Consider the following 142315-nt stretch of genomic DNA (forward strand, 5'->3'; position numbering starts at 1 on the left):
AGCGCTGTGCTGGGGCTGGGCTTGCGCTAGAAAGGACGGGTCCGTGTGCTCCGGAGAGCAGGGGGGAGCGGCACGTGCTGGGGGTCTGGACCCTCTTGGGTCTTCGGTTTCCCCTCTGTTTAAAGGTCTTTCTTGGCCTATAACACTGTGATTTCCAAGGCCTCAGGCATCCCCTCTTGGTCTCCTATGCGTAGCTGAACGGACAAAATCAATTTGTAGAGAGTGGGAACTAAGCATTTTTTAAAAAAGGAAAATTTAGTGTTGATTTAGGGAAAATATGATCCAGTGATGAAGCACTTAGGAACCATTCCAGAATTCCTTGGGGAGGAAGGGATGTATTTCCAGCCTCAGGGCCCAGGTGGTTCATGGGCCCCACTGCCAAGCCCCTGCGGAGGGGGCCTGGTGGGGCGCCTGGCCCCTGGGTCCCTTGTGGGCACATGTGTGGGGCACAGGACCCACCTCTCTCCAAAGTCCCTTCTGGGAGGAGGAGGGAGAGCCCTTCAGACAGGCTGAGCTCCACGGCGGACCTCCACTCTCTACCTTGGACCCTCGATCTCTGGTCCCTGGCATGGCAGATGCTCCCCTCTGTCGCTTCAGCCTGAGTCGTAGATGATGAAAAACTCAGCTTAAGAGCAACGGAGGTAACGCATCTTCCCCAGCACTGTCAGGTGGGGGCTACACACAGAATGTGCTCATCATCCTCTGCGTGGAAAGCTTAACGATAAGCTTCCTCTCCTTCATTTTCTCCCTGAACAGAGCGGAGAACACGTGGCATGATCTATCCATTCCCTGAAGACGCACTGTCCCGACCATGGCCCTTCATCACTGGTCTGGGCTATTCGGGCTCCTTGAGGTCCCCATTCTGCTGTGCTTTCTTAATTCTGGGTCTGCTTGTTGGAGTTCTTCTTTTCCTCTCTTAATTTCACTCCATCACTTGTCACTTGTCATTGCTGCCATTGAGCCTGCCTGGGGTCAGCACCCTTCCTGCTTCTAATCCACGGCATCTAATCTGCTGTCATTCTAAAAACCAGACAAGCGTGGTTGTCCTCATTGTACCTAAAGCAAGAGTCACTGGGCTCTGAGTGAGGGCCTGTGTTGTTCTTCTATGCTGACATCTCAGAGTCCTCTTCATGAACATCTGGGTGTAGGGCTTGGCTTCTGGATAGGAGGTGGCCGTGAAAGCGACCTGTTATTGTTCCTGCTTTCCAGGGCTGACTGCAGACCAAGGCCAAAATGCCACAAGATCCCACTGGAAAAAAACACTGCTGGGAATTTTCCCAAAGATAAATAGAGGTCATATATGAAATCATACATACTGAGCATTTACATAGACAGCATATAAAAGTGCTATGCATTATTCCCTAGTCCCACATAGTACATGTTTAGTATAAATAGACTAAGACAACACTGTAGAAAAAGTAATTTTGTTCTGGGAACATCAATACAGTATTTACATGGATGCAGCCCGGCAGGCTCTGGCCTGCCCCTGTTTCCAGTTTCCCCAGCATCCTCCGGAGGAGCCTGGGGCACATGGAAGTTTGGAGAAGAAAGTCCCCCGAGTGCCGCCGGGGGGGCTAGGTGGGCGGGGGTCCGTCGTAGCGGAGCACGAGCGTGAAGGAGCGGGCAAAGTTGTTGGCCAGCGTGCAGCTGCGGTCCTCTTCCCTGACGGGAAGCAGGAAGAGCAGCAGCAGGAAGAGCAGCAGCAGCAGCTGCAAGGGGAGCGCCACGCAGCACACCTTCCGGCAGAGGGGGCCGAGCCCTCGCCACCGCTGGGTCTGCAGAACCAAAGCAGGAGATGTGAGTGGGCTCCGGATGAGAGTGGGCTCGGGAGGAGAGGGCTGGGATGACGCAGGAGCGGCAGTGGCTCCGGGTGGACTCTCCAACCGCATCGGCCTCAGTTTTCCCATCTGTGAAGTGGGACTAATGTCAGTTCTGCCGGCAACAAAGATCTCTAGTTTTCTCAAACCACTCAGAAAGGAAGAGGATAAGAATGTTACAGGCTTTGTCCATGATTACATAAATCTTTGCCAGGTTATAAGGGTCCCGGGTGTGAATCTTAAGAAGGTCACTCAATCTCGCTAAACTTCAGATTTCCATCTAGAAATAGGGGGAATAATGGCACCTACCTGATAAGAGTTGTTGTGAGGATTCAACGAGGCAGAGCCTGGCACACAGTAGGTACTCAAAGCTGCCGCCGTTATTATCATGCATCATTACTATGATCACCATCTTTGGTGCATGTGTTTGGCCAATGGGGTGAAGCTACCATCTGTGGGATTATGACTAAAGACCTCTAAGTCAGAATCCCGCACAGGCAGAACCATACAGCGGCACTGCAGGGCCCCAGTTGGCCTCGGAGAGCCAGTTCCCCTCTGGCCCCGCCACGTGCCCCAGTGTGGAGCCCCCCTCTTCCCAGGAAACAGGGGTGCTGGTGGAAAGGGGGCTGCCCCCTCACCCATTACAAGACACGTTACAAGACACATTCATGGGGAATGTAAACCATTTGAAGATGACCTACTTCTGGGTCAGGGTTTCCTAAGTAGCAGAGCAGCTCCCTTGCTGCAATCTACTGAACATCAGCCCTTGACACAGGGTTTGAAAAAATAACAATAAAAGAAAACAAAAATTATCACCTTCTAAATCATGGTCACCACCATAATCACCATTATCATCATCATCACCACCATGTTCATCACTGTGTTCTTCATCATCACTTTCTTCACCTCCTCCTCCTCTTCCTCTTTCTTCTTCTTTTCCTCCCTCTCCTTGTTCCTCATCAACATCTTCATCATCAACACCCTCAGTATCACCTGAAGGCCAATCTCACAAGTCCAAACGTCTAATGGGTTTCTTTGCTGCGATGTCCATGAAAGCAGCCAAAGGACATTTCCTAAATTCTAGAGGGACTGGCTGAGTTGCAACTTCATGGAAGTGCAGAGCCAAGAACCGGCCACCCAGTAAAGTGGAGGCCCCACAGTCAAGGTACAGCATGGTGCAGGGCAGGGGCCCAGTTCTCAGGAGCTCGGCCGACTGGGCTCCAGTGAAGACTCTGTCGCACACTAGCTACGTCAATAACTTCTCTAAGCCTCAGTTTCCTTCTCTGCAAAATGGGGATAAAACACCTACCCCCATTTTCCAGGTTGTGGTGAGGACTCAAAGCAAAGTACATTTATACACCAGTTAAAAAGTATATATGCTCTTGGGACTTCCCTGGTGGTCCAGTGGGTAAGACTCCACACTCCCAATGCAGGGGGCCTGGGTTTGATCCCTGGTCGGGGAACTAGATCCCGCATGCTGCAACTAAGATCCCGTGTGCTGCAACTAAGAGTCCACATGCCACATCTAAGAGTCCACATGCCACAACTAAGAAGCCTGCATGCCGCGACGAAGATCCTGCGTGCCACAACTAAGACCTGGTGCAGCCAAAGTTAATAAATAAATACATAAATAAATTTTTTAAAAAAGTATATATGCTCTTATTACTAGTACTATTATTATAGAATATACCTACTGGCTCCCTGAAGAACCAAAGGTTCACTTTCCAGGGTACCAAGTCAAGTGATGATAATGATAGTGATAGTGATGATGATGAGGATGGTGAGGACAGTAATAATGATGATGATAATGATACTGATGATGATGGTGAGGATGAGGATGAGGATGATAGTGATGATGATGCTGGTAAGGATGATAATAATAATGATGATGATGATGATAGTGATGATGATGGTGGTGATGAGGATGATGATAGTGATGATGATGGTGGTAAGGATGATAATAATGATGATGATGATAGTGATGATGATGATGATGGTGAGGATGAGGATGATAGTGATGATGATGATGGTGAGGATGATGATGATGACAGTGGTGATGATGGTGAGGATGAAGATGAGGATGATAGTGATGATGATGCTGGTAAGGATGATTATAATGATAGTGGTGATAATAGTGATGATGATGATGGTGAGGATGAGGATGATAGTGATGATGATGGTGGTGAGGATGAGGATGATGATAGTGATGATGACGGCGGTGGGGCTGATGCTGAGAGGAACTATGCAGGTGTCTCTGCGAGGTTCTGACCTGAGCACTTCTCTCTCTCTACCTCTCATACCTGAGTCATCTCACCCACTCTCCTGCCCCAACTATCTCCTCCAGGTTGATAACACTTGACCCTATGCCTCCAACTTCAGGTGTTCTCACTCACCAAAGGCCCTAGACACTGATTTTGTAAAAACAGACTTCTTATAACCCACACAATGGAGAAGCACTGCTGGCTGCATTTATCTCAGCAGTGACTTCAGGAGTGTGTGTGTGTGTGGGGGGCGTGTGTGTGTGTGTGTGTGTGTGTGTGATAAGTCATTTAAATAGCTGAACGATGTCCACAGAGGAGACAGGATCTTCCCACAGTTGCCAGGCTGGGTCAGACCTGGCTGCCACGTGCTCTTACCCACCTACTCGACTCATGTAGCAATGCCTCAGTCTCTGGGGGCTCTAAGTTGACCCTTTGACACTTCATGTTGACTTTGCCCGATTCCAAATCTCTGACCCACCCAGGAGAGGGAAAGAGGGTAAGGCAACATGTAGGCCCCCCCTAGCCTGGGTTCACACCACAACTGAAAACCTGTAATTAATGGTCTCCCAAGTGGAGATCTGTGTCTAAGGGTCCTGTTTGCCTCTCCTTTCTCAGAGCTAACACTTTGCTTATTTAAGTGAGGAGTTGTGCCTTGGCCACGATCCTCTGGGGAAAACAACTCTGAAGGTCCAAAGCATGTTTGCATTTACAAGTGTTGACAAGGGGTGATCTTTTTCAAGGAGTCCTGCTGCCGGCCCCATGTCTATTCACACAGAGCTCACATCTTCATTTTGAGGGACCTGAATTCTAAAATGCCCTTTAAAATAGAAGACACACTTTAATACGATTCTCAAATGCTTAGAAAACAAACGTGCGCGCGCACACAGACACACAAATAGGCATGAACTACTGTCTAAGAAGCCAACAAAGAAATTGACAATCTCAGCTCTTCCCAGATCTGGGAGCTTCTCTGTGCCTCAGTTTCCCCATAGAAAGTACTACGTGTGTTCTGCCCTGTTAGACCTATCCAAAGAGAGAAGGGACTTCCTCGGGAAGTGATAAGCTCCCCATTCCTTAGGGTGTGGAAGCAGGGCGTTGATAGCACATGGTGGTGGGGAGGAAACAGGCGATGTTGCGGAGGGTGATTAACTGCTTGAGTCCTCCAATATCTCCCACGAACCTGAGACTCTGCAGTTTTGAGGAGTTCAGGCAAGATGAGTTTATCACAGTAAATGTGATCTAATCCTCTGCTATTGATGAAAAAGGAGGTGGGGGAAAGAAAAGGCTTGGAGTCCTGGGTTCTAACCCTGGCCCTGTCACTTCCCAGCTATGTGGCCTAGGACAGGTCACTCAGCCTCTCTGAGCCTCAGTGCCTCCATCTGTCAAGGCAAAGGGAGACTGACACCTGCCTGCCAGAGTCATAAGGATAAATAGGGCAATGCAGGTTACACTCAACATGCAAATGATGAGCCAAGATGCCAATGGTCCTCGGCAAATACTCATTCCTTTACTCCTCCAACTGCCCAGGGCAGATGGGCAGCTTCTACTAGACCCCTAAGCTTCCCCCTGCACCCGGGGTGCCAAGAATCAGACACTATCCACCTCCTCAGCCCCATCAGAAAGGAAGACACTGCTCTCCCTAAACGCCATCTCTTGGCCCCTTAAAGGCCCTCACATCCTCCTGCCACAGGGCCTTTGCACAGGTTATCCCTTCTGCCGGAAGACCCATTTCCCTCCTTTCTCCAGTGCATCTGGTTATCTCCTACTGATCATTCTATTCTCAACCTGTGAGTCGCTTCCTCGGGGGAACCTTCCCTGCCTCTAAACCAAAAAAAGGCCCATTACACATTCTCATGGTACCAATACCTTTCCTTTGGGTTACCACTTAAAGTCTGTGTTCCCCTTGGCTCCTTGGAGGCAGGGTCTACATTAGTTTGGTTCATTGCTGTATCCTCAGCAATGTGCAATAAATATCTACTGAAAGAATGAAACAGTGAATAAAAGGCTCTTTCCCTTCCTGTGCATCTGGCCACCTGCTCCTCCCTCGGTGCCTGTGGTGTGACCACGCAGACACTCACTGACCTGTCTGTGAACTGTCCACGCCGTCCTGATGGCTCCCCCAGAACATCTGGGCTCCACACATTAATGAACAACACTGAGCACGCCCCAGCCCCACGCTCAGCTCGTCTCCTCACTCACGGGCTTCCTGAGCTCCTGCCCAGCTCTGGGAGGTACCCTGTGCCCATTTCTCAGAGGGAGAAACTGAGCCCACAGGAAATAACCGGCCCAAGGTCACATGGACAGGCTCAAATTGCCAGCACAGCTCCACAGCCAGCGTCTTCCCACCATCCCATGTGGCATTTCTCATCAGAAACAGCAGCAACAATGACAAAAGTCCCCCTGGGCCTCTGTTGAAGCTGGTCCCACCCTGACCCGGGGTCCTGGGTATGGAAGTCCCACGGCAACACCACTTGGGCTTGCAGGGTCTTTCCCAGGAGCTAGTTCGGTCTCATTCTCCAGCACAAAGATGCTTCCAGGCCAGCGCCAAGAGCTCAAGGTGATGGGCAGGGGCCAGCTTTTCTCTGGCTATTCCGGATGGACCAGCACCAATGCCCCTCACTAGACTCTCACCTAATGAGTTCAGTCCCTGAAGGTCCCTCTGACAGATGCCAAGCCACATGCTGGCTGGCTTGCTCCCACTGGCTTTCCTCAAGAACCCCCAGCAGGGGGCTGCGTCTCCTTGACTGCTACAGGGAGTCTCAGGACATCACAGATCTTGGGCTGGGCCCTGCTCACAGCACCTTGAATATCTTCGTCACTAAGTTCTTGGTGCCTAAGCACTGCGTTGGAGCCCACACTCACTCCCCAGGCATACTCAGAGGTGGCGGAGAGCTCCCACCCAGGGATAGAAGGGCAGAGGCTGGGGTGGGGCGGGGTTAATGTTATCTCCTCGCTGGGCCAGCCCTGCATGAGATGGTCAGGCTACAGAACTGTGTTTTTCCAGCCCCCTGGCTTGGTTTTGGAGAGGATAAAGATGAGACGGTCTGAGCTGGCTTTTTGGAGGTGGTTTGGTGATTGATGGGAAGAACCTCTGGATGAAATGATCGGACTGAGGGGTGACCTTATTATTACTCAAGAGAGGACAGAGCCCCATTCAGCAGCAGATGTATGGACACAAGGCCCCCTTCCCTTCCCTTCCTTCCCTCATCTTTCCTCATCTGAGATCCATCCATGACCAGGCTCTTTTGAGTCTAGGACAGAACCAAGGTCAGTGAGGGTCTAGGGTGACCCAGAGGCATCCAGCTTGGAGGACTGGGTAGTGAGGATGCTTTGCTGATATAGGGACCAGGGTTTGGCTGGACACAGGGAATACAGGGAGGTCAGCTTTAGACACGCTGAGTCAAGGAGTCTCCTGGGTAAACATCCCACAGGCTTGGGCCTTGGGACTGAAGCTAGAAGGAGACCCAGACCAGAGGTGCACCAGAGAGAGAGAGAGAGGCCTAGAGTCGGGGAACAAAGGCACGGCAGGAAGGAACTGAGAGGGAAAGAGGCCCTGGAGAACCCGGTGGATGTGACTGTGTAAGAAAGAGACGCTGTATTTCCAGGGTCTCTGAGCAGTTGGTTCTTATTAATTATAAAAGAAATGAGAGCAGTTTCACAGGCGAGAAATTTGGCAGTCACCACCTTCATCACGTGATCAGAATCAGCATCACCAATATGGGGGTGTATCAATATCACATGTCTCCCAATAAGATGCACTAAGAACACAGCATCACTTGTGGGATATGCTTTCCAGAAATGCAGAGCAAGGAAACACTGGGGAAACCCAAAGTGAGGGACATTCTACAGAATATGTGGCCTGTACTCAAGAAGGTCAAGGTCAAGAAAAACTGAGGACTGGTCCCAGCTTAGAAGAAACTAAAGAGGTGTGATGACTGAATGTAATATGCGACCCTAGGTTGGATCCTGGACTGTGGAAAAAGGCTATAAAAGACTGTAAACGGTACATCCCTACAATGGAATGTTATTCCGTGTAAAAGGAAATGAAATATCAGCCACAAAAAGGCATGGAGTAAACTCAAGTGCCTGTTGCTAAGTGAAAGATGTAACAAGATCAGTGGTTGCTGGGGCTCTGGGGGAGGGGAGGGGGATAAAGAGGAAGAGCTGGGAGAAGGTTAAGGCAGTGACACCATTCTGTATGACACTGCAATGTCATCACACATTTGTCAAAACCCATAGAATGTGCAACACAAAAAGTGAGCCCTAATGTTAACTATGAACTCTGGTTAATAGTGATGATTTTTTAAAAGCATAGCTATTGAATGAATAATAAAGTGAACTAACAAATGAAAAGAAAAAAAAAGCATAGCTATTGTGAGAGAAAGTTATTGCCCAACGTGGAAAACTCACTAAGAGATTTAGTGAGTTCTGAGATTTGGTCTTACAATATTTCTTCTGCCCTACCATGCTGAACGTAAGGTGCAGCACTATCTTACGTACCGCTAAAAAAGAAAAAGACCCTACAACCAAGACGGAGCGTCTGATTGGAGATCCCACGTAATGCCAGGGCCACACGGGGCTATGCCTTCAGGGTCAAGGGAACCGAGGGTTAATCCCGTCCCACCGAAAGGGGAAGCAAGGAAATCCCAGGTCTTATCTTGGCACTGGGTGCAGGCAGGAAATAAAGTCTACCCTGAGAATTTGAACCTCAGTCCAGAGCTCCCAGAGGTGGGTCATCTAAATTGACACAATCAGTGTGGTCCAATGGAATACAAAACTCAACCTCCAAGGAGAGATTTTAATTTAAAGAAATCTCAGGTGGAAAGTGTCCCGGGTGGCGGAAAAAAGGAAGTCTCAGTCTTCGCTGGAAAAACTAGATTGTAATAGGTCACCCCCATTCCAGAGAGGTGAAAATGTGAATAATTACGAGTCTAAAACCTGTGAAATATGGGCAAGTGAATAAAGTGCCACTCTCGAGTCTCTCACCATCTGGACCCATCTCACAGAGGCCACAGCATGGGAGGCCCAGGAAGAATCTGCCCTCCACGCCTGCACACGGGCGTGTGGCGCTGCCTAGTTCACGCCGGCAAAGGCAAGCATTGGCAAATCTGCTCCTCAGCTAACAGGCTGTCTCAGGTAGGACCACTTCCCTGCACCGATGCAGGAATTTAGTCGACTCACAGCCCAACAGCAGCTCGAAAAGCAATGACATTTCATGTGTTTGATTGCTTCAAGCAGACATATCCGGTGGCACTGAGCTGGCAAGTGTGTAGGCAGCTGCAAATTTAATAAATCTAAATTATTCTGTTTATATAAACAAGCAGGCTGAAGCCACTGACGTAGTTGGAGCTTTCAGTGGCTTGGTGCGCGGAGAGAAAAAAAGTGTGGAGAGCCAACCGTTCATAAATAATTAGCTTTGGGGCAGGGTTTTGTTGTTTTTTTCCCCCTTCCCTTTGGACTAAAAATAGTATATGGAATGTTTTTAAGTTGGCAAGATTACAACCTCGGAAAACAGCACCTATTTTCTACCTGTCAGACCTGCGTGTGTATGTGCAGACCTGCGTGTGTACGTGCAGAACCCCACACACGCATGTGCGCACCCCTCCCAGCCAAACAACACCAGAGCCGCACCAGCGGGAGGAATCCCCCCTACTGCTCCCCCCAGAAGTGGCATCATCCCTCTGCCATCAGGAAGGGAAGCAGAGGCAGTGACTGCAGACCTCTCCTCGGTCCTCATTTACATGGCAATTAAGAAAAAAAAACCCAAAAAACAAAACGGTCATGAAGAACCTAGGGGCAAGACGGGAATAAAGACACAGACCTACTAGAGAATGGACTTGAGGACACGGGGAGGGGGAAGGGGAAGCTGGGACGAAGTGAGAGAGTGGCATGGACATATATACACTACCAAACGTAAAATAGATAGCTAGTGGGAAGCAGCCGCATAGCACAGGGAGATCAGCTCAGTGCTTTGTGACCACCTAGAGGAGTGGGATAGGGAGGGTGGGAGGGAGGGAGACGCAAGAGGGAGGGGATATGGGGACATATGTATATGTATAACTGATTCACTTTGTTATAAAGCAGAAACTAACACACCATTGTAAAGCAATTATACTCCAATGAAGACGTTAAAAAATAAATAAATAAATAAAAAAAAAAAAAAGAATCTGCTGGTTTATGATAAGAACGATTAGTTCAGCGGACCCGCATTTTATTCCTTGGAAAACCCTGGTTAAGTGACTCGCCAACGGTCACACACACTAATGGTGGATGCTGGACTCAGATCCAGAGCGTTCGGCAGCGGTTCTCAAAGTCTGGTCCCCAGGCCAGCAGCATCATCAGCTGGGAGCTCGATGGAAATGCAGATCCTAGGGCCCCCCCAGACCTAATGCATCAGAAACTCTGGATGTGGGACCCAGAAACCTGTGCTGAAACAAGCTCATATAAAGGAGCCCCAGACGGCCTCTGTAGATTGGCTTCTGAGCTGCTTGCTTCTTCACAGGGGGCCCATGAGCTCAAAAGCCAGCCAGAACCAAACTCAAACTTTCACACATCCATTTGTTTTTTAATGAAGCCTGAATAAGCAGATTTTTTTTAGCCATTTAGAGCCTGCCTGCTTTGCATATCCCACGAAACTGTGCCCAACGTGGGACAGTCATAGATAAGATCAACCCTGTAGCTGTAAAGACCTCAAGCCACTGCTGTCCTCCGGCGGTCCCTGGCCAGAGACTCGACATCGGGCGGGCAACACCAGCTGTGGGTGTGAGCCTCTCTCCCAAACCCCTCCACCCAGCCCTCCCAGAGCAGGCCTTTGCTCTGGTGAGCTATCCCAAGTACCTAAAACAGTGCTTGGTACAAAGCCAGTGCTCAGTACATATCTGTGAAATGAACGAATGAATGAACGAATGAGGAGCTGGCCAATGAACATAGGGTTGTGAACACTCCACATGAACCCGGTTTCAGGCTGCCAGGGACCTGAGTCTGCATTGGAGGGCCGGTGTCAGCCAGCCAGGCGTCCCCCTACTCAAAAACACCACAGGACCCAGACATGACTCCCCGGGACTCTGGCCTGGGAGCTACATAGATGGGGGCTCCCAACCAGAGTGGCTTCAGGGGCAGGAGCTGGAGACAGCCTGGACGCCGGGCCCTGGGCACCCCTGCGCCACCAGGAGTCACAGGCTGGGCTGTGTGGGCCACCCTGCCTTCCTGATCTGCTCCCCTACTTCATGAGGAGGCCCTCTGTTCTTCTAAATTAGGGGGGGGAACCAGGGCTTCCGGGTCTCCTCTAAAGAACGAACAACAGTTCACATGATCTTCAAAATTCGTTCATGAAGTAAATAAAGTCGGCACTGATGGTTCCATTTTACAGATGGGGAAAGTAAGCCCCAAGAGTCAAAGCAACTCGCCCAAGGCCGCAAAGCTGGTGGACGCCAGGCCCAGAGCACAGCAGTGGTCTTGTGACTGCCCCAGCCGGTCCCGGGGACACCTGCTGTCCCACAGATGGAGACGTGAACACCAGCTGGAGACCAAGAAGTCCAGGTGGACAGAGTCCCCGGGAACACAGACTGCAGGGCCCGAGAGATCTCGTGGCCCCGGGGCTCTTTGGAGCAGAGCATGTTGCAGGCTCACGTCATGTGCCAACGCTTGTCAGGACAACAAGCGTGCTCTCAGAAAAGGTGGCACTGGGGACATCAATTTACACTGGGCTCTTCCAGAAGTGGGGAGAGCCTCCAGCCCCCAGGGATGCTTTCTCCAAGGCACAGTGTGGATGGTTAAGTGTGGGCTTAGGAGGCAGAGGCCAGAGGCCACTCAGGAGCTGTGTGCCTTGACTGGACATGTCACTCCGATCTTGCCTTTCCTTGTTTTCCTCATGCTTAACATGGCGGTAACGATGCCTGCTGGGTGTCTAGGGGACAGTTAAGTGAAACGCCCTCACCGTGATTTGGCACAGAACCTCGCACACACTGGATGGTCAACACGTAGCATCTACAGTAATAATTCTTATTCCTCATTATTACTATGATTACTGCTGTTAACTGTCGTTGCTTTGGCCTGCAAGCCCCGCGGGAGGGGCTCTGAGAGCTTCACCCCTTCCTCTTTTGTCCCCCCCGGATGCCCGTCTACTACTCAGGTGGCCGCGAGGTCCAGTGACCAGGAATGGTCCAGGTTTCCTGGGACCGTCCCAGTTTACGACTGCTGTCACGGCAGTGTCCTTGCTCACTCCCCCCGTGTCCTGTCGCAGCTGAGAACACTCTGTGCACCTCTGAGAGCAAGGACTCCCGGGGCCCAGAACAGTGCAACCCAGAGCCGATTCCCCAGAAACGTCCCTCAGACCTCATGGAACCTTCCAGAAAGCCCAGGGGTCCTGCCCCAGCATCACAGGCCCGCCAACCCTCCAAACACCCTGCCCTCTAGCTGTGTGGAAGAGATGGCAGACACGGTACCTTTTGGAATCCAGTCGGCTCCCCCCCTGGAGAACTCTGCGTCTGTTATTTTAGGGAAGGAGAGGAAAAGGGGAGGGGGGGGGAAAGAAGTTAAGTGAGTGAAACTTAAATCCCAGCAGAGCCTGTAATGGAATATTCATTTTGTCAGGGGAGTGTTTCTTTAAAACTTCTGGTCGTCTGGACTGGCTGAAGCAGCAGGTGATTCAATTTAATGAGCTTTTTAACGCGCATGGGGCCCAGGTGGGATCCTGTCTGGGAAGGCCTGGGCCAAGGCCACGGGCATGCTGACCTGGCTGGGGCTGGGGTGACACCTAGTGGCCGACAGGGCTGTTTCAGGGCCAGAAAAGCTGCAGCCCCAAAGCTCGGAGTCTGGGGTCTGAGGGCCTAAAGGGCTCCAGGAGGCCACCCACCCTGTCCTTGGATTAACCTCCGTGCCTCAGTTTCCCTATCAGTTCTCAGGGAATAATAACGGTACCTCCATTATAAGGCCGTAATGAGGACATAGCATTTAATAAAGGTTGTTATGAGTTTAGCTATTATTACTGTTTTGTGTGAGACCTGGGGGCGCCTGGGGGGAAGGTGCTTCCTCAGTGTCACAAGGCAGGTTAGTGGAGGAGGGGGCCTAGATCGCAGCTCCCACTCTAGCGTTCCCTCTGTCATGCCTCCAACACCAGGGTGTGTTTGGTGCTGGCTTTGCCCCTTCCTAGCCATGTGAACTTGGGTGAGTTTTTTAACTCTTCAGAGTCTCAGCCCCACTCTGAAGGCTGGAGATGCAATTACACTGGCAGAGGGCTGCTGTAAGCACTGAATGGGACGATGCACGTAACGGTTTCAGGTTGGTAAGTAGCAAAGCTGTTGTTATTGGAGCTCCAGCCTCACTGGGTGGCAGGAGGGCCAAATGACAAATTGCAAGTCAAGCGCCTAGCACCCGTGAGTCTCCGTCTCCTCTCTCTGAGTGGTCCCCTCAGCCTGGTCTGTGGAGGCATGGGGCAGAGTGGATGCGGGCCCAGCTATGTCTCCCCAGGGCCTGGGACCTGTGCATCCTTAGCACCTACCAGCAGGTGGCCGGAGTCCTTTAGTTTGGACTTGTAGAGCATCCATCGGTAGCGCAGATCCTCCAGCTTTTCTGAGGACCCCCTTGCTGGCCTGAGACGAAGGACGTTTTCAAAGAGACGCTGACCTTCTGGTAACCGAGCCTCCAGCTCCTAGAGGGAGAAAGACAGGGTCATGTGTGCCTTCCAAATGGCCGAGGAGGTCCCACCTGGTTGGTAAGGAGGAGCCAATCAAATTTCACTTGAGAGGCAGCCAACAGAATAAGGCCCTGTGTGATAAACTTGGGAGGTTGAACTCTATACTGAAATGTTTTCATTGGGGGAAGACAAGGTCATATTTAGGATTCTGAACGGTCACTCTGGCTACAGAATGAGCCATTACTGAGATGAGGACCCAACAGGAAGGAGGGAGGCCAGCTTGGAGGCTATTGTCATCGTCAAGGTCAAAAATGATAAACGCCTAGATGAAGACAGTGGTAGTGAGGAAACAAACAACAAAAACCCAGGAGATGGAATCAAGAAGGGCTTGGCGACTAATTCGATGTGGGAGAAGGAGAAAGACTTGTGGTAGATGGATGATTATCCCTCCAGCCCCCTGCCATATCCACGCCTTTTGCAATATGACTTTGCAATATTTCCCATCTAGAGGTGGAGTCTATTTTCTCTGCCCTTGAACCTGAGCTGGCCTTGTGACTTTCTCTGTCCAGCAGAATGCAGGGGAAACGATGTGGTGCCAATTTCTAGCCTAGGCCTGAAAAGGCCTTGCAGGCTCCCACTCGCCCTCGCAGACCCTGCCTCTGCTCTGGGGAGCGCAGGCTGTCCTGCAGGAGGATAAGAGATGCGTGGTGCGCCTCATGCGCGTCTCGAACAGCCCACCAACCTCCAGAGCACAGCCGCCCCGCTGGGCTACAAACAAGGGCACCCAGCCAAGATCAGAAGCGCTGCCCAGCTGACCTCAGTCTGAACTGCCAAACTTCAGAATCATGAATTAAATAAACAGTTGTTCTCTTAAGCCACAAACTGTTGGAATGGCTTGCTACATAGCAAGAGTTAACTGATAAAAGAATTGTGATTCGTGGTGATATTTTCCAAGTCGGGGAATACAGCAGTAGGCTGAATGAACAGATGAATGAATGAATGGATGGTTCTTCTAAAATATTTGAAGCAAAAACGTTTTCTTCTTCTTTTTTTTTTTTACAAATTTATTTATTTATTTTTGGCTGCGTTGGGTCTTCATTGCTGCATGCGGGTTTCTCATTGCGGTGGCTTCTCTTGTTGCGGATCACAGGCTCTAGGCACGCAGGCTTCAGTAGTTGTGGCGCACGGGCTTAGTTGCTCCGCGGCATGTGGGATCTTCCCAGACCAGGGCTCGAACCCGTGTCCCCTGCATTGGCAGGCAGATTCTTAACCACTGAGCCACCAGGGAAGCCCTGAGGCAAAAAAGTTTTAAAACTATTATTTATACACAAGCCAGAACAGCTCAAGAGCTATGTATGTGCTCCTGTTTTTAGAACTCCCTGGCGACAAGCACATCTCTGGGGGCAGATCCTTCAGAAGCAGGGCCTTTCCTTGGGAACAAACCTGCAGCTTTGTTTCTCTGGTCCTCAGGTCCGTGGCGGTGGCAGTTCTCGTGGCGATGATTCTAACCAGCTTGGAATTATCCACCTGCAACCACTGCTCAAAGTTCCTCAGGAGCTGGGAGAAATCTTCACAGCTGCCTTCCTCCTCCTGACGCACAGTTGCCTGCGGGAAGGCACAGCATGACCAACGCATGAGAGCTTCTGAAAACAGTCCACTAGCCACAAGTCCTGGGGATTCCATCTGAGCAGAGGGGTGGAGCTGAGGATGCCCAAACGGTGATAAGAGACACCTAGGGGGCAGGGGCGGGGGGGGGGGGATGAGGAATGCATCTCTACTCAATGTGGCCATGTTTAGGGGCCAAGGACATTCCTCACTGTCACCTCCCTGGTCTCCTGGAGACAGCCAGCATCATCCCTTACCAGGACGTCTATAACAGTGGTCACCGTCTGCCACTTTTGTCCCCCTCCAGGCTATGCGGCCAGAGCGATCTATCTAAAATGCAAGTCCACTCAGCTGAGCCCCACTTATACACTTTAGTGGCCTCTCACACTCCTTGATGTGGCCTGAGAGCCTCAGATCCCGGCCCTGCCTGGCTCTGCAGACCGTGCCACCTGCCCCATCCTCTGAGCCAGAGCCAACAGACATCTCGGCCCCTGGCGCCGGTGCTCTCTCCCGCGGTCTTTGCACACGTGGCCTCCTCTGCGTGGGATGCACCCCCTCTACTCCTCTCCTTGACTCCCACTCCGCCGTGAGGATCCCCCGACATTTCCTTTCTCCCAGGAGGGCTTCGCTACCCCAGGTCCCATCACTCTGCAACAGGCTGCCATAGCACCTGGCCCCTCTGCCTCCGAGAAACGCATGTTCTGTAAACCCTTATTCTATGGCCTTGTGGTTCCCATTTCCTTGTTCCTCAAAATGTGCTCCGAGGCCCAGCAGCCTAAGCATTGCCTGGGAGCTTGTAGAAATGCAGAGTGACGGGCCCCAGCCCAGACCTGCTGAATCAGAATCTGCCTTTTAACACGATCCGGCGGCACATGACAATCTGAAAAGCTCTGTGCTGGATTCTACGTCCTCTGAGGGTTGGAAGTGTCTCTGTTTTATTGACAGCTGTGTCCCAGCTCCAAGCACAGTCCTCAGAGCATAGTAACAGTCAGAAGTGCCTTCTGGATGGGGAAATGAAAGAATGAATGGGAAAACAACTAAACGGATGTGTTGTCTTTGAAGAAAAAGGAATGGATTTCTTTTCAATGTGGTTTCATTTTTTAAAGCCAGTCAAGGGAAGGGATGGATGATACAATGTAGATAGGTTAGTTCTTTTTACAAAATACAGTTTAGGGCACAAAAAATACCCATCTTGTGTGCTTTCAGTTTGCATCTGGGGTCAGCAGGAAGCTTCCAACTCCGACACTCCTCCCTGCAAAGGCAGTAGCCGGGGTTTCTGAGGGTGAGGGCCTGTCTGCCCGAGGGATGCCTGGGACCTTCCCTAGTGGGGACCCCTGGGTCTGGGGTCTCAGAGTTCCTCGTCCAGTGGCACAGGGAGCTCTTGTGCCACTACCGGGCAGGCTCACCTGAGATGGGACATGGTCCAGACCTGAGCTGAGCATGTGGCCCCAGGCAGGGAAGGGACTTTTTGCTGGAGACAGCTTCCCGCCATCAATTGACTCAGGATCTGGTCCCTCCCCGGAAGCCCCACTAGACGGACTCACCTGACGGTGGTGTTGGGAAATAAGATCCGTGGGGGTGATGAGAAACCCGGTCTTGGGGATGTTGTTGGTGAAAATCATTTTCTTCCCCGAATCCACTTCCATCCTCTGCAGCTGCCGGTTTCTGATGAGGCTGAGAAGACAAATCAGCCCAGTCAACGTGGTGATGGGATGGGGACTCCCCGGGTCACGGGAGAAGGAACAGAATTAGGGCACCAGGCTGTGGGAGCCGATTTCTGGTCTTCACAAGCCCATGCCTGTCCTTCAGGTTTGTCAGAACCTCCCCAGGGCACCCGCATCTCCAGTTTCCTGCTAGAGACTCACGTTACTGTCATCAAGGTGCATATACCCATCGATGCAGGTGAGGCCCAAGCCAGAAGGGGCTGGAGGCTAATTCCCAAGCTGAGGCGTTTCCTTGCTCTTAGTGCCTCTACTTAGAATTGCCTGGAGATGCCCGGGGGCAGCTGGCGTCATGCCTGGCACACAGACCCCAGTCATCTGTTCTAGGAGCGCGGCTGAGCTCTCCCTGGCTGGGAAGGGGGCTGTCCGAGTCCAGGCGCAGAGCCGGGAGCCCTCTCACCTCAGCAGGCTTTCCCCCAGCAGCCTCAGGGCCCCCCAAGACTCCACCAGCTCCTGCAGCTCCTTCTGGACCACAGCAGCCCCCTCCGGAGAAGACTTCTCCATCACCAGCCGGCCGTGCGCTTCAATCAGGGGCAGCTGCGCCTCCTTCCCCGGGAATTCGTCCAGCAGCTTCTGAAGGACACACACACACACACACAGAGTAAGGTCCTGGGGAGAGGGGGTCTCTGCTTCCCAGTATGAGAGCACTGGCTCCCCAAACCTGCTTTTTGGGATGCAGGGGACAGAATCTCTCTGTGGGGAGAGCCCTCTTACCTCGACTTCGACCTCTCGGGACTGGGCATCCCACGGGCCCGTGTCCCCGCGGTGGGCCTCCAGCTTCTGTGTGAGCACGGAGATCCACTGTCGCAGCTCCAGAAGCTCGTGGCTGAAGGTGCAATGTTCCCGCACGCTCTGTTGGCACGTGTCCACAAGGTCCTGCAGCACAGCCCCGGGGGACCCAGGCTGAGACCCCACCCTGCAGGACCCACAGCCCTGCCCGAGCCCCAGGGGAGGATGGCCCCCAGGGCTCCCCACCCAGCCAAGAACATGAGGGGTTGGTCTTCTCTTCTTCACAGAGCAAGGAATTTACCCCAGAAAGACCAACTCTGGTTTAAAGTGCCTATAAGCCTGTCATACTTTTATGGAAAGTACCAGCTCTGGATGAGGGTGCGGGCAATGGGAGCTCTCGTCCGTCACAGGTTTGGGCGTAAACTGGTACAACCACTTGGGAAGACCGTAGGTCTGTATCTACTAAAACCCAACACTGGCATCCCTATGACCCAACCATTTCATTCCTGCATGTAACCCATCAGATGTGAACATATCTTCACCAAAAGGCACATGTGTGCTGTTACTTGTGAGAGCCCCAGAATGGAAACTACCCAAGTGCCTGTCAATGGTAGATGGATAAATGCATTGAGGTACATTCACAGGATGGAATATTTCACCTCCGCAGCAGCCAGAATGAACAATCTACACAACAATCTAGTGCAACATTATGGATGGATTTACAGCCATCATGTGGAGACCTAGAAGCCAGAAACAAAATGAAACATTCTGTCTGACTCATTTGAAGTAACTTATAAACTCAGGCAAACCCAATTGATGCCATGCCAAGTCGAAGGTCAGGGTTACTTGCAGGTGTCAGGCAGCAACTGGAGGGGGCACGAGGACAGGCATTGTTCTGTGTTGTGATCTGGGTGCTGGTAACGCAGATTTTTTGTTTTTACAAATGCTTTGAGCTGCATACTTAGATGTTCACTTTTCTGTATATGATTATACTTCGATAAAAAGTCTTTAAAGTGGTCTTGCTTTGTTTCCCCTCCCCTGAGTCAATCATGGCTCAGCTCTCTGGGACCCTGTTCATCTCTGTCTCCACAAAAGGTGGGTGCTGTATCCAGCAGAGTAACCATTCTCTGTCCTCCTGGTCACCCAGCCTGAGACCCTCGAAGCCCCTCTCTCTCAGCCCACCACAGGCCAGTCAGACCCCAGGGTCTGTGGTCCCCTCTCTTGCTGTGATTCTCAGTTTAGGTCCTTGTGATTCTTTGCTGGGCCACCGTAGGGCCTGCCTTCCTGCATTCCAGACACTGGCTGACACCACTGGCTGCCACTAGAAGCTGGGGACTTCCCTGCACTGTCGCTACCACCGTCTCCTCCTGTCCCCTGTGCACCAACATCAGACGCAATGCCTTCAATAGCCAACCCCCTTGCTCAGTGGGGTATGTGTCCCCCAGGGGGACAGGAAGATCTCCTGGGCTATGGGAGAAGGACTTATTAGAACTCACTAGACTTAAAAAGCACCGAGCACCAAAATCATAAAAGACGGGCAATACTTCTTTGAAGAAGCATTTAAACAATAAAGAAAGAAGTATGAGAGAAATGGAATATCACCATTTTGCAATCCTGGCGATGCTCAGCTAATACTTCTAATTATTATAACAATCCATTAGCTCATCATTTGGATGCAGGCATGAAAGCTGATGTCTGCTGCTTCTGTGGCCTCTGCAGGCCCCTGAAGAGCAAGGACAGTGGTTCCTACCTATTTCTCTACTTCCCCGGCCCCAACCTTGAGACCACACGCTGTTAATTTATTAAATGGAATTAAATGCATTCATCCAGACCTTATGCCTCGATTAAGACCAACAATGCAGAGCTACCCCACACCGCGCAAGGTTTTCTCATGTCCTACTGATGTCCACAGAGGCGAAAAGCCTGTTTATTGTGACCCGAGCTTAGAGTCTTACTCCAGTACTCTCATCACTAGAGGCATTTGTAGCTGTTGAGTAGAGCGAGTGCATTTTGACCACCTCCGGTGTCTTTGGTGTAGCCTTCTTGGAGCACCTACTTCATCAAAAGGCATTATTTTATTTTATTTTATTTTTCTAAAAGGTTATTTTATGACATAGGCTTTTTCTTTTCTTTTAATGTATTTATTTATTTTTGTTTGCACTGGGTCTTTGTTGCTGCGCGCGGGCTTTCTCTAGTTGCGGCGAGCGGGGACTACTCTTTGTTGCGGTGCTCGGGCTTCTCACTGCGGTGGCTTCTCTTATCGTGAAGCATGGGCTCTAGGTGTGTGGGCTTCAGTAGTTGCGGCACGCGGGCTCAGTAGTTGTGGCGCACGGGCTTAGTTGCTCCTCAGCATGTGGGATCTTCCCTGACCAGCGCTCAAACCTGTGTCCCCTGCATTGGCAGGTGGATTCTTAACCACTGCGCCACCAGTGGTTTATTTAAAAATAAATTTTATTTATTTTTTAAATTGAAGTATAGTTGATTTACAACGTTTAAGGTGTACAGCAAAGTGATTCAGTTATATGTACATATATATGTATATATATATATATTCTTTTTCAGATTCTTTTCCATTATAGGTTATTATAAGGCATTATTTTATTATAATTTCTCTCCTTTTATTTCTCTTTTTGATAATAGAAAAAGCGTTATATTAAATTTTAAAATTGTGCAGGTAACTCTATGAATTTCAGGGTTGCAAAGAAGATGTCAGGAATATTTGTTATTAACATAGGGCATGCAGGGTCCGGAAGGGTGGAGAACCCTGTCTTAGACTAGCGTTCTTGAGCTGTGGCCGCCTGACAGCTGGCTTTGCACGCCTGGGGCACTCGTTACAAATGCAGACCCAGGACTCCATTTAAATCGGTGTCAGGGTGGGGCTGGAGCCTGCATTTCAACTTGTCCTCAGGCCAGTTTTGAAGGAGCCATCCCACTACCCACACCTACTGGCCGTCCCGCCACCAAAGGGGCATCGATCCTGCGCGGACCCCAGCAAGATCCAGGTGGCCACTAGAGGGCACTGCATACGGGGCTTACGGCCACCAGGACCCACCTTTCAACCTGGCGTTACCGCAGCACACGTGCCGGGGACTGCTGCGTGTGTGCGGCCTGGTCCGTGCTTTGGCCTCCTGGCACACGTGGAATGGTGTGCTTAACTTGTTGCTGACTCCGTTGTCCATCTACCCACCAGAACTTAACCCCAGGAGAGCAGGGGCCTTGGCTGTCCTGCTCGTGCTGCCTCAATCCTTAGAGCCCAGAACACTGCCTGGCATACAGGAGGTGCTCAGTAATTGAGGTGCTCCTGAACGAATGAGGAAGGGAAGACAGGAAGGGAGAAAGAAAAAGAAGGGTTGGAAGGAACGAAGGAAGAAAAGAGGGAGAAAGTCCCCAGGAGTGTCAGATGTCTCTGTCACAGCACAGACCCTCCGCTGGCCCCTTACCTCCAGAGACCGGTGCAGGATCTGGTGGTCAGAGGAGAGCTGGTCCATTCTGTGCTGGTGGTGGGAGTTCCCCTGGACGAGAGGCCTCATGGCCTCCACCTGCACCCCCAGGTCCAGCCCCTCCTCCTGTAGCCCCTGCAGGAGAGGAAGGAAAGAGTGGAGCGTGCTTTCTGCTTCTCCTTGTGGAGGCTGATCAGGGCAGGGGCTCTGAGTGGGAGAGGCTGGGAGGGTCCCAGGACCGTGGGACTCCCCCTCTCCATCCACTGCACCATATGCTGTCTGATGGGCCCAATCTCAGGACTGGTGAGAATTTTAAAAATGAGATGAAAATATTCTGAGACACCATGAAAATAAACTGCTGAAGACCAGAAGGCGTCTCTGGGGGACAAACTCACGTCTGGACTCATACTTGATGACCACCTCTTAATAAGAAAAATCACATCTCAGCTTTAGTTTTAAAGCCCCAAATGCACCATTTTTAATACCTTCCAAAGAACACTCCCAGGTATGTATGAGCTGTTCCTGGGTTTTAAAAAGATAATTGTTGTTTCACGTGCATTTTCAAAACTGGCAAGCTCCTCATGCAGCCAACAGTTATTCATGACCGGCCTACGTACAGTCCATGTGTTTTTAAACATTTATTCCTAATCCCCAAATCATTTATTTAACTGAAGGCCTCTGGACTCATTAGGAACACTTAGTGAAGCAACTTTAAAAGTAAATATTCATGTTAGACTTTGGAGCCATGGAGCAAGCAAAAGGACAGCCTATCATTTTGTTAGGCTCAAGAATCAGCCATTTGGAGGTGCTAAAGGCCTTGCTGAGGCCAGGAACCAACAGGTATATCAGCAGAGATTCATTTGACATGAAAGGTCAGTTCTCAAGGGAGGGTCTAAATATCTGGCTCGGGCTGGCTGCTTCTAGGCACAGCTGAGCATCTGAGTAGAGGTCACTCAGGCCCGACAGACCTCTTACCTGCAACCTTGAAAGCTGGGCCTGTTTCCCAGGAAGGTCCCGCTGAAGCCCATTCTCAGCGTGGACCCTGATTTGGAGGTCTGAGAGCCTTCTCTGCAGGGGATCAAAAGCCGCTCCGAAATCTTTGTGTTGAGCGAGTGAGCTCTGCGGAGACAGAACAGGCAGCACACAAATCAGCTTTCTTCTCAGGCTCCCTGTGGTACAACCTGACACTCACAGACTAGCTGCTCCATCTCCAGCCTTCTCCTGGCTGGCTCGTACTCACTCAGGCGCCGCCCCCTCCAGGAAGCCTTCCTGGAGCCCTTGAGGGTGTTTGACTCCCCTCCTTGAGGACCGTAGTGTCCTCACCTAACAGTTGTTCTGCCTCTAGAACAGGGGCTGGCAAACTACATCCCCTACCACACACCCCAAGTCCCACCAGGGGCCTGTGTTTGTAAATAAAGTTTTATTGGAACACAGCCACACCCATTCATTTACAGCTGCTTTCATGCTACAGCGGCAGAGTTGAGAAGCTGCAACAGAGACCACTTGCCCTGCAAACCCTCAAATGTTTGCTAAATGTTTGCTCCGTGGATTAGATCAGACCAGGGATGTAATGCTCTTAGCAGGTGCCAGGCCCCTGGTCAGTGCCCCAGAGACCATCTCTTTCATCATCATCATTATTAGATGCTCAGCAAACATTTGTTACCTAAAAGAAACTGGCCACAACATCCCATGTTATGTCTTTGATTTCATGTGGCCGTTTAGAAGTATCCCTAATAATACTAGCTCCCAGCTCTCCAGGGGTTTAAAGTTTACAAGTGTTTTTCTCTGCGTCTTCTTATCTGACAGTCCCCAGCTCTCTCTGCAGAAGACAGTTCGACTTGATCAGTGAAGAAGGGAATTTGGTGGCAGAGGTGGGAGGCCAACAGGTGAGAAGGATTGCACCATAATCCTACCCAGATGATAGATGAGGGACCTGAGGTCATGGGGGACAAAGCGATATGCCCAGGGCCACGTGGTGGCCAGTGGCAGAGCTGGGGTCAGGATGCAGGGCTGCCCTTCCTGGAGGGCCGGGTCGAGGGCTGAGGGCCACCAGCGGGGCTCACCTGCAGTTTGCTCTTTCTCTGCAGAAGCCGGTTGTGCAGTAAGTCTCTGTCTCTCACGGAAGTTGCCACCTGCTCCAGCAGGGCCGTGGCTCTCTCCTGGCCAAAGATGCCGCCCAGCAGGTCTTTCTTCAGCTGCAGCATCGTCAGCTGCTCCTTTAGGCGGGAGCTTTCCGCCAGGGCCGCCTAGTGGAGACAAGACCTCCGTGAACTGCAGGGCAGGATGAAGCTGGAGATGGGGCCGGGAGCGCACCTGTTCTGGCTGCACCTGCTCAGGAGGCTGGGCCTTGGTGCTGGTTTCCAAGGAAGCAGCGAACGTAAGGAGAAACGGGCTGGCAGGAAGGCGGTAGGAGGCCCTGAATGTCAGGGTCAATCTGATTCCTCTCTCACCTCCACATCCATCTTACTACCAAAGCCTGAGCAAGAATTCTACCTCCTACGTGTCCCGGAAATCCGTCCCCTCTCCATCCCCCACCACTGACTGTGGTGCACCCTCAGCCTTGCTCACCTGAGCCCCAGAAGCTCCTGACTGCCTGCTGCCTCCCAGCCGCCCCCCGAAATTGACCGTCCACACTGCAGCCGAACCCCAAACTAACCAGTCTGATCCTCTACTCAGTGATCCTCTATCACCGACAAGCAGTGGGCCATCCCCCAGTTGGTGTATGGGACATTTCGAAGGGGCTAAGGGCCTATGGGATCATGATCACAGGAAATTCTGGAAGGCTTCCCAGAGGAGGTGGCACCTGAGTGAAGTCATGATGTGTGGGAGCTCACCGGCCAGAGAGGGGAGAAATAGGGGACTCAGAAGCCCTGTGTAATGGGCAGCTGGCTCCTAAGCAGGCAGCCTGAACTCTGCACAGTCCAGGCCCCACCTTCTCCAGGAAGCCTCCCCTGACCACATTCCCAGCCTACACGCACTCTTCCTGCCCCCAAAGCCTGTTCCCCACTTCAGGCTCCTGCTGATCAACAGGCTGTTGGGGACAAATACCTCTTGCTTCTCTCACTGAGGGCGCAGGGGCCCTGGAGGCCAGGGGTTTGGTCTTCAGCTGGCCAGAGTCCTTCCATTTGATATCTGATGATGTTACAGAGATGCTGAGCTGGGCACGGGGCTGGGAGAGGGAGAACTAGGACCCCAGCCCAGGTGTGTGGTTTGCAATTAGCTACACAGAGGTCAAGCCTCTAGCTGTAGGGAGGCACCTTCACCCCCTTTTCACCAGACTCAGGCACAATATCATGAGGGTTAAGAATTCAGGCTGGGGAGTTGCAATCATGAGTTTGGATTCCATACTAACTGGGAGAACTTGGGCAATTCCAAGCCTCGGTCTCCTCATCGGTAAATTAGGGGTAGTCACACACCCTAGTTCACGGGGCTGTCGTGAGGCTTAAACGCCTAAAAAGCATTTAACATAGTGCAGGACCCACAGTGAACACACGATAAAAGACGGATCTTCTCAGCCATTATTATTTAACCAACTGTTATGTGTTGAATTGTGTCCTTCAAAAAAGATATGGTGGAAAAAAAAAAAAAGACCCATGGGGAGAAGATGGCCACGTGATGACAGACACGGGGATCAGAGTGATGGACCTACAAGCCAGTGAACACCAGCGACTGCCAGCAAACACCAGAAACTAGAAGAGGCAAAGGAGGATTCTCCCCTAGAGCCACTGGAAAGAGCAAGGCCCTCCTGACACCTTGACTTTGGACTTCCAGCTTCCAGAACTTTGAGAGAATGAATTTCTGTTGTCTTAAGCCACCAGTTTTTGGTGCTTTGTTACAGCAGCCCCAGGGAACTAATACACCAGCCACGCCCAGCTTTTGGCTGGAGCTTTGCAGATCCACAGGCTGCTCTGAGGCTAGATGCAGGAGCTGAGTCAAGAAAAGAGAGGGCTGGTAGCTTGAGCCCTGGCCTGTGAAATCCATCCCGCCCAGGTGGGCCGGTGGGAGTGATGAAAGACATACTCCCAGCCAGCAAACAGCGTCTAAACATGAATAAACCAAAGTCTTGGCCCCAAGTGTTCCAACCCACTGCTGCGTGAAATTCCCGCACTGGGAGTCCTGGGTCACACTCTAGAAAGACAGGACCTCTCTCCTGCTTCAAGGAGGTCCCGGTTTGCTTTCTGCCTTAGTGGGAAGGACAGGATGAAATATAGTTGTGACACGGTGGGGAAAGTTAGACAGGTCTGGGTCAAAGCCAGCCCTGTCACTTAATGGCTGTGTCACATCGCGCAAGTGGCTTCCCCTCTGGGACACTTGTTTTTCTCAACAGTCAAATGATGATAAGTGTTCTGAATGCCTCGCAAACCTATTTTCAGGAGCCAGAGTGAAGACAGGGATGAGAACATTAGACAAGAGTCTAGAACCCACCATTCTGGCCCCAGCTCTGCTCTCTTGAGCAGCCTGACCTTGAACAAGCTCCCTAACTTCTCCCTGGCCCCAGTCCCTCATCAGTAAAATGAGGAGAATGGTAGAAACGGAAACAAAAATCCATGTACACAGATAATCAACATATGTTAATTATGGCAATGAAAATTGGAAAGAACCTAAACAATCTAAGTGCAGAAACTTAAAAAAAATAATGACATGCCCCCAGATGGAATATTCTGCAGCCATTTAAAGTGATGGCTTTATTGAATCATTTTAAAGGCTGCTGAGAAAAAGCTCGTATGTGTCAACTGAAAATATCTGAATATACAACTATGCAGCATGAGCTCAAATACACAGCGAGGTGCACACTTGCAATGGTAGCACCCAGCTTGGGGCCGTGAAGGCAGACGTGGTTTAGAGCTGGGAAGAGCTTGGGTCCTGGAAGATGCTGCTGAGCTATCAAGCCAGCTCTGGGACGACCTGAAAGTCTCCGTGTTTGTTTGTTTGTTTATTTATTTATTTATTTATTTTTTGCTGCATTGGGTCTTCGTTGCTGTGCATGAGCTTTCTCTAGTTGAGGTGAGCGGGGGCTACTCTTCGTTGCAGTGCGCGGGTTTCTCATTGCAGTGGCCTCTCTTGTTGCGGAGCAGGGGCTCTAGGCACGTGGGCTTCAGTAGTTGTGGCATGCGGGCTCAGTAGTTGTGGCTCGCAGGCTCTAGAGCGCAGGCTCAGTAGTTGTGGCGCACGGGCTTAGTTGCTCCGCGGCATGTGGGATCTTCCCGGACCAGGGCTCGAACCCATGTCCCCTGCGTTGGCAGGCGGATTCTTAACCACCGCGCCACCAGGGAAGTCCCGTCTCTGTGTTTGAAGCCACCACTGATCAGGTTTTCTGTCACTTGTCACATGCATCCCAATTGACACACAGTAAAGGTAATGGCCTGACATCCTGCTCTTTCTCAGCACTGCTCAGGCTTCCACCAGAGGACCGCCTGCAGCAGGGTCCTAAAGAGAAGGGCTGAGCGCAGGTCAGTGCAGAGTCCTGGAGCTACACCAGGCACCAGGCTTCACCTTCTTCCCAAGAACTGAGGGTGACTTTTGTCGCTGATAACTACAAGTGTTGACATTTCCTGTGCACTTAGAACTCACCAGACAGGGTACAGTGGGCTCCACCCAGGCATCTGGAGGACCCAGAGACACGCCTGTCCCTGCGGGGGACAGGCTGAAATGCTATGTTTGGCTGGTGGCCTCCCCCAGCTGCACCCATCAGCCCTCCCGACAGAACCATGCTTACCTCAATCTGCGGCAGGAAGGTGTGGATGGAGGGCAGGTCTGGCAGGCTGGCGGTGACATCCAGGAGCCTCTGGGCCAGAGCCCTCCACAGCTGCAGTTCCTGCAGAGGCCGCTGGAAATGCTGCCACAGGTCCGTGCCCACGGCATTGCGCAGCCTGGTGGTCTTGGCCTTTAGGCTGTGAGCACCGTGGAGGGGGAACCGAGAGAGGAGAGAGCAGGTCAGTACAGGGGCAAGGCCTCTGCCCAGACCCCAGAGTGCCCGGCTTGTGCTGCCCTCAGGGCGGGCACTCTCCTGTTCTACAGACTGCTGGGCTGTCCACGGGACCCTGAGGCCTATGCTGTCCAGATAAAAGGGCACTGGAGGTAAGCCAGTCCTCGAATAGACTTGCAGCCCCGCTTTTGGACCAGGGAAAGAGTCAAGCCTGGAAGAGGAATTATGGAACCCGCAGGCTGGTACTGCCTGCCCCCAGGCACCTCGCGGAAGCAAAACAAAATACTTTCTTGAGTAGGATGCCATTACTTTAGGCCCAAATAATTTCTACGGATAATTTTTCCAATACACTGTCCATTGTATAGCACAGGGAACTATATTCCATAACTTGTAATAACCTATAATGGAAAAGAATCTGAAAAAGAATCGATATATATATATAATTGCATCATTCTGCTATACACCTGAAACTAACAAAACATTGTAAATCAACTACATTTCCAAAAATAGACATATATATATGTATAGATATAACGTCTAGCACCCAGCCATAGATAACCAGCACCTGCCACCTCCACAAGAGCAACGAAGGAGGGGGAGACCTCGGCCACCCTGTCCCACGGCCCGCTTTATGCATGGGAGATTCAGCCTCACCGCCACCTCAGCACCTTGTGGAGGACCCAGGCCCTTGTTCTGGATGTACACACGTAGGGCCTGTGCACACTGTGGGGTGAGAGTCACCTGGCAAGGCAGGAGGTCCCTGAGTTCCTTCTCGAGGAAAACCCCTGCATCAGGCAGGAGGATGAGAAGTGCTAAGAGATGGGGACAGTCGGGCTGTATTCCAAACCCCTCTGAGCCTCATGTAGTAAAAATAGGTACCGATTCTGAATTTACACTGTGCCCAGTGGATATCTGATCTGCTGATCTTTGCTGGGCTAAGAAGCTGGAGACCTGGCCGTGCCCGAACCCATGGGCGGACAGGAAGGTAGAGGCTGGTCTGAAGTCAGGTCCAGTGCTTACATCAGCACCGCCATCAGCAAGCGGGGCACAATGCTGGCCTAGTGAAAAGCCCTCCCCTTGGACCATTACATAGGGGACCCATCCCCCGTGCGAAGCTGCATAAGGAGACTTGATGGAAATAAGTGAAGAGGCCACATAGCACGGAAAAAAGCAAAGTTCAGGCCTCTTTCTGGGAGCAGAATGTAAAATACTTCGAAAAGGGGTCAGTACCTGAGCCCAGTGAGACCCTATAATGGCCAGTCGTTGATAGGAGCAAGAACTATTTGTTATCAGGCAGCAAGAGAGTGCAAGCCCCCTCTGCAGCTGGTGTGAGACGGGCAGAGGCCCTGAGCGTGGGGTCCAGGACCTCCCCCGGCCCGCCCGGTACCTCTGGTGCTCCTGGATGGCAGCGACCACACTGTCCGCGAGGGGCTGCGGGTCCTGGGGGAACACGATGAGCTCCTGCAGCCGGGCCTGCAGCCGGTCCCCCCGAGGCTCCTCCGCGGCCAGCGCCGCCCGCGTGGCCTGCAGCAACAGACAACACCCGATGGGATGGGTGGGCTTCCGAGACGGGACGGCGGTGTGTGTGCAGCGGGGTGAGCACATCCCGCGGCAGTGGGTCAGCCTGGGAGAAAACGGTCCCCCAGGGGAGGGACGGGGGCCCCGTGAGCTCAGCCCCTGCTCTCCCTCGCTCCCGCTCCGTGACCCCAAACACGTTTGCTCTTGATGAGCTGGGTTTTCTCTTTATCATCACCTACCTCACAGCACTGCCATGTACTAGCACCTAATCATACAAATAACTGATATTTAGGGAACAGTGATGACGTGCTGAGTGCCCCGTGTTCCCATTCACTGAAGCCTGGCCGTGGTCCGAGACAGGAATTCTCCGTGTCCCCGTTTTATACACGAGGAAGCTCTGGCCGAGAGTTTTCTGACAGTTGCAGAGCTGGGAAACGGTGGACCTGACATTGGAGCCGGGCCCTCTGGCCCTTAACCTGCCCCTTCAGCACTGAAGGAAACAAGGACCTAAAGATGCTCTGTGAATCCAGTTATTGTTGTCGGCAAGAGGATATTTCCACCCAGCACGCCCGACCACTCCACTCAACCACGTTCAGGTACTTCGGATGCGGTCTTTTCCTGCTGTCCCGGGAAATGTGGAGCTCGATCTTGACCTTGACTCTGGCTGGTCCCATGCTCAGTAGGAGGCAGGGTGGGGGAGTGGAAAGCGCACAGGCTCTGGCAGGACACAGGCTGCCCTGGAAACCCACCTCCAGCCCTTCCCAGCTGCGCAGCCTTGGATCGGTCCTGGTCCCTCGGTGGTAAAACGGGGCCACCCCCGCTCGACAAGGCACCGAGTACAGAGAAGGCGCACTTCTCCCTACATAAATGCTAGTTTAAGAACAGAAACCTTCTAACAAGTTCTGAAATTCCCCTTCATTGATTTCTGGTTACTCATATGTTGGTCATAATCGACACTTGAATCGGGTGGGACAGACAGCACCTGTAGGGATGTGGTCAGCCTCCTGCCTCGGGAAAGGCTTCCTGAAGCATAGCCGGGCATGGCCAGGTGGCTGTTGGGACAGGGGGTTGTTGGCAGAGCTTTCCAGGCCTTACTCTCCCCACACTCCACCCCTGCCAGTTTGCTTGCTTTGACCTTGGCCGGCACCTAGAACTCCTGGTAAGAGCCATATGTTCCCTGAGTCCCGATGCTATTGGCAGCTGCTGTTCTAAGCACTTTTGTTTTCACGCGTTCATAAGGAATGTGGAAGGCAGGTCTTCTTATCATCACGTCCATGTCACATTTAACTGAGATTAAACTAATTCTCCCCGGGAATTCCCTGACAGTCCAGTAGTTAGGACTCCGCGCTTTCACCAACGAGGGCCGGGGTTCAATCCGTGGTTGGGGGAACTAGGATCCTGCAAGCCGAGCGGCGTAGCCAAAAAAAAAAAAAAAAAGTAATTCTCCCAAAGCCAGCCAGTCGGCAAGCAGAGAAACCAAGACTCGAACCGGGTTAGTCTGATCCGAAAGCCCCCGCCCTTCACCACTGCACCACACCACCCCTACCCTATGCCAAGGCAGACAATCCTACAAGGGAAACAACTCCCTTTGTGCAAAGTTGATCATCGCAGTGAACCTGGTCTCCTACAAGGCTGAGTGGTGCTAAGGAGCACGGATGCTTTGCTTCTACCTACACACAAGTATTTCTGCATACGAGCAAATGTTAGAAGGAAGAGGGAAAACACACAACAATGTGGAGTGGAGGTAGGACCTGGGGGCTTTCCTTTTAGATATTTCCCCTAGTGGAATTGACAAGCTAGCCCTTTGAGTTAATATAATACATAAAGGACTGGAGAAGGGTGTTAATCCTTATTTGAAAAATCTCTCAGGGCTTCCCTGGTGGCGCAGTGGTTGGGAGTCTGCCTGCCAATGCAGGGGACACGGGTTCGAGCCCTGGTCTGGGAAGATCCCACATGCCGCGGAGCAACTAAGCCCGTGAGCCACAACTACTGAGCCTGCGCGTCTGGAGCCTGTGCTCCGCAACGGGAGAGGCCGCGACAGTGAGAGGCCCGCGCACCGCGATGAAGGGTGGCCCCCACTCACCGCAACTAGAGAAAGCCCTCGCACAGAAACGAAGACCCAACACAGCCATAAATAAATAAATAAATAAATAAATAAATAAAAGAAAAATCTCTCTGTCCTCAAGTCAGACCTCTCATGAGTGTACACATGGGTGGGGAAGGGGGAGGTGCTCCGATGGGACATCGTGTCTGGGTTGGAATGCCCCCACCCTCCCCAGGATGAGCATCATCTGCTGGGCCCCCTAAGAGCCCTGGTTATGTTTGTTCCTCATCTTCTCTACACTGAGAGCCTGCTCTGTGCTCAGAAAGTACTCCCCACATCCTACCATCAGGCAAGGGAATGGCAAACTTGGAGCCGATCCACCTCTTATTTACCCACCAACTCATCATGTGATGCTGGGGATGTTGGTGGGGGGCAAAAAAAATCTCTCCAGGCCTCAGTTTCCTCATCCAGAAAATAGGTACAAACAACCAATTTGTCTACTATGCTCGGGCAACTGAGATTATCAAAAATCCAGGCAAACCAGAGCCAGTGTGCTTGAGACAGCGTGATCCTCCCACTACACAGAGGACGCCCCGAGGCACACATGGCACCTGGACTGGGCCATGGCTTTGCCAAACACTGCTTACCGAGTAGAGTCTCCAGCGGGCCACCAGCTCGTCCTCGGTCCCTGCTTTGGCCGCGGGTTCCAGGTCCTCCTCCGCCAACCTCTGAAGGCCCTTCCTGAACTCTGCCAGCTCAGCCTCCAGCTGCCTCCTCTGTTGCTCATAGGCTCCCCTGGACTTGAGCAGGCCCTGCAGCCGCCCCTCCTCCTCCTCCCAGAGTGCACGCAGCTTCTCCAGAACATTCCGCATCTCCTCCAGTTCTTTGGTGATCTTCTCTGCACCCCAAGGGGAGGTGTTCTGGATGACCCCCACGGCCTGCTCCTCCAGCCTCTTCAAAGACTCCTCACCCCTGGGAAAGTCACTGGCGATGTCCTAACGCAGGGAGGCGGTGGGAAAAAAACACGAGGGGAAAAAGAAAACATGTGCTGCATTTTCCAGGACCGCTGGCAACATCATGCCAAACGCTAATTCCTATTCCCAGGCTAGAGCCAAGGCACCTTTCCAAGAGGTGGACTGCCTGCCTTTATAACATTCAGGATGTAATTCCTTTACCATGTCATTTACAAGCCGTTTGATTAAGTGAGGGGAAAGTCTCTGTTGGGTACTTCTCTGTCTTTAACACTCTCTGACATTTGTTAATCTTGCTTTTTTAACAAAGACAGAGGCAGCCTCAGGCTTGAAGCTTTCAGCTGGCAAAAGTATGGAGCAAATAGAACCTAACGACCCCATTTGGCCTCATTACATCTATTTGTATGGTTATCTACTAATTATGAATGAGTATTGGTATTCCATTTATGACAATGATATAAAATTTCTTTTTAAATCAGTGTTCATCGGCTTCTAATATTAAAACAAATTTTTGAAAAACACTTTTGTCTTTTATTTAAAATACCTTCAAAATATTTTTTTCACTTTTTTATTGAAGTGCAACTTACATGGAGTATAATACAGACTGTCCTTGACTAAAAATGGTTCAGCTTATGATTTTTGATTTTTTTTACGATGGTATGAGAGCAATATGCATTCAGTAGAAACTGTACTTTGCATTTTGAATTTTGATCTTTTCCCAGACTAGTGATATGCAGCACGATGCTCTCTCGTGATGTTGGGCAGTGGCAGAGAGTGTAAACCAACATAGTTTTCACTTTCACTATGGTATTCAATAAATTACATGAGGTATTCAACACTTTATTATAAAACAGGTTTTGTGTTAGATGATTTTAGGCTAATGGAAGATGATTCTGAGCACGCTTAAGGCAGGCTGGGCTAAGCTATGATGTTTGGTAGGTTAGGTGTATTAAATGCATTTTCGACTTATGATATTTTCAACTTACGATGGGTTTATCGGGATGTAGCCCTACTGTAAGTTGAGAAAATCTATATATAGATCTTAAGTGTTACTGTTCAAAGAGTTTTGAGAAATATATATGCCCATGCAGTCCACACTGTTATCAAAATAGAGCATTTCTAACATCCCAGAAGATTCTAGAACTTCATCTATTTGAAATCTTAGAATATGTTATTTTTTAAAACTGGCTTTTTTCACTCAGCATAATGTTTTTTAGATTCTTCTATGCTGTCATGTATATCAGAACTTCATTCCTCTTTATTGACTAATATGCCTTTGTACATATATTCTATTCTATGATGTGTTTATCCAATACTCTGCTGATAAAAATCTGAGTTGTTTTCACTTTAGGGCTGTTATGAATAAGGTTGCTGTGAACATTCTTTTACAGATACCCACACTTTTCAAAAGTTCAATTTATATCACTTTGCTTTTACAAAAGACCTACAGTAGTACCTGTTTTCGCTACCTGAAAGAAATCCAAAGAGGATTTTAGCTTTTGCGAGAAAAGGTCATTACTTCTCTGTTTGTTCTCTGTTTGTTTGTTTGTTTTTCTTTTTAATTTTTTGGCCATGCTGTGCGGCATGTGGGATCTTAGTTCCCCGACCAGGGATCGAACCCGCACCCCCTGCAGTGGAAGCACAGAACCTTAACCACTGGACCGCCCGGGAAGTCCCACTTCTCTGCTTTACACCATTTTGGCTCATGAACGGTTTCATAGGAACACTACTTTCAGAGAGTGGGGAAACTGTACAAGTCATATAAGATATTTTGTGGTCACTGTTCATTGGTTTTTTCAAAAGAGAGTCGATTTAAATACAAATATTAAATAAATGGTACAGGTGCTGTATAGCTGTATCAAAAATTATAAAGTGGTCCTTGAATTACTGAAGATAATCTACCCACTCACTTTACAGAGGGAGTCGGAAGCTCGTTCAAGATCACAGCAAGTCAGGAAGCCCAGAGTGGACCCAGCTTCTCCCCGCTGCAGGTTTGATGCTTACACCAGGGTTCCTTACCTTCACATATTGACACGTGAGGTCAGACAGTGCTTTGTGGTCGGGGGCTGTCCTGTGCACTGCAGGATGTTTAGCAACATCTCTGGCCTCCATCCACTAGATGCCAGGAGCACCTCCGCTCCCAACTGTGACAACCAAAAATGTCTCCAGACATGGACAATGTCCCCCATTTGAGCCCAGCTGGTCTAGACCATGCTGCTGTGGCCTTGGGTTTCCAAATGCCCTACTGGCTCAGAGATTTCCATAAAGCAGCCGAGGCCCCAAGCATGGGATCTACACCACATCCCATGCTTCTCCTCTTGTGGGGTCTGTGTACAGGGATGTTTGTATCTCCTGGGACCCCCCCCCCAGCTCCATCCTATTAAATAAACTCTGAGACCCACCAGCCATGAGCGCTCCCTCCCCACTCTGGCAGAGACTTGCCGGGGGTTACCTGCAGCGCTGAGAGACGGTCCTTGGTGCTCAGCTGGCACTTGCGCCCCATGCAGCCGTGCACGCGCTCCACCACTGTCTTCAGCCACAGCTGGAACTCGTCCACGCTCACCTGGAAATGCTCGTGCTCCTGGGTCACGTGCTCCAGCAGGTCCACTCTGTTCTGTGGAAGGGGAGGAGAGTCACCGGCCATAAAGGTCCCCAGCCCAGGCTGCCCTTCCCCTGGCCTCCCAGGCCTGAATCTGTGTGTGTGTGTGTGTGTGTGTGTGTGTGTGTGTGTGTGTACATGTGTAGGGAGCGTGGGACGCAACTGACCCTCAGCCCTTTCTCTGGACACAAAGATCCCACACATTCTTCTCTACCTTATCAGCAATCAGCCAAGAAATTCTTGGCTTTGGAGACCAAAACATGTCAGCACTGGGCTTGTCAACCACACGGTGGGCTTTTTTTCCTGCCACGTCCTAGGAATGGCACTCAAGATGGGGCCGTGGTAACAGCTACATAACACTACCATTTGAGCACTTACCAAGGTGCCGTAGCACTGCCCTAAGAACTTTGTGTACAAGATCATCTCACTGAATGCTCCTGACTACCCCCATAAGGTGGTACCATTATTATCCCAGTCTGATAGATGGGGAAACCAAGGCACAGAAAGTGAAATGACTTGCCCAAGGTCACCTGGCTAGGACAGCACCAAGATTCCAACCTGGGAGGCAAGGCTGGGCCAACGCACCTCTGCTCCATTGCGACTGTGTCCACAGGGTACGAGAGTAAACAGCAGGCTGCCCCCCATTTCCCCCTGAGTGTGGTGATTTGCCCACAAGTGTTGGAATTGCCTCTATTTTCAGACAATCCCACTGAAGCTCTAACCACACAGGGGCAAGATGGTGTCCTGAGGGTGGGTGACATTTGGGGAGATAACAGTGTCCTGCTATAAGACCTACTGTGTGCCTAGAGATTCTGATTTTCAAAACACACCCTTGATTACAGCACCATCTCTTTAAACCCCTCCACGACTCCTCACTGCCCCCAGGCCCAGGTCCAAGCATTGTAGCCTGGTGGTCAAGGGCAGGACCCCACGATGCGGCTCTGCAGACCAGCGGTCAGGACCCTGGGCTTGGGAGCCCGCTGCCTGGGGCTTGACCCTGGCCCCCCTCGAGCTTGTAATTAACCCCTCCGTATGGTGTGGTTGATAACAGGAGCTGCCTCACCGGGGTGGTGGGGCATTAAGTGAGTCAGGGCTCGCACAACCCCAGAACAGCACCGGGCAGCTAGTAAGAGCTTGAGAACTCTGAGCCACTGTTTACTGTCACCTGTGTCCCTGTGCTCTTGTCACACCCAACCAAGTGAGGGGTGCCCACCTGGCAATGCTCATCTCCAGGGCCCACCTGCTCTGAAGCTTTGCCCACTGCCCCAGGCTGTGGCTCTCCCCCAGCCTTGTCTACCGAATTGTCATCTGGCGGGGACCAAGCGCTCCCTAAGGACACGGGGGTTGATTTCATCTCCCTGGTCCCGCTCAGGGCAGGCTCTGAGACTAAGTGCTTTCTGAGTGGCCAGAAGTAATTAAGCGCGAGGTGTCTGCCAGTGGAGGGATCTCTCCAAGGAGAGCCAAGAAAAAGGAACCAGGGGACCTTCATTTAGTAAGCACCTACTATGTACCTGGAAATAGACCAGCATTATCTTATTTAATATCTTCACAACGATCCCAAAACTGTCCCATTATGCAAGTATCCAAAGGGGTGTTGGGAGGTCACATAACTCTTGCAGACAAGATTTAAACGCCAAGTTCAGACTCCAAAATCACTGCTCAGGCCCAGGGGATGGCAGAATCTTTCTTTCTTGCAGACGGTAGATATTCTGGGCTTTGCCTGCCATGTGGTTTCTGCTGCAACTTCTCAACCACTTGTGTGCTACTTACATCGTAGCACACAAGTTGCAGCCACAGGCAAACACATAAAGAACGGTTGTATTCCAATCAAATGAATCATGGACACTGAAATTTGAATTTCCTATCATTTTCACACGTCATGAAATATTCTGCTTTTAATTTTCCCCCAACCATTGAAAAATATAAAAACTATTTTTGGTTTACAGGTCATAGAAAAGTCAGGAATTGGGCTGGATTGAACCTACGGGCAGTGGTTTGCTGACCTCAGCTCTCAGCCCTCAGCCATGGAGACAGGCCATGTTCAGGAGGGTCCTGACCTTCTACGAGGCTAAGCCAACAATTCTCAACTGGGAAGGGTAGACGGACACGTGGCTTTGAAAAACCTCCCTGGCTGTTTGTATGTGCCTTCCCCTCCCGTGGAGAAGCCCCTCACCAAACCTAGAAACACTAATTCATTTAAACATTTGCAACACCCATGGCAAGTAGGAGAAAATATCCCCATTTCAGAGACGGGGAAACCAAGGCACAGGATCAAGTCCTTCAGTGAAGAGATGAGAATCCTCTCACTTACGGGAGTAAGGCTCAGAGCTTCAACATCAGCGCTTGACAGATGGGAAACACGGGGCTGCTTGAATTCAGAAAGTGGACCAAGGCGCAGTGACCATCTCCCTCACGTTTCCCTTGCCGGCTCCCCCTCCCCGCAGGATTATTTGCATCCACCAGAATCCTCCCCGAGCTTCCTCACTCCACGGGAAGATTCATTTATGAAACAAAGTGGGTCAAGAATACTAAGCAGAGAATAGGGGCTGGGCCCCTGGTTGACACTGATGGTGATAAATGTTGTAGTGAGGCAAACTCTCCAATAAAAGTGCCGCCTGGCGGCTCTGTGTGTGTGAAGAATGAGGTGCTGGCACTGGGGGAAATCCAGAGTAAATAAAAGCCTCTGTGATGGTGAGCAGGCGTGCTAGGAAAGGAACGCGGCCGAGCAAGGCAGGCATCCAGCCGCGCTCTGTGCCAGGCATAACGAGATCACAGAACACAATTCAGCCACTGCCGGGCAGGGCACGTTGGAGGAATGTGGGTGACAAATGGGAGAGGGCTCCACCTCCTCTCGTTACACCAAACAATTAAACCATCTGTGTGGGCAGAGTCGTCAGGAATGTCAAAACCCAACCAATTAACAAGGGCGGGCTTGGATTTGCGCCTCTGCAAAGGGCTGCAGGACGGGCTCTGATTCCTGGCCGAGATGCCAAACAAACACAGTCACAGAGGGAAGCAGGGAGGAGGAGGATGCTACTATCTGCCTGGCCCTTCAGAAAACAGAATCATTGGATTAAAAACCATCAGGCAAAGTAAACAAGCAGGTCCCGCCTACTGGCAACCAGCCTGCTTTGTCTATTCTTGACTTTCAATTGCTTTCTGCTGGCTGTGCCATTGCTCATTCCCGGGCTTGGCCACTTTTCCTGATCAAGAATCTCCCTTCAGGGGGTGGTCACGAAGGATACGGTCCAGAGGTGACCCCCGCTGTGCTTCTGTGGTCCTGTCCCTATCAACACCAGAGGCCTTGCTAATTAACATATTGGAAGTCAAAACTGGATTTTTAGAGGCATAAGTAGTGGCTTGTTAACCAGCACGAGAAATAATGAAATGGGCTCTCCTTGGTGAAAGTTGAGATAGTAATACATACAGTATCTTCTATGGCCTGAGATGCGTCCTCCCCAAATTCACATGATGAAGCCCTAACCCTCGATGTGATGGTATTTGGAGGCGGGGCCTTTGGGAGGTGATCAGGGTTATATGAGGTCATGAGGGTGGGGCCCTCACGATGGGATAAGTGCCCCTATAAGAGCAGACACCAGAGAGCTTGCTGACCCTCCCTCTCCGCCGTGTGGACACAGCGAGAAGGCCGCCATCTTCAAGCCAAGAAGAGGCCCCTCACCAGGAACCAAATCTGCTGACACCTAGAGTTCGAACTTCCCAGCCTCCAGAACTGTGAGAAAAATTCCTGTTTTTTAAGCCACCCAGTCTATGGTATTCTGTTCTGTCCACCCGAGCAGACTAAGACAATATCCCAGGGACCCTTCCCACCCTGAGAATAGGCCTGGACCTCTAGGGGTCCCTGCATGGCTCTCCTACTCTCACTGGGGTGGGAGGATTTCAGTTGCCTGCCTCAGGGTGGCTTTCTCGTCTGACTTTAGTGCAAGGTGAGACCTTCATCAAATGTACAGAGCAGGTGACCAGGAGGCATCCGGGCCACCAAGAATCTCTGAGGGCTACTGGACACGCAGTGTCCATCACCCTGCTTAGGGTGGAGCCAGAGTGTCTTCCTTTCGTCTGGGGCTGGAAGGCCCAGTATGGGGTATGCCCCGGGAGGCTGATGTTGGGGAAGCTATATCCTATTTTACTAATGAGGACCCTTGCTAAGGGTGATGTAGAAGTTTGCCCCTCTCAGTAGCTTCTGTCTTCTGAAGGTCATGGCATCATCTGGAAGCTATGACTGTTCTCTCCAGCAAAATGCACATTCACGTGACAGTTTGAGTACAACTTCAGAGGCTCTGTAGGGGCCTGCCCTGGCCTCTCCCCGATACTGCCTTTCAATCTTCTACTGCCGGCTCTGGGAGAGACAAGAAACAGCTCCCCGTTCACCACCCCTACCCCCCACCCCACCCCGAGAGCCAACCAGGCTCCCTGTGAGTTAGAACAGAACTCCCAAACCTCTGGCAGCCAGGAGGAGAAAACCAAGGGTCTGTGAGCTTCAGCCAGCAGCTCAAAAGGCCAAACTGAACTGCCTTCTCTCATAGGGTCCAGTCACCCTGCACACACCCTCAGTTTCCACATTGAGGTCAAAATTCACCAGCCCATCTGGCAACTCCGAGGGCTTCTGCCAGGGCGGCAACTTCCCCCCACCCCTCCATCACAGGCAGAGCCCCCAGGCTCCTGCCCCCAGCATGCTGCCAGCTGGGCTGCGCCTCGGGAAAACCCTTGGAAACAACCTGCTCCCTCATCCAGGGGCTCGAAACCTCCCACGTACCACTGCCTCCACCTTCTGAGCTGGACCCACAGGAGCTCTGGCGGCCCCTGCTCTCCCCTGATGGACACAGGCTAAGCGACTCACCCAGGACCCGGGGCAACCACCAAAGGAGGAGTCCACATAGGGAGTCGCCTAGGACTTCCGGTTCTTTCTGATGGGCCAGTGGTATCTGACCCTTAGATTATTATTTTTTTTTTTATTAAAGTATAGTTGATTTACAATGTTGTGTTAATTTCTTCTGTATACAGCAGAGTGATTCAGTTATATAGATATACACATTCTTTTTCATATTCTTTTCCATTATGGTTTATCACAGGATACTGAATATAGTTCTCTGCGCTATACTGTAGGACCTTGTTGTTTATCTGTAGATTATTTCTTTAAGTCAAAAAAAAAAAAAAAAGGGCCCAGTCACACCTTCTCTATTTATCACATGAGAAGGTTGGGAAGATCAAATGAGGTCAAAGACATGAAGGGACTAGGAAAAGATAGCATTCGCCAATAAGAGTTGTGATTTCTATAAATTTTTGGATCCAGTGAGGGGAGGGTTCCCTGAAGGGACGATGAGAATCTCTGAGGTGATCATTTCTTAGAACTGGTGTTCACCAGTGCCCCAGGCATGCCCCTTCCATACACACGCGTGTACACGTACACACACACACACACAAAACCACTTTCCATTTCCTGCACGAGGCGCTCTCTGCTGATTGACACAAGCACCTGTTTCCTGTAAAGTCAGAGCAAGGAGGCCATGGGCCAGGCACCTCTCCGGCCTGAGCCCGTGGGGCAGACCTGGAGAGAGAATTGCTGTTAAGCAGGCTCTAGCCACTTGGATGCGGCGAGGGAGGGCCAACCGGCTACATCTCTGAGAGCCAAGCTCCACCCTGCCTGCCTGTCCTCGGGGCCTCCCAGCTGCAGGGGCGGGGTTCTCATTCATTCAATGAAGGGCTCCTAGCACCTGCTGCATGGCAGACACCATTGTTGTGGCTATTTCTTCTCACTGCTACTGAGAGCACAAGTCATCCTTTATGCTGGGGAAATGCTCGCCAATTTCAAAGAGCTCACATGCAAACTCATTCAGTCCTACAACCTGGTTCTAGGTAGGGTGAGCGCCCCGAGGCCACACAGCTGGGAAGCAGCAGAGCCTGGCTGGAACCCAGGTCCCTTTCCAAGCATTCTGGGGCCAGCGTCCTGTTCCTACTCAAGGTTTCTCAGATCTCTGCTTATTATAGAACCATTTCCCGTAACTTGAAGGACCCAGGAGACTTCCACCTCCAGCAACATGGGAGAGCTGAATACCCTTCCACCGTAGCCAGCCAGAAATGCTGGATAAAATGTAACAAGCATCATTTAAATGCAGAACCATGCACGCACCGCACACACCGAAGTAAGAGATACCCCGTGGACCAGATGCAAAGATGCTATGGAAACCAAGATGCTAAACTCACATGTGCGCTTGACGTCTTCTTGGGTTTAATGTTCAGGTTGGAGGAGGAGGTAAGACTCTGGGCCCAGGGGGGCAGAGACCACGGCAAAAAGGCAGAATACTCAGGGGACTCCCCCTCTGTCAAAGGGTGAACTAGAGAAAAAACCTTCTCACCAGCACAATACAAGGCAGAAGCATATGTGTTTCAGCCTGGGCCCTGGCTGAAAAGACAAATGAAAAGATAGTCACCTTTCGGAGTATAGAGCCAGGAGCCTCTTGCATCATTTTGGCTTAGGGTTCAAGTGCAGAGAACCCACTTGATTTAAGAACCCCCAAAACATTTCAGGGACATTCAATAGGAATCCTGAAGGTAAATTCCCACGGCAGCCTGGCTGAAGAAAACACAAGTTCTCTGAGGGCCAGGCCCAACCACGGGGTTCTGCAGATAAGGCCCCAAATAGGATGAGCTCACAGCTCAGAATTACGAAGTCTCCAAGGAAACGATCCACCATGTCAGGAGACCCAACAGATGGCAGCCTCAGGCCAGGAACTTCAGCTACTTGAGCAGCCTGACGATTATAAAATGTGTATGATTAAAATGACTACAGATAGAATCCATACCTGAGAAGAGTGCAAAGTTTAAGAGAAAAAGGACAATGAAAAAAAGAGGGGCTTCCCTGGTGGTGCAGTGGTTAAGAATCTGTCTGCCAATGCAGGGGACACGGGTTCGAGCCCTGGTCCGGGAAGATCCCACATGCTGCGGAGCAACTAAGCCCACGAGCCACAACTACTGAAGCCTGCGCATCTAGAGCCTGTGCTCTGCAACAAGAGAAGCCACCGCTATGAGAAGCCGACGCACCGCAACGAAGAGTAGCCCTCACTCACCGCAACTAGAGAAAGCCTGCGTGTGGCAACGAAGACCCAATGCACCAAAAAATAAATAAATAAAATAAGTAAATTTAAAAAAAAAAAAGAAAGAAAGAAAAAATGAATGAGGGATATAATACAAAACCAAATAGAATTTCTTGAAACAAAATTGAACTTAATAACTCAATGGACTGTTTAAACCAAGGCAAGAATGAGGTGAGAGATGGGGACAAAGAATGGGCAGAGGAATTGGGGCAAGGACAAAAGAGAGAAGAGGAGAAAAGCAAAGGAGAAGGACTAAAGGGCAGGAGGAGGGAGGGAAGGAAGGAAGGAGGGAGGGAGGGAGAGGGGAAGAGAGCCGGGTGGAAGTGAACCTCAAAGTCCATCAGTCAGTCAGTCAACATACACTAACGAAGTACCCACATGTGTATTAAGCATGAGAAACACTGGCCATACAGATAGTAGGTAATGTGTCAATGGGTGGGTGGATGGTGGAGGGGTGGGTGGATGGGTAGGTGGAAGATTGACAGGTAGGTAGTTATATAATGCTTGGGTGAGTGCATAAGAGATGGGTGACAAGTAGATAGTGAGTAGGTAAGTGGATGAAGGGGTAAACGGTGGGCAGTAGACAGTGGAGAGACGGATGAGTACATGGGTATGTGAAGAGTACATGGTGGGTTGACGAGTAGGTGAATGAATAGATGGGTGGGTGATTAAGCGGTTGGAGAGAGGAATAGGAGATCTAGTTAGGTTGGTGGAGAGGTAGATGGGTGAGTGAGTAAACAGATGGATAGAAGGGTGGGGAGATGGGTGGATGGATGGGTAGGTAAGTGGATGGAGTGGTGAGTGGGTAGACAGTAAATAAGAGATTTGGCGGTTAGTTTAGAGGGGAGATAGATGGGTGAGTGGGTAGACGGATGGGAGGGTGGGGAGATGGGTGGACGGTGGTGGGTCAGTGGGTGTCAGGTCAGTGGGTGTCGGGTGGTTGGATAGTAGATGCTGGGTAGATGGATGGATAGATGGTGAGGGAGCAAACGAGTGGCGGATGGGTAGATGGGAGCAGATGAACGGATGAAGGGGTGAAGACAGCCCACTGCCCTCACCCACCTGGGCTTTGGTCTTCACCGCGTCGTACTCGGCCTTCATCTTCTCCTGCGCGTCTTCGTCCACGCTGGGGTCTCCGATCCTGCTGAACAGGGAGGCCGCCTCCTCCAGCAGCCGGTCCAGGAGCACGGCCTGATGGTCCACGTTGTGCAGCAGCACCTGGGCGTGGCTCAGCTGCCAGCGTTTCTCCTTCAGGCCCAGCTGCAGCTCCACAGGGGGCTCGAGCACCACCGTCATCTTCTGGAACCAGCGGTAGAACTCATCCCGGGCCAGCAGGTACTCGCTCCAGTGCAGCCACACCCACTCGATTCGGCTGCAGGCAGAGGCCACGGCCATGAGCATCCCCCCACCAGGCTCACGGGCGGGGAGGCCGTGCCGCTGCCCCCTCCCCGGTACTGGGGGGCTGGGGGAGGGGGCACAAGGACACCCTCTCGGGCCTCACCCCAGTCCTGATACACAAGACCCTCCCGTCTGGGAAACAAGCTCCATGGGGCGAATGATCAGGGTGGCTCAGATTCCAGACCTGCTCTGAGAACCCCCAGCCTGCTGATGCCCTTAGCCACCAGGACCCCAAATTCTAGCCCCAAACTCCTATTAGTGATGCACGACGATGCCCCCAGTTGTTTCTCTCTGGTGTTGGGACCCCACACACAGTCACCCTGGCTCTTGCCACACGGATGCCCACTAGCAGTCACAAGAAGACTGCCACGGGGAGAGTGTCTCTTAGTTTGCAGAGTACAGTAGGATCTGTGGGCTTGTCACCGCTCAGCGGGGACAGAGGGCTGGGGCCCGTGCATGGGTCCCAGCGTGCCGTGAACTCGCTGCATTACCCTGCCTCCGCACCCGCCTCAGTTTCCCCGTCTGTAACATGGAGATGGCCCTATTGGTCCAGCCAACATCAAGCTACCTGGTTTGGAATTCCAAGTGAAAGAGTTTGAAAAGCAGAAAACACTGTGTAAAGTCCCCCCGGTCCACTCCACATTCTGGTTTCATAAAGACGGAGAAGATGCTGGCAGTTCCTGCCCACTGAGGACCTCCTGTGTGCCAAGCGCTGTACCTGGCTCCTGACATTTGCTATCCCCCGCCATCCTCCTAACAACCTTCGAGAAACAGTAGATTATACCCATTGTCCAGATGAGGCGCCTGAGGCTCAGAGGTCAAGTAACTTTCCCGAGGCCACACAGCAAGTAACCAGCAGAGCAAGAGGCGATCCCAGGTCAGGCAAAGCCCCCACCCCCGACCTGGCTCCCTGGTACAAGCAGAGAATCTGGGCTAAAGTGCTAGCAAGGCAACAGGCCTTCTTACCCACCAGGGCCAATTGGCCGTTCTGCTGGAGGATGCACGCGCGGCAAGTCTACCAAGAATTAATTGTTGGCAAAACACGACGGGCTCCCGCTGTCTATTATCCTCATTAAGCTTGATTATAATTAGAAAGAGGCAGGCAGGGTTGACTGATATCCCAAGAGAGCATCCTGTTCCCAGTAATCCCAGGACCTAAGAAATGTCCCTTGGGCAGAGGCCCCAGGCCAGCGTGGTGGTGGGCACGGAGGGTCGGCAGCAGCTGCAGACAAAGGCCTGGAAAGGTACCCAGCCACCCTACCTGTGACAGTGGGTCATGTAGGTGACCGTCTCCTCCCACTGGGCTTTGACGTCCCTCAGCCGGGCCAGGATCTCGGGCTTCTGGTCCTCATGGCAGCATGCCAGAAGGGCTTCGGCCGCCCGCAGCACCACGTCCACCTTCAGGCGGCCCTCTGGCTCTAGCTGGCATATTTTCTGTTGTGGACACAAAGCCAGTTCCCAGGAGTTAGACAACACGCCAACAGGCAGAGCCTTGGGAAGACAGTGGCAAGACATGGAAAGAGGCAGGACTTTGAGACCAGAAGAGCTGGGGTTCGAATCGCAGCCCCTGCCCCTTCTCCTGGGACCTTGGGCAGGCTGCTAAGGGCTCTGGGGTGGGAGCGAGCAGCGATGGAGATTAATCAGCACAGAACTGCCCAGAGCTGTCTGATTGATGATAGGAGTGCCCTCCCTTCCCCGATGGGCCTGTTTCCAGCTGTGTGAACCCAGAAAAGTTTCATTACTTCCCTGGACTTGGTTTTCTTGTCTGTAAAGTGGGTGTATAGTAGTACTCAGCTCTCAGATTTTTTTTTTTTTTTTTCAGAATTAACTGAGAAAATGCACGTAAAGTGCATGTCCCAGTGTGTAGCGCCATGAGAATCTGCCTCTCAGGCCCACTGCAGGGAGTGGGCTCGGCCCAGGTCCCCAGCCGAGGCTCGGAATTATCTCTGAGTTTGCAGTTGGCACCAAGGCCTCGCTTCCTCAGCTGTTCCCACCAGTGACCAAACAGGAACATGAAGGCAGGCCCGTTACTACAGGACACTGGGCTCCTCTGATGGGTGACTGATTCGGGATGCCCCATGGCCTTGTCAAACTCCCTGAGAACCACCCGGCAGCCCAAGATTCTCCCTGCTCTCCTGGACTCAGGGTCGGACCTGCATTGGACTGACCGTGTTCCTCCCATCCTCCCCGGGTTCCCGTCCCATTTTCTCTCACAGATGGTTCCCTATTAAACGTCTTGCATATTTAACCTCATCTTGACCTTGGCTTCTTGGAGGACCAAGGCCGATACACAGCACCTGGCAAATAGTACGTTATCTGGTAACATTAGCTCTTGTCATTATTCACTGTTATTATTCTAGTTCTTTGGCAACTAAAGCTTGGTCTCTGCAGTCAAAATAAGATTAGACTCCAATTCCAGGGCTAGTCCCCACTACCTGTGTGACCTTTGTCATGGTACTTAAACTCTCCAGGCCTATGAAATGGGGGAAGATAATGGTTACGCCACCCAAGGTTATAGTAACATTGCGAGATACATTAGCACATGGCCTGGCCCACACTGCATCCTTCATCCCTCCAAAATTGTTCACTGTTACTACTATCTTTTGCTTACCTTCTGATTATATTTACTGACAGCACAGCATTTGCCTAAAGCTCCAGCTGTTCCCCAGCCTGTCTCCCTAAGGCTGGCAGTCAGTTTTCTTAGACTGATGTCCCAGTGGGCTGGCCCGTCTGAGCCTTCTCTGTGGGTGGGGTCGGGGAGGGCCTCCTGCCGTGTCCAATGCTGCCCCACTGATAGCTCTGTGGTCCCAGGCAGGTCACTCAGTCACTCAGAGATGGTGATAACAGTCTCTGCTTTGTCTACCTCATAAGGTTATAATATTACTTTTCAAAAACACTGTTAATTAGAACACTGATATGCTAGCATACTTTATAAACCACTGAGCAGTTATGTAGACCCTCCCCCAACACGTGCAAATGGGCAGTGGTCCCAGTCCTTTCTGTTACCTCATATGAGAGTGGTTAACGATGATGATGACGATAGTATAGAGCAGCGGTCCCCAACCTTTTTGGCACCAGGGACGGGTTTCGTGGAAGACAGTTTTTCCACGGGTGGTGGCAGGGCGGGGGATGGCTCAGGTCGTCATGCGGGCGATGGGGAGCAGAGATGAAGCTTCGCTCGTTCACCTGCTGTGCAGCCAGGCTCCTAACAGGCCACACACCGGTACCGGTCCCCGGCCCAGGGCTTGGGGACCCCTGCTATAGAGGGACTTCCCTGCCTACGCGTGCTATCAAAGAGTGAGATTAAACAACCTCCTTACAAGGGCTGTCTCTGTGCTCTCAGTGGGGTGTGGGGCAGGTAGAGGGAGGAGCAGGGAGATTCCCCAGGAGAGGAAAAGAGCTTTAGTTTGGGGTTCAGGGGCTGCGCCGAGCAGCAGGGCTTGCAGGACCCTAGAAGGTAATGGGGACAGCAAGCGCCCAGCAGGGACCCCAAGTCCCGCTCAGCAGCAAGCAGCAAAGTGGCAGACAAAGGCACCATAGTGACGAGTGTGGACCAAAGATCCAGGGCCACCGTGGAACGTTCTGGGCTGAGTAAGATTCTGCACAGAACAGTTCACACCACTCGGAAGCAGGGGTCCCCCAGCGTGGCTGAGGATGAATTTCTTGCCATCCAGTGAGATTTAATTTGATTAGAAATAATAATAATAATTCAGGATCTGATGTCTCTGACACCCAGAGTTGTGGAGTAGACCCCATGCCCAATCCCCAAGCTGGCAAGATGGGCACCACGGTGATTCCAATTTTACCAGTGGGGGCACTGGGGACCCACAGAAACCTTAGCTTTGCAGAAAAATTCTCTGCAGCAGTTAGTGAGGCCTCCTCTATAGGGGCTGCCCAATGTAACCTCAGTCGGAATCCAGCTCCGTGAACGAAGGGAGACAGCAGCTTGGGGAAGAAACTAAATTCAATCTCTCTCTGCCACACTCACAAGGAACCAGCCAAGCCTAAAAGTCCCCATGAGGACAAGGGCCCCTTCCCAAAGTCCAGGGTCCTGATGGTGTGATCTCCTCTAGGCCTCTGGACCTTTGCCCTCCTGATTCCTGGCCAGCGAGGCGCAGGCTGGACCAGGGGAACACGGGAGACGGGGGGAACCACCGCTCTTTGCAGGGGAGTGAGTCTGTTGCTTCCCTGCAAAGAGAGGAGAGCTGGCCAGTCCCAAGGCCGGCAGAACACGAGCCCCACCTGGCCTGAAGCAGAAACCCCTGCCCCAAAACCAAATCAGCGACCAGAGGCATGTCTGCTGTGGGACCAGAGGCTAGGGCTGAGCTGGCAAAGCCAGCTTCCGAGAAGCAGATTCTACCTTCCTTCTCTGCCCTGATGATTCCGCTCTTTGGCAGGTGCGTGGTTCTTCTACAGCCCCACCCCAGCAAGCACGCAGTCCAGGAGTGCTGGGCAAGGGACACGAGCCAGCTGGGAAGGGGTCATTGAACTGCAGCCACAAAGCAATTCTGGTTCGAGGGAGCCAGTGAGGGCAAAAGTCAGGCGGGGGATGGGTGGAGGGAAAACCTCAGCGGGGAGGAGAAGCAGGTCAGGAAGGCTGGAGGAATGTGGTGAGTCAGGGCTTTCCCTCAACGCAGTCACGGCCAGATGGGCGCTGTCCTGGGTAATATGCCGAGTACTGTGCTGAGTACTACGCTGGGTACCGAGCTGAGTACTGTGGTGGGTACTGTGCTGGGTACTGAGCTGAGTACTATGCTGAATGCTGTGCTGGGTACTAGAATCCAGGAGGAAAACAAACATGGCCCGATGCTTGCAGGCTGTAAGGGGGTCTGCAGACAAGAGCACAGACGACTGTAAAAGAGCCATGAGAGACCCCAAACTTGGAGCTCTGAGGAGGGATGTGGGCAAACCAAGAAGGCCTTATGAGGAGGTGGTAGTGGCACCGGACCTCAGTGCTGAGCAGACATTTGAGCCAGCAAAGCTAGGAAAACACGGCGTGTTCAGGGCATCTGGCTTTTGGAAGCCAAGTCCTAGGAAATGTGGCATGTCTCTGACCATAAAGAGGCTTGGAAACCAGTAAGGAAGCAGCCTGGCCTAGACCCCAAGTGCAGGGCCGAGGAGGCTGGGAACCAGAGGGCAAAGAGACAAGATGCTGCAACCTGGGAGACCAGCCGCTGCGGGCACCGGCGCGGGCTGGGAGAGTCCACAGGCTGGCGTCCCTGCATCGAAACCACGAGAAACAATCTTCTCCACCGGCTCTGCCAGCGTGCCCTGCACTTTGCCAAGTGCACCAGTAAGTCATTGGCCTCAATCCTCCCACCCACCTGCAAGGTGGCAACTAGCACTTTCCCCAGGAGCAAAGCTGAAGTTCAGAAGGCACTGGAAACTCTCCTCAGGTGCCACAGCCAGAGCGGGGATTCGAACCCAGGCCTGCAGGCCCCAGACCCCAGGCTCTCCTCCTCCCCCAGGCTCCTCCCTCCCCTCCCCCTGGATCCCCATCCTGGCTAACTCCTCCTCATTCAAGCCTCAGCAGTGAAGTCACTTGTCCCCAGAGGCCTCTCTTGAACCGCCCCCGCTGGGGGTTCTTCCTGCACTTTACAGCTGGGAAAATGAGGTGGCAGGAGGGCATGGGACCCGCTCCTGGCCACACAGCGACTAAACTTCAGAGTTGGATCAGAACTCATATCCTGGTCACTCTAGCCAACAGGCGCTTGGGACGTGCATCACTGAGCTGGTGGAGGGATCGCATGGGAGACCCCAGATGCCAGGGAAGGTCCCACGGACCAGCAGGTGGAGAAGGCTCTAGCTGCTCCCTTTCACCAGAGGACAAGGGTGAAATGTTTTCTTATTGCAAAATCGGTTTTGAAACATCAAAGCACACAGAAAACGAGTGGGTCTGAGCCCTGTGGGAGAGCACGGTGGTGGGGCACCCAGGACACAGCTCCCTTGACCTAGGCTCCAGGCCAGATCCCTGAGGGCTCACCTGATGGAAGTGCTCCCTCGGCTTCCAGAAGCCGGTCACCTTGGCCTTGCCAACAGCTCTTCCTAAGGGCCGCCCTTGCCTTCGCCTAATGAAGCCAGACCCACCACCAGGGGATAATGAGCTGCCAGCAAATGGTGCAAGGTCCAAAGGGATTAGCACGCTGAGACAGCAAGTGCTGTGCAGGGCTGTCAGGAGCTGGGTTTGGGGCTGGGGGAAGGGGTTAGGAAAGACACGTGGACAAGGGGACGTTTCATTTCACATGCACACCCAGACCCAAATGAAAGGGCGTTCCAAGTAGAGGCAACAGCACGCACAAAGGTTTGGTGATAGGAAATCTAGGAGGTTTTCTGCCAGCGGGAGAGGATGTGTGCCTGGGAGGTCGGCTGGAGGGGGAAGCTGAGGCTGGAGAAGAGGGTTGTGGCAGATAGGTAGTGGAGGACATTTGATGCCAGGTGAAGCTGGGTTTTCTCTCATGGGCAATGGGGAGCCATGGAAGGTTTTAGAGGAGGAGAATAATTTCATGAGACCCATGTTAGGGAGGCACCTCGTACATACTTGTATGGCTGCTGGATTACGTGCATGCCTGTCCCCGTGATGCCGTGGACCCGAGTGGAGGGTGTGCCTCACCCCTTCCACTGCCCCCGGACCCCACACGGGGACGGCCAGTGATGCTCTGAACTCAGCCCTGGGTTCAAGCCCTGACAAGATCCATTCCTTTCATTCTGGCCCGTCACTGTGTCTAGGGATCCATTTCACTATTGAAAAGTGGGGACAATACACCACAATCACAGGGCTTTGGGGAAACTAAACATGAAAGCTGATAGTACAGGCTTGAGCACATAATAGTTGCTGATTGAATGTCAGCTCCCTTCTCTCAGTGACCGGGCAGAGTCATCTTTTGATAATGAATATTGGTGACAATAATAATGACGATGATGACAAAGGCCAAGACTGACAAGAGAAGGGGCTTTGGCTGTCAACTCCTCTCCTCACCAGGCTTGCCCTTGACCTTCCAAATCTCCAACCCATCACCCACTCTGTTACAGAGGAGGGGTCCTCCTTAGCTCCCTGTTCCAGGCTCTGGAACCACTGACCCCTCCCCACTTCTCTGGCCCTGACCCCTGCTTCTCCCTGATGGTTGATGCTGTCCCAACACCAACATCGGGGGTGTCCCACATGTGCCCCCCAGCTGTGCCCACCTCCAGGGATTTTCCTATTCTGTTCTCTCTGCCTGGAGCCCCTTCCCTCCCCTCCCCCTGGATCCCCCAGTCTGGCTAACTCCTCCTCATTCAAGCCTCAGTAGTAAAGACCCTTGTCCCCAGAGGCCTCTCTTGACCCTCTGGACCAGGGGACGTGACCTCCTCGGGGCTCCCCGTGTACCCTGGGTTCTCCACTCACTTCACCGTCCAGTTGAGAAGCCTCTGACCGGGCCACTCAAGAGTGGTCACCCCTCCTTTCTGCCGTGATGGTCCCCTGGGCAGGGCTCTCGTCAGCTGCCTCAAGTATCTGTTCATGGTTGCTATAAAAGGACAAGTGGTCCAGGGCGGTGCATGCTAGGATGGTGTCGCACCAAGAGGGAGGCCGAGCAGGGATGGGGGACCTTTCCCACTGGGACAGGCGGACATCCCTGTGCCTACCTGGGAGGAGTTCCCTGAGGGCAGGGACCAGGCACCATCACCTGGCATCCCAAGGTTCGAGGCCTGGCACAGGGGAGGCTGACGGAACACGTGACTCAAAGTGGAGGGTCTCAGATCCTTTGGGGTCCGACCAATGAAGGACTGAGAAGGACTATTCTGAGGGCAACTGGGATGACAGGAAATGCCAGAAAACACTGGAGGGGATGGGGGGTGGCGGGAGGGGAACAGAGAGGGTGCCACTGTCGCTGTCACCTCAGGTCATTTACATCCAGCCTCACAGGTAGCACAGGGCTTGCTCTATGTTAACATCCATCAGCCACAGAAGCCTCCTCAAGGCAGCTGGTGAGCCACCCTCCTGAAGTCAGCACCCTGACATAATGAGCTTCACCCATTCTAGAAGGGAAGTGAAGAGAGGTCCAGCAGGGTCACAGGGCCAGCAAGAAGCAGAGCTGGGATTTGAACTCAGGACTTCCAGACTCCAAAGCCTGTCCTCTCTCTAGTCCCGTGAGCTGCTCTACTAAACAGAATGCCTGAGAAACCAGGACACCCTGCACCCTGACGCTGGCAGGCGCAATTTTACAGAAGCACACAATGCTGTAGGAAAGCAGAAAGCACATTTGAAGAGGAGTCAGAAGACCAGAATTCCAGGGTGGAGTGTCCTCCCCAGAGACCTTTTCAACTTGAACAAGTCACCAGACCACTCCAAGACTCAGTTTCCCCACTTGTAAAATGCAAACCCTGGGTCCTCCTTCATACTGTGTGGTGACACTTAAGCCGTTGGCCCTGAAAAGGTGATATCAATGCTTAATTTTAACTGTCCACTTCCAAAAAAAGCATTAGATATTTTCAATAAAATGTGCAAAATCAGTAAGACAGCACAAAAAGAAAAAAAGAGAAAGAAAGAAAAGACAAGACACAGGGAAGTGGGGGTGGGGTCAGCTCTATTTCTAGCCTGTTGGGGGGTCAGTTTGTGCAGGAAGAGGTAAGCCTCCCCTTAAATAAAGCAACCTTTCAGGTGATAAATTAGCATTGTGGAATATCCCAATGGAGATGACCTGAGAGACGTTAAGTCAACTGCGTTACTTACAGATGGGAAACTGAGGTCCAGAGAGGGACAGAGATGTGGCCGAGGTCACACAGCACTTTAGATCAGCATGGAGACTACAACCCAGGTCTCTGACTCTTAGTCTAGAGCTCTTCCCCCTGGGCCCTGGCCCGGAGCAGATGCCCTCAGGTGGGGGGGGCACCACAATGCTGGGCCAGGCACTGGGCATGGGCACTTCCAGTCAGGGTAGCACTGAGCCTCCGCCTTGTGCCAGGTCAGGGTAGAGCTGGACTCTAGCCCTATAAAAGCCAAGGGAGGGGCCTCAGCTGCAGAGAAGCAGAGAAGGGGCAGGAAGCAGGGCCTGGGCCACCTGGGGGTGGGGACCATCCAGCTGCACGGTGCCCCCTTCCAGGATGGGAGAGTCAGACCCTTACGATGAAAGTGTGATCCTAGGACCCCCAGCAAAGGTGTCACCGAGAGCACGTCAGAAATGTCACATCTCGGGTCCACCCGCAGCTCCTGGACCAGAATCTGCACTTAAACCCCAGGAGATTCAAAGACATCAGATTTTGAGAAACACCGGTCTAGTCCGCTCTGCCATGTAACAGCTGGGAAACCTGAGGCCTGAGGGGGAGGGACAGGGCCAAGGCCACGGGGTTATCAAGGCCACGGTCTCTGCATACCTCGGTCTCCCGCAGCCTGGCCTCCAGGGCCGCGCGGGGCCCCTGGGTGTTGTCATTGACCTGCAGCCGCTCCTGCACAGCTTTCATCCACTCCTGGGCGTCCTCCAAGCTCCTGGCGAAGCCCTCCTGCGGCTGCTGAGTCATGGCACCTGCAGGGGCTGAAGACAGGACCACACGAGGTCAGGCGCACAGGTGCGAACGCGGAGGCGAGGAGGGCGGGGGGGAAGGCGAGCTGTGGAGAGGCCCCGGCCGGCTGATGGCGGCGAGGGTCGGGAGCCTGACCCTGGGAATGGGGTTCACGCTCCTCCCCCAACACCCTTCTGATGCTCCAATGCTCTGACTTCGTAGCCACAGCCAGAGGCGATCGTGTTTGTCAGGGGGCCAAAGGACTGGAAATGGGCCGAGAAGGAAAACAGGTCTGGCCTCTCCGGGGGCTGGGCAGGGAGAGCGGGCCCAGGGTGCCCGGTTGGCAAAGACTCTCTTTGTCTCAGATTCCCTGCTCCCCTCTGACGCTAGCTTGGCACTCAGGGCTAACGCTCTCCTGTCTTTTTGGTTGGAAACTGCTCCAAAAGTGGATCCTAAAACACACACAGGCTGAGATGTCTGTGACAGACACTGAATCTTGATCTGAATGGATCAAAAAGCCTCAACCTAAGAAACACAGTTTTTGGGCATTGGCCAGGATGACGCCAGCCCCTGAACCTCACCTGAAATTAATATCTCAGGTTGGGGATGGCCCGGTGAGCCAGGTGTCTTGTGGCTACTTCTCCACCAAACCTGGGTCCCTGGCAGATGTTGCTAAGTGTTTCCACTGAGCTACACGTCACCCACCTCCTGGCAGCCACTGACAATCAACTGACCCAGCATCTGAGCTGAGACCCACTGCCTTCGGGGATGCCCGCCTCCTGGCATAGGTCTCCCAGCTAAACCAACTCCTTTGCTATGCTGTCCCCTCCTCTCTTTCCCTTACCTTCTAGCTGCGGATACAAGCTCTCAGATCTTCTGATGTAACTTTCTTAAAATCCCATTAAGCCCAGGAAAAACTCTTCTGTATTTCGGTTCTAGTTGTCTGCTTATGGCAACTATAACCGACTTTGGATTAAAGTTATTTATATCTGCATCTTAGGTGAAAGGATTGTGTCTAGTTTATCCTCCAATCTCCCACAATGCCTAGCACAGAGTAAACCCTCTGCCAATGCTGAAATAGCCCAGCGTTGGTATAAAGTGTCATGCACCCAAAACCAACCACAGCATTTGTTAAAAAGGCAAAACAAAACAAAACTAGGAACAACCCAAATGCCCAACAATAGGAAATTAGTTAAGGAAAGTATCACACACTTGCACTTCAGAATATTATGCAGCCAATAAAAAGTAGGCTTGAAATGAATTTGTGATGGAGAATACTTAGGCTCTAATGATAATATCAAAAAAATGCAACAAAATTTATACTTAGTAGCCCCAGCTCTACAGCTAATAAAAACAAAACAAAACAACCACAGAAAAACCATGCTCCTAGAAAAAGGCTGGGAAATCTCACCATTACGATGCCCATGTAGGGACTTCTCTGGCGGTCCAGTGGTTAGGACTCCACGCTTCCATTGCAGGGGGCATGGGTTTGATCCCTGGTCACGGAACTAAGATCCCGCAAGCCACGTGAAGTGGTCCAAACAAACAAACAAAAACCAATGCCCATGTGACGAATCGGAGAGAGGGGTGTGGGCAAGTGGCTGAAGACGCATCCCATATGACCTCGGGCCTCTCTTTTCCTGGCATGGTGTCTTTGGAGGCCACGTGGTTAAGGACCATTGTCTGGTTGGTGTAATCACAGTTGGAAGTTTTTCTGCTTCCCTATTTTTCCTCTTAGGCACTTTGTGAATTTTCCAGAAAGGGCAATCGTTACTTTAAAATTAAAAAAACCCAAATAATTTCTTAACATTGGCTGAATTGTTTGTCGGCCCTTTTTTCTCAATCATCAGTTGGTTGTGCAACAGGCGTTGACTGGGAATCTGGGCATCCCGCCCCTCACCTCTACCCCTGGCACTGGCAGCTCTGCCATCAGACCGCACGACGCACACTGGGAGAGGGGAAGGTCGCCAGCAGCGAGGGGAAGGGAGTGGGTGACCCAGGGCGGGCTTCCCTCCTGGATCTCGGTCCTCAGAGCTCAGTCTCCCAATTTTCTTCCGGAGCTGTTTTGATGTTTTTCTAACAACTTAATACGTTCCCTGCAGCCACTCCCTGCCTCTGAATGCTTCGTTTGAAAAGCACATTAGAATGCGCAGGCATTTAAATTGGTTCATTGTGGCTTTAATCTCTCTCGTCTAGTGTGTGACTTGATTGGCTTCCAAAAGCTCAGCTTTTATTTTTTACAAAGCGATGCATGGGAGGAGAGAAACTAGCTCCCAGAGTTTCAGATGACAGGATGCGGAGGGGGGGCGGATGCTCTAAACGCTCAAAGGCAGCGAGGTGTGCAGAACCCTTCTTGCAGTTGGAAATGCCCAGGGCCTGGGAGGTGTGATGGTTTGGAGACCCCAAGGTACTCAAATGGAACACTAGGGGTCCGGCAGGGTGGGGCAGGACTCGGGTGGACCTCAGACCCCCGGATCAGCCTCAGATGGGCTCTTCTAACCTCGGATGGGGGACCACTAACTGTCAGCTTGGTGAAGCTGCAGGCAGAGTTCAAGAGACCAGGGCCTCTTGGCCTGTTCTACCAAACTACTTCATTCCAGGTCAGTGAAACACACGGGAATTAAACACGCGCTCCTAGCTAGGCGAGATGCTACAACCACAGCAGCAAATAAGTGGGCACCACCTCTGCCTCAAGAAGCTTCCAGAAGAGAAGCTGCACATTGAACGCCTGTGTGGGCTGCAGGTGGATGAACTGCAAACAAGGGTGGGGGATTTGAGGGGAGGGGGATGGACTTTTACTGTGGACCCCTGTATTCTTGGAATACAGTCTTTAAATGCCAAGAATAAACTGCAAGAATTACAAAGGAAGCCAATCATATTAAAACATAGTTATCAAAATACTAAAAATCGAATTCATGACACACACACACACACACACACACACACACACACACACCCCACACCCCACACACTACCTTACTAACACATTAAATCACAAGATCTAATGACAATGGGTCTAATAACTACTGGAATTTTGAAATACTGATGGGCATAAAATACATTTCAAGAAATCTACAATGACTGCAGTGCAACATAAAAATATATGTGACAAAGTTACAGCCACTGCTAATAACAGAGTAGGCTTTGATTTTGTTTTGCCTCCTGCATAACTGAAGAAACTGCCATCAGTTAGAGGTCAGTAGCAATTCTATCCATAGCCCCCTGTCTGTCCATGGGCCTGGGTTAGAATCCACAACTGATGGAAAGGAGAGCCTGCTTCCTTACACAAGTTTAAAAGTTTAAAGTTAAAAAGCAAATGAGCAGCTCAAGAAAAGCCCACTCACAATTGGTTTATGGACCAGGAAGTCATCCCTCCTTAACATCCCTCACCAGGAACATCATGGATTTCCCTCCGTTTCCTCAATCGACTCCAACAAGCTTCCGGCCCTCTTCCCATCCCTTCTCCAGGCGGGAACCAGACGGGGTTTCGTAAAACACAAATCCAGCTGACCATTGCCCTGTTTAAAAGATACGTTGCAGCAGTCTTCCAAGCCCTGAGCGTGACCCTGTTTCCAGCCTTGCTTCCTCCCGTGCCTCCTCACAGCCAACCCCAGGGCAGATGTGCAGTTCTTAGCTCCTCTCTGACACAGCCAAGACAACGACCTCTGTTCCCTCTTCTAGAAGCGAGCCCCCTCCCCCAAGCATTGCTGTCCGGCGTGGAACCCCAGAGCATCGTAACCACCAACTATATTTTCTGGGCAGGCCACCTCCTCTCCTGCTGCCTTTCCACCTCTGCACCCCAGTGCTGGAGAGTCAAGTTACCAGCCCTTCATTAATGTCCACTGAAGGAACAAATAAGCCAAGGAATTGACCCATAGTACTGGGCTGAGCAGGGTGGGAAGCCTTCCAAAATGTGACAGGGAAAGTAGGAGAAAGAGCCCTGGGCTTGGAATCTGCACATTTGCCCTGAGCACGCCTCTGCCTCTCTGGGCCTCAGTTTCCCCATCTGCACACTGTGAGTGTTGAAAAGAGGGTCTCTGAGGGTCTTTGAGGTTGTGGGTTGGAAGGGTCCATATTACTGAGATCTCTGTGAGCCACGCCAGCTGGGGCCTATGCACCAGCCTCCGCCCTCAGACTGTCAGCCTGGTCTGGGCCCTGGTCCCCTTCTCTCCCCACGGACCCCCCTCCTCAGCCAGTTCAGAGCACCCCTTCCAGCATCGTGGACCCTCTAAGGCAGGCCGAGGTGAGTAGCCTCCCAGGGCCACATGGAAACTCCAAAGGAGGCGGTCCTGGGGACCTTTTATACAGTGAGGGGCATACTTTTTTTGTAAAGGGTCAGGTAGTAACTATCTTTATACTCTGCAGGCCATATACAGTCTCTGTTGCATATTCTTCTCTGATTTTACAGCCCTTAAAAAATGTAAAACCCATTTCACATTCACTGCACAAAAACAGACTACTAGCCAAATGTGGCCTACGGGCCACAGTTTGCCAGTTTCAGTTGTAGATGCTCCAAGGCTGTAACCAGCAGCTGCAGGAAGCCACAGCGGCCAGCAGGCAAAGTGAGCTGGCTAAGTGACCCACAGGCATGTGTCCTGGGATTGGACAGATGTTGAGGCCAGAAGGAATTATAATTGGTCCTGGTGGTCTTGGACCCACTATTCACTAGCTGTGTGACATCTGGCCAGTCACTTAACTTCTCTGAGTCCCCATCTCCTCACCTGGAAACGGGTTTTAGTCCGTTTGGGCTGCTATAATAAAATAGCACAGACCGGGTGGCTTATAGACAGCAGAAATTTACTTTTCACAGTTCTGGGGGCTGGAAGTCCGAGATCAGGGTACCAGCACGGTCAGGGGAGACCTGGTTGCAGACTTCTCATTGTACCTTCACATGGAAGAAGGGGTTAGGGAGCCCTGTGGGGTCTCTTTTATAAGGGCACTAATCCCATTCATGAGTGCTCCACCCTCATGTTAGAACAGGATTAGAATCACCTCCCAGATGCCCTAAGTCCTGACACCATCACACTGGGGGTTAGGATTCCAACATGTGAATTCTGTGGGGACATAAATATTCAGACCATAGCATGGGGACAACACCTAGATTTGGTTAATGAAAAAACCTCCTACCCAGCACCTGGAACACATTCCATACTTGGAAGCAGTTCTTTTTTTACCCCAAATTCCTCTGGGGTCAGGTGGAGGGCTCTCCTTCTTTAGAAACCTGCATCCAGACGGCGGCTCTCACACCATCCCAAAGGTGGGTGCGGGGTAGCAATGGGGGTTACTAGCCATAGACTAATGCATCTGTGCATCTTAACAGCTGCTGGGTGCTCAGGATTCAGAGACGAACCAGGTAAGGCTCTGGCCCATGGGGCTCCTTGTCCAGCGAGGGGGCCAAAGTGAGCTTTGAGAGAGGGGAGCACCAGCTGAGTGGGAGGCGCTGCAGGGATACTGGGGAGGCTCTCGACACACTGGGGGATGGGGAGGCTGGAGCTTGAGGATGGGGGGAGGCAATGAAGGAAGCAAGGGTCAGATCAGAGCCCCAGAGCCATGTCCGGGAGGCTGGGCTGGTCCCTGGGGGCAATCGGGAGCCAACATGGGTTCAGGTGGGGGTGACAACACTGATTCTGAGGTTCAGGCGAGTCACCCTGGCTGGGGAGGATGCAGAAGGGAAGCCCTTGCCTAGGGGGTGGGTGGAAGCGGGGTGGGGGGAGGGGGTCACTGCAGACACAGGCAGCTGCACGAGGCCAAGGACCAGGCGGGAAGGCTGCAGGAGCGAGCATGGCAGGCACGCCTCTCTGGGAGGGAGGGGGGAATTCTCATCGTCCATGAGTTTGTCCTTCTTGGATTGGTTGAGTGGACACAAGATTTTTTTAAAAATGGAACTATGCATTTTCCAAACATTTTAGCAAAAAAAAAAAAAAACGTGCTCAGGCATTTTTTAAAAAGCTGTTTCCATTTCCAAGTCCCTTCTTGGGTAGCAGCCCTGGGGCGCTGCTGCAGGCAGCAAGGGAGTGGGGCTCCAGGTGCGTCTCTGGGCTGTCCCTGAGGAACCAGAGACAGGATGCAGGCCCTTTCTGGTTCAGGCCGGCGCTGGTCTGCTGGAGGAGATGGTTAGAAAGGAAGCAGCCTTGGTTTTCAGCGTCCCGTGTGGTTATCACAAATGACAGCCAGAAGAGAAATGATCTTTTTTCCTTGATGACAGACAAGCCAGGGCAGGGCAGATGAGCGAGCAGAGGAGCGGACTCAAGAAAGAGCACATGTTCAGATGGACCCCGGGAGAAAAGGCACCAGCCTGTGAGACCGACGCGTCCACAGCAGGTGACAGGGGACACAGCTCTCCCAGAAATGGACTGTGGGGCTGTACTTCAGGGGAGCCAAGAAGGTTCCAGAAACAGCTCCAGGCCTGAGCCATCGAGTCAAGAGGGGAGAGCTTAGTTAGAGTCACAAGGAAGCCTCAGGGTGAATGAGTAGGCAGAAGGGCCATAAAGCAGTGTGCAGTTGGATGGAGGGGATTGGAAAACGTGATGTAGACTTGGAAAAAAAAAAAAAGCCAACCAGGGCAGAGAAAAGGGTGCTGCCATTTCCACCATGATGAAAGGCCTACGTCCGTGCTAAGCGCTTGTCTACAAGTCATCCATTTGGTCCCTGAGGGTCGGTCACACAGGATCGAGCAGAGGTAGGGCAGCGGGGCATCCTCTCAGGCGGAGAGCTTCGGCTGATTAGCAGAGGGACCTCAGAAGAACTTCCTCCCCCCCACACCGACCAGCACCTTCCTCTTAGAATACTGGGGGGTTCATCGGGCACCTGTTCAGGACCAGCGCTCAGTGGGCAGGACTGCCGTCACCTTCCGCAACCGCAGACAAGAACACTGAGGCTGGAGTGTCCAGGGCACAGGGCCGTCAGGGCAGCACTGAGATTTGAACTTTGTTCTGTCAGATTCCAAAGCCCAAAGACCGTGACTCTGATTGGACAGGGTTCAACCAGGCAGAGTGAATCCACTCTGAGTCCAGCTGTGAACCAGAGGGACCCGGCTCCCTGGGGGTGAAGGAGCTGAGAAGCTGCCAGGAGACAAAAGGGAACCCAGAGATTGGCTACTTCCACACCTCGGCTGGAGGGGGCAAAGCAGGAGGTGGTGATACCAGACCCGCGCTGGGAGCCTCTGAGCCGCGGGAACCGGAGCCCCAAGGGAGGCGTCACCCCAGCCAGGGCGGAAAGGCTGCTGTGGGTGAAATCCCGGGGCCAGCACAGGGGAACCTGAGCGACGCAGCCCGCAGGGGTCAACCCTCCTGTGACCCAGGGGACGGGAAGGAAGGTCTCCCAGCCCAGGCCTGCGAAGGCTGCCCATCTGTAGATAGAGAAGGACACCAGCTCCCTTTGCCCTGATTCCGGGCTGCCTGAGCAATGGGCCAAGCTGCAACTTGGTCTGGGAGGGACCAGCCTTGCAGGACAAAGGACAAGTTACTGGCACTGGCACTGACCATTTGCCGGGTTGGCCTTGAGGGGCAGTCCACGGGAAACAAATCAGGGCTCAGAACCCTGTGTCCTGGGGGCAGCGGGATTAGAGCCCTCCGTCCTCTCCCTTCCCCTTCCTGGGCCTGGGAAGCTGAGGCTGCAGGATGGAGGGCCCTACTGGGCTCTGTGGTGCCAGTGGTGAGGGGCAGACACCCCATAAGGACCAGGTTGGGACAGCTCCCTGCTCCAGCCCCTCCAACACCGTAAAGGCAGCGTAAAACGTTCTCTGGGAATGTGCAAACGCTCTACTGCCGCGTGCCATTCAATGATCTAGACACTCCAAGAATCCTGCTTAAGACCTAACCAAACCCCATTAGGGAACGCCCCTAAAACACGACACCAAACCCCTCCCAAGCAAAGAGAGGGGCAAAGTCAGGTTCAAAGAGTGACTGTTGTGTGGCTGACATTATTAGCACCATTTTATGAGGATGGAAACTGAGACTCAGTAAAGCGAATAGCCTGCCAGAAAGTGGTGGGCCCACGATGAACAATACTGATTCTAACAGCCCACGTGTGTCTTGCATTCTGTACGTGCCTGACTCCGTGATAAAGGGCTTACAGCTATTAACTCATTTATCCTGCAAAGACCAATGAGACACTTATCCCTATTTTATGGCTGAGAAAACTGAGGATCAATGATACTAAGAACACTGCCCAGAGTCAGACGGATGTTAGGTATCGGGGGCAGGATTGGAACACAGGATGGCCTGAGTCCAGAGCCTTTGTTCTTAAACACCACGGTGCTACCCGGCTTCCACGCCCCCGCCTGTACCCCCCAGAACCCACTAAGAGCCGTCCACGCCTCCTGTGGGTCGTCTTCCATGAGCATCTAAGCTCCAGGAAGGTGACTGCAGGGTGTAAACCTGGGGCTCTGCTCAAGAATCTAGAACTGGACTTAATAAACTGAGGCCCCGGCTGCCGGGCCGCCTCGGGCCGCCTCAGTCCTACGGTGTTCAGACACCCTGGCCCTCTGCCAACCCAGCCGCCCCCTGGCACTTTGCTCTAGAACTCAGAACCTTCAGGATCCAGACCCAAGTAAACCCCAGCTCCCACGGCAGGCCCTACAGGCAAGCGTGCTTGCCCCTCCAACCTGGCCGGGGTCCCACACCACAGACGGACACAGCGCCCTGGCACGGGGCACACTCCCTTTCCCGTGACACGCTCGCCTTTCCTGTGACTCATTCCTGCTCTGCCACACACAGTTTCCACCCTTACCCATTCCCACTGCTCTCCCATACACAGATGGGATTTCAGGAACCAAGCGGGCAGCTGCTTTTAATCCCAAAGCCTATTCCAAGTGGATCCTGGGAACTCTTTTTTGTTTACTTATTGCAGATAATGTTACAGAGAAGCCACAGCTCAGAGCATCATTCAGAGCACAGGATGGTTCTGGGCCATGCTCTCTTATCTGGCATCCACAGAAGGTGATCTGAGAGCGAAGTGTGTAAGAAGCAGGGACCGGCACCCTCCGTAGCATCTTAATTGGTCATTGGACCAGGAACTCTCACACCATCTTATTTAATCTTACAACAGCCCTCCCAGGCTGCTGAACCTGGAGTTGGGAACAATTACTGGGCTTTATCCGGTCAGAGATAACCACAGGCTTGGAGGGATTAAGGGACTGAACCAAAGCCATACAAACTACAGGGCACCACAACCCACCCTCTGTCCATGGGCTTGTAAATGTTCATACAAGAAACCCCGCTTAGTAACAGGGTTCTGGGGTCCACTTTAGAATTCTAGCCACAAAGGGGACAGGCCAAGAGTCCCCACAAAGGGGACTGCTTTCAAGACAAGTGCTCTGAGAGGAATTCTCAACCAGCTTTGCCATCACTGACAAATGGTATTTGGTAGTGAAAGCCCACCGTGCTCTGGCCCACCTCCTTTCCCAGATAGCTGACGATAAAACAACATTTCCCACTCTGAAATTAACTAAAGCCAAGCTCTCCGTCAAAAGGCACAGTGTGGAGGACGCTAGGATTTCTACCCGGGAAACGCTGGCCTTGCAAAGCACAGTCAAATATGGATGTCTGGGAGGGGGAGAGAATGCAAAGTGCAACTATAAGAGAATGGGGTACAGAAGGCCCGACCTCGCAGAGAGGACAGGGGCATCCCTTGGGCAAGGCAAGTGGCTCCAAGGTGCGGGGCCTTGGCTCCTCGGGCCAGCTGTGATTGGCTCAGGCTGCTGGGAGGGCAGCCAATTAGAGGGCGCGAAGCGGAGGGCTCCCTGAGGGGGTTGTGAGAAGCGTCCTACCAGTAGCCCTGGCCACGTAGTCCCAGCCGGCTGCTGGCAGTGTGGCCAGGGGCGATCAGAGGCCGGGGAGGCAGGGACTGGCCGTCAGCTGCGGGTCAGAGAGCAGCAGTGGGCAAGGCATCAGACTAGTCCAGGCCTGGGTGGGACACCGAGTGCTGCGGGCCGCAGGCGTGAGTCTGGGCAGACCAATCAACGCTGCCCAGCCTACCTCTGATTCGGAAACGGGAGCTTTAGGTCAGTTTTGGTTTTTCACACTGTGCGTCGTGGCCCAACCCCATGCCTTGGCGGTGAAAGCACCAGCCGCACTCCCAAGTACCCTGTAGATGAAATCTCCAAGGTCTTGTCTCACCAGAGAGGGATCCATCTGCCGTGTGGCAAGGCCCATCCCAGGTCCTGCTCCAGCCTCCAAAGCCCCTCCCTGAAGAAGATCTGGACAAGGGGGTGGAGCTTCCAGGATGGGATTTTGGCCCCTTGTCCCTGCGCCTTCCCTCCCCTCCCTTCCCCAGTGACCCAAGGCAGTGTCTTCCGTGACAGCATGGCAGTGACAGATGTCCTCACACCTCCTCCCCAGGCCTCTCTCTTATTGGCCCTGGGAATCAGGGGCCCATGCCAGGCCCCCAGTGCCTCATACCTTCTCCTCAGGTAGGAATCTTCCCTGCAGAGGGGTGATTCCAACAGTCACCCCTGAACCCACCAGACCTGCCTTACCTTCCTGAACATCTCCCATGGAACCAGTGCCCCCTCCCTGGACTGTCTGCACCACAGCCCAAGGGAGCGGGTTCAACCGCAATGAACACACACACCTCCTGTGGCCCTCAGACCTGAATAACACATGGACAGACGTAAATGTCCTTTGACAGATGAATGGATAAAGAAGATGTGGTACATATATCTATATGTATATCTATATATGCAATGGAATATTGCTCAGCCATGAAAAAGAATGAAATAATGCCATTTGCAGCAACATGGATGGACCTAGAGATTATCATACTAAGTGATGTCAGACAGAAAAGGACAAATATCATATATCACTTATATGTGGAATCTAAAATATAACACAAATGAACCTATCTATGAAACAAAAACAGACCCACAGACTTAGAGAACAGACTTGTGGTTGTCCAGGAAGGGAGGGTGGCCAAGGGAGTTTGGGGTTAGCAGATGCAAACTATTATATATAGAATGGATAAACAACAAGGCCCTACTGTATAGCACAGGGAACTATATTCTATACCCTGAGATAAACCATAATGGAAAAGAATATTAAAAAATGCACATATATACCTGAATCACTTTGCTGTACAGCAGAAATTAACCCAACATTGTAAATCTACTATACTTCAATTAAAGAAAATATGGCTGTGAAAAGAAAAAAAAAAAGAAAAAAGAAAAGAAAATTATGGCTGCACAATAATATACTTTCAGAACCACTCTTATCAAGAAGGACTTCAGAAATGAGCGCTTTCTACTAGATGAAAATGTCTTTGTATTCAAAAGCATTGCATCAAGATATAGGGTTTTTATTTTTTTGTTTGTCTTTATTAGATAAAAATTCCAAAACTTCTCATAGAACTCATGGTCTTGGGGCTCCCCTGGAGGTCCAGTGGTTAAGACTCCGCACTTCCATTGCAAGGGGCACGGGTTCGATCCCTCGTCCAGGAACTAGGATCCCACATGCCGCTCCGTGCAGCCAAAAAAAAAGAACTCATGGTCTCCGGAGAAATCCTCCTCATATCCCAATTTGAGAAACCCTGGCCTGGAGGATGAAGGGGAATCCTCAGGGACCCTCAAGGATGAGCCTCCCACCTAACCTACAGCCCTGACTCACCAGGGTGCCCCTGGTCCCTGCACGCCAGCTGTACCACACTGTTGAAGTTTCTAGAAGCTTAGAGTCTGAGTGCTGCCTCTCCGGCTTAGTTCTGCCTGGCGAGCCTCCCCTACCCCAATACACACCTCCTTCTAGCAGACTCTTCCTTGTTCTTTCAAGATTCAGTTCACTCAGAGGGGAAACCTTTCCAGCTTCCTTCCCCCGACAGTAAAAGCTCCTCCCTTCCTTGGGACCCCACAGGACCCTGTGCATGTTACCACTTACTATCTGTTTACTAAGCACTCTGAATTTTCCCATGTTCTCCATCCAACAACCCCAGGAGGAAGGTACTACTATCAGTTCCATCCCACAGTGAGAAAACTGGAGTTTAGGGAGGCAAGGTGAGTAGCCACGAATCCAAGACGGAACCCAGAAGTTTGACCTCACGGTTCATGCTTTGCTGTTTGAATCTGTTGACACAAACAAGTTCTCTGAAGGAGGGCAGGGTCAGATTCATCTTACTGATTAATTGGAGATGGGGTGGCCTTGTTTCTAACAGGTTTATTTGGGGGTAAAATTGATAAACAATAAACACATTTCAACTGTAAAGTTCGACAAGTTTTAACATATATACCTAGAAAACCATCACCCCAATCAAGATAATGAACACACCCATTACCCCAAAAGTTTCCTGATTCCATTTCTAATCCTTCCCTCCTGCCCACACCCTGACCCAGTCAACCACTGATGTGCTTACTGTCTCTAGAGGTTAGTTTGCATGTTCTGGAGATTTTTACATAAATGGAATTATATATATATATAAACATATATATATATATGTATATATGGGGGGCGGGTGGTGTGGTCCTGGCTTCTTTCACTCAGCATAATTAGATTGAGATTCATCCATGTTGTTGCCTGTATCAATGGTCCATTCCTTTCCATTGCTGAGTAAAATTCCATAGCATGCGGAGACCCGCTGATGGACAGTTTTTGGCTATTACAAATAAAGCTGCTCTGAACACTTGTGTATGGACATACACTTTCATTTCTCTTGCAAAAATACCTAGGAGTGGGACTTCCCTGCTGGCGCAGTGGTTAAGAATCTGCCTGCCAATGCAGGGGACACGGGTTCGATCCCTGGTCCGGGAAGATCCCACATGCCGCGGAGCAAGTAAGCCCGAGTGCCACAACTACTGAAGCCCGTGCGCCTAGAGCCTATGCTCTGCAACAAGAGAAGCCACCGCAGTGAGAAGCCCGTGCACCGCAACGAAGAGCAGCCCCCGCTCGCCTCAACTAGAGAAAGCCCATGTGCAGCAACAAAGACCCAACGCAGCCAAAAAAAACCAGAAAATAAAAAAAATAAAAATACCTAGGAGTGGAGTGGCTGGATCAGATGGTAGGTGTATGTTTACATTTTTAAGAAACTGCCACACTATCTTCCAAAGCAGCCACTCCACTTTTCATTCCCACCAGCAGTGGGTGAGAGTTCCCGTTCCCACACGGCCCGCGATGGTCAGTCTTTTTAATCTTAGCCCTTTCAACCAGTGGGTAATGAAATCTCATTGTGGTTTTAATTTGCAGTCCCACACGGCGAACCACCTGATTGCCTTTTGCGTTTGTACTTTAGGACAAGTTACTAAGCTCCAGACTGCGCTCAGCACTTCCCAGGCACCTCCTCCTTCAAGGCTACCGTGCTCAGTGCGGGCCCGGTAGGCTGGAGGCTGAGGGAGTGAGGAGTTGAGTGATGCAGAGACACTCAGCCAACAGGAACCTGCTCCAGTTCCGAGGGCGCTGCCAGCTGACTCCTTGAACCAACAGCCAAGAGTGTGTAAAAGCAGATAAACAAATGGAGTCCCTCACGTGTGCGTGGGGCTCTCGGAGCTCCCAAAGAGCAGTGCCATGGGGCCCTTATCCATGCTCCTGCGGGTCCCTGGTTCAGTAGGGACCTGGATGTCTTTTCAACAACTCGTGTGGCTGCCATGGGGTCTCCCAGCATCCAGGACGGAAATCAACAACTTCCGAGTCAGGAGTCCAGCACCACTGAACTCAGCCTGCTGTTCGCATTTGAATGTGAACTGCCCATCTTGATCACTGCTATCTTGATCAAGGTACCTGAGACAGATACTGACACACAGTAGGTGCTCACAAATGTTCATGGGCGGATAGATAAATCTGGAAAATATAAAGAATAATATTTACCCCCATTGGCATTTAGTAGGTACTTGATAATTGTTAGTTCTGGTCTTTTTTTTAAATTTAATTAATTGATTAATTTATTTATTTTTGGCCGTGCCCCATGGCTTGCGGGATCTTAGTTCCCCGACCAGGGATTGAACTCAGGTCCCGGCAATGAAAGCGCCGAGTCCTAACCACTGGACCACCAGGGAACTCCCTGGTCTTTTTTATTAAAAGGAATACGTGTGGAGCCAGAAGGAGCATCTTACCAGCCTTATTTGGTCCTCAATATACACAAGCTGAAGGTTCAGGGAAACTTGGGAAGGGCAGGGATGGGGGAAGGGTGGACTTCAGCACAGACTCTGTTAACCCCCAAATCAGAGTCTTCCTTCAAGCCATGGGTTGGGGGCAGAGCAGGCCCCAAAATGGAATTAGGGAGCATGGGGTCCAGTGCAGGCTCTGCCACTAACCAGCTCCAAACACCAGCCTCTTTGGTCAAATGAGAGCAAGAATTTCTGCCTGACTTGCCTCCTCTCTGAGATGGGGGAGCTTTAAATGGGAAGATTGTTTTGAAGGGAAGGGACACAACCGATTCACCTCCGGGCTTTTTTTTTTTTTTAACAGAACAGCTATTAGGAAGGGACATATACACTGCCGAGAAGCTCTGCTTTATTCAAAGGCACAGAACTGTAATGATCCTCAGGCAACCTATAGGCTAATTGTACCATGTTACCATGTCACACCGTGTAATAGCCATGGGCTATAATAACCGACTGTGTAGCGGGCCTGACATACTGGGGTCAGTGCTACACTGTTCCGAGCTACAATTCCAACCTGTAATAACCAGAGAACTTAATAAGAGCTGGCTCCTTGTGCCAGGCCATGTTCCTAAAGCATTTTATAGCGCTTTAGAAACAAATAGGCTACCGGGTAGGTGCTAATATAAAACCCCATATTAGAAGATAAGGAAGCAAAGCACAGACATGTTAAATAACTTTCCCCAGAGCATGCAAAGCAGGGATTGAAACTCGGGCAGCTTGGCTCCAGAGCCTTTCCCTCAACCACAGCGCCTCGCCTGGAGACAAGAGTTCAGTAGTCGCCTGGTCAGTGCATTAGGGCTGGTTAAATGCGAGTTAAGAAGGAGCTGCTGCTGGACGGCACATGGAAGAGCTGTGAAATATACTACACAGCTCACCCGACCGTTCTTCAGATACTGCCCAGAGCAAGCGTTCACATTTGGGCCAGGCCTGTGGCCCTACCAGCAAAGCCGAGTTTTGCCATCTGCCCCCCTCTCCCTGCACCTGCAGCCCTTGGGACACAGTGCCAACCAGAACACGCCACTCGGCTCCACGATTGTTGCTGACGTGTCTGTCTGTCTTCCCATTAGACTGTTGCTCTCAAGGGCAGAGGCTGTGTCTCATCTGCTCTGTATACCCAGGCCTGGAGCACAGCCAGCATGAAAGAGGATGGCGGTGCTGCTTACTAAGTGAGCACAGCACTAACATTCTTGGAAAAGCATGGCTGGCTCCCCTGGGGCCAGGCCAGGGTAGGGAGTTCCTGAAACTGCCCACAGGTTTCAGACTGGCTCCAGATCTCAGGCTGCAGGGCTAGGCCTCATGGGACACCCCCAGGAGCCAGTGAAAAGTACCGCGGAAACCTCCCTACATTTCCGCATGTAACAATTGGACCAGGACTTCCCCAGCGGTCCAGTGGTTAAGACTCCGTGCTTCCACTGCAGGGGGCTCGGGTTTGATCCCTGGTCGGGGAACTAAGATCCCACATGCCGTGCAACTCGGACAAAAACAAACAAACAAACAAACAACAACAACAAAAACAATTGGACCACTTCTCAGGAATCCTCTTATCTAGCTGTGCCATTTTACAGATGGGGAGACTGAGGCTTAGAGAAGGCTAGAGACCCACCCAAGATCTTGCAGCAGCTCAGTGGCAGAGCTCTGGCCAGGACTCATCTTGGTATAAAAACATCTCTGCCTCTGAAGGAAAGCATTACATTTCTTTAAAATAACCCACAGATAAGAAACAATTGGGGGCTTCCCTGGTGGCGCAGTGGTTGAGAGTCTGCCTGCTAATGCAGGGGACACGGGTTCGAGCCCTGGTCTGGGAGGATCCCACATGCCGCGGAGCAACTAGGCCCGTGAGCCACAATTACTGAGCCTGCGTGTCTGGAGCCTGTGCTCCACAACAAGAGAGGCCACAATAGTGAGAGGCCCATGCACCGCAATGAGGAGTGGCCCCCGCTTGCCGCAACTAGAGGAAGCCCTCGCACAGAAATGAAGACCCAACACAGCCAAAAAAAAAAATAAATAAATAAATAAATAATAATTAAAGGTGCTAATAATTAAAAAAAAAAAAGAAACAATCAACTCTCATATTTATAGACCATTAATTTTCAACAAGCGTGCCAAGACAATTTAATGGGAAAAGAATAGTCTTTTTAACAAATGGTGCTGGGACAACTGGATATCCACATGCAAAAGAATGAACTTGGACCACTACCTCACACTATATACAAAAATTAACTCAAAATAGATCAAAGGCCAAATTGTAAGAGCCAAAACTATAAAACTCATAGAAGAAAACATAGGCGTAAATGTTCCTGACCTTGGATTAGGCACTGATTTCTTAGATGTGACACCAAAAGCACAAGCAACAAAAGAAAAAAAAAAAAGATAAACTGGACTTTATCAAAATTAAAAACTTTTGTTTTTGTTTCAAAGGACACCATCGAGAAAGTGAAACAACAACCACAGAATGGAAGAAAATTTTGCAAATCATTTACCCACTAAGGGACTTACATCTAGAAAGACAAAAACCCAATTATAAAACTGGCAAAAGATCTGAATAGACATTTCTTCAAAGACATCGTACCTACGAATAGCCAATAAGCACATGAAAAGGTGCTCAACGTCATTAGCCATCAGGGAAGTGCAAATTAAAACCAAAAGGAGATGCCACTTCACATCCATAAGGATGGCTATAATCAAAACAACAGACAATAACAAAGTATCGGTGAAGATGTGGAGAAAGTGGAACGCTCTTATGCTGCTGGTGAGAATATAAAAAGTATAGGCACTTTGAAAAGCAGCCTGGCAGCTCCTCAAATGATTACACACAGAGTTACCACATGATCCAGCGATTCCAAGCCTAGGTATATTCCAAGAGAAATGAAAACATATGTCCACACAAAAACTTATACACAAATGTTCATGAGAGCCGAAAAAGTGGAAACAACCCAAATGTCTGTCAACTTATGAACGGATAAATAAAATATGTTACATCCATACCATGGAATATTACTCAGCAATAAAAAGGAATGAGGTAGTGATGCAGTTACAACATGTAAGAAACTTGAAAACATGATGCTAAATGAAAGAAGCCAATCACAAAGGGCCACATATTGTATGGTTCCACTTATACGAAATGTGTAGAACAGGCAGGTCTGTAGAGACAGAAGGGAAATGGGTGGGTGCCCAGGGCTGGGGTGGGTGCATGGGTGGACCGGGGATTGTGCAGGTTTGGGGTGGGGTAGTAAAACTGCTCTAAAAATGACTGGGGTGATGTTTTTACAACTCTGTGAATATACTAAAAGGCATGGAATTGTACACTTTAAATGCACCCATTTAAATTGTATACTGTGAACTATATCTCAATAAAACTTTTTTTTGTAAAAGAAACAATCAAAATCTCCAAACTAAGAGGGCCATTCAAACAGACCTAATTTAAGCACCCATTCCTGTGAGAAACAGACCCACCCCCGTGAGAAGTTACTCAATTCAATTCGACAGCATTTGCTGAGTTAACAATAAAAATATATTTTATACTTGAGAGGCAGGTCTTTATTTTTTTTTTTAGACAAAATAATTTAAATATTCTTAAATATTAAGAAGAACATAAAATATCCAAAAATTATGACAATATTTCTGTTTTACATTACGGACAATTACACAGAGAGAAAGCAGAGACATAGATTTATGTTAACATTAAGAGTGACAAAAAGAATTCAAGACACAAAAATGACAGGGGAGAGCCAGTGAGAGGCAGGTCTTAATACTCATTCCCATTTTACAGACGAGGGCACTGAGATGGAGCAGTTTCGTGCTCTGCCCAAGGTCCCAGAGCTACTAGTTAGGAGATAAGGAGTCAAATCCAAGACCAGTCGGCTTTAACATCCAGATGTACACAGCGCTGAGCCAGGCGCAGGCTGCGGGTTATAAACACGGTCTGCGTGACCGCAGACTCTGAGGCTCTTACATGCTCAAATGGAGCGGCACACGAGAAACTGTCGGAGCCTAGAGAGTGGAGCAATGATGCTGATTAGGGGATCCAGGGAGGGGTTCACAGACGAGGGGACACACTGAGATGGAAGGATGAGCAGGGTCTAGATAAGATGACAAGTGGGAAAGGGCATAACAAGCTGCTGGACCAGCATAAGCACAAGCTGGGAAAGTGCAACGCCAAGTTCAGGCTGCAGAGTGGGCTTGGGAATTGTTAAAGGACGCTGTGACGGAGAGGCAGGAGGGGAGTCAGAGAGGTGCACTGACTTCCCTCTGTGGGCACTAGGGAACCAGCGAGGGTCTGTGAGCAAGGGAGTGGCGTGCTCTGATCGGTGACAGACCCACAGGCAAGGAGGGCAGCGCCTGACCAATTGTCTGGAAACAATGTTGCACTGAAAAGGGTCCAGGCAACCTGGAACCTTTAAGCACCTGCTAGGAAATGCTTTGTAAAGTGCCGTTTAACCCCAAGGCATTCTTTTTATTGGAAACCTGCTCTTCCACAAAGAAACCAGAGTTCAAGTCCAGGGATCTTTTCTCAACTGCTGACTGAATGTGCAAACATCTGATAAGCTGTGGGGAGCAGCCGTCATTCCTCCCCACGGTGTCTGCCCTTGAAGCTCGTCCCATGGGCCCCCTCCCAGCAAAGCCCCCAGCCTCGCACCCCAGCCAACACTGTTTGGTGGGTAATGAGTGTTCTGCCTGCTCCTACCCTGTCCCCACCCCAGGTCATCTGTGACCTTATGATTGCCCTGGGTGAGTGTCAAGGTCATCATAAGTCTTAACTTATGTATGCCAAAGGAGGCCCCTGTGGGTTGGGGAAAATGTCACCCAAAGTTCCCATGTATGAGGTTACCTGCTGGGTGCCAGGTGCTGGGCAGGTGCGGTGCGTCCATTACCACCAACCACCAAGGCAGGGGCGACCGCGTCACCTTACAGATGGGGAAACTGAGGCTCAGAGGGGCCAGCTCTCCTGCCCAGGTCTGAGGCGCAGAGTCAGGAGCAGGCCCAGGTCTGCTGGGCTCCAGCGCCCGTGCCATGCTGCAAGACGGCCAGCAAAAGGAGGAAGTGAGTCAGGAAGGCAAAAGAAGGGGGTTCCTTTCTGAGTCAGAACAGGATGTCCCATCCCATACCCGACTGATGCAGAGGCCGGGGGCGGGGGGGAGATGAACCCCTGCAGGTCAGACTGACGAGGTGCCCAGGCCAAGTCCTCTGCAGGGAGCGTGCCTGAGATGGGGGACTAGCTAAGAGGCATGCCCAGTTTGGGCGGGACTGTGATGGGCCCAGTGACGCCAGGCCCCTCAGTGTACGGCTCGGAATGAATCAGGCCAGATGGGGCACCAACCAGGCGGTGGAGGCCCGACCTGGGTTTCCAGGAACTGACGGCCGAGAAGAATCCAGCTCACCCTCGCTTTTCCCCCTCTGTGCCTCTCACTCCACCCAGCCGCCAGGCCGGGTGATGATGAAGGGCGTGCCCTCTAAGGACCCGTGTGAACAGGCAGAGAGAGGGGTCCGGCTCATCTTCTAACCCAGAGCCACACCAGGCCCAACTTCCCTCTGTTCCAGAGCTTGGGAGACGCTTCATTCATTTAATGACAGATCTTGTTGCAACGCCTGCTCTGTCGCAGATGCTGTGGTGGGTGCTGAAGATCAGAGAGGTGAACAGGACCGACCAGATCCTGCGCCCTTGGGTCCCCTGACAGCTCAGGCTCCCTTCCTTCTGCTGGAAGGTGGGCACAGTGTTCAGAGTCTTCTCAACACCCTCCCACCCCCTACCCCCCAGTCTCTACAATACGGCATTTCTTGACCTGAGACCTTCTGGTATCCACTAGCTCACCTCACAAGTGTCCCGTGGGTAGCACTCACTAAATTCACTTTTCAAAATGTCTCTGTGAGGGCTTCCCTGGTGGCACAGTGATTAAGAATCCGCCTGCCAATGTAAGGGACACTGGTTCGAGCCCTGGCCCGGGAAGATCCCACATGCCATGGAGCAACTAAGCCCGTGCGCCACAACTACTGAGCCTGCGCTCTAGAACCCACGAGCCACAACTACTAAGCCCACGAGCCACGACTACTGAGCCCGCGTGCCACAACTACTGAAGCCTGCATGCCTAGAGCCCGTGCTCCGCAACAAGAGAAGCCACGACAATCCGCACTGCAACGAAGAGTAGCCCCGGCTCACCGCAACTAGAGAAAGCCCGCGCACAGCAACAAAGACCCAACACAGCCGAAAATAAATAAATTTATTTAAAAAAACCAAAATGTCTCTGTGGACCAGGGGTTTTAACCTGCGCCACTCCCCGACAATGGGTAAGACCCCTGGATTAGGCTATGAGGGTTCCCTGAGCCTCCTGAAATCTCATGCAGCATCGTGTGTATATGCTTACTCTCCTGGCAAGGTCTGCAGGTCTCATCAGCTTCCCAAAGGCCCCCTGACTAGTGCTACACCCGACTCATGGTGTTATTAGCATTTTTCCTCGTAAGTGACCCAGCATATTCCCTGGGGTGGATGTCACAAACTTTCCTTAATCATTTCCACTTAGCTGGACAATTATGTCACATATTTGCTGTTGTTTTTCTCAGTCCAACTAGAACATTTGCAAATTTATCACTGATTTAACATTTGAGCAAGATCTGTACCCCCCTGGCCACAAGGCAGAGCCCTAATCTACTCTTGTATTATCCCGCCCAAGAGGTCTTTTTCTGACCCGGAGAATTCATTTTTCTCTTCAGCATCAGCAGCTGGCCTTTTCAGGGCTGTTTTCCACAGAGAAACAAAGTACGTGGTCACATGGCTGTAGCTGCCTGGTGTGTAACAAGGAGGACCAGAGACCAACCAAATCTGGGTGACGTTGGGTGGTCAGGCTGGGCTGGGCAGGGTGGGGCTCACTCTTGGTGAGTCACTGCACTGGACACCCTCCCCTCACCGCGCGCGCGCGCGCACACACACACACACACACACACACACACACACAGAGTCACGGTCACAAAGGCCTGCCTCTTCCAGGACACTTCCTAACAGCTGCTAAGAGCGTAGACTCCAGAGCCAGCTGGCTGAGCAGATTCAGGCCTAACTTTGCTGCTGAAAAACAACGCGGCCTCAGCCAAGTGGATTTAACTCCTCTGACTTCACTTTCTCATCTGTAAAATGGAAGTAATAATAGTATGAACTTCTTATCACTGATCTGATTAAGTGAGTTATACTGGTAAACAGTGCTGGTAACCAGTAGGTGCTATATAAGTGTTTTAGATAAATATTGAGGAAAAAAAGATGCCACTTAATTGTCCAGCAAAAAGAAAATGGTTAAGGAAAGTTGATGACATCCATCCCATGGAATATCCTGGGCCATTTACACTGAGAAACGTGATGATTAACACCATGGAATAATGCTGTGTCTGAAGAGAAAAAAGAGCACGCTGCACACTATTTATAATAGCCAAGACTTGGAAGCAACCTAGATGTCCATCGACAGATGAATGGATAAAGAAGATGTGGTATACACACACACACACACACACACACACACACACACACAGTGGAATACTACTCAGCCATAAAAAAGAATGAAATCATGCCATTTGCAGCAACATGGATGGACCCAGAGATTATCATACTAAGTGAAGTAAGTCAGACAGAGAAAGACAAATAGCATGTGATATCACTTACATGAGGATTCTAGAATATGACATAAATGAACTTACAAGACAGAAACAGACTCACAGACATAAAAAACAAACTTATGGTTACCAAAGAGGAAAGGGGGGAGAGGGATAAATTAGGAGTTTGGGATTAGCAGATACAAACTACTATATATAAAATAGATAATCAACAAAGTCCTACTGTATAGCACAGGGAACTACTATTCAGTATCGTGTAATAAACTATAATGGAAAAAAATATGAAAAAGCATAATGAATCACCTGGCTGTACACCAGAAACTAACACAACATCGTAAATCAACTATACTTCAATTAAAACTCTTCGCCCTCTACACCAAGGGTCGAAAACTTTTTCTGGAATGGGTCAGATAGTAAACATTTTAGGCTTTGTAAGCCAGATGGTCTCTGTCACAACTATTCAAATCTGTAGTTGTAGCGTGAAAACAGCCATAGACAGTATGTAAATGATGAGCATGGCGGTATTCCAATAAAACCTTGTTTACAAAATCATGTGGCATTTGGTCTGTGGGCTGCAGTTTGCCAACTCCTGCTGTGCAAATTATACAAAAACTGTGTGAAAAAAGATAAAGATTGAAAGGAACACAGGAAAAAGTAGAACGTTCTCTTAGAGCACTGGAATCATAGGCACATTTTTTAAATGTCAGTTTCTTTAAGGTGGTAGTAGTAGTTTTTTAAAAAATTAAAGTACTTTAAGGCTGCATACATTCTAATAACAAATTAAGAGATTTCACAGTTCCATTCGACTTTTTTAAATAAGTTAGAATTAGGAAGCCCAGCTTTCACATTATGCTGTACAGAAAACGTAGTCCGTGAAGTATGGCCAGCGTGGGACTGAATCTGGCTTCTTTATCTACTAGCTGTGTGACCCCAGGCAAGTTTATTAACCTCTCTGTTCCTCAGTTTCCTTGTTTGTAAAGTGAGGATACCAACGGCCCCAACAAGCATACAAAGGCCTGGCACTGGGCTTCCCTGGTGGGGCAGTGGTTAAGAATCCGCCTGCCAATGCAGGGGACACGGGTTCGAGCCCTGGTCCGGGAAGATCCCACATGCTGCAGAGCAGCTAAGCCCGTGCGCCACAACTACGGAGTCTGCGCTCTAGAGCCCGCGAGCCACCACTAGTGAGCCCACGTGCCACAACTACTGAAGCCCACGCGCCTAGATCCCATACTCCACAACAAGAGAGAAGCCACCGCAACTAGAGAAAGCCCGCACACCGCAACGAAGACCCAACGCGGCCAAAAATAAATAAATAAATAAATAAACTTAAAACAAACAAAGGGCCAAAAATAAATAATTAAATTTAAAACAAAAACAACAACAAAGGCCTGGCGCTGAGCCTGGGGTACAGTAGGCCCTCAATACAAAAACGTGCCTTTCAGACCCACAGGACCCACAGGACCCACAGGACCCACAGGACCCACACAGGCAGGATCTTGCTGACCCTGGGTCTGTGGCATCACCAGGATCAAGGCAGACTAGAAAACCCAGCACGCTTTACTTCTCACCTAAGAAAAATGCCCTCCTATGGTTTTCAGGTTTGGTTTATAAAAGGGTACAGAACAACCTGAACCCCACTTCCATTTATAAATGGCATCCCAGCTGTGAGAAGAACAGCCTAAAGAAGGCAGGGTTTGTTCCAAATGGGAGTTTTCGGAGCAAGGGAGTTCTCGGGGCTGCACTGGCCGAACCCCTGGGGAGACCCACGTCACCACAGGGGCTCAGGCCCAGCGTGCTTCTTCCTGGGGCCTGAGCCCTGGGCCCTGAGTCTTTAGGAGGCAGAGGGAACAGAGTCCTCTCTTTTTGGCAGAAAGGGGCACTTAGGGTTCAGAGTCAAAGGCCTTTCTGACTTAATCCCTCCAAGGCTCCACGGCCCGTACCTGAGAAAGTCCACAATGCGTCCCAGGACAGTTGAGGTCCTTCTCCATCTATCTCTGCAGCCTCACCTCCCACCGATTCCCACCTCCTCTTCCTGAGCCAGAGCTCCATGGGGCTCCCATGTGGCTTCCCCCCTCAGTGTTCTTCTTTGCCTGCCCACATTCATTCATCAGTTCTGGCACCACTGCCTCCAGGGAGCCCTCCAGGATTTTTCAGGGCATACCGGGCTGGGAACTAACACTGTTAAGCATGTACCAGGTGTCAGTCCCCATGTTAGGTGTTTACACACAGCTTATTGAGGTCTCTCACCTCTTGTTAAGTAGGAATGATTGTCTTCTTTATATAGAGAAATCAAGGTCCAAAGTGGTTCAGTGACCTGCCAAGGTCATACAGAAGGTATCTTGCTGCCTTGTTCTCCCCAGCAGTCCCTTAGCAGAGCCCAAGAGGTTTAAAACTGTCCACATTCTGCTGGAGCTGCAAGGTGGTATCCACTGAGCCATCCAGAAGAGTCCATCCTCCTTATCTCGATGCCGTGCCCGATATCTAGAAGCCTCAGAGCACCACTAAGACTTCCCCCAGGAGCCTTCACCTCCCTGGAGTCCGAGGTCAATCGTTAACAGGCCGTGCAGATTATAATTAGCACATGCCAGTTCCTTCCCAGGCTTCAAGACGCCAGTTTTATGATGTGTCTGTGTGAAGCCAAGGGCACCGGCCTTGGGGACTGACTTGTTCCTTGCTCTCCGGGGTGGGGGGCAACATAAGGGGGTCACCAGCAGGGGTGAGTCACGTCCTTGCAGACACAGAGGTGCCACCCAAGCCCCTTGGACCTCAGGACCAGGGGCTACCAGCACCCAGGCAGCAGGGAGATGCCACCTGGGGCTCTGGGGAGCAGCGTGTTTCTGGGGCATGGGGCGCTTGGCCCTGCCGGACTCCGCTCCTCCCTCCCGGAGGGGACTGTGTCCAGGGCTGAGCTCCCTGTCAGTCCCAGCGGACAATACCTCACTGTTGCGTGCAGCGCTTGGAAGCTGACCAACCTCATCCCCCTGATGGGAGGGAGTTTAATCCCTTTCCTCCTGGAGGAATCTGGGCTCCCCAACAATCCCTTAGCAGAGCCCATGGCCCTCCTGCTGCTGCCCAGCAAGGTCACCCACGCAGCTGGGGGAGAGGGGCAGTCAGCATGTGAGCCCCATTCTTTGCACTCCCGCCCCGGGGGCCGGGGTCAGACACACGGGGCCTCCCACACTCGGCACAAACACCACATGACCTCCTAAAATGTGTTTTTCCCCGCCTGTTGCACAATGCTAGCTTCAGTGGATTTTCTTGCAAGGACTGATGGCCTACAAGATTTGCATGAAAGGCAAATGCCACCCTCCCCGACTTGACCGCGCTCAACAGTAGGGCCGCCGCCACCCAGGGGAAGGTGTGTCCATTCTGCATCCCCAGGAGGGGAGCTACATGTGCTGGGCCTGAATCACTTCCCCTCCACGGAACTGCAGCCTCCAGCCTGGCAGCAACTGGCCAGGGCATGTGACCTTCGGATATGGTCTGTTTACTTATTGCTTGCTTGTTGAAGCTAGATGATTCTAGAACCTTCTAGAATGTAAGTTCCATCAGAGCAAAAATTTTGCTAGTCGTGTCCACTGCTCCCATCCCTCTCCCTAGAATAGTGCCTGGCATGCGGTCGTACCTCGTCAAGGAGTTGATGAGTGAATGAATGAATCGCTGCTCTACATATTCAGCGCCACTCATTTGTTCAAGAAACCTTTACAGGTGCCAAGTGCAGCAGAGAAAATACTAAGCTGGGACCTTCCCTTGAGGAGCTCATCATGTAGGGGGCGGGAGGGGAAGATGAATGAACAGAGAAGGCCAGTTAGAGAGTTAAGGTTCAGCTCAGAGGGGACACAGCGTGGTGAGAGACTGCCAAGGGAGGGAAGGGCATGCAGGATAGGGAACAGCATGTGCAAAGTAGCAAAGCATGAACTGGCATCTGAGTAATTTGTCCCCAGCGTGGAGGAAATGAAGGCGGAGACCCTCAACCCTCATTCCTTCACCCTACAGCATTTACTACCGGCTCTGTGCTCAAGGACAGGCAGAGGCTGGTCCGAGGACAGAGTGGTTTCTGTCTTCACGCGCTCACAGACTTGGGGGACAGCAGAGCCAGTGATTCTTCGTGCACAGGGGCGCTGGGAGCTCAGAGGAGGGGCAATCAAGTCTGAGGGGGCACCGAGGCTCAGGGGGCAGATGACCCTTCTTACACTGTCCATCGTGACCCAGACTGCCCAGTGCCACGGTCAGGATGGCAGGGCTCTGACTAACTAGGGTGACCCAAGTGTCTTGGTTTGCCCGGGGCTTCCCCAGTTTTAGCTCCAAAAGTCCTGTGTCCCAGGAGACCCCTCAGTCTTGGGCAAACTGGGAACAGCTGGTCACACTTACTTCCACCTTCATGTCCCCTCCCAACACCCCTCCCCCGCCAACCTCTCAGCCACTCACAGGTGAGGGCTGGGTTTTTAGCAGCCAGGGTCCAGGGCAGCTTTTCCCCCGGTAACCGAGTGGGAACAGAGGGCACAGGGATGGTTGAGTCTAATGCCCGTGTTCCTCCCTTCTCTGATTAAGTCTTCAGACAAGTGCAGGGGCGCAGAAAACACTGGCTCGGCCACCTTCCCAGGCTGCTGCAGGCTCTCTGGTCCCTTCACTGTTTCCCTTGTCCGAGCTTTACCTCCTGAGGCCTCCCCCACCCAAGGTCAGGCTTCCTCCCCAGACTTCCTTTGTGCGTTCAGAGTGAGAACCATTGTAGGCGTCCAACACACACGTGCTGGGCTCAAGAAACAGGCAGCTAATGACGACTTTTCCATCTCCATTATACAGAACAGAAAACCAAGGCATAAAACTGGTCAGGAACCCACCTCTGCTATTTATTTCCCAAGATCCTGATGATTCCATTATTCAAAAGCAGCTGCCTTAAATCCTGTCTTCTAGAACCCTCCCTACTAGCCCTGCAGAGACACACACCACAGACGTTCTCTCCCAGGAGGACTCAGAAAAACTTAAAATCTTGCCCAGATGCCTGTTTCCACGCTGGGGCTTCTAAACCAGAGCTCCATGCAGAGCAACAAAGTTCCCCCTAAAATATTCACAGAAACCCCTCAGCCTGGTGCCTCCCCAAACTGCTAGAGGGCTGTGAGGTCCCCCAAATGATGCTGGTCTCCCCAAGAATCTGAGGCACAGCATGGAGGAGTTATAAGAGCCTGGCTCTAGACGAAAAGGTCATTAAATTAACCACCTCCACAAGTCCCTAGAGAAACTAGATTTATTCTCCTGTCTGGCTGTCTGCAAGGGCATCACATAGAGAAAGCTAGGTCTTTCAAGTCACAGCCTTCAAGCTCTACCATTTATTACTAGCTTGTGTCCTTGGACAAGCTCTGTAACTTCTCTGGGCCTCTTTCTCCATAAAGTGCTACATAAGATCTACTGTGCAGGGTTGCTGGATAAAGGGATAAAACATCCCTGTGCCCTTGAACTCTATGGAAGTGAGAGGAAATAGCTAGCCTTCGTGAAGGGTGTGCTGTGTGCCAGAAGTGAACTGTCTTGCATTGATTTGATCGGTCCCACTATTATTGCCTCTACAGATGAAAGAACTGAGACTCAGAGAGGCTAAGCCATCTGCCCAAGGTTCCACAGCCAGCCCAGGACCAGTGTTCTCCCTCCCTCTTCACCACTAGACCTAATATTTGCTGATGAATGAACTAAGTACAATAACTAACACTAGATTCTATTTTAACCAACAGACACGAGACTCAGACCTGTTTCAGAGGTCTATTTGTAAGAACTGAAATGATTAGAACAGTGATTTGCTCCCATCTTTAAGGTCCACCCTCCACTGCAGAGAAGGTTTCTAGAGCAGGGGACTGCTGAACCGTGGCCCACTGCCCGTTCCTGTACAGCTCTCCAGCTGAGTGATGTTTTCATTTTTAAATGGTTGGAAAAAAAATCAAAAGAAGAGTAATATTTCATGACAGGTGAAAATTACATGCAGTGCAAATTCCAGTGTCCCCAAGTAGCTTTATCGGAACACAGCCCGCCCATTCATTTCCAAAGTGTCTATGGCTGCTTTCTAGATACAATGGAAAAACTGAATAACTGCGATGGAGACCAAATGGTCCATGAAGCCAAAAATATTTACCATCTGTCCCTTTACAGAAAAAGTTTGCTGACCTCTGTTCTATCAGCTCAAGGGAAATACCTCACCCCAACCCTACCTATCAGCATAGCATTCTTCCAGGTCTGGGAATCCAGAAGATTCCTTACTATTCCTTTCAGGAAATATAAGAGTATGCAGTCCCTGATATCCAGAATGGGCTGATCAGGCAAAGTTTTCCAAATGCTGAGAGCCGTGTCTTCAGCAGATTCCCCTTACTTAGAGACACTTAGGTAGTGTTTGTCATTAAGGTGAGGTCTTCCCAGCGCTGTCAGGGACATTGTTGGGGCCACCTACCCATGCCCTTCAGGACGGTACCGGAATCATACCTGGATCCTGGATCGGGTTCCACCCTCCCTCATGCCATGGCATGAGTCCCGAGAAGACAGTCCAAAGACAACAGGAACCGCACAATCACTCTGAAAGAAGGCACACAGGCCAACTCTCCAGTGATAATAGGTAGGTGCCCCGGGACACGAGCCGAAAAAGCCAGCTGGGGTCAGGCAGGGTTTGTTCACCTGAAATTCTATTTCCGTTTCACTTCTGGAGAGTTTAAAGGGCAGCTATGGTGAGCACTCCTTGGATCCATCAGGATGTCAGGCTTTGAGGGGCCCTTGGAAGTCATCCAGTTTCACGTTTTTACACACTTCGGCCATTTGTGCATCATCACATCCATGATTTGGGCCACATCTGGGGACGCCTGCACTATTATTTTTTCTCGTTCGTTTGTAAGAAATTCAACCCGTTGAAACTTAAATTTATTTTAAGAGGAGACCTTTTATTTTTACCTTAAATAGAAAGCCAGGGTGAGGATCGACTGCCATGTATAGAACATCAAAAGGAATAAATGCAATGAATAGAAACACCATTTATTTATCTCTATCTGGTGGTCAGCCCATAGAGAGAGATGGGCGAGTGTCAGAGGGGTCAGACCAGATTAGCTCCACACGGAGATGGTCTCTGCACAAAAGCCAGGGCTTCTCAACCATCGCTGTGCATGAGAATCACCCGGGGAGCTTTGACAAAATACAGATAAGCAGTCCCAGGTCCAGAGATTCACCCTTTAGCCAAATGCGGCGCCCAGGTGATGATGAGAACATAGGATAATCAGAAGGATTAAACAGAAGGAAGATGGAGAGGAAGACAGAAGGGAGTTATGTCACCTGTGCTCTCAGTTAGTGCACCACAGTCATCCTGTCAGCTACTAGTAGCCCCCTGGTCCAAACTCAGAGCTCTGACCTAGTTTAAGCTCCCTCGCTGTATTGAAAGGGACCCCGAGGCCGGACTGGGAGTCAGACAATAGGGCCTGGAGTGGTGACATTGACTTTTTTCCCATAATTAATTCTACGAAAGAACAAAATTGCATTGGCCATTAGGGATGGCTGGGACCTTGGGAAGGAAACGAATGACTGAGGTATGTGGTCTGCACCCTGTGTACCCCAATAAGAGTCCTCCGAAGGGGACAGGCTTAGGCTGGGTCGACTCCAGCCCATCACGCCCCCCCCCGGACAGGCCTCGGCCAAGAACACCTGAGCCTGGGCTGACTCACCAGCAGCTGCGCTGGATCCAACAAGTGCCAGTGCCGGGGCCGAGGCAGGCGGAAGTGCCGAGCTCCCTTCCAAGTGACCCAAATTGTCATCAAAGTCACTTCCCAGCTAGGGAGCGCCTCGGGTGAACAGGGAGTGCTCGGGAAGGCTGGAGAAGGAAGAGACCGGAAGTGGGACCAAGCACCTGCTTGGAGCTGGGAATACCTCGTAAACTTGTGATCACATCTGCCCCTCACACCAGCTCTGCAGGGAAGGTGTGACCAGACCCCCTGAACCGGCGAGTTGTCCAGGCCCGTACAGCTTATGTGACTTGCCAAGATCACACTGCAGGTGGCAGAATCAGGGTCTCAGCCCAGGTCTGTCTGATGTCACCATTCCAGGCTGCCGGTTCCACACCTCAGGCCCAGGAGCAGAGAAAAATCAGGCAAAGTAGAAGGTCTACCTCTCCTTTGCATATGAAGACAGGTGACAGCTTGCTCCGTGGGCTAAACTAGCATTTAACAATCCCTTAGCTCCAGGCGGGGTTTTGTGGCTTGTGATACCTGCTCACACATACCAAGCCCGGTGAAGAGTGTAGCACATGTCCCCCCCTCCCCAACTTTGCAGAGAAGGGAACTGAGGCCCAAAAGGACAAAATTAAAGGGTCCATCATGGGGCCTCTCCCAGCTCCCTGAGAGCTGAGCCATACTCCCTGGGATGGGACAGTCTGTTTAAAGCATCTACCTCCCCCCACCAGACTGCTCCCACCCAGGGCAGGGACGTGTCCATCTCAGTCAGCACATTGAAGGAATGCGGTTGCCCAAGGAGAGCAGCTTCCAGGGCAGAGGGGCCCAGATCTCTGGCACAAACGTGTCCCTCTACGGCTCCCGAAGCAAAGTTGGTTCCAGCCAGGAGCCGATTCCAACAGGGGACAAATATAGGAACTTATGGGGACCTCCCCTCCCTTCCTCAAGGGAGCAAGCAGCAACAAGCAAAGACTTAAGCTTTCAGGTGGTTTTATCCAGAAGGAAATGGGGATGAGACACCACAAGATGGACTTTTTAAAAAATCCATTTTCTAAAACTATTTCTGAGCAAAGTTGAGTTTGAAATCAACAAACCGATAAATAGGCCAATTACATAAACCAGGCTCGATGGTTGCCAGGCTCTGAGGAAAGGAATGTAACCTGGCAACCCCAACTGGCTCACATCCAATCTACAGCCACCGGCTTGCGGTTCGGACAGCTGGTGAGCCAGCCGCAGGTGGAGATCCTTGGGTCCAAGCTAGCAAAGGGCGTGTGCAGGGCAGGGTGCTCCGGGGTGGGCCCCAGCTCTGGGGAACCCGTGGCATTCCTGAATCCCTATGACACACAGAGAGGATTTCCACACAGAGAGGATTTCCTTTGAGGAATGGCCTGGCAGTGTGAGAGCCTTTGGGGATTGCAGAGAAAGAACTAGAAGCCCTGGTAAGGAGGCCTGAGTCCCGGGTCTGACTCACCGCGTCCTGCCCAGTGCACTCCCAGCATGGAAAGGCCAATGTAGACCTGCGTGAGCTCTGGGATCAGATAGTCTGAGTTCAGTTCTTAACTTCACTGCGAGCTAGCTGAGGACAGGTGAGTTAACCTCACTGTAAACGGGACTATCGAAGCACACGTCATGGAACAGTTGTGAAGATAAAGAGAGAAAATGCAGATGAAACTTCAGTAAGGGCTGAACAGATGTTAACTGACACGATAAACCAGGCAAGGGGGCTCAGGGCATCCCATCCAGCCCATCAGCTTAGACATTCTTTCATTCATTCATTGATCCATTCATTCCTGCATTCCGTAAATACGTATTGAGCAGCTACAACGGCCAGGCTGCTCTGGGGACAGAAAAACAATCTCACCCTCCTGGAGTTTTCAGGTAGATGAGACAGAAGCTAAACTCGATTGTAAATAAATAACTAAGATAATTTCAGGTAGTGATAAGTGCTAGAGAGACAATAAAACAGGGAGATAAGGACAGGGTAGAGAGGGGCAGGGGATGGGATGGGCATTACTGGGTGGGCAGGATGACCCCCTGGAGGCTGTGACTGTGAGGTGAGGTTTCCAAGAAAAGAAGGAGCAGCCACGGAAAGGCCTGGGGGAGGCACGCTTCATGCAGAGGAAGGAGCAAGAAGGAAGACCCGGCGCAAACGCTGGGCGTGAACAGGAGAGAGAACAAACGTCAGGTCTGAGTCCCAGAGAGGCCAAGAGACGTGTCCAGAGTTCCAGGGCCAGCCCCCGGAGAGTCCAGGAAGATGGACGGTTCTCCAAGGAGAAAGTCCCCTGAAGAGGGCCACAAAGGGAGAGAAGGCGCGTGACACCTTCTCTCCCCAGCCTCGGGTCACCTTTCTCCTCTGTGTCCTGGGAATTATTAGGAAGTGCCCTGACCGCTTCATTCAGGGGTGGTATGAGCATCAGCTGCCCTCAAGTTTGTAAGATCCTGTTTTAAACCGTTAAGCCTTTTCGCTAAATAATAATAATGAAAATAATAATAAGCTCTTTCTGGTTGGGATGTGAGAATAAATAATCCTCTATGCCTGCCCTCCAGGAGGTCATAATCTAGCAGGAAATCAACACGAAAACTGGAAACTACCTATCACTTGCAAAGTGCAAGGAGACCATGGAAACAGAATCACCAACCCTGACCGGGTAGTTGAGGAGGACTTCTAGGAGGAGGTGATGTCTAGCCAGGTGTTGGTGGGGAGGTAACAGCTGGGCAGAGGTAACCTCTGGAGCACAGTCTGGAGGTGGGAAAGATTGGGATGAGTCTGGCGCCTCGTGGGACCGGGAAGTAGCCCAGCGGTAGAAAGCATGAAATGCCAGCCCAGTAGGCTGGAGGCTTGGGACTTAATCCTTAGAGCAAGGGGGCGGGGCGGGGGGGGGCATTGGAGGCAGATAAGCAGGGAATCACCCGATTAAGTGACCTGACCCCTCCTGGGAGGGGCAGGGGGGCAGACTGCAGCGGCCAGACTGAAGGTCCCCAAACACCTACCGTGAGGCTGTGGTTCTTGGATGAGAGGAAACATTCAGACTTCAAGGCACCTTAGAGATCTCCGAATTCCAACCTCCCTTTTTAAAGGGCAGGAAACGGAGACCAGCCCACGTGAAGGTCAAACAGGTCTGTGAATGAGGGTACTTCCTAGCATCACAGAAAGGCCAGCTCTTTGCAACAACAAGGAAAGAGGCTCCCCCAGTGAGTCAGCCCTGCTGCATTATTTCAGCAAATGTCACTTGGGAGGGGCTCAGCCCTTTCCAGATCTCACATAAAACTATTGACTTCAACCAGTGGCCACTGTGGGCTTTGGCTTCTGAGGAGTGAAGGGTGTGCTCACACACAGCACACTTAAAACAGTTTCTCGTCTCTTTAGTACTCCCTTGGGGTGAAACTCCTGCCTCATCAATTACCTGTCATGTGATTTGGGGCAAGACGGTTAACCTCTCTGAACCTGTTTCCCCAACTGAAAAATGGGGATCACCACATCCATGGCACGAAATTGCTTTGATAACTTATAAATATATCAAGCATGCCCTGCAAAGAGTAGGAGGAGCCCTAAGAGGGCTTCCAGGAGGAAAGGCACTGCTTGTATATTTCCTTCGGTGATGTTTCTGTCCACGGAAGTCCTGGAAGTGCTGTGGTCACCGCTTGTTGTAGCTCTCTTCTGACTTTTTAAAATTGAAACGATCGCATCAGTTTAATCTCAGATATACCACCCGTTTCCCTGCCTTGCAGTACCAGCAGTAGTAGCGGCACAGGTGTGGTGGGTGGGGCCCTGATGAGAGTCAGTAGTAGCAGCACAGAGCGAACTGTCTTCTCTAACTACGTGCCTCGCATTCCCTCGGCCGTAAACCGGCAGATGGGTCCAGGGGACCTGAGGTTCCTCCCAGCTCAAATACGTCAGGATTTTCTGATTTCAGAAGCATAAATCATGAGGCCAGGACTTTAAAGAATCCTGTTGATCATCTGAGATGGTAGAGTGTGAAAGTCACTTTCTTGTTATGACTTCAGAAGAGGGAGATTACTTCTACTGAATGAGAAACCATGTGTCTGTTATACAACAGGATTTGTGTTTGTTTTATTTTTTAAACCCAGGCAGATTAACATTTGAATCTCTGGGAGGTGTGTGAATTTCTAAGAGAGCTTTGTGAAAATGCTCTATATTACCTTCTAATTTTATTTGTACGTATGATTTGATATATAAACAATGGAATATATATTGTATTACATTATATATGTATTATATTTACATATTATATACATTGTATATGTATATATGTTTCTTGTTTGCAAGTGATGAAGCATAAAATTTTTTTTTTTAATATTTTTAAATAATGCCCACGAGCCCACAGAACCAGTGGATCCCACTGAGAATGGAGCAGGCTGACCCTGTACCCTCTCCCCCACCACAGATGACCACCTTGATTTTGCATTATCATTCCCTTGCCTTTTTTTTTTTTAAACCTGCTTAAATTTGTGAAACAGGATCTAGGTATAGAGGGATGCATGAAACATACCTGTACTCACAAGTAATTACAAGGTGAATTCCCTCATAACCCCCGGCGCCCTGACCATGACCCTCTCAAGCCCAATCTCCTCTCCCCCCAGCCCAAGGTGATACTTGACTTTTATTTAAGGTAATCACCTTCTTGCTTTTTGCCACCATTTTACATCTCATGTATATATTACATGAGATGTATATAGATTAGTCAACTCATGTTAGTGTGCTTGTGTTTTGACCTTTCTAATTTCCTAAGCAGCCTCTGCCTTTCCCCTGAGTCTTTCAAAGTATGCTGGGTATGCTAGGATTCCCTTTGCCAAATGTGCAGCCTAGAAATCCAGGCAAGAGGTGCAGGCCACACTACATTGTTGCAACGACATTAGGAGGATTAGTAATAATAACACCATGGTAACGCCTCTTTCTGGTGTGTCCCCCCCACGCCAGGCATTCTGCTGAGCGTTGTCTCCAGTTGTCTCATTTATCCTCCCAGCAACCCCACCGGGAGGTGTTGGGGCCTCTTAACTCTGTTTTGATGATGACAAAATCAAGGCTTCTGCTGCCAGGACCATCCGTCCCCCCATCTCCTTCCTAGCTGCTCACTGCCAGGGAATTCATCCTTTGGTCTTGAAGCAAAGATCCCTTGGTCGGTGGGTAGGGGCCGAGAGGGTGGACAGACACTTCCCCAACTTCCATCTGCTCCTCCCAGGTTCCTCTCTCTGTGATCCAGCTGGGCTACTTTTAGATATTACGGAAAAAATAAAAAAGTTTGGAATCCACTTCTTCCAGCAAATGCCAATGTCTTAATGTTGATTGGATCCTGCCTCATCAGTACTGTCCTCCTGATAACTGACGTATAACACTGTCCTTGTGTTGTCTGAGACAGGCAGTGTGGTGGAGTGAAGAGCATCAAGTCAAAAGCCCTGAGTTCAAGACTTGTGGTTGCCAGCGGGGAGGGGGCTGGGGAAAGGATGGAGTGGGAGGCTGGGGTTAGGAGATGTGAGCTATTATATATAGAATGGATAAACAACAAGGTACTACTGTATAGCACAGAGAACTATATTCAGTATTCTATGATAAACCATAACGCAAAAGAATATTAAAAAAAGAATATATATATATAGGACTTCCCTGGTGGCACAGTGGTTAAGAATCTGCCTGTCAATGCAGGGGGACACAGGTTCGAGCTCTGGCCCGGGAAGATCCCACATGTCGCGAAGCAACTAAGCCTGTGTGCCACAACTACTGAGCCTGTGCTCTAGAGCCCGCGAGCCACAACTACTGAGCCCTCGTGCCACAACTACTAAAGCCCACGTGCCTAGAGCCCGTGCTCCACAACAAGAGAAGACACCTCAATGAGAAGACCACGCAGTGCAACGAAGAGTAGCCCCCGCTCACCGCAACTAGAGAAAGCCCGCACACAGCAACAAAGACCCAATGCAGCCAAAAATAAATAAATAAATAAATAAAAATTTTTTTAAAAAAAGAATACATATATATGTATAACTGAATCACTTTGCTGTACAGCAAAAATTAACACAACATTGTAAATCAAATATACTTCAATTAAAAAGAAGAAGAAGAAGAGGAAGGGGAAGGAGGAAAGAAAAGGAAAGAAAAAAAAAAGCCCCGAGTTCAAATCCTGACTCCACCACTCCTGGCCTCTGAATCTCTCTCCTCATCTGTCCCTGGGCCAGGAGTGGCAGCCTTGCCTGCGGTCAGAATCCTAGGAGGTGAGAGACAGCAAATGCTGCCTAAGAGCCCAGAGTCCCCTGGAGTCCCCTCCTGGTGCCTCTCAAATCTCTCTGCCTGGGTCAAGGACCAGCTTCCAGTGCCAGAAGAGCTCAGAGGGAGATGATCAAGGCCACCCGCCATTTGACAGACATGGGGACATCAAGACAGAGGGGGAGAGGGTGGAACTGAGGGGGAGGAAACTCAGGTGTCCTAACCAGACCCCATCACCCCAAACTGTGACACCTGCTCCCATGTGCTGAGGCGGACACCGCACGGAACACTGTTGAAGGGAAGTCCCATTTCATTGTCTCAGCGGGCGGTATGGTCATCCCATCTCGTGGGGAAGCAAACTGAAGCCCTGAAAGGTGAAGTAACGTTTCCACGATCACACAGCTGAGAAAAGGGTAAGGCAGGGCTGGAACAGCTAGTCTGACGTCCACCCTCGTTTCTAACAGCTGAGCAATACGGGAGGCCCTACTGCCCACTGGGCACCCAGGGGCTCCAGGGCGCTTTGGAGGTTGTGCTGGACCTGCCCGGTCTTGCCTCCCCAGCATGGAGGTCACCCTGCAGCCAAGCCACGTTCCTCCAACAGTCCCCGCCCCAGGTTTCTGCATCACAAGGCAGAGTGGCCACCCAGGCAAGGACAGGTCCCTGGGCTGTGGGAAAACATGCAAAACACCCGGGCTAGAGGTTTGTTCCCATGGAGACAGAAGGAACTCAGACTTCCCCTGAAGGGTGCCTGCATGTGCTGGAGGCCAGCCTGCACCCTGGGGCAGAAACCTGAGCCCAGATTCTCACTACTCCCCTCAGAGCCGCCAGCAAATCCTCAGGTCCTCTCCTCAGGAGCCCCAGCAAGAGAGGAATGAGTTCCAGAAATAAGCCCTCCCAGCCCACACCCCCTCCAGCTGCCCTCCAAGGGGCCTCTCTGGCTGCAAACGATGCCCCAGGGCCTGCAGGCTTGGGACAGCTGTGGCCGTCTGCCTGAGGAATGCACAGACCCACACGTGTCAGAGAGCTCCGCTGGGGCATGGTTCCAGGAAACAGGGCAAAACAGCCTGTTGGCACAGTGCGCTGCCCCTCTGCCTCCCAGCTCCTGACCTCTGATAGCTGTTGGCTGTCCCGGCTGTGCAGGAGGCAGGGCTGGACCCTTCAAGAGTCAAGTTCTGTTTTTGGCTGTGTGGCTCTGGGCAAATCACTCCCCCTCTCTGGACCTGCTTCCTCTGGATGAAGGAGGCTGTCCTGTCAAGCTCAGAAGGGCAGCGATTTTGTGACATGCTCCCTTTACTGGGAGGACAGTCACTTTTCCCCACTGTCTCCTCCTGCCCTCCTTCATGTGAAACGAGGCATGCCCCCCCCGCCCCCGCTCCGGGCACATCAGGCTCCCCCACTGGCAGCCCTTGGCTGTAAAAGGCCCCTCATTAGTGCCAGGAGGAACCTGGGAGAGGGTCCCAGGGCAGCCTTGGGCCAGAGCTTCAGGGCCAAAGTGATAAAACAATAACATTTATTATCACCCCACCGCAGCTGGAGTTCCCCGCCTTAGAGTTTTGAAGCGGAGGTCAGTGGGCTGCGCTGGGCACTCACTGCTCCTGGGACGACCAACAGGCCACGTCCACCAGATCCACTGTTTGGAGTCAAGATCTGAAGATTCTAAGAGGAGTCAGCATCCATGTGGGGCTCCTTCAGGCCCCACAAGAGATTTCTGCCCTCACTCTCCCCTCCTTTAGAGATGTGGCATGAGGCTCAGAGAGGCTGAGAAGCTTGCCCAAGGCTGCACAGCCGGGGGTTCTGAAGGAAACTGATCCTGCCTGCGGGTGCGGCTTCCTCTTCCTACCGTGGGCTCTGGGCTCTCTCAGGCACTACGGGGCGAGCTCGTGGTCGCCCGGAGCGGGTATTCCTGTCGGCGTTTACCGCCCGGTCCGGGGACACGCGGCGGCGCGAGCCCGCAGGGACAGGTCCGCTCGCCTCAAGTGGAGGCAGAGCGAAGATTGGAGGCGGCGCCCGGCCCTCCGGGGACGCGCTGCCCGGGGCTTACGGGCTTTTTCCTGGGGACCGAACCTCCAGGGTTGGGGAGCAGAAAGGCTAGGGGATTTCGCAGGCGGCAGGAAATGGTTGGGTTTAAACTAAAAATACCCGCCCGCCCGCAGCTGTCACGCCCGGGCCCCCGCCCCCGCGCCGGGCGCGCCTCCCCAGGTCCCCTTGACTTTCAGCGACCCCGATCCCTGGGGGACGCGCCACGGCTGGGCAGGGAGGGTGAGGACCCGACCCTCTCGGTCCCCGTCCCGGCCTCCCGGCCCCGCGCCACTTACCCGGCCGGGAGCTTGCAGGAGCGCGGCGCCGCGGGCACTCCGGGCCGAACCGCCCTACCCCTCCCTGCGTCCGGAGAGGCTCCGGGCTGGGCGGGGCCGGGGCGGGACACGGACACTCGCCCCCGCCCCGCCCAGTCCTCTGGGGACCCGGCAAGGGAGCCGCCCCCAGGCCCCTCCAAGGTGGCGGGGCGAGAGAGGGACGCGCCGGGCTCCGCGCGCTCGGCGGAGGCCCCCGAGGCTCGGCCCCAGTCCGGCGGGCGGAAGGCGCGCTGCCGTGGGGGGGTCCCCACTCTCACCCCAGGCCCCGCGCCCGGGGCTGCCCTCTCCGGCTCGGGAGCCGCCCCGAGCCCCGCCCCCCGCCTGCCTCCGCCCGGGTCTCATCCTTGTGGATGGCGCGGAGCTGCCGCGCCCCGGGGGAAAGTTCGATCTGCGGACTTCCTCTGTGCGTCCAGCCTTGGGGAGGAGGCTGGGGGCCTGGGAGGTCTTGCCCTCTGGGAGCCGAGATGGGGGCAAAGGCAGGGGCTCCCCCTCCCGGAGGCGCGAAATCCAAGGAGGAAGTGACACTTATCAGCCAGCCTGACAGAGGGGGCGCCCCATCCGGCCCCTCCCACCCCACAGTCCCAGGGGCCACCTTGCGAGGGATCTTCGCGCCCCAGGCTCGGATGGGAGACACCCAGGATGCCGAGAGGAGGCGATGGGGGGTGAGTCACGAGGAATGTGAATCCCACCCATAATCAACCTCCTACAAACCCGAGGCGCTAGAATGTGCCTCCCCTTCGGTCTCCCCGCGCGACCCGCCCCCCAGCGGACACTTCCTCCCACGCGTTCGCAAACCCGAGATCCAGGGACTCCAAGTCTTTAACCTTACAGCAGAAAGTCTAAATCTTATCTGCCTCTGCCTTCGTGCTCCCAGCACATTCAGGCCTTTGGACTGTCCCCCACCTCAGCGCTGATCTTTGTCCGAGTAATCACAGGTTTGGTCCGCCTCCTTTGGATGGGGATGAGAGCCGCTCACGAAGGATACAACTTGCAGAACTCTGTACCACGTGGACTCCAGTCTTCACAATTCAGGTGTGGCTACGCCCATGTTGCAGATGAAAAGTTAAGTAAATGTCCCAAATCTAATGCTTCCCAGAGGGTGTTTTCCTCTTTGGTTCCTTAGTTTGGCTGACCAACCCTCTATCAATGTTTGTTGAATAAATCAGTGTAGAAATCAGCGTCCTAAGAGAAAGATTAAATTGTAAAGCAGGACCAGATAGTAATAGTGTGTGTGTGTGTGTGTGTGTGTGTGTGTGTGTGTGTGTGTGTGTGTTTTCCAAATGGAGGGCAACCTAGAACGATGCCAAAGCTCAGAGTTAACACTGGGTGGACCTAGCCTGAGCCGAGTGCCGGAGTGTCAGCCCCACTCCCTTAACTCAGAACCCATTCACTGGGCTTCCCTGGTGGTGCAGTGGTTGAGAGTTTGCCTGCTAATGCAGGGCACACGGGTTCGAGCCCTGGTCTGGGAAGATCCCACATGCCGCGGAGAAACTAGGCCCCGTGAGCCACAACTACTGAGCCTGCGCGTCTGGAGCCTGTGCTCCGCAACAAGAGAGGCCGCGATAGTGAGAGGCTCGCGCACCGCGATGAAGAGCGGCCCCCGCTAGCCGCAACTGGAGAAAGCCCTCGCACAGAAACGAAGATCCAACACAGCCAAAAATAAAAAAAATAAATAAGTAAAGAATTATTCTGCCTAAAAAAAAAAAAAAAGAACCCATTCACTGAGTTATAATTATTCACAGGGTCAGAGGAGATACACACAAAGGGCCTCTTTCATCCTTTGCCCTTTGGTTGTTCTAGGTGTCCAGTTATGTTTCTCATTATCATCCTGACTCCAGCTGATAACGCTGCTGCAGGCTTTGGGGTTGCAGCAGTCTAGCTGAAGGTACAGACAGCGGTCAACAATTATTATAATACTGGGCATCTGGATAATGTGCTTTGCTTTTCCAAATGCTTTCACATGTATCTGCTCGTGAAATCTCTGCAAAGATCCCCCAGGTAATTAAGAAAAGTTTCATGAGTTCTCTCAGGACAGAAACAGGTCAGGTGATTTGCACGAGGATGAAGACGGATCCACCAACGCTCCTGAAAGGGTGAGGCCCTTCAAGTCAGTCTCCTGCAGTGAGAGACAGTTTGATGCAGTGGGGAGTCAAGAGCTCAGGCTCTGGTGCCAAACTGCCCAAGTTAATGACTTTCAGCTCATTACTCAACTTTGGCTTCCTCTTCTGTTAAATGGGTCTAATAATAACAACCTCTCTTGAATGGTTTTGTGCCTGATATTGTGAGCACCCAGCTCACGTGAACTGTTCTGGAGATAGCAGGATCACTATGGTTCCTGGCAGACAGCTATTCAGTCTTTTTTTTTTTTTTTTTGCTGAGCCATGTGGCTTGTGGGATCTTAGTTCCCCAACCAGGGATTGAACCTGGGCCCCCAGCAGTGGAAGCTCAGAGTCCTAACCACTGGACCGCCAGGGAATTCCCTATTCAGTCTTTCATCATTTCCTGAGCACCTACTATGTGCTAGTCCCTGGGAATATGGAGAAGAATGAGTCATGGACGATCACCCGAAAGGAGGTCACAGGGCAGTGATTCTGTGTCCAAGGGGCTGTAGCCTGAACAGGGTCATGTGGTACAGAGATGCACTGTTCCTCTCACTACAGAGCACCTGTCAGAGCTGAGAGACCCAAATCCCAGGCCCAGCTCTGCTGCTTGACTGAGGGAACCTTAGCAAGCTGGGTAACCTCTTAGAACCTTGGTTTTCCCATCCGTTAAATGGTGATAGCAGTAACATTTCACAGGTGAGAATACATGCAATAAAAACATTTTATAAACGGCAAAATACCATGCAGACGTTACTAGTTTTAGGATTATTATTAGCTTGAGCTTTACAGGGCTTAGTGCTTTTCAGTATAGTCCTCCATTGCTTTCCTTAAGCCTGACATAAAAACAGGAGCTTCCTTTTTGTTCATTTTATGGCAGTCTTTTGTCTGTCTTTTCCCCCTCCCGTCCTACTGTGTGCTTGTAGGGTGAGCGGATCCACCACCCTGGCTTGTCAACCTCTCTGAGTCAGCTGCCTTCCCCACTGGCAGCTGCCACCCAGTGACTGAGTTGGGGCACCCCTGCCGGATGGCAGAGTCATCTCAAGCACTAAATCCATATGGAAGGGAAAAAAGTTGAATAAACAATGCGGGAGAATTGGGGAGTCTGCAAGTAGGAAGGCTATAAAAACTTCAATTCGTCTTCAGCATTACCCACTGCTACAGAAAGGAGTGGAAATGAAAGCTTATCTGGAAAGAACATTCTGGCAAAGGCAGGCGGGAGAGCCCCTCTGTCACCTCTGCAGTTGAGCACAGGAAACCCCACCCAGCCTCCCTTTCAGACGTGGCCCAGAGAAGGAACCACAAGGAGGCCCTAAAATGATGCCATTTGGAAATTGACTCATTTGGCGAGGGGGGTTGTTTGTGCAACGTTCAAAAAGTCTCCCCAAGAGTGAAATTTTTTCTGTTCTTTCTCCACGTCTCTTCCCTGTGGCCAGCATCTCTAACACCACTCCCCTGGAAGCAGGGGCCAATTTAAAAAGCCTGGGGAGGTTATTCAGGTCTGTTTCACATTTGCCTTGGCTAGCTAGCTTCAACAGCAATCCTCAAGTCTTATTTTGTGTGATTCTTAGTTGTTTGTGTGTTCAGTCTCTACAGAAAGATAACAAGGAAAGCTGGAATGGCTCTTCTGACTAATTCAACCCCTCGTGTGCGAATGGGTAAACTGAGGCAAGAGGGCAGGAAGGAGGGACCCTGCCCAGGGTCCAAGGGTGGTAATTGGTGTTCTGGAAATGTATGTTCCCATTTCTCCATCCCTAGCCTGGCTTCCCCCTTAGTGACGACTTACACAGTGCTCTTGGCTAAGCACAGATGAAAAGCTTGCACTGGGGTAGCCATTTCTGTGACGCCTCATCGGAGATATGCCAATCTGGGCATGGAGAGCTGGTTCTCATCCTGCCTCTGCTCTCGTTTGCTTCTTTCTTTGTTTCCTCCTTTGCCAGTTCTCCTAGTGTTAGTCTGTCTTTTCCCTCTCCAGTCCTACTGTGCGCTCGTAGGGTGAGCGGATCCACCAGCCTGGTTTGTTAACCTCTCTGAGTCAGCTCCCTTCCCCACTGGCAGCTGCCACCCAGTGACTGAGTAGGGGCACCCCTGCTGGATGGCAGTCATCTCAAGCACTAAGCACGGTAACTGGAGTAATTCAGGCTATTCCTCTACATACGCGAATTATGCTGCTTTTTTAAAAATTAATTTTATTGAAGTATAGTTGATTTACAACGTGTTAATTTCTGCTGTACAGCAAGGTGATTCAGTTATACATATACATACATTCTTTTTCATATTCTTTTCCATCATGGTTTATCACAGGATACTGAATATCGTTCCCTGTGCTATACAGTAGGACCTTGTTGTTTATCCATTCTATACGGAACAGTTTGCATCTGTAATCCCAAACTCCCAATCCACCCCTCCCCCATCCCCCCTTGGCAACCACAAATCTGTTCTTTATGCTTGTGGGTCTGTTTCTGTTTTGCAGATAAATTCATTTGTATCATATTTTAGGTTCCACATATAAGTGATATCATATGGTATTTGTCTTTCTCTTCCTGAATTGTGCTGCTTTTATAAAATAAAAATATAACGTGCGTCGGAAGCACAGGACTGGATCCTGGGTTGACTGGGTTCTAGCCCTTGTTAATGCTGCTAATTAGCTGTGTAACTTTGGATCACTTCTAAGTCTTTGAATCTGTGAAATGAGAGAATTGGAAAAGAGCATCTCTAAGTTACTCCTCCCAATTTAAAAAACAATGTGAATCTTGATTGTACTGGATAATAATGTCATTTAGCATGACTATGAAACACTACTATTATTATACTCCAAGGAATAAGTAATAACAGAAATAAAAATGTTAAGGTAAAATCGCCATCTTTATTCCTAAAAAATAAAATCCTTCTGAAAGAGCCTTGCTATATTCCGCTCATCAGTGGGCAAGCCAATCTATTCTCTCTGCTTTTGCTTAAGGAACATCTTAAGTGGTTTTTAAAAATTACGTGAGATAATGGTAGATTATGAAGTTGTATTAAATTATACAGAGAGAGTACCCTGTACCTTTTACCTTGTTTCCACCAATGGTAACATCTTGCAAGAGTAGCTGGTATAATACCTTAACTAGGATATTGACACTGATGCCATCAAGATACAGAGTATTTCCATCACCACAAGGATCCCTCATGCTGCTCCTCCCTCCTGCCCTCATCCCCTCCTTAACCCCTGGCAACCATTAACCTGTTCTCATTTCTATACTTCTGCCATTTCAAGGATGTTATATAAAATTTATAACCTTGGAATCATGTGTAACCTTTTGGGACTGGCTACTTTCACTCAGTGTAATTCACTGCTGATTCATCCAGGTTGTCACTGTATCAAGAGTTCATATCTCTTTATTGCTGAGAAGTATTCCATAGTATAGATGGATCATAGTTTGTCTAACCATTTACCTGTTGAAGGACCTCAAGATTGCTTTCAGCTTGGGTTCTACTGTGAATAAAACAGCTATAAACATTTAGTACAGGTTTTTGGTTCAAGGTAAGTCATTACACTTTGTTTTAACTGTTAGTTATAGTACCTGTATACAATACCACACCACCAGATTTTTTCCTATTTATTTATAGTGATGAACACGCTCCAAGGATGTTGAAGTGTCTAGTAAATGTCCAGGATCAGGAAGTTGTGAGTTGTGGAAATGCAACAAAAGCAAACTACATGGTTCCTACCATCAGGAATTTACAATCTATGGGGGAAGCAACATTAAGACTGAAACATTTGAAATAACATTGAAATAACAAGACAGCACTGCAGGTCATCAGACGCTAGACAGCACAGTACAGAATTGACTCTTAGTGGAATCCAGAAACGGAAGAGAGTAGCGAAGGCTCGAGTGTTTGGGGGAGGGCATTGTGGATAAGGTGAGATGTGAGCTACATCTTGAATGATGGAGAATAATAATGATATTTAACATCTATTACGGGATTACTATGTGCCAAGCACTGTCCTCTGACTTTACTTATATTAACTCATTTAGTCCTCATCAAGGTAGCTACTATTATCTAATTTTACAAATGAGGGAACAGAGAGGGTGACAACTTGCTCATCATCACACAGCTATCAATCACATGACTGCCCTGGGGTACAAACCCAGGCACTCTGGCTTCAGCCCACACTCTTATTAATAATCACTGCCCCTTCTGTCTGCCTGGTAGCAATAGTGGAGGGCCATTTTCTGGTCATGATTAAATTCCAATCTGTTTCTTAGGTTATATTTTTACACAGAGCCACATTGAACCCCAAACATTACAGCTCTGGCTTCATTATTGTGATGAGTTCCTTATGGGTCAAGGTTACTGATGAGAAATTAGAAGTACTTTGCAAAGAACAGCACCAGCCTTAGTAACAGAAGAGAAAGTCTGCACATAGTGAAGGGGACCAGCCTGGAGGTCTGTTGTGTGTGTGTGTGTGTGTGTGTGTGTTTGTGTGTGTGTGTGTATCAGTGAGTGTAAACAGCAGGGCTGAGCCCTGCAGTTACATTGATCACCTGCACATGCAGTGAGAAAAACATCAGAGCTTCAGTTTCATACGTACCATGAAACACGCAGGGCTGGCTGAGCTCATCTCGGATGATGATTGTGGTTTTGAATTCTCTGAACTGCTCTGTACCAGGGAAGTCACAGCCACGCTCAGCGATTTCCTTGGTGCTGGACACGTGAGATGTGTGATTACTCTTCTGTCACAGCCTTGACAGCTGCTCAGCCTTCCAGCTTCACTGTTTTGGCTTAAACAACGGCGCGGGGCACACTAGGAACCCGGATTATTTGTTTGTTTGATTTTGTTTTGAAACCTGGATGCAGCCTTGATAATGTCAGTGTTGCGAAGCCAGGGGTGGGTGGGGTGCGGAGGGAGAGAGGGGCGCGGGGAGGGGGGAGGCGTGGCAGAGTGAAAAGCTCATTGGATGGAAATCTCCTGACGTGGTACCTCCGGGGCTAGGCATCCCCCAGCTGGCTGAGTGCAGGGCGGGCCATCACCCCTCCACATCTACAAAATGGGGCCAGTTCGTGCCCTGGGTTCCCTGTAGGAGCTGTCATGAGGATCGCAGAGAATAAGGACCATGAGAATGTGCTACGAACTTGAAGTTCTGTGCAAATGTGTGCTATCACGGGAAATGGAACCCTCCAATGACTAGGCTTGCCAACCAAAGTTCATGGCAGACCAACTCAGGAAGAGGCTGTGGGTAAGGAAGACATCCCCACTAAGGAGGAAGAGAAATCTTTTCTTGTTTTCGCTCCCTGGAGACATGTTTTTGAAATCTGCTGAAATGTTCTCTCCTTGCTTTCAGCAGGCTCGGCTGTTCTGAACACGTGATAATATTAGAAGCTCAGTGTGACAGGCAGGGTGCCCAGGACGGGCAGCGGGGGCTCTGCACCCAAGTTAGGGCAGCAGAACCGTGCAGGGCATTTGTGCCACCCCCATCACCATGCAATCCGGCTGGGCTCTGCTCGGGGGAAACCCACACTTGGGGCATGGCTGGCCCCGCTACTGGACTGGCGAGGCTTGTGTCAAACAGATCCGCACCCCTGTATGAAACCTGTTGCTCTTGATGACAATGCTTGGTGTTTCCCCAGCAGAGAAGGCCATTTCACTGCAGGAGCTTCTTTCCAGCAAACCTTAGAATCTTGCTGCAAACGACTGGCCCCAGACACAGGCGGCACAAATGCTTTTCGAACTGACTGCCACAAGTCCTTGCACTGCGAGACCCCGGCACCTGGCCTGGAATCTTAAAGAACTTTAATCCTCATTTCCTTCTTTGATGCTGCCGAGTTGGTGTACAGAGAAAAACGGCAAGTGCCACCACATGCACCTCCTGGCTCTTCAAAAGCCGTACTCAGCAGACAGAAGCAGCCCCCATGAACAGGAGAGAAAGCAGCACACACATCCTGTGTCCTTGGGTATCTAAAAGGTCCTTGCTGGTGCTGCGCCAGTGGGATTAATTCACCTCCTTCAGCAATCAAGGCTGTTTCATCATCCAAGCTGACATGTTTGTTTGTGTCACTGGCAAATCTGGGCAAAGGACTGGACCCTGTCTGCTCAGTTTACACTCTAAGATGGCTGAAACACAGGTGCACACCCACAAATAGCAGCCTGAAGACACTATAAATTCACTGGCCCAGCTCCTTCATGTTCCAGAGACTCTGAGAGGTTCAGGGAGCTGCCCAAGGTTGGGGAACGCCCTCATTGCCCAGCCCACAGCCATGCTTCGCTTACCTCCACTGCCAAACCCAGGGGACACTTGGGTCCTTACCTGGCCTCTCTCGCAGCTTCTGACAGCCCTGATGGGGCTTCTCTCCTGGAAGCGCTTGCTCATTTCTCCTCCTGCCTCCTTTCTAGTCTTCAGGCCTGTCCTTCCCTAACTGCACACATCCCCCAGCTTTCATCCCTGGTTCTTCCTTTTTCTTGCTCTCCCTGCCCGAATCTCTTTTACCATCAGGTCCAGACCTGCCAGGGCAATCATCTGAATCATCTCCCCCAATATTTCAGATATAACCTCATGATTTAGATAGATGCCCCTCAGATTCCTGGAAACTCAGAATGTTCAGAAGTTAACTCATGACTCACCCCTTCAACCCTCCCTCCTCCTCCCCCTGTATTTCCGTATTCCTCAGCAAGTAGGAGCTCTAGCGGCTCGGCCAGAACATGGGAGTAAGCCCGAGTCCTGCCCTCTCCTTCCCAGCCTCGTCCATGGGGACGAGCCAGTCCCCACGGCCAGTCACCAGATGCTGTCAGTCCTACCTTCAAAGTATGGAATGTGGCTCGCACTGGTGCCCTTCACCCATAGCACCCAAGCCAGAGCCCGGGAACTGTTCCATCTCACAGGGGTCTCCGGACTGGCCCCCCTCGGTCAGTCTGGGCCACCTGCAATTCATCAACGTTCCTACCAGGCTCATCTCTCAAGAACTCTGCTGCTTCCACTCTCTCTGTGATCTTCTCTCAACCCAAGGACAAAACCCTAAGGCCTGGTGTGCTCCCAGAGCAGGCCCGGGCCTTTGTGCCTTTGCCCTGGCTGTTTCCTCTCCCTGGAATGTCCTTCCCTTTCTTTCTTAATTTTTTTTGTCCTTCCCTTTTAAACAGCAGCTCTTTACCTCTTCGTCAACACTCAATTCAAACACCAGCCCCTCTACCGACTGTCTCTGATCCCTGAGGCCCTGACTCGCTGTGTTGGGGCCCACACCCTCAGCCCTCTCCAGTACTTAGTGACATTCTCGCGTCTGTCCTCATCATAAGATGGTGAGGTCCCGGGGAGTGGGAGTGTCTCACTCCACTCCATGTCCTGCTTAGCACAAGCTCTACGGCCAAATGTTTCTCTCCCTCCTGTGGCATCTGCGGTCAGTATTGTGAGTTTCATGCAATTTGGGGTTTCTGAGATACTGTCCTGTATCACTTACCATGTCACGTGTTCTCCATGCAGGAGTTATGCATTGAGCACATACTAAGGGCCAGGCGTAGTGCTAAGGACCCGGGGTGAAGAAATGAGTTCTGTTGCACTAGAAGCTGATGGTCTAGTGGGCGGTGGGGCATAAAGTTAAACTGTGATACATACAAACCCCTGAAGGATCTTGGTCCCCAAAAGCAGTAAAATGCGGCTGAGTGGTAGGACACACAGTGGTTATATGCTTTGATGACTGTGTACCCAGGGTTTGCAGAACTGCTTTATGGGCAGCTGTCTCCAGGCCTGATGTTAGCTGAGCTCTCAAGCCCAAACTGACTCATACAGTTTGGAAATACCCAGCTTTATGCCAATATTATTCAATACCTCACCACCTAATTAAATGTATTAAGTATTTCTAAGTGCTCATCACGGACTAATATGAGACACATAACAGAAGTAGAATAGGGACTTCCTGGTGGTCCAGTGGCTAAGTCTCCGCACGCCCAATGCAGGGGGCCCGGGTTCGATCCCTGGTCAGGGAACTAGATCCCACGTGCCGCAACGAAAGATCCTGCATGCCTCAGCGAAGATCCTGAGTGCCGCAACTGAGACCCGGCACAGCCAAATAAAGAAAGAAATTAAAATATTAAAAAAGAAAAAGTAGAATAAAACTCTGTTTATCTGGCATAATGAGGGAAAAAAGTATTCCTCTGAAATTTATTTAACACAACCCCCTTAGGCCATGAGTCTGTATAATTTTTGTTGGCAATCTAATATATACTACGCTTCCTTGACTTCTTAACCAAAGCACGTGAAATACCATTTCCTTTTCTGGATGATTTAGAATTACTACACAGGGCTCTAATGCTCAAGGAACTGTGACATGTGAGGGATATTTGCCCCTGCTTACACCAAACGCTTCCAGAATGTGACTTTTCAAAAAAAAAAAAAGACAAAGAGGAAAATCCCCAAATATCTGCTTCTCAATTTAAACAATCTCCTGTTAACCTGTTAGTCATTGCTTCTTCCTGCTTTTAGTGTTAGCCTTTTAAATTTACTGCTTCTAATCTGTTGTGGCTGTAATATTAGAAAACTGAGAGAGTAAACCATTCCCTAAAATAAGAACAGGACTTGGATGGGAACTGAGAGCCTCTTCCTAGAAACCGGCTGGCTGATTAATTCCCAGACACTGTGTGCGCTGACAGCGACAGCACTTACTGGCTCCTGCTGCCCCTGCTTCCTAAGTAAGATAGACTAGCGCCCCCTACCTGTCTTGTGGGGTAAGGCAGAGACTCATTATGAAATGCTCCAAGTTTCTCAAAAGATAGAATGATTTTGAAAGATGATGGGTTATTTTTCAAGAAGGGATTCAAAAATCCCTTCAAGTAGGAGGGTATTATTGGCCCTGTTCCCCACCAGCCGGCAGTATGCATGAACCACCACAGAGCTGCAGCTGAGCAGTATGAAGAGATGAACCAATGGGAATAGCTCACCAAGTGGACTGACATATGTGCTTAGAGTTACACTAAGTGCACATCACTGGATGTCTGGAGAGGGGAGAAAGCCAGCAAATATGTCACCTTCTCAAGGCTTTTGATACAAAATTCTCTTGGTGACTCCATTTTGCAAGTGCAGCCTATGCAAAATGCTCCTCCCTTCTTTTATTATTTATTTATTATTTGTTTTACAGTGTAACTGGTTTATAATATAGTCTTTTATTAAAACTTCAAAACTCTGGCTCACAGAAATTTGGTATCAATTAATTCTATCTCAGTAGAGTACACTTGCAAAAAGTGTAAAGTTTAGAATTATCAAGTGAGATTTTTCTGGCCATAAGAGCAGGAAAAAATATTTTTTAAAATCCACCAGTTTTTTTCCTGTAAAGGAAAATGAACAGTTAATGTCAGCCAATTTCCAACCCACTCCCCCAATCCGTGAAACTGGGGTCCTTCGCTAGCTACTTTGTTGAAGTAGGCTAGAGCAGTGGATTCCCATGAAAGCAAGATTTAATTTGAAGCATGAAATTATTAAGGCTCAAAGGCTGAAGTACGAAATGAAATTCTGACTCAACATAAAGAATATTTATGGCCTTGGCAATACATCTTAGCCATCATTCAAAGGAAAACAATAAAATTTTCTGTGTTCGTCTGGCTGCAAGCTCAGTGATTATCAGAGGGGGACACAAGACTCCTGCCAACAGATAAATCTTCCTAACAAGTGTGACACACAACAGTACTGGCTCCTTGCTTTCTAAATTCTGTGGTCTGGGCACCTTCTCAGAAGTCGCTGGAAATGTAATGACAGTTTGAATTATGGAATCTATCTGCTTGCAAAAAAAAAAGAAACATAACACAAAACATTAAAATTTTTCACTAAACAGACAGTTGAGGAAAAGTCAACAATTCTTTTATCAACTTTACTTAAGTCTTAACATGTTTTATGATTACCACTTAATTCTTAACATTACCTGACAGGAGATATGATTTGGGCTCTTTCCCTCGAAATAAAGTTCTCAATAGAACAAAGTCCAGCAGATGTCTGATTTTAAAAGCCTATATATAGCCAGGGACTTCAGGCCTCCCTGAGAAAAAGCAGCATGGGGACAAAAGAGAATGAAACTTTCAGAAGTGAAAAGCTACAGGTTATTTGTTTCACTGGAGTTTTGCACTGAAATTGTTGTCAGTTTAGTTTCACAAAGCATAAAAATCACATCTGTATCCAATACATACCTACCCTGGAGATAATTCAGGAATATTTAATTTTCTGTGGGACTTGCTGGCTTTGCTATGATTCCGCAGTAAGATTTAAGAAGTGCTTGTGAAGGTAAAAAGAGGAACCCAAAGTGCTCAAGTCTGTCAAAAAGATGTTATTAACAATCTTTTTTTTTTTTCTACTTCTGGTTCATTCTTTTTTTTAATATATAAATTTATTTATTTATTTTTATTTTTGGCTGAGTTGGGTCTTTGTTGCTGTGCACGGGCTTCTCAACGCGGTGGCTTCTCTTGTTGCGGAGCATGGGCTCTAGGCGTTCGGGCTTCAGTAGTTGTGGCTCACAGGCTCCAGTAGTTGTGGCTCGCGGGCTCTAGGGCGCAGGCTCAGTAGTTGTGGTGCATGGGCTTAGTTGCTCTGCAGCATGTGGGATCTTGTAGTGAAAAGAGAACTTAATTTAGGGACCAAAATGCCAGAGAACTATTATCCTAGGGCTAATGCAAGTTTCAAATGAATTCATGTACACAAAACCAGTTTGCTGTACTACACATGCATGCCAATATTTTGGGAGTAAATGTCTAGGAGCAGAGGAATAGAGTACAAAGTGATTCATTAAAACTCTGCAATCCTTAGATAAAGACATCTTGAAATAGGCATTACCTTTTGCAGATGTCACAAATACATTTTTCACAAATCCAGGAAGGGGAAGATGTAAGGGGCAGAAAATTCCAAGGAAAATCCAAAAGAGCTTGTAAGTGATGCTTAGGACTGAAGCCAGGCCTCACACCTCTACAGTCCAAATCCCAGAACAGAATCAGGCTCTGCTGTGACATCCAGGCTTTTCATAAGTGCTTCTTCAGGAATTCATTTTCACCTGTATCTCCCACAGTGTGTTCTAGACTGAACTAAATTTACAGGACATCATTTCTCTTCATTTTACCCAGAGGAGGAGAGCAGGACCTTTGTGATAGAGTGGAAGGGGGCCCGAATAAGGTCCCCCTTCCTGCCTCTAGGCTGAGCCCACATGATGTGAGAACCTGCGATGAGCAAAACTGAGGCCACTCCCATGGCCAGAGAAGTATTTATAAACCCAGCTGTCTTGTCAGATAGAGGTAGTGAAGATCCCAAAGACATTTCTTTTCTTTTCCTTTTTTTTTTTTAATATTTATTTATTTGGTTACTCTGGGTCTTAGTTGTGGCAGGTGGGCTCCTCAGTTGTGGCATGCGAACTCTTAGTTGCGGCATGCACATGGGATCTATTTCCCTGGCCAGGGATGGAACCTGGGTCCCCAGCATTGGGAGCGCGGAGTCTTAACCACTGCGGCCCCGGGGAAGTCCCTGCAAAGGCATTTCTATCTTTTCATTACGGGTTAGCAAATATTTTCTCAGGGGGCTGGGCACTGCCTCAGTTTCTCACACATTACAATTATTTTTTAGGGAATCAAGTTAATTCCAGGGTCGCAGTGGTGCTCTAGAATGACTGAATAGCTAAGGGGCACCACGGAGAAAGGTCTCAAGTTTCAGCTTGGGTCTACGGAAATCTGGGTCTCAAATGCTATTTTAGCTCAGGAATGTTTGGTGGCTCAACCCGTTGTGCAACACCTGCAGCCACTTTTCCCTTAAAATGACACTCGCAGAATGCTCTGGCCAGCTCAGACCTAGACATTTCTGGGTCACGTGTCCTATGCACAATCACCACACCCTGTCAGAATGCAGCGTGACCTTTAGGACTGAAGTTAGGGTAGAAAAACACTGACATGCTAAGTGTTCAAATAAAGTTTCATCTTAGGCTCAATAATCCTGACTCTTCATTTAGAGCTGATATATAGGAAGAAATGATCGCAGATTTGTAAGGTTTAAATTATGGGTTCAACAGTGAATTTGCTTTTGGTGGAGTGCGGAGAAAGGAGAAATTTTACTAAATATAGTAAAGCCTTATCTATAAACAAGCACAGGGAAGAAAAACATTTTTAGGATGCCTGAGTCAGCATGTTTACATGGTATGATTATTTAGTTTGGGGTCTAATTACACTTTGTGACCCCAAATCCCAGGATTCTCCTAAGTTTCCTGTACTTCCCACCCCTACCTCCCCATTAATGTCCACGTGGGAGATCACAAACTGATAAAGATGGCGACTGCCATGTTCAAAACACCCAAATGCATTTGAGCATAAATGCAGATTTCTCACAACTGTTGAAGAGGTGTATTTTTTATCATACTTTCTCACTACAGAACTTCTAATGAGAAAGCTCACAACTCAAATGCCACATCATATATAAGAAGTTGGTGCTTCGGAAGAAATATTTTGAACACCCTTTTCTTTGATTCTTTAAGTCACTGATGTTTGGTGCCAACACTTGATGAGTGGTTTGAAGTCAAAGACAGAAAGCAGTGTGTTCAACACATTCAACATTTTGCATTTTAGGTTGCTTTATCAAAAACTTAAATTTAGGTGCATTGTTTCAATTTCTTTGGTCTAGATACATGATCTGTTTTCCTGGCCTTGATCGATACTATCAAAGCCATCCCGCTTAGCTCCCTGAAAGAGCCCCGACTTGCTTTCCTTGCATTTCATGGACGTCCTTATAATACTCGACTGTACACAGCAACTCTATTATAAATTTGGAAAACATAGGCTTTGTATTCTTCCTGCTCAAGGATTACTCTTAACCTTTAATGACAGCTGTATTCTCAATTTAATAAAATGTCTGCCAACTGTACTGGCAAAGCCAGTATCACCCACTAGGTAAGCGACATGATACTCCCCATGACTAGCACTACGTCTCCGGATCCTCACATCATAAGTTTGCAAATTTTTCTTCCTATTCCAGTCAACACAAGAGCAGAATGAGACAGCTCAGAGTAGGCAATAAACAATTCAGGTTCTCTGGAACGAACTGCCAATATTTATTTTAAAAAAAAAAACTGAAACAAACTTACCAGAACATAAGTATGAGTAAAAGTTAGGTGACTTGGCAAACAACATAGCCCCTACTGTTAGGTACACCAGATGCTGGACTTCTGAAACAACAGTTAAGCTTCGACATCACATCGCTTCCTGTATATTACTGTCCTGTATATTTCTGTATGATGTTTGTTCCTCTGATTTACCTGGAATCAATGACTCTAGAGGGGGGAAAAAAAGGACTCTTTAAGAAGCTGATCAATTTTGGGTCCCACATTAGCAAACTACCAAACATCAATAACAACCACGGGGATAAAACAAATACATCCCTGGGGAGCATTTCTGAGTAACATCTTGAGTTTATTTTCAGCTTACTGGCCTCAAGTCTCGTGGTGAATGATTATTTGGAAGATTCACTTGCTGTCAGCACATGTACTAATTTTCTGATTTTTAAACTTGAGCGCCTCCAAAGCAGAACCAGATCACCTCCAGCCACAACTTTTAAAATACTTAGGGTTTAAAAAGAAAGTAATTTGTAGCAGTACTTAGTGTCCAACAGAAACCACTCCATCTGTTAAACAACATCTGACTGCAAAACCTTCTTTTACTGTCGGTTGATAGATAATGACATGGCACGGCCATTATCACCGTGGCAACAGTACTCGGAAACTATCAGAGGAAAATTGCACATGGTACTGCTGTCCCTTGAGCAGCCATGCCTCAGCTTCCTCTGGAGAATGCTTTCTCTGCAAGTCTGGTGTGCTCTAGGGTACCACCAACCCAGCACCGCTCCAAGACTACAGACCACGTGGCGATTTCACTGAGCCCCGCTCTTCTGGGATCATTCTTTCCACCAATGTGAGCACCTGCTAGGTTCCAAGCACTGTTCTACGTACTGAGGATACAGCAGTGAATGAAGTTGACAGTCTGGAAGTCAATAAACAAGCTAATAAATATATGTCAAGATGTACTAAGTACAATGGAGAACAGAGAAAGCAGTGGGCCTAGGGAGGCTTCCCTTCCCTCCTCTCTACCCTCACATTGCTTTGTACCTGCTTCTCATTTCTCAAGCTCTGGGCACAGGTCCCGCGCCGGCACCGTGCCTTGCACGCAGCAGCTGCTCAGAAAACGTCTGTCGAACGAACCAATTCCTTTCTTAGTTCCCCATTCAACAAACCTTTCCTGGGCCCAGGCCCAGGGGCTTAGGTCGGCTGGAAAGTCAGCGAAGCCCCGATCACACAGACGAGAGCTCTTTACAAACTTTAAAAATCAAAGTTGTTTTAGTGGAATAATCGCGCTGCAGAGGCGGGAAACACGGGAAGGGGTCTGGGCCTCTGCTCCCACGGGGGCAGCGGGACCACAGGAGGGCTGCGGCACACGGCCCGGGCCCCGACGCCGTAGCCCCGGGCAGGCCTGGCCGCCAGAGCCCGGCGCAGTCCCTGCTTCCGCCGCGAACAGCCGCGGCCTTACTGAAGCTCCGGGAAGCTCACCTAAGCCAGGAACGGCGGATCCAAGCCTGCTCCAGCCCAGCCACCACCCGGAACGCAAGAACCAGCGGCCAGCCAACCGCGCTGCCGTGGCAACGCAACCTCTGCCCGCACCGGAACCGGAACCTTCGTCTGGACGTGACCCCTTCCCGGCGTTCCGCGGAACGGCGAAACCCCGCCCAGCGCCTGTCCCAAGTCGTCCCGGAGCATCGTAGCAGGCCCGTCTACCTTTCGGAGAGAAACCGTCTTCCCGCTCGTTTCGCCTCCCCTTGCCTCGGAGCGTGACCCTGATGGACATCCACTCTCTCCAATCAACTGACAAAACGGTTGCCGGCGGCCAATGGTAAGGCGACGAAATGCGGCTCAGGCGTAAGGACCGCCTCCAACCTGTCGGGGCGGGACGAGTAACATGATTGGTGAAATCCAGCAATTGAGGGCCAAGTTTCTCCAATCACGGAGAGCTGTTCGGAGCCGGTCCAATGAGGGCCTCCGGGGGGCGGGCCGGGCCTCCGCGGGCCGGGCCCCGGGAAGGCTTCGGCTGGCTAGCCCAGGTCCCTGGCCGTCGAGAACTCCGGCCAGCGTGCGGGGATGAGCGGGTCCCTGGGCCGGGCGGCGGCGGCTCTGCTCCGCTGGGGGCGCGGCGCGGGCGGCGGCCTGCGGGGCCCGGGCGTGCGGGCGGCGAGCTCGGGCGGCAGCGGCTCGTCGGAGCACCTGGACGCGCTGGTGAAGAAGGACAGGGTGGTGGTCTTCCTGAAGGGGACGCCGGAGCAGCCCCAGTGCGGCTTCAGCAACGCCGTGGTGCAGATCCTGCGGCTGCACGGCGTCCGCGACTACGCGGCCTACAACGTGCTGGACGACCCCCAGCTCCGGCAAGGTCAGAGCCGGCTGGCGGCGGGGGCGGGGGCGGGGCTGGGGGGCGACCGCCCGAGGCCACTCTGCGGGGCCGAGGGTCTGGCGGACAAGGTCTGTACGGGGGCTCGAGGGGAGTTCAGACACGAGCTTCCACACGGGTCTGGGGTGGGGGCACGATCGACTTGAACTGGATCTCGAGGATCTGGGCCTCTGGGCCAACTTGGGCAATGGAGTAAGTCCTAACGGTTCCCCGGTCCTTACTCGGAGCTGAAAAAGGCATTTCGGGGCCAGTGCCCTTCGGCTGAATCCAAGGAGCGTGGTCAGCAGCGTGACTCCCTGCTCTGCAGGGCTGGGGAAGTGGGCAGAGAGGGATACAGGAAGAGCCGTTAAGAGGTAGGCGCTTTGGGGACACTTTGAGGGGCCGCCCTGTCTCGTGGGTAAGGAGCAGGTGCTGTCGATGGCGGGGGGAGGGTCGAGGTTGCCCTTGTCTGAGGCTAGGGGATCAGAGGCTGGCCTGTCGTGCCTCAAGGCTCGGGGTGTCAGGGACCGTTCTCTGTTGCTGCTACAGGAGCGGTTGACACAGGTTTTGGACAGGTCTTAGTTGGGATCTGGTGTGGGAGAAAAAGACATTAAGTTTATTTTTAGATACTCAAGGATGGGGGAGATTTGTGAGGGCTAGGGATTGGAGAGGCTGGTGGGGAGAGGGACGAGGAATGACTCCTGGGCCCTAGCTCACTCAAGGTTGGAGCTCCAGGAGCCAGTCAGGGTCTGGGGCAGACACTGTAGTGTCTGTGACTTTTCAGTGGCCCACAGGGGAGGGTGGAGGGCCCTGACAGTTAACCAGCATCTTTTCTGATGAGCGCCTTGCTGAGAACCTTACCTGCATTCTTCTATTTCATCTTAGTGGGGGAGGAGAGAGAGGCCAGAACACCCGGGTCTGCTCCTTGGCTGGGGTGGGTGGGGTTGGCGGAGGCATGGGGGGACCGTGCCTGTACCCCCTGAAGGGTGGCATTCCAGACTTTCAGTGACTGAGTTCTCCCTGAGTTTCCTGCTGCTGTTTAGTGACAGTGTTCTAAAAAGTGTTTTAGGGCATCAAGTGCTATGGTAGTCTACATTCAGAATTCTGTATTTTGCTCTTCTGCATTTGAAGTTGTCAATCATAGTCATTCCAACAGAGATGCGACAGGCTGGCGTCAGGGAAGGGCTTTGGATTAGACTCCTTTGGCCAATCAGCTGTGCAACCCAAAGCAAGTCACGTGACTGCATTTTCCTTTTTGATGATATGAGGATAATGAAACCACACTTGGCAAAGGTTTTGTGAGGAAAAAAGGGAAAATAAAACTTTTAGAAAGTGCCTGTCCTCTTATCTCGCACTCAGAAGGCATCCATTAAATGGTAGCTATTTTATTATTAGCACTTTATGGTTTTAAAAGTATTTTTTTCCGTGGAATCTAATCCTTATAGAACTCTCGGTTTTGGTGGATGGAAACAAGGAGTGAAGGCAGCTTAGAGTTACCAGGAGGCATATGTAGTATTACCATGTGCTATGCCCCCATGATCCTTCTCCCTTCCTGGACTACTGGAATGCTTCCAATTGCTGGCTTTTTTCACATACAGGGTGATCTGCAGTCTTCATGCAGCAGCAGTGGCGTCTCTGCCTAAAAGATAAGATAGGAGAAACTACTCTGTAATCTTTATGCTGGGACCTTGCCTCAGGCTGCTTGCAAATTGCCACTGTGGTCCTTAGTAAAACGTTGTGTTGTTGATACCTTGCTTAGCTTAAAGTTTTGAGAGTCTTTGGTTCATGAATTTCTGTTCTCCTGTTTAATACAACCAGAGATGGTATAACTGAATCACTTTGCTGTACACCTGAAACATTATACATCAACTATACTTGAATTAAAACATGTTTTTGAAATATAACCAGAGATGGGCTATACTGGAATATGGCCAGTAATCTGAAAGTAACAGCAGGAATAAGAATGTTTGCCGAGAGCACTTATGTATCTGACTTCCAGTCTTCTGTTCTTAAGTGTTCAAACAGTAGCAACAGGAATTTAACCCTTAAATTTCTTAACCATTGAGCTTCATCAGACCATTACTTTTAGTAAGTGAATATGTTGCATATATATTGAACATAACACGTCTTTCGTTGCCTAGAAAAGTAAACATTAGGGTAAGTATTAACCTCTAGACTAGGGCAGGGTGGTGTAAGCAGGTTATTAGAGTGGGGATTAGTTTAGCCAGGGTGAGGCTTTAAAACATGAAGATTCTTCATCTTTTTGCTCTCTACACCTTCAGGTTTGCCAAGAGAGACTGCCAAGACAGGCTGTCTGATGCTTGCTTTTGCCAACTAAAGATACGTCTGTGAACTTTTCCCAGACCCAAGGTCACTTCTAGTAACAGGATAGGGGCTTCTGCAAAATTGGCCTTTCCTGTTTTCTTGTGCCAGAGCAGGCTGAGTCTTAGAAAGGACCCAAGTCGGAAGAAGACCCTCAGACACTGTCTCCTAGTTCTGGGCACTGGGTCCAGGGATTATGATGCACAGAGGTGTCAGCCTGAGACCTGAGACCCAAAGAACCAAGCTGACTGAGGCAGCTTTGCGTTTTGGCCTTCCTCAAGGTTTGTTCCTTTTTAAAAATCTGGAGCACACACAAGACGGCCACAAAAGGATAGGGTCACGGTGGATGGATGTCACCATATCCTGCTCTTGGTCTTAACAAAGACTAATCTTTACTTTCAGTTGCAAAAGTAACATGTGCTCATGGGAGAAATTTGGAAAACACTGAAAATCTGAAGAAAATGAAAATCCCCTGTAATTCCGTATAAGCCATAAACCATTATTATTAACATTTGGATCTAGTTTCTAACAGTTTGTTTTTTTTTTTTTTAACAGAGTTGAGATCACGCATGGCTATGTATAGCATTTTGCCCTCCTGAGAGCAGGGAACGTGTCTTCTGCGACTCCCTGAGCACTGTGTGTGATGCTTACGCAAAGCGAGCTTTCAATGCATGTTTTAATGAATAAATAAATGCTTCTTTTATTTATCATTTTATCATAAACTCTCTTCCCTGCTCTTAAAAACATTATAGACACTCTGGAATTTCTGCCTACTCAGATCACCACTGTATTCCTGGAATCGGGAACAGCGTCTGTTGAATGAATACCCATCATCCTATTGTTGAATGGTTATTAAGCATTTGAAAGTATGCCCAGCCTTTCCAGTATCAAGGAATTTAAGGCAATAGTAGAACTATGACGTTGGTAAGCATTAAAAATCAGGTAACAAGTGTGCGTAGGTGTCTGGTGGGCAGGTTGTATGCTGCAGATGGGGGTATAAAGTGGTGCCCACACTTGGAAGGAGTGACTATCAGTACCCAGTCAAGTTGAAGGTGAACAGAGTTGAACACCCAGCTGTTTCAGTCCCGGGTATTTAGGCTACATCAGGGATCGACAAGCTTGTAAAGGGCCAGAGAGCAAAAGTTTAGGCTTTGGGGGCCTGGTGGTCTCTGTTACACCTCTTCAGCTCTGCTGTTACAGTGTACAGCAGGCGGGGACAACACAGAGACGAATGAGCGGGGCGAAGTTCCAGTAACACTTTATTTACAGAAACAAGGATGTGGACCGGCTTTGGCCCGAACGCTGTAGTTTGCCACCCCTTTGTCTAGAGAGACCATCCCCTGCATGTGAGCTGGGAGATGCACGTAAGGGGGAGCACTGCAGTGTTCCTTGTAATAGTGAAAAGTGGGCAACAACAGATCTTGGTCTGTTAGCAGCAGACTGAAGAAAGCAACTGTAGCTTAGTCATATGATGGAAAACTAAATTGTGGTTAAAATGAATTAGATCTAGGGACTTCTCTGGTGGCGCAGTGGTTAAGAATCCACCTACCAATGCAGGGGACACAGGTTCAATCCCTGGTCTGGGAAGATCCCACATGCTGCGGAGCAACTAGGCCCGTGAGCCACAACTACTGAGCCTGTGCTCTAGATCCCGCGAGTCACAACTACTGAAGCCCATGTGCCGCAACTACTGAGCCCGTGCGCCACAACTGCTGAAGCCCGTGCGCCTAGAGCGCATGCTTGGCAACAAGAGAAGCCACCGCAATGAGAAGCCCGCGCACCGCAACGAAGAGTAGCCCCCGCTCACTGCAACTAGAGAAAGCTGCACAGCAACAAAGACCCAACGCAGCCAAAAATTTTTAAAATAAAAAAAAACAAAGAATTAGATCTAGATGTATTTAATATGACTGAATCTCAAAAAAGGCAATGCTTAGTCAAAAAGCAAGTTGCAAAAGGGTAATTGTGGCTTAACGCCGTTTGTGTCTATAAATGTTAAAGATGTGGAACAGTCCCATGGATTGCAGATCCATGTGTCGTGCAGGTGGGGCTCACGGGGGGGCAGATGCCAGCTGACAGATGCCAGCCCCCGGCCAGAGACCACCTCTGGTGGTCAAGAACCTGGCCTTTGGACTCCTAGACACCTGGACTCAAATCCTGTCTCCACCGTATGCCAGCACTGTGACGTTGGTTAAGTTATTTAACCTCTCTGAGCCTTCATTTCTTCATCTGTAAAATAGGGATAATTATACATACCTTGTAGGAATTTTGTAAAGATGAAATGAGATTAGATATGTGAAAAACTTAGAGTATGAAACTCAGGAACCCTTAGCTCAGTAAATGGTATTTTTATTATTGCATGGCATACTTCACTGGTATTTTTCCTGCATTCTTTCCCTCTGTTTTCCCCGTTGCATATATTGTCAGGAAAGCATTCCTGGGGAGGGTGGGGTAGAGGACACTGACGTGGAGAGCGTAGCCCCAGTGCACCTGGCGCTGTGGGAGCTTAAGTCATGTCACCAATTATATCTTATTTAATCTTCATAACAAATATGTGAGGCATAGAGTTATTCCCATTTTACAGAAAAGGAAACAAGTTGAGAGGTGAGCAGATTTATCTGAGGCGGTATTTACAAGCCACAGTCTGCTGACCCCTAAACCAGCCCCTTGTCCCTCTCGGCACCACGGTTTACTTTTTGTCAAGCAGTGCTAACATTGTTTTCTAAGTTAGGGAAGGTGGAGAAATATGTGATTCCAGGAGGAGGTGACATGACTTGCCCGAGGAACAGAGCCTCGTTAAGTGGCGGAGTTGGCATCAACCTGCATCAGACTCTGAAGCTCGTGTGCTGAAAATCTACCAGGAACAAAGAAAACTATAACCATGGTGCTCTTATGATGATTGTCCAAACCAGGAACGAGGTCCAATGTTCTGAAATGTCATGAATTTTGAAAAGTACCTTTTGAAAGTTCTGGAAGGGAATTTTCCAGAACATTTTCTCCCCTCTGGCTTGATACTTTGGAACATTACATTGTTTTGGTGGGACAGTAGGTGTACGTGGAACTGATTTTGTAAGACAGCCTCCTAAGTCCCTGTCCTCGTGTTACCTGTTATATAACTTGGCAGTCAGCATTTTCTGTCCCAAACCGAATCGCAGTTTGTCATCTATAAAATACGGTTATCATTAAAATCCATTCTTGGGTATGATTTTCTCATTTTCAAGAGTTGCTCTCTGATTCTGAGTTATTCCATGTGATATAAGAATTATCACTGTATATTGCAGTTACTGAAAATTTAAAGGGTGAGAAAAATTAGCCATGTTTAAACAATTAATTGTGAATTGATAGAATTTGTTTTAGTTTTCAATTTATGAATGTAGTCTTACTGGAAGTTTCTCACTTCACTCTGTAGGAAGCAATTGGGTATTTCCTTAAATATTTAAACTTGTAATTAGACTTTTTAAACATGGAAAATGGCATCGTTTTTAGGAGAGACGCCAGAGCTTTGCTTTGACAACAGCCGCCTGTAACACTTGATAATCTAAAAATTAAAGAAGTAGTTAAGTTTAATTTTGATAAACTATCAGCTGGTAGGCACCTTGGATGCTGTCACAATGCCATGTGTTCTGAGGTGGGTTCTTCTGAGTTTTTGAAGTTACTAGGACAGTCACAGGCCAAGGGGTTTGGAAGGAGTTAGCCTCCTTTGCATGTGACTGTATGTTGGATGTTCAGGATGGTGGAAAGCCCACTTATTTTGGTAGTTCTGGTGGTTAGGATGGATTTCCTTCCTTCCCTTATAGTTGGGACGTATGGTCTGCAACAACGTAATGTTTAGTTGTTGCCTAATGCTTTGGTTGAGTGTGCTACCATAAAATAGGACAAGCCTAATGCTTTGGTCGAGTGTAGTACCATAAAAACAATTGATGAAAGCAAGTCATTCTTTTACTCAACAAAGATTTTATTTTAAAAAATTGTACTTTTTAGGATTAAACATGTGGTTTTGGGTGGCCCTCAGATGGCAAATTTGTTTTCACCTTTTGTGTGTTTCAAAAATTGTAGGCACTCACCAAAAGAATCAGTAGATATTCATTGCCATGGAAAGCTTAATGCAGTGTATTATTAATTGAAAAAAAAAACCCCAGATATAATATTGTGCAGATAAATGGTTCATGTACATAAATGTAACAGATATTTAAGAAAGTTTAGAAGAAGTAAAAAGTTCATATTTATTCTAAACGTTTCTTAATCTCCCCCCATCATAAAGTAAAAAAAGATGTGTTATTGGAAACGTAAAGTTAAGTTCTGATAGACTCTTTGTGTTTGAGGATAGAGTTTAAAAAAAAAATCCAAAACATACAGCTTACATGCTAAGTAATTGTTTATGTAGCACCAAACATCAGAGTGATGAAAAACTTGAATTCAAAAAAAAAAAAAACAAAAACAAAACTTGAATTCATCAGGGTATTCAAGTATAAAGACATTCTGATGGTTAATGGAATTTGCCCTTTATTGGTAACCTCCAAACCTCTAGCTGATTTTTTTTTTAAACAGAAACCCAGAGTGGCTTAGAAGTGAGCTTTTCAGGGCCTATAACGTTGTAACCATTTCTCTATCCATGAAGTCTGCCTGCAGAAGAAAGATAAAGCTCTCTACTGGGGCCCCTCTAGTGCTGTCGTTTAGAGTGAAGTCGCTGTTTTTTAGAAAGCAGTGACTTAAAAGAGAAAAACACATGGTATCTTGGGGCTGTTATTTGTAATATAACTCATATTGGTAATCTTATTTGGTAAAACTCATCTGATAATAAATGATAGGGCATCAAGAAAAAGGTTTTGTATTTTTAGTTTGTTTACATAAAAACCACCACTTGACCGATTTCTAAAATTTGTGTCATACTGTCTTTTGCCTGAAGAATTTGTTGACTTTTCTGTTTCATTTATTTGTACATTTAAAGAAGTATACTTCATCTCAACCTCTGAGTAGAAAAGGAAGTAAAGGGTAAGGAGGAATTTAGAAAAGAGTGATCTTTTCTGCCTCAAGATTGAAACCACATTTCCTTCATAGCCATCATCCTCGTGGCCCAGCACTGAACAGAATCATCCCATGGCTGCACTGTCCCTGAATGTACTTCATCTCGGTGTGTCCTCAAAGCCATTGTCTCTTAGGGTAGGGAGTGGGTCTCACTCACCCCGTGGCCCTGCGCCTGGCCCAGGACGTGGCCCTTCATGAGCTTTGGGCCTTTCCTTCATTTCACTCAGTCCCTGCGAGTTCTGTGCTGAGCCAGATCGGCTGTGCCTTGGAGAGCTCATCCGAGGGGCTGAATAGGGCGAGGGCCACAGTCTAGCCACAGGAGAGGGATTTTTCTTTGGGTAAAAGAATTATTAAAGATCAAAGCCTCAGTGTCTGTAACTTCACCAGCGGAGAAGGCACGGGAAACATTAGGTGTGGGCTGCCCAGTGTGCCAGTGAGTTACCATGATGGATCCGTGGATCCATGTTCAGTAGTCCATTTGGGAATGGAGTGGCATTTCTTTCGTTTGTCTGTTTTGCTGAAAACGTGGCCCGCAGAAGCATGGGGAGTATAGCCTTGTGTATCTTGTGTCACTTGCATTAACCAGTCAAGTTCTCTGCCATTAATACGGGGTCGATTGTGTGTCAGGTAGTTTTATGAGAGCCTTACTTAACCTGATTCTCATAAAAACTTTGTGAGATGAGGGCGGAAACAGAGGATGGAGGCCTCACTGTTTATAATTGGAAGAGTCAGCGGTCCATTCAACCCTAAAGCTTATGCTCTTTGTAGCAAATACACGGTCCCCCAGGGATGGGGAGCCAGGAAGGGATACGGCGTGTCCCTAGGAGCAGGGAAACGTATTTTGCCGTACAAGTATTTGACCACTGAAATGACACTTAAATGTTCTTTCCCCGTAGGCATTAAAGACTATTCCAACTGGCCCACCATCCCGCAAGTGTACCTCAACGGCGAGTTCGTGGGGGGCTGTGACATTCTTCTGCAGATGCACCAGAATGGGGACCTGGTGGAAGAACTGAAAAAGCTGGGGATCCGCTCCGCCCTCTTAGATGAAAAGAAAGATCAAGACTCAAAGTGAGGGTGGCCCACGCGAGGAAGCCGCTGGTGTCAGAATCTCACTGCCAGAAAAGCCTTCCCAATTCTGGTTTTTGCTCTTCAGATGACTGTTTGCACTGATTCCTCCAGTTTGTAAGCAGCCTGGTGATTTTAGCATGTCTGGTATTTGAGCAAGGAATATCCTATCATGAACGTAATTGTAACCACTGCACTGTCATGATCAATGTTGTACGATGAGATTGCTGTAAACAATTCCTTCTTATGTTGTCCTTTGCTCTTTGCTTGATTCAGGAGTAAGCCTAGGAGCTTTTGAATCATCATTATTATTCATGAGTCCTCTGCAAAATATGTCAGTCTGCAAAGATAATATACCCCCCCCCAATTTTTTGTAACTTGTTCTGTTAAGAAAAATGATGGACAAGGAAGAAAAGATAACCGGGGTGTTGTTTTTTTTAAAATAAACTGCCAACCCAGGGATACCATGTGTGAGTTGTTAATCTGAATAGCAATAAGTATTTGTCTTCGTCCGTTCGGGATGCTATAACAAAATACCGCAGACTGAATGGCTTATAAATACCAGATATTGATTCTCACAGTTCTGGAAGGTGGAAGTCCAAGATCAAGGCTGTAGCACATCAGGTGTATGGTGAGGGCCTGCTCCTGCTTCACAGACAGCTGTGTTCCCACTGTGTTCTCACAGAAGCTCTTTGGGGTCCCTTTTATAAGGGCACTAATCCCATTTATGAGGGCTCCACCCTCATGACCTAATCACCTCCCAAAGGCCCCACCCCCTAAAACCATCCCTTTGGAGGTTATATGTCAGCATAGGAATTTTGAGGGGACACAGACATTCAGTCGATAAGGACTTTTAGCACCTCTGACCTTTTGATTTTAGGAATTAAGAGTGATTCTCATTCATACTCTTACATTAAATTTGCCACAAAAATTGCCATCAAGCTGTACTCTAATTTCTCGAAGGGAAGTAAGTGTTGTGAATGCTGAGAGGTGTTGATGATCCAGTTGGAGGCTTGGGCGGACTGGCGAGAAGTGAGGTGGGGAGGCTGGAGGGGGGCGCTCCGCACGCCCATCTCTGGAGACCTGTGCATGGCCACCTGCGCTGCACTTGGACGGGGAGCAGCATTAGCAGCCCTCCGAAGAATGGGGTCTCGTGAGTCTTTTATTCCTTAAAGACGGGGCCTTTGGGCTTCCCTGGTGGCGCAGTGGTTAAAAATCCGCCTGCCAATGCAGGGGACACAGGTTCAAGCCCTGGTCCGTGAAAATCCCACATGCCGCAGACCAACTAAGCCTGTGTGCCACAACTACTGAGCCCGCGAGCCACAACTACTGAAGCCCGCGCGCCTAGAGCCCATGCTCCGCTACAAGAGAAGCCACCGCAATGAGAAGCCCGCGCATCACAACAAAGAGTAGCCCTGCTTACCACAACCAGAGAAAAGGCAGCATGCAGCAACGAAGACCCAACGCAGCCAAAAATAATAAATAAATTTAAAAAAAGAATAGATACCTAAAACACCTATAATTAAAAAAAATAAAATGGGGCCTTTATAAAAAAGGACATAATTGGAATCATAGCCAAGATCTTCCAGTACATGGTGTCTTTTACCAAAACTGCTTCTCCACCTAGGCTGGAGGTGGAGCTAGAGGTAAGCTTTACAGCAAGCGACTCGTGGGAAGAAAGCCCATCCTGTCACCGTGTGCCCTTGGGTCCCCAGAAGCCTTCATTCATCTCCAAGGGCTTGCTTAAACAGAGCATTTGTTTAGAAGCACATCTTTACAGTGACAGAGGTAAGAAGAAGCTGCATTTTTTAATGAAAAGAGCAAAAATGACAAGGAAAGAGGGATGGCTTATTTCACCGGAGCTGTTCTGGAGGCTTGTTCTGTGTTGATTATTGAGTTTACACGAGTGCCACTTGGAAAAGCTCTGAAAATGGACAGACTTGGTGGGGTAAGGATTGACCTGCCGGGTGGTCTTATAGCTCACAGCTCCTGGCTCCATCCTTCCCCCAGAGGTTGTGAGATTCCCAGGAGAAAAGAAAGGCAAGTTGTAGCCCATCCCCACATCTGTGGGGACTGTCCCACATCCCTGGGGACTGCCCTGTCAGGTGAGAGGACTGCCCCGCGTAAATTACAGAGCTCAGGGCTTCAGGGAAAAGAAAAGCAGATTACTGCCACAAAGAGTTTTCTATTACATGCATTGTATACTGCGTCCCATCAACACCTTTTGGGTCTGCTCTAAGCTAAGAGCTTACACAGACCCCTAGAGGAGGTTGGAGCTCACTTGTTGGAAGCACTTTGCTTCACAGATGAGAGTGAGGGCGCTGGAAGGAAGCCCTGAGCTTAGAGTTGCCTGTGCTGCTGCCACGTGGTGGCCAAGCTGAGGCTGTGACCTTGTCCTTTGGAAAGAATACCGTTAACAAACCACTTTTTATTGTCCCTGGGTGAGTACCAGGCCGTGGGGCACACACATGAGTCTGCAAAATTGTCCCTCGCCTTCACATCTGGTGTGTAATAGGGTACCTTTCCATAATTTTGCTCCTTTTGGCTTTTCCTTCAACCTGCCTATGTCCCCTTAGGGTTCATCTAAAAAATGAAATGATAAGAACCTTATTTGTAGGGAAACATCAATGTAGGAAACCTCCCTGGAATATTAGCACTAGGGGAGAGCTATGAGGCAAATAATTGGACTCAGATGCTTATGAATCATAGTGAGATCGTATCAGTCACCAGAGAGCTTAAAAGTTTAAGGAATCACTGAGCTCTACAAGAAATGGAAATGTTCTTTCCAAAGTTAATTAATCCTTTTTTTCTCTATGCTTGACAAGTCTCTGCCAAGTGGGAAATTGAAGATGCTATCTGATGTCAGTCTGAATAACGTTAATGATCTGCATAATTAGAATTCACTGTGATAATTAGAACAGTGACACCAAAGTTCATTGTACAAACAGCAATATCACATCATCTATTTAAAAATGCAAGGTCCACTTCACGGCTTTCCACTACAGGACACTGGCTTGTATCATTTGATTTGATTTATGTCACTTCAGTCCTGTGTTATTAGACCATTTAGAAATAGATGAAGTTATTTTAGAACATTTGTATGAGTTGAGGTAGTTTTTGTCTTGTAAGCTGGTAGTTACATAAATGTCATTACACTTCATTTAAGTTTGGGAGATATTTTAGAACAGCAGGTAAGTTTTAAGGTGTCTTGGGTTTCTTGTTATTGGCCCTAATGAACTGACTTGGGTAGAATCTGGGACCTCAAGCTTTCTTGTAATTACCAACGCCCCAGCAGCTAGCTTGAGAACTCTTGTAAATTTATTAACGAGCTTGGCTATTTAGAGGAAAATTGTTTCTTGAGAGGTTGGGTCCCTTGGTGTTTGTGACAGGAGAGATTGGGCTAAGGATTCAGAGGATCGACCTTTGTGCTGGCCAAGTTATGTTGGAGTACATTTAAACCAAGGGCAAGGAAGCTTCCAGGTGGGTTCCTGAGAGTCACTGACGGGCAAAAATAGATACCGGTGGATGGTCACACCAAAAGGAGCTGATGTGATAGCTATTAAAAAAGATAGATTTCTTTTTTTTTTTAACATCTTTATTGGAGTATAATTGCTTTACAATGGTGTGTTAGTTTCTGCTTTATAACAAAGTGAATCAGTTATACATATACATATGTTCCCATATCTCTTCCCTCTTGCATTTCTTAATCCAGTTGAGAATTGTTTTTTTTTTTTTTTTTGGCAGCGCCAAATGCGGTTGCCTGCCCAGGCATCGAACCTGTGCCCCCTGCAGTGTAAGCACGGAGCCTCAACCACGGGACCGCCAGGGGAGTCCCATAGCTAATTTGAGGGAGAGGGGAGGAACGGTGAAAGGGGGAAGAGCGGTTGTCAAGCCACCCACAACGTGGCCAAGGTGGACTTGTGGGAAGTCGCATCCCGTCTTGTTTCCTGAGAGCAGTGTCACTGCTGCATGGGCTGTGCATTTGAGCTGGGAGCAGATCTGGCCTGAAAGCCTAAGTGCACCTTGCTTCCAAGGCCTTTTCCCCGACTGCAGCCAGAATGGCCTTCCACAGACACACTACTTACACTTCTCACTCCCCTACTTACAGACCTCCCAGGTCGCTGCCCCAGAAGTCCTTCCCTCACCTCCCTGCTTTGTCCCCACAGCACCAGATTGTCATTGCCCTTGTGCTTGGCTTCACTCGAGGATCCGCTATCGCTAGCACATGTAGTGCTTAGAAAAATATGTAAAAATAAGCAAAGGATTCTCTTTCTCCGTTCTGTCCTGATGAGTCACAAGAAGCGTTAGGTCATTACAGTTCACCAGGTTAGCAGCACAGGGCAACCCCTAAGAGCTTGGGTTTGGATCAAACTTCCTGGATTCCCATCCCATTTCTTCCCAGATGTGTGACTGGCCTCAGACACATTAATAACCTCCCTTACCTACTCTACTGGACAGGACAGCGGTGAAAGTCACCTACGTCAGGCTTGTTATGAGATGGGAGAATCCACATCAAAAGCCAAACCCATAATAAGCTTTCCAGGTAGGTTAACCTCCATGGTTACCTTAGACTCGATCTGGACTTGATTGCGGTATATTACTCTCCATCATTGTTAGGCTTAAGGGAGTAGAGCTAAGTCCATATTTATTAACAGGCCATTGTTTGGTTGTCCCCAGAGCATGGAGACTCATCTTTGAAGGTCAATGACAAGATCTAATATTTGTGATAATCTCAGTGGAGTGTACCCATTATTCAGCTGTTCTTGGGGCTGGGGTCGGGAGGGCCCTGAGACAGAAAGAATTCCCTGTAAATTACTTTCCCAAGACTATAGTTGGACTTATTGCCACTGAGTTTTAATTTTTTTTTAATATTATTTCTGTTTCATGCAGTGGGAAGTCTGTACTGAACTGATAGGTTAGAATAGGCTTTATTGTGTGGAGGTATGCTTGAAAGAACACAGTTTAACCTTGAGTTAATTCTAATTTATCAGTGACAAGGATTGTGATGCTGGGTTCTACTGTACCCAAGTAGTGATTTTCACAGGGATACATTTTGCCAGGAAATAAGAGGTTGATAGGTCCCCTGGTTCACAGGAAGTTAGGTGATGAACTGCAGAGAATATTTCCAGATTATTGGTAGGTCCGTCTAGTCCTAAACTGACACTGAGCCTTGGTAATCAGCAACAGGGATGAGCCAGCCTCCTGGGGCGTCCATGCTAAGCCCTAAGCCCTAGACTATGCGATGGGACCTCTTCCCACCCTAGACCCCAGGTCTGGGGCTGAGCCTTCAGCTGGGAATCAGATACCCCTGCCCCCACCCTGAGCCAGGACAGGCTCAAAATACATGGAATCTGAAGGAGAACTTCAGCAGTTGCTTTTACACATAAGCTGTAACCCTGAGAACCTAGAAGCACATTTCCCATTATCCTGGCTTTTTTTTTTTTAAATATTTATTTATTTATTTGGTTGCACCAGGTCTTAGTTGTGGCAGGCGGGCTCCTTAGTTGTGGCTTGCCAGCTCCTTAACTGCAGCATGTGGGCTCCTTAGTTGTTACGTGCAAACTCTTAGTTGCAGCATGCATGTGGGATCTAGTTCCCTGACCAGGGATCGAACCCAGGTCCCCTGCATTGGGAGAGCAGAGTCTTATCCACTGCACCACCAGGGAAGTCCCCCCAGCCACCTGTTTAATTAAAGCTGCAACCTGGTCTCCCCACAACACTGTTGGTCTCCCTTTCCCTGCTCTCTTCCCCCCCCATCACCTCTAACAGACAAAGTAATGTACTTATATATTACGTATATTGTTTATTTTGTCTTCCTGACTAGAAGTTAAGTCCCCTGACAATAGGGATCTTTGACTACTTTTTTCACACATGGACCCAACTGCTGGGACAGTGCCTGGTGAAGAGCAAGTGATCAATGAATAATTTTAATGAATGAATGAATAACAAGCTATGGACTTGTAGGAAAAGACCTGAGTTTTCAGTCTAAGACATAGAAGACAGTGATACAGGCCAATGGAAGGCAGCAATGTTTATTGAGTGCTCTCTTTGGACCCAACCCTTACTCTAAGGGATCTTTGTCACTTAATCTTCACAACGACCCTACAAATTAAATGATTGCTCTATCTTCACACAAGGAAATGTCTGTCTAGAGAAGTTAGGCTATTTGCCTAAGGTCACACAGCTGGTATGATGTGGATCTAGGTTGCAAACCCAGGGCTATCCTACTTTAAAACTCCAGGCACTGCAGCATGCATGTAGGAACCAATACACTGGGGCTTCAGGGAAGACTTCCTGGAGGAGGTGGCTTCTGCACCATCTTGAAGACATGACACGGTATGGATATGCAGGGATGAGATGTAGGTACTGTTATTTGTGATAGAGAAAAGGGTGAGCTGCCAGCCTAGAGAGGGGGTTATCCAGGGAAGGAGCAGCGATCAGAGCCCAGGCCACCAGGGGAGGACAGTCATGGCCAAGAAGATTGGAAAGGCAGAGTGGGGTCAGGCATCAGTTGAGACTCAGGTTCAAAGCTACCACTTTAATTTTCAATTTGCAAAGCTTTCTTATATACTATTGAAAGATGTGTCATTCTCCCTAAAGTCCTTAAAATAGTCACAAATCAGCATTTCTCTGCTTTACATCCTCTCAAAGGAGGCAGATCTAAGATGTACTGAAACAAAATAGAATTACCTTTTGAGTCTTCTGGGCCAACGGTTATAAAAAGCCCATTTGGTGGAAAGTCCAGCTGTTGCCAAAACATTTTTAAAAAGCCTCCAATTGTCTTGAGGGCCTACTACGAGCTAAACATTTTGCATCTATTATGTATGATTTAAGTACTCTGAGGCAGGCAGCAGGATGGTCATTGTAAGGATGAGAAAATCGAGGCTCAAAGAGATTAAGTTCCTTTTCCAAAGTCACAGGGCTAGTGGAGACACAGGTAAAAGTCCCAAGTCTGGGCTCACTTGCCTGATGCTTCTTCTGCCCATGAAAAATGCACACCATGTCCTTGAAAATGCTGCTTTAGCGGCTGCGAACAGGGTGTCTTCTGTGAAGAATAATTCATTTTACGTCGCTGTGCCGCATCCTTTTAGGGAACTGTGGAAATGGTCCCTAGGAGCTCAACTTGATCCATTTAGCCGGGAACCTTCTGCAGGGCTGAGCAGATGAAGTGAGCAGGGAATCTGGGCTTCTGTCAACCCTCATTTGATGGTGACAGTCTGGGAAAGCTAGTGCCGAGGGAAGCATCACTTTCAGGACCAGAAACGTGCACCTGGCTTGCCCTGCCAAAGTCTGGGGGTCCTCCCATTATTCATGCATCCAACTGGATGTTCATCCACTGGGCTAGGTTCTAGGAATATGAAGATAAATAAGACACGAACTTCATACCTTCCAGGAGTTCCCAGCATAGGAGGGAAAACAGATGAGTAAAAAGGTCATCTTAGTACAGTTCCTCCCAGGCAGGGAAGCAGTGGTGAAAGATACTCCCAAGGGACAAATAAAAATTCTAGCAAATCAGAAGCTTTGAACCTGCCCCCTAATAGCTCTGGTTCTGGTCCATTACTCCAAATGGCCCAACAAAAAAGCAGGATGGGTTGAATTCCCTCTCCCATCTTCATTTTGAGAACAGCATTGTGTTCCTGGATCAGTTTATTTCTACCCACTGCATGAGCTCTTCTTCACAAACCATACAGTCTCCTAAGCATGTGTACAAGTGGTTTGGGGACCGTCTAATCCTAAGAGGCTCCCATGCACAGACCTTTCCACTGTGATACTGCATATTGTTCTGGTTTGAGGGGCTCATTAAATGACACCTCTCTTTCCCAGTCTGAGTTCAGCAGATGGAGAGCAAAATAGCACCTCTGTGCATTAGGTTGGAGGATGTAATAGTTAGTTTTTTGCCTCATAACAAACAACCCCCCAAAACTCAGTGGCTTATGACAAAAAAAAAATTATTTTTCTAACTCATGGATCTGTGTCTACTAGGGCAGCTCTGCTTCAGGCTGCAGGATGGGCTTATCTCTGCTCTGTGTGTCTCTGATGCTGGACCAGGGCATGCTCTTCTCATAGCAGGTGGCATAAGTGCCAGGGACCAGCAAACACATGTGATGCCTCTTAAAGTCTCAGCCTGGAAATGGCACTTTTACCCATATTCCACTGGCCAAAGCAAATCCCATGGCTGAGGTCAGCATCAGAGGGGCAGTTTCACCCACAATGAACTATTCCAAGAACAGGAAGGAAATCATACTTGCTGTGTGTAATGTGGCTTGGGTGCATGGAAACAAAGGAGATGTTGAACCCTTTATCAGAAGCTCCCACCCATTCTCATTGGCACAGCTAGACCACCACTAGCATTCCTGCATGGGGCCTGCCCCTGTAAGACTAGGGAAGGGCAGCCCAAAACGTATACTTCCTGTAGGAACCTGGGTCCCTCCCTGAGGAGAAGGAGGGAGGAAGGAGGGGCTGAGCTGGGCACGCCCACTTCCCCTCCCCCTAATCAGAATTCATGGTGTGAGTGAAGGTTGGCAGGAGGTCAAGAGTGCTACCCTAATTGATGTCCCTCAAAGTGGAAACAGAGCAGAAACAAGGTTCCCTCCTTGTACATACGTGTGCACATGATACATCTTGGCACTTGACCTTCCACAGCCCACCAATGTACGCGTACACCCTCCCTGCAAGGATGGTACCCCATAAACGGCCATTTGTTTTGAGGGTTGTGTTCATTTATTCACTTGACACCCATCTATAGAAAAATCTGTTATGTGACAGCAGCGTCAGGGATGTTTAAGATCGTAGGTCTCAGACACCCTGCCCTTAGGATTCCCCATCTCTTCTCATATCAAATATATTAAAATACATCCACCCTATGTAAAATTTTTCTTTTGCCTTAGAAGTTTTGGAAGGCTTTTAAGGCCTTGGTTTTACTTTTAAAATTATTGGGTATGAGTCATTCTTTATGATCATCTATGATTTCTCAGCAACCATTGTGCATATGAGGGATTCTTGCAAAGAGAAAAAACTACTCTACACACTTTTCCAATTATAATGACATTTTATGAACATTAAATGGAACAATTAATGAAACTGACTTATTGTTATGGTTAATAGACAAACATTAACTCTATTTTGCACTTTTCCCCCCAAATTTGGAGCTATCGTTTTTTTCAGGTCTCAAGCATTTTTTATTTTTTCAGCTCTTGAAAATTTAGCTGTCTCTAGGCACTGTGCTTATTTATCCCTCAGGGATGAGGTAGCTCTGAGCACCGTGCAGGAAGCTGCAGGCAAAAGGACAGGGAAGGCTGGAGTCCTGCCTTCAGGAAACTCTCAGTTTAGAAGGTGAAACAGAGATGGAACAATCTAAGTTACAATGGCATGTGAGAAACGGGACCCTAGGCCTGTGTCCGGGGTGTAGAGGGCACAAGAGAAGGAAGGAGGCAGCCAGGGAAGAGACTTCTTGGAGGCAAAGAAGCTCGGCTGTGACCTGAAGAGTGAGTGGGTCCCCCCAGAATGGCGAGAGGATAAGCAGGGTTGGGGGAGAGAAGAAGGGAAGATTGGGAAAGGAACTCCAGTTTTAGGAAAGGAGGTGAGGATACATGAAAAAGCATGAAAGAGCATGTTGGGAAGACTTGGGGTAATTTATTGCGGCTGCAGCACAGAAGGGGAGGAGGCATGTGACAAGCACGTGGCCGTGGGGCGCCGACTTTGTAACCGAGTCCTGGCCAGGCCTCATCAATCTGCTGACCTGGCATTGTGATATGAAGGTGTAACTTCTGAGGTCTGGAATTTTCTTCTATTAAAGTGCTCCTGCACCATTTATGCTGGTTTTCTTTTTGGTAAAACTTTTTATTAATAGGGTAATATTCTGCCATTGCTTTTCTTTTACATTTTATTTATTTTTTAAAAATCCCTTAGTATAAGACACACAAGGCCAGATGGAGGGCTTGTTTTTATTCTTATTTACTTATTTTTAAAATTTATTTATTTATTTATTTTTGGCTGTGTTGGGTCTTCATTGCTGTAGGCAGGCTTTCTCTAGTTGTGGTGAGCAGGGGCTACTCTTCGTTGCGGTGCGGTGGCTTCTCTCATTGTGGGGCATGGGCTCTAGGCACACAGGCTTCAGTAGTTGCGGCGTGTGGGCTCAGTAGTTGTGGCTCTCAGGCTCTAGAGTGCAGGCTCAGTAGTTGTGGCGCATGGGCTTAGTTGCTCCACGGCGTGTGGGATCTTCCCGGACCGTGCTCAAACCCGTGTCCCCTGCATTGGCAGGCAGGTTCTTAACCACTGCTCCACCAGGGAAGTCCGAGGGCTTGTTTTTAACTCTTTCCTTTATGTCTAGGTAAACTCACTGGGGGCCTGGTTGCTTGCCCAGACAGCCCAGTCGTTTAGATCTTCTCTCTTTCCTCTATAGTTATTAATTTCTTAACATTTTCATTCCATTGTCTTTTTCCTTTTCAGTTGGAAGTATGACCTAGAAATCTGTATTAGTTTCTTAGGGTTGCTGTAACAAATTACCATGAACTGAGTGGCTTAAAACAACAGAGATTTATTGTCTCACAATTCAGGAAGGCAGAAGTCAAAATCAAGGTGTCCGCAGGGCCATGCTCCCTCTGAAGGCTCTGGGGAGGAATTCTTCTTTGTCTTTTTCTAGCTTCTGGTGGCTCCTGCCAATGTTTGGTATTCCTTGGTTTGTAGCTGCATCACTATAATTTCTGCCCCCGTGGTCACACTTAGACAGGCTGGGACCTGGGACCCTTTGCTGCAGTGCTGCAGTGGTTGCACCTGGACACACCTCTCCTTGAGCAACAAAATACAAAGAAACTGTACAGGACTGAAAATAACTGCGTGCACATGCGCAGTTGGGACAAATTCTGGATAAAAGATACAAAGAGACTGAAAAACCCAACTGCTACTTTTGAAGAGCCCCGAGCAAAAGCAGGTGGTCGGGAGCAAAAGCTGCGCATGCCCCCTGCACACAGCACCACCTAAGGGGTGGGCGAACCGCTGAAGCCACCCTTCTGGCCCGACCCCTGGGCACACCCCTACCCTCACCCCATATAAGGAACAAGCTCGCCCCGCCCCCGCTCAGGGAGCGAGCAAGCAAGGGAACATGTTGTTTGTTCTGGCTCCCCCCTGCTGCAGCAGGGGCCCCAATAAAGCCTTGCCTGAATTTCTTGTCCGGCCTCTGATCAATTTCTATTCGTTAAGGAGGCCAAAAACTCTGGTCGGTAACAACATGGCCTTCTTACTCTGTGTGAATCTCTGTGAACCCTTTTTCCTCTTCACCAGTCTTCGGATTTAGGCTCTGTTCTAATCTGCTATAACTTCATCTTAACGAATTACTTCTGCGAAGATCCAATTTCCAAATAAATTCACTCCCGAGGTTCTGAGTAGACATGAATTTTGAGCTCATACTCAACCCACTACAACTTCCTTAATTTGATTTTCGGCTTGGTCAATTCCGTCTTTAGTGCCTCAGATGTAGATTTCATCTTTGCAATCGCATCCTGGTTTTCTTGCAGGCTTTCATTGTTGCAGCCCATCTCTTCATCTCAGCCTGCTGCCCTAGGGTCTCAGACTCGTCTGAGGCTCCTTGACCCTTTTCTAGAGAGGCCACGTCTCCTTCTGAGACCCCCTGAAAATGATTCCTAACAGTTTCCTTCTGCTTAATGGAGAAAATAATTTTCAGAGCAATTCTCTCCTGAGGTTCCTTGCAGTGTAACATTTCTCTGTGGCTGCGTATTTTTCATGGGTCCGGGGTGGCTTTTCCCCTCTATTGACCCATTCTTTATAGAGACAGATTTCATCTACCCAGACCCTACACGTGTCCACAGCGGGCGGTGTGGATTGCCTTTGGTAGAGTGCCTAGAGAGCAAGAGCTACAGGAAGCGGAAAGGTACCTAACTCCTCTCCCCATCTCTGATATCCAGCCGGCATCCGCTGGTTCAGCTCTGCCGAGTTGGTTGAGACCTTCTCCTGTCCTCTCAGGTCTACAGGGAGGAGCATTTGTGCTTCGGATAGTGGCTCCCATTCAAACCAGCCTGATCAGAATCACTCACGGATCTTTTCACAATTACAGATGCCTGGGTCCCATCCCTAAAGAGTCTGAGTGAGTAAGTCTGGGGAGGGGCTGGGCAGTCTGGGTTTGTAACAATTCCCCAAGGGATGCTGAGACACAGCCAGGATTAGGAACCATGTTAGCACAACGATTTGTTCAATTTTGTTTCCCCCATGGGGTTGTGAGCTCCAGAATAATGATGCACATCCTTACCCAGCATGTTACTCTGTCCCAGGCACTGTCTAAGCACTTCATGTATATTTACTCCTCACACCAACCCTATGAGGTAAGTACTATAATTATCCCCATTTTATAGATGGAGAAATTGAGGCACAGAGAGGTCCCATAGGTAATAAGAAGTTGAGCCAGGATCTGAATGTCTAGTCTTAAATAATACTCGGCTTCTCCCTCCATGACGGCAGAGCCTGTGTTTGACTGGCTCATCCTGGAAATCTCAGCCCCCACGTAGCATACAGCAGGTAGTCCATAAATGATTGCTACATGAATGATGTTCCCCTCTGCCAGACTGCTTTGCCCTATGACAGTCTTATGGGACTGAGGCTGGTGGCCAGAGCATCTTGACTTCAACATGCTGCTGCTGGGAGCACGGGTGGGGGGAATCCAAAGGGAAGTCTTGACTGGGAGCAGCTGGAGGGTGAGCCAGTGGTTATATCCCAGGAGGACGCTGAGAGACACACACTTACAGAACCCAGAGAGACGGGCAACGGGCAGCGGGTTGACAGAGATGGCATGTGAGCTGGTTGGCCAAAGCGTGGAAGCCAGGACAACTCAGGAGTGGAAGCCATGTGCTTCCCCTGGGCAGTGTGTGTGGCCAGTTGCTTAACCTCAATGCCTGGGGCTGAACAGGAGCCGTGTCACCTTGGGCAAGTGTCTTAAACTTTCCAAGCTACAGTTTCCCTTACCTGAAAATGAGATTAATGATATCCGTTGCTTCCCATCTTATCTCACTGCCAAGCACTTAGATTGCTTCTTTATGAGCAATGGTGACAAATTTTTAGGTTCACAGCAGTCAGCCTGGGCATTCCTCATGGGGGAGAGGTGCCTTAGTAAAGCAGGGGCCCGGATAAGCCCACTGTGGCACAGAAAGATGCTGGGTTTCCAGGGCTGCATGTGGGCAGTGGGGGTGGGAAAGGGATTGACTGTTGCTCAGGAAGTGAGTGGGAGGAAGAGGAAGCGAGGAAAGGGGGTGGGGCCAGCGAAGGGGCCTACAGTCAACAGTCAGAGAGATTTCTGTGTGTCCTCCTGCTTGGTTTTCATTATTTTTCAAACTGTAGTTACAGTTACAATGACCATTTGTTTCTTTAAATAACCTTCAATGCAGACCAAGAGCCCTGGGCTGCAAAGCCCCAGTTATTTAAAGATATAAAGATGTGGTTTAGGCATTGCTAGGTTCTGTGACTTGGGAAGATATCTTGGTACCAAAGGTGACCTTTCGTTCCCTCCTCCTGAAGTGATGGGCTCATTTGCCTCCCCACCTCCCCCTGCGAGAGTATAGATCAATCTAAATAACTTCACCAGTGGAGTGTCAGCAGTATTTCACTTTCCAGGTGCTTCCAAAAAAGTCAGCATCATTACTGGTGCTGTTTTTATCATTGCCCAATATTTCCATTTCCTCGGTGGGGATAGGCATCTCTTCCCAGTGACGCACGGGCCTCATAGAGTCCTGAGGAGGGTGGCATGTTTGTGCAGCTCACCCCATCCTTCCTGCCTGTCCTACACTTGAACTTTCTTCCCCAAGGCCCAAGCCCTGTGTATTCTTGAAGACAAAATGCAACCATCCCTCCAACAGGAGGTGAATGTCCCCTCTTCTAGACTTCCCCATGTTTTGTTGGAATCTTTTGGTGGGCAGGGAGCTCTCCCCCCTACTGTGGTGCTGAACGTTCTTCAAGGTCAGAAGGACGAGGCCATCCTCCTCTTTTTTATTTATTTATTTATTTATTTATTTATTTATTTATTTATTGGCTGTGTTGGGTCTTCGTTGCTGCGCACAGGCTTTCCCTAGTTGCGGCAAGCGGGGGCTACTCTTCGTTGTGGTGCATGGTCTTTTCACTGCGGTGGCTTCTCTTGTTGCAGAGCACGGGCTCTAGGCACACAGGCTTCAGTGGTTGTGGCACGAGGGCTCAGTAGTTGTGGCTTGCAGGCTCCAGAGTGCAGGCTCAGTAGTTGTGGCTCACGGGCTTAGTTGCTCCATGGCATGTGGGATTTTCCCGGACCAGGGCTCGAACCCGTGTCGCCTGCATTGGCAGGCGGATTCTTAACCAGTGCACCACCAGGGAAGCTCTATCCTCCTCTTGAAGAAGAACATAGCGGAGTAGAAAAAGCAGATGGTTCAGGGAAATGGGTGCATCCTTTGGAATAGGTTTTGAACTCTGGCCAGGTGACTTAACAGGAAGGCTGGATAAGTGATCAAACCTGTCTGAGGGGGGTTTCTCCTCTGTAAGCCAAGCATCATAATCCCAGTGTCAGAGGTTGTGGGCGGGAGGCAGTGAGATACTCTGTACCAGGTGTCTGACACAGTGGCAAGAGAGTGGGGACAACCAGGATTTACTGATTTCTCTATTTTCCTCCTGTTGGGCAGGCTGATGACACCCATGGAAATGGCTGTGGATGGAGGAGAGGAAGGAAAGGAGAGAAGGACGGCAGGGAGCAGGAAGGAAGGGACCGAGTGGTGAGGAAGGAAGGGAGGGATGGAGCCAAAAGGTACATGATGGAAGGTAGGACCATCAGACGTCCAGGCAGTTTCTGTGGTTGGACCACGGAGACCTGGGCCTTAACTAGGCTAAAACTTAGGCCAGGGCTGGCCTGCAGGGCTCAGCAGGGCTCAGCCCGGCCGGCAGCTCGGGTGAGGCTGTAGGTGTGATGGGAACGTGGCTGGTACGGCCCAAGCAGAACAGGGCTATCATTCAGTAGGTAGGAGTCTGGTTCTGAGCTGTTCTGGCCTGAGCTTAGACATCCAGGCAGTTCTGGAGAGAGGCCAGAGGTTGGCCTCCTCCTGGTGGCTTTGAGGGAAGAGCCTTTGCGGTCAGGAAGCCACAGGTGAGCTCGCATCACCTCAGAGCAAAGCCCGCTCATCCATGCATTGAGCATTTATTGAGTGCCTACTGTCTGCTGTGCTGGATGCTGATGATGTAGTGGTGAGCAACACACTGTCCCAGACTTGAAGGAGTAGCTAGGTTAGTAAGGGGTCACAATACCATAAGTTTCCAGTTCAGAGTGGTTAAGTGCTGTGCTGGAGATGGTAGGGGGCGTGGACGGGCAGGGTGTGTATCAGGGGACACAGAGTGTGCCCCAGTCTTGCCTTGGAGGCCAAGGACATCTTCAAGGTAGAGGTTACAACTGAGCTGAATCTTTTGCCTTGGTCGAAAAGGATGGAAGACTGTTCCATTTAGAAGATGCAGCAGAGCTGCCTTTGGGGGCAGGGAAGAGCATGGGGCCTGCAGCTGGGATGTGCTTTTATTATGACAATAGGGGAGGCTGCTGGTGACGGATGCACGGATGCCAGGTGAGGGCCTTGGCGTTTTATGGTGAAGGCGCAGATGGGTCGGTGATAGATGAATTTTGACCAGGAGAGTGCCTTGGCCTGGTTCACGTTCTGGAAGCATCGTGCTGGGAAGCTAAGAGTGGTCAGGACCGGGGGGCAGGTGTGGGAGCGTGCACCAGGGTTCTAAGAGCAGAGGCGGAAAGGGGGGCGCGGAGAGGGGAGATTGGGGAGGCAGAGCTGGCCTTGGTGACACCCAGATGTGAGTGTAAGGAAGAGTGAGACGAGCACAAGGGGACACAGAGGCTTCAGGACGGTCACCGGGGCTTCAGGGGAGACCAGACGGGAAGGGAGCGACTCTGGAGACAGACCCCAGCCAGGAGGATATTGGGAAAGTTGGCTCAAGGCACGCTGCTGGTCGGAAGTAGAAGGGAGGTGGTGCTGATGGAGTAAAGCGCCACACCACCAAGATATCTGGGAGGAATCTCCCACCCTTTGAGCTGGAACCGTGTCCCACAAAAGAAATTGAGGCAGATGACACGTACTTGATTTCCTGGGGAGCTCTGCACCCAGGCCGTGGGCACAGGACCCAGGCTTCTGCCCTTTGAGTTAGAAGCATGTGAAGAAGCTTCCTGGAGCATCCTGGTGGGGAAGGCAGCCGCTGAAGCCCCTTTGGATTTCGGGTCAGCAGGTGCCGGGTCCAGGGTCCAGCCCTGGTGGTGGTGTCTGTGGCCGACAGTGTTGGCAGCTGTGTCTGCAGTCAACAAGGTCTGCCGGGCAGTTTGGGGTCAGTCTTGGTTGCGTAGCCTACAAGCCCTGTTCTCTAGCCTTCCTCAAGAATGCAACTTCCCAATGTCTTTCTTAAATTTAATAAAAATCATGGTAAACTACGAATACCATAAAATGTACCATTTAACTGTTTCTAAATGTACAGTTCAGTGGCATTTCACACATTCACATTGTTGTGCTACCATCACCATCTACCTCCAGAACTTTTTCACCTTTTCAAACAGAAGCTCTGTAACCATTAAACATCAACTTTCCATCCCCCCACCCGCCCCGCCCAGCCACTGGCAATCAAAATTCTACTTTCTGTCCCTATGAACAGTATTTGTCTTTTTGTGACTGGCTTATTTCACTTAGCATAATTATCCTCAAGGTTCATCCATGTTGTGGCATATGTCAGAATGTCCTTCTTTTTTAAGGTTGAATAATATTGCATTATATATATATATATATATCACATTTTGTTTAAACATTCATTCATTCTTAAATTTTAAAATAAACTGTTAATTTCAGAAGAATTTTAGATTTACAGGAAAGTTGCAAAGACAGTACAGAGCCTGTATACTTTACCCAGGTTCCCTTACTGTTAACATCTTACATTAACATAGTACATTTGTCGGAACTAAGAACCAACATCAGTACATTACTATTAACTGTACTTTAGACCTTATTTGGATTTTACCAGTTTATATGCTAAGGTTCAACAGGGTTTGGTTAGCTGTGTGGAATGAGAAAAAAGCAGGGCTGGGGCTTTGGGCTCGGGTGGCTGAGTGGATGGTGGGCCTTGTGCTGAGATGGGGAGGAGGTTTGGTGCAGAAAGGGATGGAAGGTCACCAGTGTCTTTGCAGAGATGTGATTCTTCCTGGGTCTTTACACAGGTCTGAGCTTGGCTGGGGGCAGGTGCGGGGTGGGTCTTGGGAGTTATTCTAGGAACCCAAAGCAGCAATTCACCTGAGTCCTCCTCTTTCAGGAACTGTCCAGGGTAGAGAAGAAACTCACGGCCAGAGTCAGGTCTTGCCGGTGGGACTATACTTCCAGGATCCACGCAATAGTTTGGACAGCAGACCCCACTTTCATTCCCCAATCTCCCACTTGCAAGATTAAGCAGCACCTACCTCCCGTTAATTCCCATGGAAACACCTCAATGGCCTCTCCTCATCAGCATTCCACCTTAAAACTGCCAAAGCCGTCCCAGAGGAAGAGTAGAAAATTCTTTGGTCGCTTCCCTGTTTGCCCTTCTCTCTTTAAGGAAAACCTTCTCTTCGGGGGCTTCAAGCACTGACTTGGGAATGAAGATTCCCTGGTCCAATCCTGGCTTTATTTAACTCTCAGGGTGACTTGGGTGAGGCCCTTCCCCTCTCCGAGCCTCAGTTTCCCCTTCGGTAAGATAAGAGGGCTGCTGTAGAGCAGTGATCCTCACCCTCTACCCCACCAAGATGCTCTTTGTTTACTGCCCTCAGAGGCCACATTTTTTTAAAAATTAATTTTTATAGGAGTATAGTTGCTTTACAAGAGGGCACATTTTGGAAAGATGTTTTCTGTCAGATGGAGCTGATTTAATAACATTAGGTCTTTCAGGTTTTATTAAAGACATTCATAACTTCCAACCAGAGCTTCTGGTCACAGTAAAAGCAAATTGGGTTGATGTCATTTCATGCAAGAGCTAGTGCAGCCTCATTTGGCTGGGAGTACTGTGTTACAAAAGCATTAAAAGTCATTCTCAGCTCTCCATGACCACCCCTGGGAACTCAGGTTCAGTACCACTTGTTGTGTGGCAAGACCAAGGTATCTGGCCCTTAGGACCAGCTCTGTAATTCCGTGAACTAGAAAGACGGTAGAATTTGGAGTCAGCAACTGGAGTTTTTAAAAATTTCAAGCCTACTGCTTAATCTGATGTGATCTTGGATAGTGTGACAAAAGCTCACACATTCTTTGATACTCCTCCCTTTAAAAGGTGGAGCTCAATCTCCCTCCCCTTAAGTGTGGGCTGGACTTAGTGGTTCTACAAATAGAATGTGGTAGAAATGCTGGTGTTACACTTCTGACACTAGATCCTGAAAGGCATTCCAACTTCCTCCTTGCTCTCTCTCTTGGATCACTTGCTCTGGAGGAAGACAGTTGCCATGCTGTAAGGACGCTCAAGCAGTTTATGAAAGAAGTCCTCATGCTGGGGAACTGAGGTCTCCTGTCAACAAACATATGAGTGAACCATTCTGGAAGCTGTGTTAGTTTTCTATGGCTACTGTAAAAAATTACAACGAACCTAGCAGCTGAAAGCAACACACATTTATCTTACAGTTCTGTAGGTTAGAAGTCCAGCATGGGTCTCACTGGGCTAAGATCAAGGTGTCATCAGGGCTGTGTTCCTTTCTGGAGTCTTTAAGGGAAAATCTATCTCCTTGCCTTTTCCAGCTTCTGTAGCCTGCCCATGTTTCTTGCCTTGTGGCTGCCTTTTCTCCATCTTTAAAACCAACAATGTTGCAACTTTCTGAGGCTGCTCTATTATCATGTCTTTTTCTCTGACCTTCCTCTCCCATTGCCCTCTGCTACTTTTAAGGACTCTTGTGATTATATTGGACCCACCTGACAATCCAGGATAACCTCCCTATATGCAGATTAACAACCTTAATTCCATGTGCAACCTTAATTCTGCTTTGCCATGGAACCAACATAGGCACAGGTTTTAGGGATTAAGGTTTGGACATCTTTGTGGGGCCATTGTTCTGCCTCCCACAGAAGTGGGTCCTCCAGCCCCACTCAAGACTTCAGATGATGCAGCCCCTGCCAACATCCTGACTGCAAACCTCATAAGAAACTCTGAGTCAGAATTACTCATCTAAGCTGCTGCCTAATTCTTGACCCACAGAAACAGTGAGATGACACGTTTGCTGTTTTAAGTCATTATGTTTTGGATTTGTTATGCCACTATAGATATCTATTACAGGCAGGTCCTTTTTCAGCCTCTCATTTACAAAATGGGAATAGTTTCTGCCTTGCAGAATTATTGCAATGATCAAGTGAACATTTGGAAATGCTGGCATATAAGAGATGCTCCATAAATGTTAGCTATTTTTCCCCTTAGTTTTCCTCTTCCTTTCCATAGGGCAGCTCGGAGCAGAGGCAGAACCTAAGGAGTGGTATTGCACCTCACCCATCCATCTCCAACAGTGTGTTTGTCATGCAAATTCAGTGTCAGGACAGGTGCTCACACCCAACTTCCATCCAGACTGCCTCTTCAAAACCTCTTCTGCTCAGAAGTTCAGATCAGCATTGCCCTTGAGGCACTTTGGGGAGTTCTGTAAGCTCCAGAGTACAGAGATTAAAAAAGACTGATAGATTCCACTTAGACTATTCACCTTCCAAACAGTGAGGCCAGTATGTCACACACACAATTGTGTGTAACTCTCAGAGGTGTGGAGGGGCATGAAGATACGTTTTAATAGGTGAAGAAGAAACATTGGCTTTGGAACTTTATTATATAAGAGTTCTCATCAACAACTCCCCAGACACAGCCTCTCAAGGTGATTAAAATGATTTTTTGCTTTCCTTTGAGGCTTGACAACTTGAGATATTAATACATTCCTAGGAGTGGAAATGTTTAGAATATTGAATGTCATTATGAAAACAAAATAGTTCCTTCTTCCCCAAAAGGTGAGTGTAAATTTCAGAGAGACGTGTCAGAAGGGGAGTGAGGGCGTGGGCATGGATTTGTCTTCATGAATAAATAAATGTACCATCTTAAGTACTTTTTAAAGGTGCAGCACTGCCAGTAAGGGTGAGTTGCTTACTGAAAATGCACAACGTGCAGCCGGATACAGGGGCCATCCAGGCCCTCAGAGGAAGGGCCAAGATGAGAAGGAAAGTGGACCGGGATGGAGGAGGACCCGAGGACTGGGAGCTGGAGAAGATGCTGCGTGAGTCAGGACGGGCAGGCTCAGGGCAATGGGGGAGATGCTCTAAGATTAGCCAATGAAAAGAAAGGACAGAAGACAAGGCAGCCATCTTGGATTCCCTGCTGAGAAAAAGGGAAAAGTGTGTCCCGGGACTCAGGCTGAACAGAGGAGTTAGAGACACCATGAGAAAGGCCAGGGGGAGAGGGTGAACCACAAGGCTGGAACCAGACGAGAGAGGAGGGAAGGGCACTTGTTCTTGGGACGGACAGCCCTTTCATTTTAATATTTATTGAGCATCTACTGTGTCCCAGGCCCCAGGCAAGGTGGGCGGGGTCATCAGAACAATGCATTCCCCCTCCAAATGTCCACATCCTAATCCTCACAATCTATGAATATGCTAGGTTTCATGGCAAAGGGGCATTAAAATTGGGAATGGAATTAAGGTTGATAATCAGTTTAATTTTAAATAGGGAGAATATCCTGGATTATCTGAGTGGCCCAAATGTAATTAAAAATGTCTTAAAAGTGGAAGAGGGACAGAGTTAGAAGCAGAGTAAGAGAGAGAGAGAGATGGGAGAGCAGATGCAGGGGCAGAGTGATGCCCTGGGAGGGCTCAGCCCGCAGCTGCTGGCTCTGAAGGTAGGGGAAGGGATTGTGAGCCAGGGAAGGTGGGCAGATGCTGGACACCAGGAAAGGCAAGGAGTAGACTCGCTCTGAGAGCCTCCAGGAGAAATGCAGTCCTGCTGACACCTTGAGTTTAGGCCTGGGAGACCCCTCTTGGACTTCTAAGCTACAGAACTGTAAGATAATAGATTTGTGCTATTTTAAGCCACTAAGTTTGTGGTAGTTGTTACAGCAGCAATAAGAAACTGATACAGAGATTCCATGCTTATTTGTTCATTTCTGGCATTTATCACCCAGTACAGGCTCATTAAAGATTTGAGGAATTAATAACGAGTGAATGAAGGAAACAGAAAGACACATGGGTCCAGGTTCCTCAGTAAGTATCGTGGGATGAATGAATAAATACGGCTAGAAGATGATGGCCTGGTGGGGAGACTAGATCCATGGATTCCCACGGAGGGTGAGTGTTAGCACAAAGGCCCACCTCTGCCTGGGGAGGGGGACATTGTAGGTCTGGTTTCTGGCAGGGGAACCCTGGAAGGGAGGTTGTGTGCAGGAGGTGTGTTGGGGGAGGGAGGGAAGCCAGATGGGGCAGAGGAAGGAGCTTCCAGGTGATGCAGCTGTTGGTTCCTGAAAGCAGTCCCGAGTCAAGGCAAGGGGCTGAGCCTTTGCAACCCCTCCCTGACTCTCTGCCCTTGACGCACTGCCCACACTGACCATTGGTCAGGCCACCACTGGGGAGAGGACTCAGCCACAAGCCGTCAGCATCCAACACTCCAGGCAGCTGGGGGCCGAGGACCTCGTCCAGGAGGAGGATCTGGGCGGCCACAGCGCCCACTACAGGAGGTGAGGGAGCACGGGACCAGGAATGATCTCACGGGTGGCAGTGGTGCCTGTGTGTCGGGTTTGGAAGAGCAAAGCGGAGAAGGGACACAGGCGAGTAACTAGTTTTGTCAAGGTGTGAAGCCTGAAAGAGCAGGAAAGGTTTGGATAAGGGCAAGTGCCTTGGAAAGTTTGGAGCGGAGCGTGCAGGAGGGGGCCGGGCGTCGGTAGACAGTGGGGAAGTGAGTGGTGACCAGATGGTGAAGGAGCTTGCAGGCAGAGCGAGGAGGTGGCCTTCCTTCCGTGGGGTCAGCAGAGGGAGGGTTGGGGTAGGCTCTGGGTTTATAAAGATCTCCTCTGGCAGCCTTGTGGGTTCCAGACCAAGGTGGGAGGCAGGGAGGCTGGTGAGGGTCCACCGGAAAGTCTAGGTGAGGGCTGCTGGTGCCTGACTCACTGTTGCAGCCTAGAGCCAGGGACACTTGGCAGAGTCTTCTGGGCAAAGCTTGTCCCCTAAATCCCCTGGCCATGTGAGGGGTGCATGAACTAGCCTCTTTACTGTGCGTGCTGGATGGAGCCCCTGGAGGTGGGGGAAAGAGAAGGGAGGCCAGGACAGGGTGGGCCATTGCTGGGATAAGGTCCCCTCCCTTTTCATCTTGGGGGTAGCGGTGATGAGGAACCCACTATGATGTAGGCTGAGGTGGGAACCAGGAGAAGGTGGGCAGAGGTCTGTGATGGGGCTTAAGTAACCCTTACGGGGCAGGGGTCAAAAGAAAGTCAAGGATATGGGAGCCACAAGATGCAGGGGAGCTTGAGGTGCCAGAAGCAGAAGGTGGGCTGGGGCAGAACCTTGTTTCTTCAACCCTACCATCTTGGACCCCAAGGATACCATGATCCTGCTGCTTTGACCTCACCATGCAGCAAGATCCCAGTTGAGCCAGAAAAAAAAATGACTCTCAAAGAAAACTCACCTGACAGAAGCCATGATAGGGCAAAAGGTGATCAAGAATCCAAGCTTTGTTGTACAAGCCCAGGGACAAGCCACGTTGGGCCCTGTGGCCCACGCTTGTACCCGCCCCGGGGCTGCAGCACACCAGCGCCCCCTGCGGCCAGGCAGTGCAGCCACTCTGGGCACAAGCGGATTCCTAAAAATATACTCCCTAAAACTACTGCTGGAAAATGGGGAAAATTGGACAAAGTTCATACTACATGGAAAATTGTTGAGGGACTTAAATTAGCTCAGTGGAGTTCATGACCAAAATAGTTCTTGACCCCTGAAGTCATTATTCCTATAATTTTCACTCCAAAGCTCCTGTGGATAAACATGAGAAATACCACCACTTAGGTCACAACCAGAAGCCAACATGGACACTGGGTCAAAATGGCAGGGTCAGGGTGTCCTGAGTTCCAAAAAGAATCTGGGGTTTGATTTGGAGCAGATAACAGCTCCAAAAAAAAAAAAAAAAAAAATCCCTGGTTTCTTGTCTTGTTGCCCCTGTGACTTTCTGGTATGTGGGTAGGAAGGAAATGGAACAGATGAATGGGCTCAAATGCAGAATGGCCTTGAGAGCGTTAAGCTACATCAATTTTTTAAAAAATGAGAGGGGGAATTTTGCAGTACAGCACTGAAAACAGCTGTTGCGTTCTCTGTGCCCATGCATCTTGGTAAATAAAACAATAATGAAAATGAAGAAAGACCACAGTCTGACCATTACTGAGCGATTTCCGAGTCTGTGCTCCAGGGATGACGGCATCTTGAGGCTCGGCATCATCCCAGGAGGGGCAGAGGTGGGGTGACCCCTGTGTTTCTATCTGCTCGGACGGCTGTAACAAAATACCGTAGATGGGTGGCCTAAACCACAGAAATGTATTTTCTCGCAGTTTTGGAGCTAGAAGTCCAAGGTCAAGGTGACATCAGGGTTGGTGTCTGGTGAGGCCTCTCTTCCTGGCTTGTAGACGGCACCTTCCCTCTGTGTCCTCCCCTGGCCTGTCTTCTACGTGAGTGTGGAAAAAGAGAGCGTTCAGTCCTATCGGATTAGAACCCACCCTGCGACCTCATTTAACCTTTATTTTATCACCTCCTTATAGGCCCTGTCTCCAAATACAGTCACATTGGGGTTAGGGCTGCAACATATGAGTTTGGGGGACACAATTCAGTCCATAGCCTCTTTCCAATAAGGAAACAAGGGACCTTTAGCAGAATTAAGTCAATTCCTCCAAAGGTAAGCAGCTTGTAAAGAGGGACCAGGATTCGAACCCAGGCCTGCTGGACTCCAGAAGTCCAGTTCTTGACCCCCCACTGGGCTGCTTTGAGAGAAAACATATATGAACCATAAATGTTCGTTTGTGAGTCTGACCCCTTCTCACTCCACCGCAGCTCCCACTAGGGGCCAAGCCACCCTAACCTCAGCTGGATTATTACAAGAGCCCCAGGGGATTCTCGGCAACCACCTTGCCCCCAGCCTCTATTCTGCATACAGCAGCCAGTGAGCTTCTTAAATTCAAGTCATATCACATCCCAACTCTGCTCTAAAGCTTCCAGTCACTTCCTATGCAGGTCAGAGAAAAAGCTAGAGCGCCCTGTGACCTACAAGGCCTTGGCCCCATCCTGCATCCTCTCCTCCTGCCCTCCCCTTGCTCATGCTGGCCTCCCGCTGTTCCTCCAACGAGTCAAGAGGCTCCTGCCCCAGGGCCTTTGCATGTGTGGTTCCCTCTGCCTGGAATGCTTTCCCCTCTGTGCCTGCCTGCCTAGCCCCCTCTGCTCTTTTAGGTCTTTGCTCCAATGGAACATTCTTAGTGAGGCCTCCCTGAGCACTGATCTAAACGTGCAGCCACTCCCTCCCTGTCCTTTCCTTGTCCCCATAGCCCCTGTCACTATCTGACACACAGCGTATTTTATCTCTGTCTGTGCTGCTTGCCTGTCTATCCTACCGGTGTGTCAGCTCCATGGAGCCAGGGGTTTGTCTGTTTTGTTCACTGCTGTATCTCCAGCTCCTAGAACAGAGTTGAATCCATTGTAAGTGCTCAGCAAAAAAAACCACTGAATGATTGAAGGCAGATACAAAAAGATGTAGAAAGAGGGTCCCCGTGGAGCCTTATTCCCTTCATTGTACGGGCCAGTGGGCAAAAGAGTTGTTCTGAAACAGACCAGGTCTAAAGGTCACTCAGTTGCCAGGTGAGAGGGTCACACTGGGCACAAAGATGTCCCTTCTTGCTGTTTTTCGGGGCCCCGTCTTTCCTGGTATCAGCCACTCTGCTCTCCGTCTGAGGCTGAGGCTTCTCCCCGAGTCCCCGGTTGTGTATTCCACATCCGCCCTCATCTGAGGCCAGGGGATGCTCTGACTTCTGGCTGCTTTGGTCAGTAGCCAAGGTTTCTCCTGCAGCTGCCGAAGTTCAGCGGGAGGCGCTGGGGGGATGCTGGAGACCCCTTCAGAGCTGGAGCGTCCAGGCAGGGGCACGTGTAAGGTGTGGGGCTGCATCGGGCAACGGCAGCTTTGCCAAGCAGGGGGAGAGGAGCAAGCCGTGCTGAGGGCCGGCAGGGGAAGGCTTGGGAGGAAACGGCACAGGATGAGATGGCGTGGCTTCTGGCATCTTCAGTTACTGCAAACCAAGTTCTTGGCGCGCGCGTGTGTGTCTGTGTGTGTGTGTAGGGAGGGTGTTATCTCTTTCCTCCTCCTTTGCAGCCTTTGTCAGAAATCTGCGTTCAATCATTCAACAGTTTTTTTGCTGAGCGCTTACAATGGATTCAACTCTGTTCTAGGTGCTAGAGACACAGCAGTGAACAAAACAGACCAAACCCCTGGCTTCATGGAGCTGGTATTCTGGTAGGAGAGGCAGGCAAGCAACACTTATCACTTTGTGTAGCGGGGAAAAGAGCTTTGGAATTGTGACCCAGGGAGATGGTTCACCCTGCTCTGACCCTCAGTTTCCTCATCTGCAAAATGGGGATGATATTCCTACCTGGTGGAATTCACATGAAGTGCAAATAAAATAAGTGCTTCCAGTAGAAGCACTGGACCTTGAAAGAGTTACATTCTCAAAAGACACTTCATTTTGTTACTGATGGCCACCCTCACAGTTGTCACGGGGGCCAGACCCTGGGACAGGTGTCATTATTATATAAATGAGAGAAGTGGCCCCGAAATTGCCCACTGAAAGCAGGGAGGAGGGGAGCAGGAACCAGTCACCTTGCTGCTCGCCCAGCCCCCTCCCTGCAGGACTCTGAGAAGCGGCTCCACTCACCTCTCTCCCTTCCACCTTCCGGACACGCTCTGGGTGATGCCACATGAAACCCGCATGTTCACGTGTTCATTTCTTTTTCCAATTCAAAGACATTCCATGAGCATCTAGTGCATGCCAGGCCCTGGGCCAGGCAGAAGCCTCATGTTCATAATCCTTGATGCCACTTACTGCTCCGTCCTCAGCACCACTGGACCATGTGCCTGATTTAATCAACGCTGGGATTTCAAGCCTGCAGCAACCCACAGAAGCAGGCACCATGGTTATCTCCATTTTACAGACTGCACCTAAGAAAACTAACAGTCATTCCACAGCTACATCTAATATCCAGCCCATGT

The 142315-nt window shown here is 49.9% G+C and overlaps 2 protein-coding genes, 1 long non-coding RNA gene and 1 other non-coding gene across 9 annotated transcripts; 1 reads left to right on the top strand and 3 right to left on the bottom strand.

Moving 5' to 3' along the window:
• Positions 1–1118: 1118 nt before the first annotated feature.
• On the bottom strand, positions 1119–90396 carry SYNE3 (spectrin repeat containing nuclear envelope family member 3). Of its 5 annotated transcripts, XM_057543374.1 has the most exons (20): positions 90131–90156; positions 88923–89063; positions 71152–71336; positions 52121–52278; positions 44034–44206; positions 42437–42746; positions 34119–34280; positions 31343–31690; positions 28521–28657; positions 26924–27098; positions 23271–23453; positions 22183–22326; positions 21208–21342; positions 17753–17914; positions 17439–17611; positions 16862–16991; positions 15156–15317; positions 13578–13727; positions 12523–12564; positions 1119–1775 (listed from the first exon to the last, which is right to left on the bottom strand). In XM_057543374.1, exons 3-20 carry the CDS (start codon positions 71333–71335, stop codon positions 1575–1577), a joined length of 3129 nt encoding a protein of 1042 aa, XP_057399357.1. In that variant the 5' UTR covers position 71336; positions 88923–89063; positions 90131–90156; the 3' UTR covers positions 1119–1574. The 5 variants fall into 5 exon arrangements, with proteins under 5 accessions (XP_057399357.1, XP_057399359.1, XP_057399358.1 ...); XM_057543376.1 differs by lacking the exons at positions 71152–71336; positions 88923–89063 and adding an exon at positions 65689–66000 and having other exon boundaries at positions 90131–90194; XM_057543375.1 differs by lacking the exon at positions 88923–89063 and having other exon boundaries at positions 90131–90183.
• Positions 90397–101749: 11353 nt separating this feature from the next.
• On the bottom strand, positions 101750–106998 carry LOC103020401 (uncharacterized). Of its 2 annotated transcripts, none has more exons than XR_009007679.1 (3): positions 106351–106998; positions 105334–105519; positions 101750–102825 (listed from the first exon to the last, which is right to left on the bottom strand). It is a non-coding gene; the product is annotated as an uncharacterized LOC103020401 (long non-coding RNA). The 2 variants fall into 2 exon arrangements; XR_003622959.2 differs by having other exon boundaries at positions 106789–106992.
• LOC114237297 (small Cajal body-specific RNA 13) lies at positions 105830–106104 on the bottom strand. Its single transcript, XR_003622989.1, has one exon. It is a non-coding gene; the product is annotated as a small Cajal body-specific RNA 13 (non-coding RNA).
• Positions 106999–107290: 292 nt separating the features above from the next.
• Positions 107291–116530, top strand: GLRX5 (glutaredoxin 5). Its single transcript, XM_057543900.1, has 2 exons — positions 107291–107659; positions 115897–116530. Exons 1-2 carry the CDS (start codon positions 107374–107376, stop codon positions 116073–116075), a joined length of 465 nt encoding a protein of 154 aa, XP_057399883.1. The 5' UTR covers positions 107291–107373; the 3' UTR covers positions 116076–116530.
• The last annotated feature ends 25785 nt before the right edge of the window (positions 116531–142315 follow it).

The sequence above is a fragment of the Balaenoptera acutorostrata genome, chromosome 3, assembly GCF_949987535.1.
Source record: "Balaenoptera acutorostrata chromosome 3, mBalAcu1.1, whole genome shotgun sequence".
NCBI lineage: Eukaryota > Metazoa > Chordata > Mammalia > Artiodactyla > Balaenopteridae > Balaenoptera > Balaenoptera acutorostrata.

Coding starts and splice junctions, on each gene's coding strand:
- GLRX5 (XM_057543900.1), top strand. CDS start 107,374: ATGAGCGGGTCCCTGGGCCGGGCGGCGGCGGCTCTGCTCCGCTGGGGG. Junction 107,660..115,896: donor CGACCCCCAGCTCCGGCAAG/GTCAGAGCCGGC, acceptor CTTTCCCCGTAG/GCATTAAAGACTATTCCAAC.
- SYNE3 (XM_057543375.1), bottom strand. CDS start 71,335: ATGGCACGGGCGCTGGAGCCCAGCAGACCTGGGCCTGCTCCTGACTCT. Junction 27,099..28,520: donor GCCATCCAGGAGCACCAGAG/GTACCGGGCGGG, acceptor CGGTGCTCACAG/CCTAAAGGCCAAGACCACCA. Junction 22,327..23,270: donor AGAGAAAGAGCAAACTGCAG/GTGAGCCCCGCT, acceptor CTGTCTCCGCAG/AGCTCACTCGCTCAACACAA.